Consider the following 144,179-nt stretch of genomic DNA (forward strand, 5'->3'; position numbering starts at 1 on the left):
ATGTGTAACCTAGAAATGATGAGCTTATGGGAACAGAGAGCAGAATTGTGGCTATTAGGCTTCAATGTGGGTTTTTAACAATGGGGAAATGATTGGTTTAAGGATATAAAACTGCAGTTGGACAAGAGGCATGGACTCTGTGAAGTCTTGAGGTCTACTGAGAGCATGATAAGTGTGATTGATAACAATATGCTATATTTTAAAAGTTGTGAGATAGTATACTTTAAGTGTTCTCAAAACAAAACTGATGAATATGTGTGATATAACATGTTAATTGATTTAATTTAGACATGCCATTGTGAACATACTGTATTGTGTATCATAATTGTGCATGACTTTATTTATGAGCTAAATAAATGAATGAAAAAAGAAAATTTGTTTACTGTTTAGCTAAACCAGATATAGAAAGCCTCATAGTTTCTCTCTGCCTCCTCTTTGGTAATGTTATAATTCTATAGAAAAGATAAAAACAGATGATATATATATATATATATATATATATATATATATATTGTTCGAAGTCTTCCACTGGGACATGGCTGACATCAAAGTCTCAGCTTTTCCCTTCCACTAGTGTGAGCTTCCGGGAAGAACTTTAATTCTTTGGAGTTCATTGTTTCAACAGTATGATAGCTGAAGGGAGGAGCACAAAGGTCTCTTTTTAGAGTTAGCCCCACTCCTGCCAGTGTAGCTACAATTCTTTTTAGTAATTTTGTTTTTAAAAATATGGTTTAGCACTAGGCAGTGGTGGCACATGCCTTTAATCCCAACACTTGGGAGGCAGAAGCAGGTGGATCTCTGTGAGTTCCAGACCAGCCTGGTCTATAGAGTGAGTTCCAGGACAGCTAGGGCTGTTACATAGAGAAACCCTATCTCGAAAAACCAAATAAAAATATGGTTTGGGGGCTGGAAGAATGGTTCAAAGGTTAAGAGTACTGGCTCTTGCAGATGACCCAGGTTCTATTCCCAGACACACATGGTGGTACACAACCTTCTGTCACTCCAATCCCAGCAGAGCTCAAGGCCTCTTGTAACCTCTGAGGGCACTGCAATGTACACAGACATACATCCAGGCAAAAACACCGACACATATAAACATTAATTAAAATACATAAGTGTATGAATATGGTTTTTATTAGCCATATGACATTGCTGCAGTGCATTGTTCTTCTTTAAACAAATTAAATATGCTTACAAGTCTGTTAATTTCTAATATGGAAAAAATAAGTACAGCACAGATACAAAACTTCCAAAGGCTTTATTCCTGTTTGATAATGTAAAGAGGGTTCTGGGGAAAATAAATTTAAGGATCACTGGTGTAACACAATAGAAGGGGAATATTATAGCCAAAATATTGAATAGATATAGTGTTCTTATGCATTTTCGAGTGACTTTGTAATTTTCATACATAGCAACATCTACTGGGAAAAAGCAAGTATACATAGATTTGGGTATAAATGTTACTGATATCTGCTGGGAAATTTTTGAACACCATTATTTACACTGTTAAATGTAAATTGTGGTAAGCTGGAGTCCTGAATGTTTTTATAACTTCACCATTGCACTGTTATTTTAGGCTACACACCACACACACACACACACACACACACAGACACACACACACACACGACCGCAGTTTAAGATTTATAAAGGGGTAAAACATCAAGTCTCCCTAACACCATGTAAGTCAGGAGTAGCACCAAGTACTGCTCTGCAAAGTTGGCAGTATCATGGAATATGCTTAGGGAATGTACCAGAATTGAGAGTGGCATTGTAGAGGTGAGTCTGTGTTCTACCCCGTATTTCTCACTTGTTTGCCACTTCCCTTTGGCTGAGCTTTATAATGGTCCCCACTCTTGAAAATGTAGGTGACCAACTCATATTCTTCTACATTTTGGCTCATTTACTTTTTTCTTCTCCTTCGGTCCCTTGATTTTTTTTAAATTTATTTATTTATTTATTTATTGCCCCAAGAGTTCTTTCTTTTATTATTTATTAGTTCACGTTAGGGAACAGGCTAGTTTCACATGTAAGTCCCTTCTCCCTCTCCCTCCGCTCACCCTCATCCCTCCTCCTCCACCCCCAGCCTACCCCCCCACCCCATCCACCCACCACTCTCCACGCAGGGTAGGGCCCTCAACGGGGGCTCTGCAAAGTCCACCAAATCTTCCTGTGCTGCTCCTGGGCCCTTCCCCATGTGTCCAGGGCCGGAGTGTAACCCTTCACGTTGATGGGCTCTCAAAGTCCCTTCTTGCACCAGGGAAAAATACTAATCCACTGCCAGAGGCTCCCTGGAGTGCAGAGGCCTCCTTATTGACATCCATGTTCAGGGGTCTTGATCAGTCTTGTACTGGCCTCCCAGACAGCATCTGGGGTCGATGTGCTGTCCCTTGTTCAGGCCAACTGTTCCTGTGGGTTTCTCCAACCTGGTACAGACCCCTTTGCTCTTCATTCCTCCCTCTCTTCAACTAAATTCCAGATTTCAGCTTAGTGTATATCTGTGGAAGTCTGTCTCTGCTTCCATCAGCCACTGGATTAGGGCTCTAGGATGGCATAAAGAGTAGTCATCAATTTCATTTTAGGGGAAGGGCTTTTAGGTTATCCTCTTCACAATTGCCTGGATTGTCAGATTGTGTCATCCTTGTAGGTCTCTGGAAATCTCCCTGGTTCCAGATCTCTTCTCGGACCTATAGTGGCTCCCTCTGATATGGTATCTCTCATCCTGCTCTCTCTCCTCTATTCTTCCCCCAACTCAATATTTCTACTCCTCCATTTCCTCTCCTCTACTCCTCTTCTTGTGCTCTTATTGTGGCAGCTCCCTCTCCCCTACCCTCATGCTCTCAATTAGCTCAGGAGTTCATGCCACTTCCCATTCCTGGGGTCCATTTATCCCTTAGAGTCCTTCATGTTTCCTAGTTTCTTTGGTGAAGAGGATTATAGGCTGGTAATCCTTTGCTCTATGTCTAAAATTCATATATGAGTGAGTACATACCATGTTTGTCTTTTTGTGACTGGGTTACCTCACTCAGGATGGTTTCTTCTAGTTCCATCCATTTGCCTGCGAATTTCAAGATTCCATTGCTTTTTTTTCTGCTGAGTAGTACTCCATTGTATAAATGTACCACATTTTCTCAATCCATTCTTCAGTTGAGGGTCATCTAGGTTGCTTCCAGGTTCTGGCTATTACAAACAATGCTGCTATGAACATGGTTGAACATATATTCTTGTTGTCCCAAGAGTTCTTACTGGTGATACAGTAAGCCATGCCCTTTACCCTCTTCAAAAATAAATGGTTCGGGTTCACCCAAATCTGTTCTGATTTGTGGCACCACCAAGGACTTGAAGGATGTAGGCAATTGTCATATCATCTCAGTTATTCTAACTGAGAGAGATGAAGAAAGTAACCCAGACATGCTGGCAGCACATTTGCAAGACAAACATGTGGGGAATCAATCCTATGCAAAATCAGGATCTTCTATGTTCTGAGGCATACTCAAATAATGCTTGCGGGGTACAACTGATACAGCCCAGTAAGAACTGCTAACAATAGGTGGGAGGAGCCCACAAGGAGTTGGCCTACTAGAAACTGCTGACAACATGAACATGATATCCTATATTTTGAGACAGAGTCTCGTTGAGTTGTCCAGGCAGACCATGAATTTTCAGTCTTCTTCCCTCACCCTTTCCAAGTAGCTGGAATTATGTCTGAGCCATCAGGCCTGGCCACACAGCTTTTATTAGGTTTCTGTTGTTACAAAAGAAACGACCACAAATTCAGCACCTTACAAGAACATGAATGTGTTGATGGGCAGTTCTGTAGGTCAGATACCATAGCAAGATTGATTACTTCTTCTGCCTAAAGGCTCATAAAATCAGTGTCAAGCTATAACCATGACGTTGACTAACTGCATATTCAGTATTCTGCTTGACTTGAGGTGTCAAGTTGACTAGCTTAAAGACCACTCAGAATAGCCAAGCATGAGCTATTCTCAGGGCTTCAGCAAGCACTAAAGTCACCCCCCCCCCTTGCTGAAAGGGAAATCCAGGTGGTTTGACATTCTATTTGGGTTTTGTTTTGAGACAAGGTCTCACTATATGGTGCTGGCTGGCCTGGAGCTACATATGTAGATAAGGCCAGCCTCGAGGTGACAAAGATCCTCTTCTTCCTGCCTCCCAAGTGTTGGTGATATAGGAATTGAATATTGAAGATGCTCCAGGTATGTCTAAGAGGGTGTTTCTGGGGGAGACTGCCCCATCTATGGATACAGGGAAGATTAGTGTGCTTGAGCATCGTCCACTTAGCTAGAAAGATGGATTGAACTAAAAAGGGGGAAAGTGGGGAGGTAATATGCTTCAGTGGGTAAAGATGCTTGACACTAAACCAGATGACCTGAGGGAGTTTGACCTTCAGAACTTGAATGGTTTAAGAAGACTGACTCTCTCTCTTGTCTCTCTCTCTTTCCCTCACTCCCTTCTTTCTGTCTCACTCACTCTCTTCTGTCTTTCTCTCCGTCTGTCTCCCGCACACATGCACTCGCTCCTCTCTTCTCCGCCCCCCCCCTCTCTCTCTCTCACACACACACACACACACACACACACACACACACACACACACACTAATAAAACAGGGGGAAAGCAGAAAGGTGAAGTACTTGTCTTCTGGAGCTAGGACAGCTCTCTTTACCTGCCTTTGGAAGTCACAACTTCATGTTTTCTGAGCACTGCAGACCAGGCTCACACCCACATTCTTCCAGCCAGTGTCTATGGTCCTTGACACGAGACTAAGAGGTATCCAATCAGCTCCCATGCTTTGCCCTAGATTCTGTGATGCCACCTTGTTGTGGGACTTTTCAACTTCCATGATCAAGTGACCCAAACCCCTTACTAAATCTCTTTTCACATGCCTCTCTGTATATCATTTTTTTTATTTCTGAAGAAAAGTGACTCAAGGTGTGGCATGCTGCTTTTCCCTTCACTTGGGTCATTAGACAGGTCTCATTTCTTAAGGCTTGTGGCTCTCACTTCTTTGCCGTTTCCCTTAAGGCAACGTTAAGGGAAATGTTAACCCTAGGTCCAAACAAACCCATACCTCCTTAAGTACAACCCCTTTCATTTCTAACATGTAATGCTGCATCCTGGTCGCACAGTGAGAGATGAAGGTTATTTATGTATAGGCATGTAGAAAATGATTTTATTCACTAGAATTGATGTCGGCATAGTCACTGCCAAATGTTCAATATGCCAGAGGTAGAGGCAAACCGTGAACCTTACATATGGCACTGTGTCCCAGAGTGATTAATGGGCTTCTGAGTGGCAGGCTGATAAGTTTGGCCTGCTTCCGTCAAAGGCAAGGTGGCTCTTTACACGCGACACTTATTCTAGATATTAACTTTCTTTTCTCCAGTATTTCTATTTAAAGTGTGGGGGTGGGGGAGACGTGTGGGTGCTCATGGAGGCCAGAAGAAGGGAGGGAGTAGGGTTCCATGGAGTTGGAATTGCAGGTGGTTGTAAGCCACCCTTGGTGTTGGGTTCCAAACTAGAGTCCTTGGGGAAGAGCAGCAAGTGCTATTTATTATCCAGCTTTCCAGTTCTGGATATGAATTTTAATTCCCATTCACTGCATTATGAGGAAATGATTTGTGGTCTTAGGAAGGTGATATTGACCAGCAAGATCTTCCACATTGCACCACTTCTAGACATGGAGCTCACAGAAAGGAAGCACAGCAATCAACACATGCTGCCACCTGTCACTGGTCTTCCTGCCATAAGCCTCACCTGGCCAGCTCAGTGTAACCATGGAGTTGGTTATCTTCTCATGTCACTTATAGTTCTGCCTTTGGAGGTCGGGTTGAAAGAACCCAGAAGGTGAAAGTTCCCTCCTAGCATCCAGTATATATAGTGATTTCTTCAATAACCTAGTTCATGTCCTCAGAAAACAGTGTGGGGTTTCTCTCAGTATTTATTCTTTTACTTGTTTTTCTGAGACAGGTTCTCACTATGGAGCCCAGGATGGCCTGCTACTTTATATACAGAATGGTCTCAAACTCCAGACAATCCTCCTGCCTCATTCTTCCAAGTTCTAAGATTACAAGCATGTGACATCATACCTGGCTTCAATATGTATCAGTTGTAAATTTTACTTAATTTTGGCTTTGCAGAATGATAGGCCATTACTTCAATATTTTCACCAAGGAAATTAAAAAAAAAACTTCACTGGATTCATGTGTGGTAGGGTATGACTGTAATTCCAGCACTTTGGAGGACTGAGACAGGCGAATTATTCATTTGAGACCAGCCTGAGTGATGTTAACATTTTAACATTTCAAGGCCAGCTTAGGCTACAAAGTGTGACGCTACCTGAAAAAGAAGAGGACAAAGAGAACAAGGAAGAGGACGAGGAGGAGGAGGAGCATCTTCACTGAAGTGGTACTTGTAAATGTCATCTGAAGATTTTGGAGGACCTAATCTATCATAGGCACAAATGTGTTACTGTAAACCATAGAGTGACGAAAACATTTATTGTTTTCAAATGAAACTGGATGTTTCTACACAAGGAGCCGAGGAGGACGGTGTGGAAGGTGTGGAGCTGAGGAGGACGGTGTGGAAGGTGTGGAGCTGAGGAGGACGGTGTGGAAGGTGTGGAGTCCTTCTTAGCACTCTTGTGCTTTGTGAGTAGAGATGATGGACATTTACAGCAGTCAGATTCACACGCGATATTCACTGGCCCTGATGTTCAGTAAAGAGGCATGGAGACGGCCCATAAAGCCAAGCACCATGACCTATTGAGGGGGACATCTCTGGGCAATGGGACTAGGAAATGGTTGGGAAACAAGACAATTCTAAATACCAGAGATTACACTTGTGGCCTGCTGCAAAATACAGACTTGTCATGATATTTACCTGATGAGACAATAACATCAACCAGCAGAGGCGGGAGAAAAAAAATCAACAAACCAGCAAGAAGTTATTGCAAACAAAACACAAGGGACAAAAGCCCATTTATTTACTAAGCATAAGTTTAGAATAGTTTTCTTAAACAAAGTTAACTAAGCTAACACATGCTAGAAGACTTCAGCATCCTCCTACTACATTCTGGAACACATTCAACTATTTGTTACTATTTGTTGTATCATGCTGACCACAGAAATAACAGAATCACATGGGTGACAACATTTCTTCACGTTTCTTTTCAAGGCATTGAATTAAGTGGCGTCTTTTAAATCTGAAAATAAACATAAACATCATGTAAAAAAAATGATACCCAAAGAACCTGTGCAGTAGGAAGTGCTGTGCGACCCAAAGCAGGGGCTCAACCTCTGTGGGAATAGTCAGTACATTCCAGGTACCAGGCGCTCTAGACAATATGAAGGGTGTCTACTGAGGATCAGTGCCCAGCTCAAGACTACCCTGACAAAGGAGGGTTGAGTAGGCCCGGAAGGATGTGTCCAACGCGAGTGACATCAACCTAAATGTCTACACAACCAGCCTTAACTATAAAGTTGGGGCCAGGGACTGAGAAACTCCAAGCAGGTGCTGTTCTCCACCCCTCACCCAACCACTGTGTGAAGATGTATGGTCCCCCTGTCACCCACCTTCCCGCTTCCTTGATGGTAAACTCAAAAAACTGCTTCCGGACTTCCAGAGGTCCCTGTACTTCTTCAAGCAGCTTGAAAATCCTTTCATATTCTGGAGAGAATGTAAGCATACTTGAGTATTTCTCAGAAATGAAGAAACGGGACTGGATCTCTGGGGATCTGTGTGTACCTCAGTAATATGCTTTATGGTCAAGAATGCTAAACGGTGTGTATGTGTTCTAAATGCCTCTGCACAGAGATGGACACAATCCTCATGAGCAACGACCAAGCAACATTACAAATAAAAGATGGAGTCTCCTGAGATGTTTCAGTGAAGAGTGACTGTAGTCAATTATATAGAAAACCTCAGTTGTGGCAAAGGCTCTCTCCCCTGAGGCAGTTTCAGGTTATTCTAATCATACAACTGGAGAAGCTTCAGGGAAGCACCCTCCTGCATTAGATGGGAATTAATGCAGAGACCCACAAATGGACAATGTGCAGAGAGTGTGAGATTTTAAAGCTCTCAGTCCTAAATGTGAAATATTCATCAAAACCCTCCCTTCAAGGCTCAATGCTCTATGCAGAAGAGGAGGAAAAAAAGATTGAGAGCCAGAGGTTGTGGATGACTCCAAGCTAACAGTGTCTTCCAGAAACAACAGAACTGGTGTAAATCTGAACTCATGCATGAGACCCACACAGGTTCAAACCACACAACATCCCTATCTGGAGAGGGGTAAGAAGTCACAAAGTTCCACCCTTAACAAGGAAGGTATTTGTAGCTGGGCGTTGGTGGCACACGCCCTTAATCCCAGCACTCAGGAGGCAGAGGCAGGCGGATCTCTGTGAGTTCGAGGCCAGCCTGGTCTCCAGAGCAAGTGCCAGGACAGCCTCCAAAGCTACACAGAGAAACCCTGTCTCGAAAAACAAAACAAAACAAAAAAACCAAAGAAGCTATTTGTAATTAATTCATTCTAGCAAGAAAATCTGTTCTCTCCAATCGAGTGTCACAGGGTATATCAATCACACACCAGGGAAGGGCCCATGTCCAGGAGTAGTTGGCAAACACAAAACAGACTATGTATTTTGTTTATTTGTTTGGTTTTGGTGTGGTGGTGGTGGCGTGTGTGTGTGTGTGTGTGTGTGTGTGTGTGTGTGTACATTTGCCTTTTGTTTTGGTATTTCCTGCCTTATTGTTTTACTTTGATTTTTGTTTGGGGGTTTCTGCTTATCATTTGAGAGACAGAGACAGAGAGAGATACAGAGCAGAGAGAAAAGAATTTTAACAGGAAGATTAGAGATACTTTGCATCTGTTAGTAGTCATTGTCCCAGTACTTACTTCGTCCATAACGTCGAATTTCCTTCATTAGCTCACGTTTTATATCAGCATTAATTTTCTCACGGCTTACTAGGTACTCACTGGACACACCTTTGCCCTCGGTCAGTGCTGCAAAACTCTGAGCACCTAGAAGGTTCTCTCTGCTAACTATTCCTCCTGTAAATGTGGCATCACCACCTTCAGGAATTAGCCCTGCACTGCTAAAACAAGCAGATTTGTCAAAAGGAGCATTCTTTGCTGGAACCCATTTTGGGGAGCCTTTGGTTGTGGTGGGACCACCTTCCACCATCCCCTCCTGGGCCTTTGGGCCGACGGTAGCACCTGGAAAGCAAAGAGAAAAGCTGAGCTGCGGAGTGGGCGAGTTCCCTGTGCTTCTTGGGGTCTAAAATGATTGCAAAGGAAGAGAGTATACCAGAGAGAAATCTCAGCCATGACAAACTGACCCCAGGACACAGTGTACCTTCTGGATTCATGAACACACACAAACTAGTTGGACAGGACAATGAAGAAATAAACATGTACAGGTCCCTGGTGTGTGTGGTTTCACCTTGATGTATTTTAGAGGATGAAAATATCACGTAATATGAACATAGAATGTATTTCTAGGGGCTAGAGAGACAGCTCAGCAGTTAAGAGTGCTTATTGCTTTTGCAGAGACCACAAGTTTAGTTCCAGCATCCACAATGAGCAGCTCACAGACACCTGTAACTCCAGCTCCAAAGGATACGAGTCTGGCTTCCAAGATCACACACACACACACACACACACACACACACACACACACACACACACACACACACCCCTAAAATAACAAAAATATAAATCTTAAAACAGATATTGCTGGGAGGTGGTGTCAATGCCTTTAATTCCAGCACTCAGGGAACAGAAGGAGGCAGATCTTTGTGAGTTCAAGGCCACCCTGGACTACAAAGTGAGTCCCAGGACAGCCAGGATAGTCACACAGAGAAACCCTGTCTTGAAAAGCCGAAAAAAGAAAAAACAGTTTAAAAAACAAACAAAAACAACAAAAGAGGTATTACTACTCATTCACCCAAAATCCCAATCTATGAATGATTTCACTCCTCTTTCTCTTTATCTGAATTCTTTCCCCTCCTAGCTTGATGCACCTATGTCATTTACTCAACTCCTGCTGTGCCAGGCACCAGTCAGGATGTGGTAATATGAGCAGTGAAGTAGACGAACAAGATCTTCCTATGCCCTAACAGAACTCAGAGTGCCAGGAGGACATCAGAGAGGAACTACACTCAGTTAGCACAAATTCACAACTGTTTTTGTGTTGACGAAGTGAGCATGGATGTCTAAGGGAGAAGAGACGGAGCCCACAGGAGCACTGAGTGGTGGCAGGGCCTTTAAGAAGGGTCCACCAAGCAAAGCCTAAGGAGGAAACAGAGGTGACTTGTGCAGACATAGAGGCAGGGATTTGGGGACATAAACCTGGGGCCACAGAAAGTGTGACAAGGAGACCACTGTGACCTAAGAGAAGGAAGCAATGGTGGGATGAGTTATGCAGACTCTTGGAGATCAAAATCAGGAGTCTGGTTGTATTCTTGGGGCTAAGGAACACAGAGGATGGGTTTTCAGCATGGGTGTGGTATGGTCTCATTTCCCTGTCATTATCTTCATCCAAGCTGCAGAAGTAGAGATGATGACTAAGAAGTGGGCAACAAAGTTGGCCTTGGTGGCACACACACTCCTTTCATCCCAGCACTCAGGAGGCAGACGTAAGTGGATGTCTGTGAGTTTAAGACTACCCTGATCTACATAGCAAGTTCCAGGTCAGGCACAGTAAGACAAAGTGAGACCCTGTCCCAACAAAAACAAAAAAGTAATCGTTAGGGATGGAGAGATGGCTCAAAATTTGAGTGCTTGCACTCTTCCAAAGGAACTGAGTTCAGTTCCTGGTATCCATGTTGGGAAGCTCACAACTGCCTGTTATTCCAGTTCCAGGGGATCCAGTTTCCTCTTCTGGTCTCCACATTCACTGCCACAAACATGGGACGCACACATAAATAGAAAATTGAAAGGAAGTAGTGAACATTGGGAAAGACAAAGAGCAGAGAAGACAAATTGGTCCTTTGTGGTGGTCTGCTTCAGACAGTATTGCATGGTTAAGCAAGTGAGTAACAGAAAAGGGAGGAAAACTGTGGCAAAGAGTCACCAATAAGGAGCAGAAACACAAAGTAGATCATGGAAACCCTGGTAAATGGCAATAAATGAAGAAGTGAGCAGCTCCATCCAAATATACTCAGCATGGATGGTAATGCCATCTCAGACCACTGATGCTGTCCACAACAGTTTCTGCTGTGAAGGATACCGTGACAGGAGACCATACAAAGTACAGCACAAAGGAAAGATGAGGACAGGAAAGAAGACATGCAACCGGGTGCTGCTGAGCACGGGCCAGGGGATACAGCACCTCCACCCTCTGTTAGAGCTTATCTCCTCCACGTGCAGGAATCTGCTTTACAAAATCTGCATCATGAAGGACACAGCATCATTTTCACCTATGTTCCCTTCCACCTGCACACTCAACAGTATCTACCTGTTCTAGCCACGGGGGACCCAATTACCTTCTTCCTTTTCAATGACTGAGGCCGTAAGATGGGGCTCTCCCTCTTTTATCTCCACGGGCACACTGGTCACAATCCGCCTCACTTTGGGTAATGGAGGACCCACAGCATCTCCAGCAGGATTCTTTTCATTTTCTGAGCACACAGAAAACTCTTCGCCTTCTTCAGCCATTATCTTTGTGTAAAAAATATCAACAACTTAATTTCATCAACGACAAAATCCAACCACACAGCACTGCAGAAAGGAAATACAAAAGAGAAAAAAAAAGAGCAAAGCATCTGGGCTGGAGAGATGGTTACGTGGTTAAGAACACTAGCTGCTCTTTCAGAGACTTGAGTTTCAGTCCCAGCCATCCATATGGTGGCTCATAACTAACTGTCTGTACCTCCAGTTCCAGAGGATCTGATGCCCTCATCTGGCTTCTGCCAGCAACAGACACACAAATGGAGGACAAACATATATGCAAGCAAAATACCCAAATACATACAAAATAAAATAAAATAAAGCAAAGATTCTGGGGTAAGATTGCGTTGGGTTGAGAAGTTCCATCTGTGTGATTCCACAAGGCAAAAAGTCAGGAAAACACATCAACTCCAAAATGTGAAAAAACAAGGCTATGTGGTCCTTCCAAAAGCTTATGACTCCATGGTAAACAAAGTAAAAATATCTAAAAGTTTTTGGTGTAGAAAAATCCAGAAGTTCGGTGTGTCAGATGATCTCTGAGCTCAAAGGGGTCACAAGAAATGGAAGAATGAAGGAAAGAAGTGAATTCATGAAATGGGTGAAAACTTTGCAATGAGCTAGAGATCCCTCTGGGAGTAGGGCTGGGGAAGCAAACAAATACCTTGTAAATGCAGCAGTTAATAAATCAAACAAAACATTTAACAAAGAGCATCTAGACAAAGCATAACAAAGAATTCCAGGAATTAAATACAAGAGTGAGAAATTACCGCACTCACATTGCAAAAACCAAATTAAAAACAGAGCAGTTATGCCCACTGAATTTAGGGAACACTGGGACATGCTCAAGACACCATTCCTGGCTGGAGAAATGGTTCAGCTATGAAAAGCACTTGCTCTTTCAGAGGACCATGGTTTGATTGCCAGCATGCACATACATGGTGGCCCACAGCCATCCATAACTCCAGCTCCAGGGGGAATCCAATGCTCTCTTCTGACCTCTGTGCAGGCACATACCTGATGCACATATATACATTCAGGCAAAACATTCACATACATAAAATAAATATTTTTAAAAAGAGAACAATCCTGTGAACTTTGGGCTTTAAAAAAAAGGAAGCAAGTTGTACTCTAAACACATAAACTCTATTCCATGAAAGTTCAGCAGAAAATTTCCCAAATCTTAGGAAAGATGTGGTCATGTAAGTACAGGAAGAAGTTGCAACCCCAATTAGACATGCCCAGAAAACCACCTCTCCATGTCATCTCATGGTTCTATGAGGACAAAGCTGAACAAAGAAAAAAATACTGAAACCTGAATGACCAAAACTCCAAGTTAGGTACAAAGACAAACCCTTGAACCAGAAGACTTCTGTAAAGAAACTCTAGGGCCAGGAGATCAAGTATTGATAAACTTAAAGCCTTGTTGGTTCTCTCCATGAGGTTCCACCATGAGGGTCTCAGGAATCGAACTCAGGTCATCAGGCTGGGAGACAAGCATTGCTGCCTACTGACAGATCTCTCTGGACTATATTTAATATATATAGGCACTGTGCTTCGTGCCTTTAACCCCATTACTCAGGTGGCAAAGCAGAGTGAGCTGGTGGCCAGCCTGGTCTACAAAGTGAATTCCAGGACAGCCAAGGGGAGAGAGAGAGAGAGAGAGAGAGAGAGAGAGAGAGAGAGAGAGAGAGAGAGAGAGAATCCACCAACCAAATTTACTACACCCTCATTTTTATCCTTAAAATCAGAAGAGAAATAAAGTCCTTCCGTAATAAAGATGAACTAAAAAGATTCATCATCACTAAGCTATCACCAATGGAGATAGTTAATAGAATATTACACACAGAAGGTAAGATTTGCAGCAGCATGAAAGCTTGGGAAAAAACAGAAGAAAGGTAAATGGGAATTCGGAAAGGGGCAAATATTTTTATTTTTACCTCAGTAAACCCAGAAAGTTTTAGGATGAATATAGGAGAAATTAATACATACCTTATAAATATCAATGGTCTTAACTCTCTACCTATAATATGCAGACTGGATGAAGGGATTAAAAATAAGACTCATATGTTTCCTGTCTCAAAGAACTTCACTGTCAAAGATAAACAAAAACAGTGAAAGTGTGGATTATTGCATTCTCAGGCAAACAGAATCTATGCAAAAGCAAGGGCGGCTATACTCATTATCTTTAAAAAATGTTATAAAAGTTATAAAAAGAGCCGGGCGTTGGTGGCGCACGACTTTAATCCCAGCACTCGGGAGTTCGAGGCCAGCCTGGTATCCAGAGCGAGTGCCAGGATAGGCTCCAAAGCTACACGGAGAAACCCTGTCTAGAAAAACCAAAAAAAAAAAAAAAGTTATAAAAAGATAAAGAAGGTCACTGCATCTTAATAAAAAGAACAATCCATCAAAAAGATGTAACAACTATAAATACACACAGCAAATGTTGGGTCACCTGGTTTCATAGACCCAAAACTTCTGGACATGAACAGGTAGGTCCAGGATACAATAAAAGTGATTGTTTACAAAAAAAAATGATTGTTTACAAAAGCAAATTCTCATCAATCCATAGATCCTCCAGACAAGAAAACCAATGGAGAAACTTTAGTGTGTAACTGTACCATGGCTCAAACCGGTCTTATATCTACACAATAGCTAGGAAATGCATATTATTTTCAGCAACCCATGGAATGTACTATAAAGAGATCACATTTTCTGTCATTGAGTGAGTCTGAATAGGTACAGTCTTATGTTTTATCAGATAGTAGTGGTGGGAAATTAAAAGGCAAAGCAAAGGAAACAGCACAGTGAAGAGGGAGCACGCAAGCTGGGCCCAGGGTTCATGCTTGTTAGAGCAGCACATGGGACCCAGACAGCAGGATGGCTGCTGCAAATTCAAGGTCAGCCTCCTCTACAGACGAGACCATGGCTCAGAAGCAAAGTGTAGTAAGACAAAAGACTGCATAACCAGGAAACGAGAAGTGTGTGTGTGTGTGGGGGGGGAGAGGTTAAATATCAAATACTTCACTTTTTGTTTTGGAGTGAGATAAAAAGATACATTGTAGAAAAACCATCTCATAAAAACTGCCCCTTGGAGCGTGCGCACGGGGGCGGGGGGGAGGGGGAGAGTGGCGCACACCTTTAATCCCAGCACTCAGGTGGCAGAGGCAGGCAGATCTATGAGAGTTCAAGGCCAGCCTGGTCTACAGGGTGAGTTGCAGGACAGCCAGGGCTACACAGAGAAACCCTGTCCCGCCACCCCCCCCAAAAAAAAACAACAAAAAGAAACAAAAACTGCCCTTCTGGGATACAAAACCAAAAGTCTTTTATTTTGTAAAATTTCTTAAAGCAAAATTGTAAACTTTTATATCCGCAAGGCTTTTGTTAAGGAGTCCTCTAAGCATTCTAAGGGGAGTAAAATATTTTAGGCAAAGCCTGTCACAAACAGAAAAAAAAATGAGCCCATTCCTAAAACATTTTGTGACGCCAATAGAAAGCTGATGACAATCTACATAATATACATTAGAAGAAACAAAACTGTGAGGTATAAATCTCTCCTGATAATAAAGATAAACATCTTAAATAAATGATTATCAAACAAAAACCAAAGGTGGGTGCAAACCACGCAGCATGTCACTGTACAGTTCAATGAAGAAAGGCAAGGCTGCTTTAACCCCAAACTACTTTAAGTGCAAGAAAGTGTCAGGAAAATAGCAAGTCATTCTAAAGACGCCTTAAAGTTCAAATCCTCTTCATGACTTGAAAGTAACTCAGAATACAAAACAACTGTTGTAACCTGTTAAGAAGTGTTTCTACAGAAGACCAAATACCCTGTTTTTCTGTTTCATATGACAGTCTACAGTTAGCACTATGTATACACAACAGGAGACAGCAGCAGGTCCTGTTGGGTGGAGGAAGTGCAGGAGCAGAGGCAGGAATAAGGAGAACAGAGGGAAGGAAACAGTGTGGCGAATCACAGGAAAGTGCAATAATGCATGAGGGATGCAATCTTGATGACACCTACTATTATAGCACAAGCCAATGTCACAAGTAACTAATAATGAAGTGCGTCTACAAAACAAGCAAAAAACTAATCGATGACAACATCAAATTCCATTTTAAAATACCAAGCATTTTCCCCCAAATTGCAAACAATGCACAGATGCATTCTCTCTATCCAACAATATGTTAAATGTTCTCATAATGTGGCAGATCCAGAGCAATTTGAAAACATGAAGGCTGGAAAAGAGTAAGTACAAGTGTCATTACCCACAGGTGACATTTCTATTTGGAGAGACCATTTAAAATGATGTAAAACCATTGCAGTTACTAAGTGACTATAGCCAAGTTTCTAGACCTAGGGACAAGAAGCAGAAGCCACCTATATTTCTGTAGTGGAAGCACAAACAAGTAGTAAATAAACTTCAAAGTATCAACAAAAGCATGCCCCAAACCTTGAATACCTATGAATATACTGGCAGATATTCTAATGCATTATATAGAAAGCATAAACCATTATTTAGAGAGATCGGAGATTATAGTAAATTGAAAAGAATAGTCTTTATATGAAGTAGAAGTCATGCTTTTAAAACTCATTAACATTAATTCCTTCTAGAAAGGTAATAACAATGTCATTCAAAATCCCACTGTGCTAATTGATTTTGAAAAATGGCAAGCTGGTAATGAGTATGGATGTGAAATTGCTTAGACTATCCAGTCTTTAAGTAAAACAACAAAGTTAGAAGAAACAGTCCTAGATAGGAGTGTAAAAAGTTTGCAGGGCTTGGGAGATAGCTGTCAGTCCAGTGTCTTAGATTTGACTCTCAGCACCCACACGAAGACGCTGTGTGCAGTGATGTTCACCTGCAATCCCAGCAGCAACAGCGAGGAAGAGACACTCAGAACAGATATTTGGGACTTGTTAGCCAACCAGACTAGTCTAATTGGTAAGTTCCAGGCCAATGAGAGATTCTATCTCAAAGGGGGTGGACAATGGCCCTTGAGGCCTCAGGGCTTCCCTGGCATCCACACGCATGTGTATACACATGCACATACTCCCACATATAACCTACATACATTTAAAAACTCAGCTAAGTGAGACCATATGATATTGGAATAAAGATAGACAAACACGGCAGTGGGAGAGGGTATAGGATCTGGAAACAAGTATGGAAAGAAATTAACTAGATTTTTAGCACCTATGCCAGCAAAGCATCCTGGAAAACAGGCTTCATTACTAAGTTCATTATCAAGAAGCTTCTCTGATGGGGGCCAAGTAAGGCATTGATCTACGGGTGCAACAAAATGTCAATGGAAGTCATTTTATTGCTATTTTCCCTTAGCTGACTAGGAGTTCCTTTTAGCCCTCCATCACACTATCTATTACTTCCCCTTCTTTGACAGCCTCCCTTCCCCTCTGTTTCCTCGCTATGCCTAACCGCTGTGGTTATTCGGATTGTAGCATGCCTTTCAAAAACTTTGAAGTCGGAGAAGCTTCTTTCAGCAGATGGGAAGTAACACAGAGACCCACGACGGAACAACATGCAGAGAGTGAGACTTTGCAGACTCAGTCTTAAGTGGGATGTCTCCACCAAACCCTCTGCCTCCCAAGGCTTCGGCATCTATGTGGAAGAAGACGCAGAAAGACTGTAAGAGCCAGAGGTTACACAGGACTCCAAGGAAACTGTCTTCCAGACGCAACAGGATTGGTACACATATGAACACACAGAGCCTGTGGCAGCACACACAGGATCTGCACATGTTCAAGTCAGACTGGGTCCCAGCACTGACAGGGGGAAGTGGACGTGGGATCAAAGGCTAATCAAGAAGCTATTTGCAACTGATACTCTCTAGCAAAGGGACAATCAGTTTTCCTCAATGGAGTGCCCCTGGTTATATCAACCACACTTTAGGATAGGCCGCATGCCCAGAAATAGCTGGCCAACAAAAAATGAACTCCATAGTTGGGGAGGGGGCTTTTTGTTTTCATTTTTGTTGTTCTGGCTTTTTTATCTTATTTTTTTCTTTTTTGAGGGGGGAGAAAGAATCTGAATGGAGTTGGGCGATAGGAAAATACAGTAAAAATACATTGTATGAAAACATCAATTAAAATATTAAGGAAAAATAAGTTCACATCATAAAGACAAAGAAAAATTATCTTTTGACTCCTACTTCGTGGGAGACACGTAAGTATACTTAGGGTATTACATTTGTGGATATTTGGGCAGGCAAAGATTGCTTTTGCTCGTTTTTTTGTAGGTACTAGGGACCTAAACCAAGACCTCAAAAATGTTAGGCAAGCCTTGTACCTTGAGACACATCTTTGGTCTGTCCATTTATTATTTATTTATTGATTTATTGAGACAAGTCTCACTAAATTGCCCAGGCTGGCATGAAATTGCTAGGTAGTCCAGACAGGCCTTCAGGTTGCAATACTCCTCCTGGCCAACCTCTCGGGTAGCTAGGATTATAATCTTGTGCCAACAGGCAATCTTAACTAAGTTTTTTTTTTTTTTTTTTAAGAATAAGACGACTGGCCACAAAGACTGAATTTTAAACCATTCAACTAAAAGACATTAGTTCCACAGTGTTATTACTGGGCATGGTGGCACATTCTCACAATCCGAGCATTGGAGAGGCTACGTCAGGAGGATGCAGTTTGAGGCCAGTTTGGTCTACCCAACAAGAACCCAACTTAAAAAGCAGAAAGTAGACAAAGTTAAAATTCTCTTCTTAGATATGTGTACATATGTCAATGCACATATGTCTAGAAAAATGAGTAGAACTGTCCAGATGTGGTAGTACACATCTGTACCTCCAGCACTTGAGAGGCTGGTGCAGGAGTGGAGTTCATAGTTAGCTTCAGCTATAAAGCAAATCTTTGACCAGCCTGAGGTTTATGAGAGCCTGTATCAAAATAACGACAACAGCAGCAGCAGCAACAACAAATGGGCAGATTTCAGGATACATGCAGAACCACAAACTAAATTTTCAAATACAGACATCCCACCAAAATTTGTGCAGGGAGCCAGAAACAATGGTTGTCAGTCTCCCTAGTCTCAAAATAACGACAACAACAGCAGCAACAACAACAAATGGACAGATTTCAGGATACATGTAGAACCACAAACTAAATTTTCAAATACAAACATCCCACCAAAATTTGTGCAGGGAGCCAGAAACACAATGGTTCTCAGTCTCCCTAGTCATGAGAACTGCAAGTCTCAACACAGTGAATGATCTATGCTCTACCACCTGAGTGGCAAAAACGGAAACCCAAGTGACAAAAATTTAACACACGGGGGGAAATAGGTGGTACAGTTGGAAGTTTCCAAAATTATTGGATTCAAGTGCCCAAAACAACAGTTGAAGGGTTGAACCCTTAGGGAAACATTCCCTCTGGACCAAGACAAAATGATCCAGATGGACTCTCCCATCTCACAGCCTTAGCTGGTCAGTCTGGTGGCTCTTTACACACCCGTTCAGAAAGTGCTCACCTAAACCATCCCCCTAGGGCATAGCCACAGTTCTGAAGCTGAGTCTCCCACATTACTGAGGTCAAGAATCCAAGCAAAATCACCACCTATGGGTAGTTGAGACATCTCCCCCGAAATTACAAATTCAAGGACCCAAGAAAAATCACCACCCCTGGGTAGTTACATCAGTCTCCAGCCTGGCTGAGTCCAAGATTCCAGGAAAACTGCCACGCCTAAGTACAGTTGGGTCCAACATCAATGACTTTAAGGACCCAAGAAAAAACTGCCACCCTTAGAACCCAACATGGCTGACTCAGAAAAAACAAGTCTCCTTTCGGAGGACTTATCCTCGCTTGAGGCTGAGAAAGTGTAATTAAGTAAGAACCCTTCTTCCAAGCCGATACTTACAGTTGATGGTGGCTTCAAAAGTAGCAGAGGAATCACAGGGACGATGGCTGAGAAGCCCGCTGAAGACAAGGTCCGTTGAGCTTCACCGACTCTCCTCCCACTTAGAATTCTAACCTCCTTGGGATTTTGTGTACATGCGCAGAGAAGGAGCGTATCACGCGAAGAGTGATTATTGGTTGAGCAGAGGTCCTTCAGAGATCTGAGGTAGGACCCTACCAGAGGGAAGCCCACCCAAGCCTACTGGCAGGAAAGCTGTTCTCCAGCTCTAAACAAACACCCCTCATAGGCATCCTCAAAGAGCCACCGTAAATATCCCATGTCACAGACCTCTGTTCCATAGACCGAGAAAGCCCAACTTGGAGTTGCGGTCCACGCTAAATGAGAACACTCACCCAGGAAATAGTGTATGCATCTCGGCACTGAAATCCTGATGTTGTGGAGCAGGCCTAACGATTGTGCAGTTGTGTGCAGTGTGGTTACTTGGAACTTCATAGAAACTGGTATAAGTACTAGCGACTAGCAAATCCACATCCCCCTCCGCCCCCGTGTGTCTGGAATGGAATGAAATGAAAGGGTACTAGTCTAGCCAGGGCTCTGATTTATTATTGACTGAGAAGACCGGAAAGGAACTGGCCAGCTACTGCTACTGGTCTACTGTCCTCTGCCCCAGTGGTTATGGACTCAGCCTCTGAAACTGTAAGCCCCAATAAATACTTTCTTTTATAAGTTGCCTTGCTCATAGGGTTTGTCACAGTAATAGAAAAGTAACTAAAGCACACAAATTTCCATGCTTGATTGCGGCCCATAGGCTAAGGTGAGTCTATCAAGCTAGTGTTTTTTTTGTTTTGTTTTGATTGTTTTAGTGCTAAGGCTTGGAACCCAGGTCTCTTGACAGCTATATCCTCTATTCTTTTCACTTTTCTTAATCCTAGTTTCTTTATATTCCTCACATTGGATACTTTCAATCAACCTATCTTCAAGTCCATAGGTTCTTCTGTCTGCTAAGATCTGTTGTTGAACTTTTAGGGAATTTTCCATATCAATTTTTTTATACTTTCAGGTCCATAGTTTCTATTTGCTTTCTGTGTTTTTGCTTACTTATTCATTATCTTTATTTATATATAATATAATATTCCTGCTTTTATTCAGCTATTTATCTGAGTTTTCCTTTAGCTCTTTGATATCTAAGACTTAGTGTTTACTATTAAATCCAGTTAATATGCCATCTTCAAAACCATGAACATATCTTGAAAAAGGTTGGACAAGTGTAGGTTGAAGCACCACTTGAGGCTCGCCTACTGTGTTTTCATGGCTTTTCACATTATCCCACTTTCATTTCGGTTATTATAAACCTGAGACAATACTCCAATACCCCACACTAGCAAATAAAAACTTCACTTCTAGAAATGTTTTGCTGTTGTGTAACAAGGCTTTTCCTGGGGAGATACTACACACATGTCTGTCTACTCAGCCCGGATAAGGAGCCCAAGACAGACCAAGACCAAAGTAGGGATATGACCGAAGTCCAACTTGGTGGGTCATTTAGTTGTCTTGGGGTTACTTACAGGAATGTGGGTGAGGGGTCACTTACAGGAGCAGAATTGACTCGATGACAGCTGCATCACCAAAGTCCACCAGTGCACAGTGACAGCTCACAAACCTGGGAACCTGGAGCAACAATGCACAGTCTGCAGCATCTCAACAAGTTGGAGAGTGTCCTTTCCAAGCGCTTCGGTTGGTCTAAACCTCTTCCAGGAAGCTTAACTGGTCTCTGCTTCTTCCAGGCAGCAGATCTGGCCTCAGGGTTTTCTTTGCATCTTGTTTTGTCTGAGAGACTCTAAAAAATCTTGTTTACTCTGGCGAGGAGGGGCTAGTAAATCCGTTCAGTTTCAGGGACTTCCTGAAGCTATTTTTATTTGTTTACCTTCTCTTAAGGGTTTTCCCGAATGGTGGAATTTTTCAATCTGGAAGGAAACTACTAAGCAACAGCTACCTTTTTTTTGAGTTGTTGCTCAATGGGGTAACAGACATCCAAGCTTTATAGACTATTGTCAATACTCTTAGCCTCCTCTAGAACTTGATAATAAGATTCTATTGTTAAGGGAAGTCACAGAACATGGAAAAATCAAGGTGGTACTTATTTGGAAGCTTCATCCCTTTTGGTTAGCATTCCTGGTGCTAGAAGATGCTATGTACCTTGTGAGAGGAAAAAAGTAATTCTCCATTTCACTTAGATGCAAACCCTGCAAACTACAACAGGTCCAACAAGATGTGCCCACTGATGCAATAATGGCATGTTATGGGAATAGTCAATCACTTTCTGATTGGATCTAAGGACACTCTATGAGAAGTAACCCATACCTGGTACTGGTTAGCTAGCGAAGAATCTGTGACTAGACAAATCAGAGGTTCTACGGAAGAACCTAATACTATTATTCTCTTACATGGCCATATTTTGGAAATTACTCCTAATGACCTGCTATACTGATAGATCAGTGCATCTCTCACTCCTCATCAGAGAAGCTAATTACAGTAGATAGTACTTAGCACAGAGATACTCAGCTGGTCAATATCCAAAGAATAAGACTGGAGTGCTCAGTCCTAAAAGGGACATTCATATTAATAACCCCTCCTCACAATGCTCAGGAATCTTCTAATAACATTCAGCCCCGTGAGTTTGCTTCTAAGTTCAACTATTTTGTTAACATTTTCAAAAAACATTTATTCATTTATGTATATGCACACACACATGCTTATACAACAGTGTGCATGTGAGAGTCAGAGGACAGCTCCTGGGAGTTGGCGCCCTCCTCTTACCATGTGGGTCCCAGGAATCAAATTCCGAGCACCAGGCTTGGTGGCCGGGGCCCTTGCTGCTAAGCCATCTTATGGGCTGTCTTGTTAACATCTGAATTTGTTTGACAGTGTGTAATGGAATATTTGTTTATACAAAGATGTGCTACATTTGCTTATGTTGCAGGATATCTGTTTATGTAAAGGCACCTGATTGGTCTACTAAATCTTAATGGCCAATAGAGACGGAAGGGGTATACGCAGGAATAAGTAGGTTGAGGAATTTAGACTGGAAGGAAGAAAGAAAAAAATGCTAGGGAGACTCCAGGAGCCTGCCAGCTAGACACAGGAACCAAGAAAGTAGGATATACAGAATGAAAGAAAGTTAGAAAAGTCCCGAGGCAAAACATACATGAATAAAAACAGGTTAAATGAAGTTAAAAGAGCTAGTGGGACAAGCCTAAACTAAGGCCAAGCATTCATAACAAGTCTCTGTGCCTTTATTTGGGAGCAGGTTGGTGGCCCAAAGAAAATGCCAACTACAATAGTGTCTAATTGTTTTTTCTGAAAGGAATACCAAGACCAGAGACATACAACTAGAAATGTATTGCCAATAAACTTTTGAAAATCAATAAAATGATTTTATTTCATATATGCAAAGTGAAAATCTCTTTGATCACTTACATTTTTACAAATAAAAACAACAATACTGCTCCATATAAACTTTTATATAAACATCAAAGAAAATATACATATTATTTTTCCTTTTAGTGCTTCCAAAGCACAAAATGTACAAGTCTACCTGAAGACTTTCCGTTGTCACATGCAAGAACAAATGTCAGAGGATAGTGCAGCCTCAGGTGCACTTTGTAATGTTTATAGACAAAATGGAAGAGCACTGGAGGTAGATTGGTTGGTTACTCTCCCTGCCCCTTCCCAGAGAGAAATAAGTTACCTAAATAGCAGCTTTTTACTCTTTGATTCCAACTATCCTGAATATTGCATGGTTTAAAAGGCACAGCTAGAAATTGGTGAGTGGTGATTACCACTTGGATTCTACATGCTTACTTGCTCTATGGGACACAATAAGGACATTAAGCAGTGCTCTCCTTGCAGGTGGCCCCTGCCCACTCTGAAAACATCTGGAATGGTAACGTTCAAATGACTGAACTCTGTTAGCTGTAGTAGGAGCAGCAGTGCTTTGTGATTTAACATCACTTTTCCTAATTGGAAAAAGAAAAAGAAAATGAAAAAATACTTTCAATTATAACTCTTAAGGCGAAAGCCCAGATTTTACTTCCAGATAATCATTAAAATCTGTAGTCAAACACTTTTCTTAGCCTGAGTTAGGTCATTCCCTTCACTCAAACATTCTAGAGGGCTTAATTAGGTCCCATTCCATCCTACAGCACTTGGGAGGCAGAAGCAGGCAAATCTCTGAGTTTGCAGCCAGCCTGGTCTACAGAGAGACATCCAACATCCTACAGTGTTCTTTTTTCTCGCTTGTCTTGATATTAACATGATGATCTGCTGTTGATGTGATTCACATTGTTAAGAAGGTGGTGGGAATCTATTTTTTCTAGTACCTTCTCAAGGTACTGAATTAAGACTCTTCTTTTAAACCTGAAAATAAAAAGAAATATTACTAACCATCACAGAAGACTTGACAGTGTGTAGAGTGTTGGCCTGCAACCCGAGTATAAGTCACCCTCATGGGAAGGTATAGCTTAGCAAATGGGAGAACCTATCTAAGGCTCGTGCGTGCACACAGACACATACACACACACTAGCTACGAGTTATGAATCAGGACTCTAGTTGTTGTAATTTAAAAAGCAGTGTGTGACATGAAAGATGCAACAGAGCTCACATGGAGAGGTTTTTTTTTTTTATTAAGGGAAAGAGAATGGGAAAAGGAAGGAGGGGAGAGAGGAGATTGGCCTCTGCGGACAGGAACAGCAGGAGAGGGGGGACAGAGAGACAGACAGAGAAGCAAGGAGAGAGGGGGGAAGTGAGCAGGGCCCTTTTAAAAGGGGACACAGTGAATGTGCACAGGAGGTGCTTTTGGTGGCTGCAGCTGAAGACATATCCTGTCAAAACCCCAAGGGCAGGCCAGTACAGATGCCTGAATATTAACACTGGCAGTATCCATCTCAACACTGTAGCAATCACCCTTATCTATGAGTGAGGATAAGTGTTTTAGTTCACATATCAAGGCAGAGCCTATCTACTCTTTCTCTTTTATTGGATCCTACAACTAAAGTAAACAAAAGAAAAACAGAACCAAAAACAATTAGAAAACATTTAGAAGTATTGTTTTTACTCACCTTGCAGCTTCCTTGATAGTGAACTCAACAAACTGCTTTTTCATTTCCAGGGGTCCCTGCACTTCTTCAAGCAAAATGAAAATCCTTTCATACTCTGGTGGTATTACAAAATTCAGTGTTATAAAAATATGAAAGAGAAATAAAATTCAAAAATTATACATCCTCAGAAATCATTCTTCATGGTAGAAAGTCATAAGTATATCTGGCATGTTAAACACTAAAATCAAAATGTCTACATACATTTATGAAGGAAATTCTTATAAACAGTACTCACATGAGGTAAGCTGAATACTGATTACCCCAAACTGCCCTAGTCCATGAAGCCTGTGAATTTATTACCATAGATGCTTTATATGCTTATAGAATTAGGTTATAGATACTGAGTTTGTCCAGGTTTATGCACAGGGATTCGATGTAACCACAAATATCCTTTAAGATGGAATAGTATGGACATTTGATTGCTTCTGGAACAGGGGGAATCAGTTTTCTTTGCAAGTATAACTCGTGGTAGTAGATGGCCTTGCACACAGAAGTACAAGGTGGATTCAACTAGTTACTTAAAAAAGAGAGGAAGTTGAGGGGGTAGGAGGTGGGGTAGATTCAGGGAGGATTGTGAATGAATAGGATCAAATATATTATATTTAGGTTTCAAAGAATTAATCTAAAAATAGAATCTTTCTTTTTTTTAAGACAGGGTGCAGCACTGGCTGTCCTGGCACTCGCTCTGTAGACCAGGCTGGCCTTGAACTCACAGAGATCACCTGCCTCTGCCTCCCGAGTGCTGGGATTAACGGTGTGCAAAGGGGAAAAAGGTGTTGTGCTGCTGACTTGATGAAGGGAGGGATGAGGGGAACAGCAAAGTGCAGCCAGTCTTCAGAAGCCAGAGAAGGCAAGGAAACAGATCCCTCCTTTATCCTGGAGAAGAAACACTGACCCAACATCTTGCCTTCACTTTAGTCCAGTGAAAATATAGTCTGAATTGCAAAGCTGTAAAGCAATCAATTTGCGCTGTGTGAAGCTATGCGTCATCTGATAACTTGTTAAAGCAGCAAAATGAAACTACTGTAAGTTAGGGCCAGAAGAATCAGTTTAAATTATGTGAAAGCCCAAGACTGGCCAAAAACATGCATGCCCAGACTCTACTCTAGAGCTAAGGATATAGCTCAGTTGGTAGAGTGCCTGCCCAACAAGCATGAGACCCTGGGTCCAATCCTTAGCAGCACCTTGTCTGTGGTACCACAAACCTGTGATGCAAGTGCCATGGAGGTAGAGACAAGAAGATTAGACATTACCACCAGTCTGGACCACATAGAGAGTTCAAGGCCAACCTGAGCTGTATGAAAGACTGGGTCAAAACCAACAAAAAAACCTCTTTGGAATCATACAAGAGGGATCTGCCATTGCATTAAAGATATTCCATTACTACTTACTTCGTCCAAACTTTCGGACCTCCTTCATCAACTGATGCTTTATATCAGCATTGATGCCTTGTGCCATTGCAGGAGTGATTTGCATTGAATTTGGCACAGTTTCCAAAGCAGATGCCATTGGGATTTTTCTATCATCTACAGAAAGAGTGCAGGTTTTGGCTCCTCCTATAAGTATATTATTATTAGGTTTGTGAATGAGTCCATCTTTCCTGAGGCCAGCAAAATCATCAGATAGAGAATCCAATTGGTTGGATATAAGGCTGTCTCCTGCCACATTCATAAAGTCTGCTGGAGCAGATTTTAATAAGAAGCCATCAGCTGGGCTTTGCCCATTTTCCATCTTCTCTTCATGGATTTCATGAATGACAGTGGCATCTGGAAAGCAAATTAAGAAGTTGAGCTGTGAAGTGGGTAGAGCATGTTAACCCCACAAGTATGTCTCCATGTTCCTCGGTTTCAAGGAAATGATGGCTTTCATTGATGAAGAGGATAGAACAGATGGAGATCTGAGACGCTTCCCACTAGGAATACATACACAAACCAAGATGCTAATAAGTAAGTACTCATAGGTCCCTGGTGCTCGGGGCGTAATGTCACCCTGTATGCTTAAAAATCACATATAAACTACTACCCTTTACTGAGTTTGAATCTCTACAGCTTGCATATGCCATATGCTTCCTATAAAAACCAAATATTCTGAGAAAGCCGACGTGCCTACTGGGACTGAACAAACATTCTGCCCTCACCTGCAAAGCAACTGCCTATCTGCAGATGAGTCTGCCCATTTCCTTGTTCATGCCAGAGTAATTATTTTTCTGTTCTCAGGCCAGCACCTCTATGTCATTTACTTATCTTCTGCTGTGCCAGGCATCAAGGTAGTAGCTGGGAATCTTCAGTGACCAAAAAACAAAGGAAGTGCCCCTGCCTGCCCTCACAGAACCTACAGTGTCACAAGGCCATCAGAGAGGAACCACAGAGTGAGCACCAACACACTCATAACTGCTTTCATTTGAGGAAAGACATAAATGGGATGAGAGAGGGAACTTACATGGCTACCAGGTGGTGGCAGGATCTTCTGTAAGGATGCTAAATTTTAGTGAGGGCAGGAGATACAGGGGAGTAAGCCAGGAGCAGTGGAGAGAAGGGTAAGGAGGATATGGATGGAACTTGAGATAAGAGAGGACTGTGGTATCAGGCCACGTGAAGCTGTGTGGACCATGGTTAAGAGTCAGACTGTATCCTGAACGTTTAGAAAGATGGAGGATGTGTTTTCTGTATGCATGTGGCATGCTTCTATTTATCTAATGGCATCGTTACTCTGACTTCAAATTGAGAGAGAAGATGGGTAGAAACTAAACAAGAATGAGAAGCAGAGAGACCATCTACTAATAATAGCTTGGTAAAAATTCATGGAATTGTGGAGTGACGGAATGGAGAAAGATAGTAAGATACAGGAATTAAATTGAATGTCAAATTACCTCATCCTGTTAATGGAAGAAAGATAATTTTAAAAATCATGGTGATTTTTGAGGTTTGTCACCTGAACCAACTAGATAAACTGTCATATGTCCAGGAGCCAGCATATTATTGGCTTTGAGAGTAGATGATACTCAAATCTTCCTGACTCTGATTGGGTGGCTTTAAGTTGATCATGCTGCACCAACAATACAGTGTTAGTTACACAACATTCTAATCTAGGGTTCTTCAACCCTACCAATCCATAAAGGTGACAGAGATTTTCCAATGGAGTGAGGGTTAATATCATTAACTGCCAAGGGTGCCGGCAGAGCTATTCTGGAGAGAGGCAAAGCTACACATTTAGTTATAACACTAAACTGTAAAATGTAAATAAAACATTATTGGCTATTACACTCCAAAATGGAGGTACTGTGTCCATGGTTAAATACAGGGTTGAGAGGAGAGGAATGAATTGATATATATATATATATATATATATATATATATATATATGGAGTTGTTCAAATAGAAACCCAATTTAAAAACCCCAAGGCTGCAGGGGACCACCTTAAGAAGACAGCACAGTGAGACGAGGTCCAAGGATTGAACTGTGGGGGTCAATAGTATCTAGCTGGGAGAAAGAAAGGGAGCAAAGAGAAAAGGATGAAAAGGAATCACTTCTAGAAAGAAAAGAAAACTAGGTTTCTGCTAACACAAGGGCTTCCATAGAGGAAGACATGAACAACTGAACCAAAAACTATTGAGAAAGGCAATGTACAGAAAACCCTGGTGACCTTGAGGATTGTCTCAGTGGGGTCAAGGAGGCAGACCCCAGATTTACCAGTTCAATCAGGGTTAGGAGGTGACAGCACAGAGAGTAATTGCTGATCCAATTTCTTAATAGTGAGCCTATTGACTCTACCATCTTACAAACTTGCTTTCTCCTCCTAACTTTTGAAGCCGATCCAAATGGTTACAGCACACATGCTCCTAACTCCTCATTTTCATACTAGTCTCTGTGTTAACACTTGCTATGCATGTATTAATCATTAATTATGACATTAATATCATGTGTTGATTACTATAATTATGTATCTTTTTCCTCCTCTCATATGGCTAAGATCACTAAATCAGGGTTTCTGCTCCCCAGAAGGTCTGTTGTGCCTACCATAAGATGCTTTAATAATGGTTTACTTAATCAACAAAGAAATAAACACAGAAAGGAATACAAAGGCAAAACAAAATTTTTAACGTGTTAGTCTTCTAGGAGCCATAAGGGAAATCACAACCACTACTCTATACCTGGATGTACAAGGGTGGGTTTTATGAGGTCTGGACAAGATGGGAACCAGGAGGCTGAGAGTGGTCCCTTAACGCCCACATGGTTAGTTACAGTAGGAGGTGTTTGTGGTTTCCTCAACAGCAGGGACATACTCCGCCTTCTCTTAGATGACATAGGACTGTTCGGTTCTCCAGGACGTTTCACTTTGTTTTGCGGCCCTACTACAAACTCATCTGCTTCATCAATCATCATTCCCTAAAAAACATCAACGAACATGTTTCATTTAAAACAGAAGTTCAATTGTCAAAAAAAACCCCAAACAACAATTTAAGCACTTTTCATATGCATATCCTCTCAGCCATGCGTCGAATCATCTAGATTAGCCTTAATTATAGTCCCTGTAGCAACTCTGTTACCAGAAAATTCAACCCAATTTTAATCCTACCTAAGTGGGACAAGGAGGAAACTAACATGCAGGTTTTTGTCTAAGGTTAATAGACAGCCTCAAATGAACCAAGATGAGATAAATCCATAGCCATCTTTAAATATCTTTTTCAAATAATTTATGTGTGTGTGCACATGTGTGTTTGGGTGTACCTGTGTGTGTGTGTGTGTGTGTGTAGGTGCCAAGCAAGCCCAGAAGAGGGTCTCAGATCCCCTAGAACTGAAGTTTTAGAAAGTCGTGAGCCACCTCGTTCGGGTGCTGGGAATCACATGCTCTTGATAGCTGCTGAGCATCTTTCCAGCAGCTGCAGTCATTCCTTCTTTTCCTTTTTCTTTCTTTTTTTCCAAGACGAAGTTTTCTCTGTTTAATAGTCCTGGCTGTCCTGGAACTTACCCTGTAGACCAGACGGGCCTGGAACTCAAGTCACAGAGAACTTCCTGCCTCTGCACCCCGAGTGCTGATACTAAAGGCATGTGCCACTGCCTCCCAGCCACAGTCACCCCTTTAAAAGTAGTACAAAAACCACCTTTTGCCTGGTGTGGTGGCACAACTCAGGTAGTTGGAGTGAAAAGCTTTAATCCCAGCACTCAGGAGGCAAAGGCAAGTGCACCTCTGTGAGTTCAAACCAGCCTGGTAGACAGGATAAGTTCCAGAACAGCCAGGGCAATTATACAGAGAAAATCCTATCTTCAAAAAGCAAAACAAAACAAGAAACATCTTGCACTAGCCCTTGGTAGGGCTTTAAACTCATCATTAAGAAATATTGATTATTCCTAGACAGACTAATGCGTGTAGATGGTGAAAGGCAGGCAAATACGAAAACATGATTCCCTCCGCCACAACCTCAAATATATCTGTCTACCTTGGCACTCATCAGGGAGTCAGGGGGTTATTTATTCTTGAGAACAGATGAACACAAAAATCAGCAATACCTTATCTTAGCTAAAACCTGTGTCATCACAGACAGCCCAAGAATATGTGCATTATTACTTAGAAAAAAATCATGGCAAAATTATCTTTCTAAAGAATTTTCCCCCTTCCATTAACCATGCAAAAAAGACACAGCCGTTTTTACTGAACATCTACTATATGCTCTGTAATATTCTAAACAGTGTAATATTCTCAACAGAATATTATACACTCAGTATTCCTTACAGCTCTGTCAGTTTGGTGTAATTACTATCCCCAGTGTTACATAAGGAATCAAGGCACAACATCTTTAACTAAGGATTGGCATGAGCTGGGATATTTTTAGTTCAGTTTGATGACAAAGAGAGATACAGAATATATCCATGAGTTATATCTATGTTTATCTACAAAAGTGTAGTGATGATCCCATTTCTTTTCATCAGTAAATGATTAAGTCAGTTTGCACCATACACACACACACACACACACAGAGAGAGAGCACAGAGTATATTGTAGTTCAAGGGATACACATTATAGATCCGAATCATGGAAATAAAGGAAATACTTGGTATTCTTTATATTAAAATAATTAGTGTGTGGTAGTATAAATGAATATAGAATGTGGATCCAGAAACATGTGGGTTCAAATCCTGGCTTTGTCAGCCATCACAGTATTTTGATATCTGACTACTTTAAGCCAAGATTTCTTCTTATCATAGGATAAATACAATTTATCTTTCAAAACACTTGTGAGTACAAACAATCATTTAAAACACCACATCCTACTATACACTCAACAAATGACACTTATTGTATATAATTAGCATAACTTGCATTAGGAGACTCCATCTCCCATCTACAGAGTCCTAGTGTCATGTTTACCTCTGTACATCTGGCTAAAAGGACAGAGTTACAGCAAACGTATCACAGACTCAGAAATGGGTATATTACCTTCTTATCTTGCTTAAACGGATTGCCGAAAGTATGCAGTCTTTTTGGTTGATCTGGATCAATCTCTCGTAGTGGAGAAGCCAGCATCTTTAGATATTCCTGATAGTTGCCCATTTGTGCAACTGGAACACTATGAAGTGAATCTGTAAAATCAGCAGCAGAGAAATTTATTAAGTTGAAGTATATGGCCCCTTTGAAAGGACATTATCATCACTGGCTCAGCAATGTGTTGCGTAACACTATAGTCTGGAATCCCAAATCTGGTATTCCAAGATCTATCTAGTGTCATCTTCAGTACCTAACATCATCTTCATTTATACTTATCAGTGGTCTACAATTACTATATTGCCTCCAGGCTCACTTGACAAGAATTAGCAACTCCTTTACTTACTACCCAACTCCATGTAAAAATGGGCTTGTTTCCCAAATACCATCATTTGAATTCAAAACACTGTACATTCTCCATTTTTGTTCTAGTGTTCTGTTTCCTAAAAAAGATCTATTTTCATTTTATGTGTATGGCTCGCCTACAGGTAAGTATGTGCACTGCATACAGGCCTGGTGTCTACAGAGTATAGAGGAAGGTGCCAGATCCCCTGGAACTGAAATCATGGACAGTTGTGAGCCACCATGTGAGTGCTGGGAACTGAACCCGGGTCTCTTGTAAGAGTAGCCACTTCTCTTAAACATTGTGCCACCGCTACATCCACTCTCTCTGTTTTCTGAAAAAGGTTTTCACTCTGTAGCCCAGACTAGACTCAAATTTGTAGAATCCTCCTGTCTCAGGCTCTTGAGTGCTGAGCAGCTATGCCCAGTACTCAGGGTATTCTCTTGTCACAAAGAGAGTCTTGGTTAATGAGCTTACCCTCTACTGATTTGATTACATACAATTGTAATGTCCTGTTCCTAGGAAACCTCTGTTCACACACATGAAAGATATAATACCCGAGAGTTGGCTAGGAGTTTGTTCATTTTTTGTGGATAAGTGACCCCATTCAAAATTAACAAACTAAGATAAAGTATTCCCAGACATTATCTAGAGTTCACTGCTTTCATGGGGAATAGGTATTCTCTTCTGACTTTTTCACAGCCGGATGGGTACAAATCAGTGTCTGAGGGTTCAGGTTTGGAAATCTGTCATACCTAGGTTCTGCCACTTTGCAATGGGCTAGCCCTGCCCGAGCAAGCTACTAAAATGCATGCTCTTCACTTCAGTGCCTATAAACTGGCATAAAATCAGTATCCATGTCCTGGGATTTGGGGGCATGCAAGAGTGAGCCCACATAACAATAGCAATGGAGGTCAGAATGCTGATTAACACATGCCTACCTTTAAGGTTGAGGGAAGATAAGTAGGGAGATGGAGGGCCTGAGTGAATATGAGCATTGTGAACATTAACACATTACAAAATAATTCTGCAATAAAGACTTTCATTTAAGTCATATCTGCTATTCTCCTAAAGAAAAGTAGTCCACTGTTCAGTTACCTTCATCTTGTCCCACAATAAACTTCCGTGTTTTCAGTAGATTGGATCTCATTCTGGTCAACTGGTCTAAAAGTCCTCTACGTGGAATATCATAAGCATTTCTGTATGTCTGAGGTTTCAAATCCTAGTTTAAATGAAGCAATGTCGGTTACTCCTAAAGCTTTTAAATAAAGAAATGTAATACCTAACCCTCTTAAAAATCTCATTGAAGAGAACTATGTTTCATACAACCAATTACAGCTCATTTTTTTTTTTTTTGGTAGTAAACTTCTATTTACGGTTCTGAATGCTGACATACCCGCAAGTCATTAAAGTCACTGGGGATATAATTTTCAAGTACATCATTTAAAACTCCAAATCCCAAGATTTATAGATAGCTGTAGCTGCCTTGCAGGACTACTTCTTGTAGCCTAGTTTTATTCCCCTAGCAGGGAGGTGGGCTGCAGCAATCTCACTCCAGGATGGCAACTGCTGACTGCACATGGAGTCAAATTGGCTGAGGGCCCAGCTGCAGTGCCTTTGGAGGCTGCTGCAGCCCTGGGCAGAAGCCAGGCTGTTCATGGCCAGGGACTGAGAAGTGCAGAGTGGGGGACCCAGCCAGCTGTGATCACAGTCATTTCCTCCATGAGAATGCCCAGGGCCGGAGGTTTCCTGTGGTCTGGCTCAGGCATGCTCTAAGTTGCACAGACCGTCTTCATCCCCATACTACTTGCTGCTTCTCTGTCACAGATGCCAGATCTACATGGCAGTCTGCCTCCTGCAGCTTCCTTTCCATTTTACTTTTTATAGCTGTTTACTGCCCATTTCTACCAAGCAACATATCATGTACATTTAATTTCATGTTGGCATCTGCTGGCAGAACAATCTCAAAATGGCATCACTAATAATTATTAACTCCAAGCTGTCCATGGTGATGCATGCCTTTAATCCCAGAATAGACAAACCTCTGAGTACAAGGCCAGCCTAATCTACAAAATTAGTTCCAGGACAGACAGGGCTACACAGAGAAACCGTAACTCTAAAAACCAAAATACTACTACTACTACTAATAATAATAACTCCAAAATAGGCCATTATTGCAAAACTAAAGCAATGCAAACAACAAACATGCCAGGAAAAGTCAGATAAACATGCCTTTTAACGGCACAATTTACCTTGTTGAAGAGCCCTACTTGGAAGCCAGCAAATTCTTTGGTATTCAGTTCTGTCAGTCTCGGTGCACTTTCCCCTATGATTTCTTTCAACAGCTTTCTAAAGTTTTTATTGTGAGCCAGGGGCAGGCCACCTCCAGAATGATTTTTCACTTTGATACCAATCTCCTGGGGGGGTTTCTTCCCCACTGATGCTAGTATTCGATCTGACTCTAGTTTGGTCTAAAATGAAAGGACAGAATATGTTATCCGAATATCTACTAAATCGTCATTTTATTATTTAAGAAAATACTTTAAGAGCCCCACTGAACACTTTTCATGTGCAAATCACAGAAAAACAGTTAAGTGAACATTTCCCTATGCTTCTCTGTTCTACCACAGCAAACACAGAGGGGACTGCAAAGACAAATGACTTCATGCATGTTTTCTTTTGTAGTGTCAAAACTATGAACAAATCATGAAGAAAATAGAAACCATGGGTAAGAATTTCATTCATAGACATGAAAAAGCACATATTGCTACTGCAAAATCTAATCTAAATCAACACAATCAGTTTGGATCCAGACACAAAGATTTAAAGCTCTGTATTCATACATGTAAAGTATTACTTTAATTCAATTCATCTAGACTGGCATTATATTTGAAAACATTAAAAATGATTTTTTTAAAAATGAGATTATCCAATAAATCTTATAAATGTAAATCTTACTTTAAAATATTACTAAGCAAACACTATTTAACATCTACTCAGTAATTTTATCACTAACAAACATTGGAAAGTCCCCTTAGTAAACATTGTATCAATTAATTTTGCTTGAATGAGTTAAAGCAGGGTATTTGGCATTTATGTTTTAAATACATCTGAGATGGTTCAAGAAACCCTGGTGCCATAATATTAGCATTAGAGAAATAGAAATTAGTAATAATCTTTTCTTTTTCTAAAAGATAAACTTCCATCAATGTTCAATAAGCCCCCGATAATTTTTTTATTTCTTATGGATTGTCCTGAGATATTTCTTTTGCCTAATTATTTGGAATATATACATGCATACATATATGCATATGTATGACTATATGCTTAAGTAAATTCTTAAGTCATGAAATAGGAGACAAAATTAGATAAAGGGTCTGTTTCTGTGAGTGACCTTGAAAGCTCATTCAGTTAAAGAATACAGTGTGTCCCCAAAGGTCCCAGCATTTGCATGCGTTTCAACTCTGTCCACTTTTCTTTCACTGTGGCCATACTCTGACAAAGCCTTAAAGGCCAAACATAAACATCAAATTAAAAAAAAACAATAGATCAATAAAGATAAATAACCAAGGTATTTGCAACAACAACAACAAAAATCTATTAGCAGAGAGGAGTTTAGATTAGGGGGGACTTGTTAGGTCAAAAATCCGGGCTTGCCTTTATTTTCTTTTGCACTTACAAGCACGCTAGACTAGTATGCCTTTGTAAGCTTTAGAATGTGGTTTTCAATGTTTGCTCATTTCTAGCAAGGCATGCCAGCATCCCAATTATGGAGTCCTATAGGTCCTTAGTAACATCTGACACTTGGCTTAGCACTCAGTTTTCTAAAGGCCAAATTTGCCAACATACTCAGCTTGAAACGCTGTAGTTGCTGCAAATGCTACTTCTTACCTAAAAATGTATTTGTGTATAAGAGCGTCAAGCCGCTGCATTAATTTATCACACAACACAATTGTCTGTCAGTAGCACTCTAACTTGGTAGTTTCCAAATATCTCCATCCTACAAGAATGGTCTAGTTGAAAGTGAGAAATATGGTAAGGAGGGGTGAGTGGAAGATGGGGCAGGCAAGGGACAAGGTGAATGACGGTGAATGAGGTGGTGTCTAAAGGACTAGATGAAGGGCGAGAGAGGAGGAAGAACTTCCCTCTCCAGGCCTCCTTGGGGTCTACCACCCTTCCAGGTTGAAGAATATTGGTCTCATGCCTCCCCTTCTCCAGGGACAGGCAGGCAGCTATTTATCCAAGGGCTAGCATGTGAGTATAAGAACTTAACATGCTGCCTGAAAAGCAACTCCAGGCGAGGCATATTGAATCACACCAGACCTTGGCGTGCTGACTCACAAAACGGGGGTGCTCTAGCCAAGTGAATTGAGGAGAAACTAGTTGGAGGACAGACACAATGTGACCCACAAGAGAATCCTATGAAGCCTCTGCCCCTCTTAGGCCACAAAATATCAGCCAGGGTATGGGCAGAACAAACTGGCAGGCAGAAGGAGAAACGGCACAGCATCAAATGATACTGACAGACCCTTAACTGCGTTTAATGGTGAAGCTAGAAGCCATAGAGAATCACAGCATTACTAATCCATAAAGTGTAGAGATATATACACATTTAATCTGAAAAGTTACAATTACACTAGAGAATAAGGAAATGCACTTCTGAGGGCAAAGGATTTTGGTTTGTTTGTTTTTACCAATACTACCTGTTGGCTGAGTTTTTTAAGGTAAGAGATAACACTGTAACTAAGTCCACAATCTAAATTATCTGATATCAGATTTGGAGCTCCCATCATCCTTAGTGCTTTCTTTAATGGCTATAAGGAAACAAAATACACAACAGTAAGAATAGAATAAATCTTAAATACTCAAAAGTTCAGTTATAAGGGGCAAGGGGACATGATTCATTTCTTAGAAGTCAAGGTGCTGCACATAAAACCAAACATGGAACATTAAAAAGTGGCAATGAAAATAGCAGAGAAGTAAGGAGCAGAAACAAATCAGAAGAGAGTGGGTAAGAAGAGCAAATAGCAGCCAATTCAAACAAGTACATTGCTTTCAGTCTTACTTCCCATCATTGAATCACTTCCCATTGCATATGACTGCAGAGCCCACGCTTGCCATGGTAAATAGCAACACAGCCCACTTTCTCCTCCCAGCAACACCAATGGTCCCCTAGAAGACTCTGCCTTTTCACCTCTAGAAACTTGGCATTAAGTTATGACAGCAACCCCTGAAATGGTCGTATCGTCTTGATTAGGATTAGATGACCAGTTCAGAATCATTAGGCATTGTTTTCTCGGAGTATAAAAAACAGAATAGAGGCCAAGTCATGTTTTCTTCTCCTTGGATCCTCTCTAATGCCAATGCCCCCACATCGTGTTATATCGAGGTTGCATTTAACCAGCAATAAAGAACTACAGTTTCTTCCAAGTTTCATTTATGGATTGAAATGCCACATTGAGTTTCTAGAGTTCAAAAGGGAAGTTGATGTAACATGAGTTTAGACATATTTATCCTTACATTCCAGAATTACAATTTTATAAGGTTAGTTTTAATAAGAGAAACATAGATGTGTTTATAACAATGGCCATGGCAGATAAAAATAAAGGAAACAGAAAGACAATGCTCGTTTGTGTCGCCATGTCGTCTCCAAACTCTTACATATGGCTTGAGAAGACAGTGACGACACAAATGCTCATAAAGTCAAAAGAGTTATCTTCTTGTAGGGGTAAAACTTGATTCCTTATGACAAGACTCATCAGTGACAGTTAATATGTACATATACACACAAAAATACATACTATTAAGTAGTAAGGAGGCAGAGTTTTTAAGTAGTTGTCAAAAGCCTGTCGCCACTTCAGATTTGGCTTAAGCTTGTGAACTTTAAACAAGTCATCTGTAACACAAAACCAAGTAATCATGTTAGCCCAGAACCAGCTTGCAAGATCTAAAATCAAACAACTAACATCTAGAAATTGGATTTTATTCATATTAGATGAACATTTCTGGCAGTTTACCTAAATTGTCCTTCCTGGTTGTTGTACCTACCAAAGTTCCATATAGGTGTTCTCCAACTTACAATAGTTCAGTTGAAGACTTTTTTAAATTTAAAGATGGTGGGAAGCCGGGCAGTGGCACACGCCTTTAAACCCAGCACTCGGGAGGCAGAGGCAGACGGAACTCTGTGAGTTCAGCCTGGTCTACATAGTGAATTCCAGGACAGCCTGGACTGTTACACAGAGAAACCCTGTCTCAGAGGGGGTGGGGTGGGAAAGTAATATATAGTCAATAGCAGCTACATTGCAACTTCTAAGTTGCGATCTTTTCTCAGCCTAATGATGCACAGTACAGAACTTTCTCCCAATGCTAGGTAGCAGGAGTAACCCACAGTTCCCATTAGCCCCATAGATCATGATGGGAAAACAGGACACTGTGAGGTGTGCCCTGGTGCTAAGCTGAGATGATCTGGAGGTTAAGGGTAGTAGAGGTGGTTTTTGGACTTAACAATTGATTTATTAGACTTAATCCCATTATAAGTTACAAAGCATATCTATTGTGCCTTTTAAAAAATTAAGTAAAATTTCAACTTACTTATGCATCCATTTGCAAAGCTTATACGGCATGATATTAAAATACTGCTTTATACTCACTTGCAAGTATTTTCCTGATGTGTTATGTATTAGTCATTCTAATACAATAATTTTCAACTAGGGGATCTGTACCACTGGTTAACACACTAATATTTCTTTGGTTTAAAAGCAGAGGGTGGGCCAGCCATGGTGGCGCATGCCTTTAATCCTAGCACTCAGGAGGCAGAAGCATTCAGATCTCGGATTTCGAGGCAAGCATGGTCTACAGAGAGAATTTCAGGACAGCCAAGGCTACATGGAGAAATCCTGTCTCAAAAAGCCAAACCAAACAAACAATATAGAGTATGGGGCCCAGCAAGTTGGCTCAGCAGGTAAGGGTGCTTGCAGCCAAGCCTCACAACCTTAGTCCGATCCCTCAGACCCACATGGCAAAAGGAAAAGAACAGATTCTTCTAACTTTCACATACATGCCATGGCATGGACACCCTTCCTCTCTTCTTTTTTCTGATTTTTTTGAGCGAGGCTCTTACTACGTAACCCAGACAAGCTTGAAATTTACTATGTCACCAGGTTTGACTCACTCCTAATCTTTCTGCCTCAGCCACCCAATCGCTGTGATTACAGCCATGCACCACTACATCTGGCTTAACATGTCTCTTGAACACCATGTGCACCAACATAGTTAAATATGCAGACATCCCCTATTTCAATATATAAATCTAATTATTTTAGTAATATACACATTATGCATATTGCGTGAAAACTTCCAAACACCCTCTTTATTTCCTTCTAAGTCTGAGCAAAATAGTTCCAATTTAAGAATTCAAACTGGTATGACCAGCTGTCAACATCTACCTGTCACCCATGCTGGAAAGACAGCGGATAGTATCAGTCCGTCCTCTACTGTTCCTGTAAGCTTCATTAGGCATTCTCTACAGATAGGTCCATTTTTTAAAAAGTACTTTGGTCAAGAAAAGCAACTGGATATTTCCTTCTCTTTATTGCTCTAATAAAATATTTACTCACAGAGAAACAAATTTCAATAAGTTTACAGAGCCATAAAAAGCAGGCCTTTTGTTCTTTTTATGTTTTTTTTTTCTTTTTTGCAGAAGAAAGAGATCAGAAGGAGTCCTTGATTGAAGACCCTGGGGACTTTACAGACCATTCATGTCTTGACAAGAGGCAATGAAACACTATGGAAAGACCCTGCTATACTGTGCTATTTCTTAAAGCCTTTTGGGAATTATGTAGAGGTTTGAAAAGTCTGCAAGAACTGGGATGCAGCTCAGGGGTATAGCACTTGCCTAGTCTGTGAAAGGGCTTGTTTTCATCCCCAGCACTGGAAAATCTCTGAGAAGAAATAGACTAAATCAGCATCTAGGCAAAGCATTTGTCATTGTTAAAAACAGTGAGGATGGGGCTGGCGAGATGTCTCAGTGATGAAGATCACCAACTAGCTCCTGGTCCAGAGGATCCCGGTTTGAGTCTCATCTCATAATAGTGGACCACTTTCTACAAGGCCAGTTCTGGGGGAATCTGAAGTTCTCTTTTGGATTCTGTAGACATTAGGCATGTACATGGTACATAGACATACTTGCAGGCAAAACACCTCTATACACAAAATAATAAATTCTTAAAAAGAAAAACTAATGGTATTACTTATTCTGTTTATCTGATTTGTTTCTATCTAAAGTCTCTCTACTACTTACATCCTTGTCTATGTAGAGAGCTTGAGGTCAGCTGGCAATACATAAGACTATAAGATAGAGAAGTATGTAAGTACTGTCACATATCATTTGTCCTCCTGCGTCTCCTTTGTTTCCTACTGCATAATATCCTCAAGCACAGTGCCAATAGTTAGCAATAGTGTTTTGTATATAGAAATTTTACTCAGGGTGTGGATCTTATAGTATATACTTTCGTTATAAAAATAATAAAAAGATTGAAAGACATGAATAGAGCATGTTTAAGGCATAAATTGTAGATGTTGCATTGGCATACACTCATGGGTGCTTGAGATTAAATATGTATAGCTTTCTGTATGCCAATCCTAGTACAATAAAGTACTTAAAAATAGAAAAATAGCAGCAGTCTAAATGAAAATTACTCTATTTTCTTTATCATGTATTTGTGGAAGCTGAGGTCATAAGGACATATTTAAGAAAATGGAGAGATTGCCAGGCGTTGGTGGCTCATGCCTTTAATCCCAGCACTCAGGAGGCAGAGGCAGGTGGAACTCTATGAGTTCGAGGCCAGTCTGGTCTCCAGAGCAAGTGCCAGGATAAGCTCCAAAGCAACACAGAGAAACCCTGTCTCGAAAAACAACAACAACAAAAGAGAGTGGAGAGATTAATGCATAAAAGAGATATATTTTATTAGTAATTTAAGAAAGATTTATTTATTTCTATTTATGTGTGTGGATGTTTTGTCAACATGTATGCCGGTGCATTGTGTTCATGCAGTGCTCTCAAAGGCCGGTAGAGGGTGTCATATTCCCTGGAGCTAGAGTTCTAGGTAGTTGGAAACTGGTGAACCTGTATCTCTTAAAGGCTGAACCATCTCAGCAGTCCCTCTATTGGTAATCTTACTGTCCTCTTTAACACATAGCCTATACTTTCTACTCGTAGCAACTCTCACAAAGAACATAGGTTCAGACTGGACTAAGAAATAAAGTACCTGAGACATACAAAGCAACCATGCTGATATATTTATGATGACCTTCTTTTAAATTTCTTAAAGATGAACAAAGACAGTAAAGCACTGCCTTTTAAATGTATCATAATTAATAGTAGTACTATGATCAAATTTTGTAAATGTTTCATCTTTTAAGCAAAAATTTAGAAACTCTTTCAAAAAAAACCCTCAAAGCTTTACAGCTATATTACTCTAAAAAGACAGAGCTCTTCAAATAGTAAATATATCCATATACATTTTCAACAGCATTGAGTAATTGCTACTTAAGTTTTTCCTTTAGAATTTTGTCATAGAATCAATCCATAACCTCTAAGCCTGCTACTGCAGAATTGACTCATGTACCTTAATTTTCCACCCTACTGAAAATGTAAGCTTTTAGAGTATACTCTGAGGAGAAAGGAGTGTAATCCAGTCAGTACACCTTCACAGAAGCCCTAGTTTCTGAAGGAAGCCATCAAATTCTTTTCCAACAAAAGCTGTAGTTTGGGACCTGGAGAGATGGATCATTGGGAAAGTGCTCACTGTTAAAGCATGAGGACCTGAGTGTGGGTCTCCAGCATCCATGGAAAAGTCTGGCCACTCAGCAAGTTCCAGATAGACCAAGACACTGGTCTCAATAATCAAAGTGAAAAGTGATTCATAAAGGTATGTGACATCAAGCCGGGCGTTGGTGGCACACGCCTTTAAGCCCAGCACTCGGAAGGCAGAGGCAGGCGGATCTCTGTGAGTTCAAGGCCAGCCTGGTCTCCAGAGCGAGTGCCAGGATAGGCTCTGAAGCTACACAGAGAAACCCTTTCTCGAAAAACCAAAAAAAAAAAAAGAAAAAAAAAAGAAAAAAAAAGATATCTGACATCAACCTATGGCCTTCACACACACACACACACACACACACACACACACACACACACACACACACACACACACACACACCATCTAGTTTTCTGGAGGCATTCAAACTCATCTACAAAAAAGGCAAGACTCTTTCAAAAATGGAGAATGGAGGCTGATTAATGGAATTTGAAATTTGAAGAACACCAAAGATCAGGTATCTCTTCTGTTGATGTACAAGCAAAAAGAGAGAGAAAGAAAAAGAAAATGGAGTCCAATCTTTCCAAATCAGTTTTTACACATTTATCTACTCTAACATCGGTTAGTCTTCGACGGAATTTGAAAGTTTATTCATCTTTTATCTACCTAGTATTTTTGCCATATTTTAAAGATGATTAAGTAGCACATATTTTACTCACCTAAAAGAGGAAGTAAAACTGGGTAGTTGTAAGGCATCACAAAGAGGTTTACACAAGTTAAAGTCGTACTAGCTTTTAAATAACCAAATGGATATCCAAGCTCATTGTATTTTCCACTGCTGGTGACAAACACCTAAGAAGAACATGAAGCAATGTACAGTTATGACAATATGCTATGTAAAGGCTAACTTGTAGCAACACTCCACAGCAGCATCTGTGGCAAACAATTCAAAAAATAGACTAGGTATTTTTGCATAGAGTTATGTAAAATTAATGTGCTAAATAGGCATATTCAAATTATAGATATTCCACAGTTATATTACAAATTAAACTAGATGATGCAATAACCACTCACTCAGAGGCCACATGAAACATCGGCAATACCCAGAAATGCACTTGGTTAGTATAATGGAAAATGATGCTGCAATCGTATTAAGCATGCCAGCTTCCCAAAAGAACAAGGCATTGTTACACTAGACTTAGAAAACTAGGAATATGGTTCCATAACTAAAACTATTTTAAAAGACTATGAAAATAGTCCTCACGCATACTATTAAGTCATGCTGTTTCCTCATTTATTCATTTTTCACTAAATAAATAATTACAGAGTATCCTATTAGGAGACAGAAACTTATTGTAACTTTCTGAGAAACTCAGGAACGTGGCAGCAAGGAGATGCTTTGCTTTAATTTGGAATGTGTTTTCTTGGTTACATAAACTTAAAAGACTAGAACCCTGGCTGTATTCACCTCACTGACTTCTGATTCTTTATTGGTACTCCTGAGTTGGTATGCATTATTTGTCAACTTCCATACACTTGCTATGCTGTGCTGGAGTTCTCCAGGCACCATGTTTTCTCTGTGTTCTTGTTCCTGCAACCCTCAGGAGGAAACATTCCTCTGATTTCTGACACACTAAGTTAATTTTAGCTGTCTGAATATAGAAAAGTACAAGATATAATACGTAATCTTTTTTGTTTGGCTTCTGTTCAATACTATAGTTTTGAAACGTTTTTAAGATTTTCTTTTCTTTTTGAATCAGGACTCTTCTGTATAACAGTCCTAGCTGTGCTGGAACATGGCCGTAGACCAGGCTGGCCTTGAACTCACAGAGATCTACCTGCCTCTGCCTTCTGAGGGCTGGGATTAAAGGAATATGCCACCAGCATCCTGTAGTTTTGAAACTGTGTTTCTTACATCTTTACATCTTTGAATCAAGCTTGCTCCTTTTCTTTTGAACAAGCCTTAGCATCTTGAGAGAATTAAAGTGGCTTATAGACACTGTGCATCAGTATTCTCACATTTTAGAATAAAATAGATGAGTGTCTGAAAGTGTTCCCTGTTTCAAAAGAACCCAGAAATTACTGGCTGGTATGTGGCCCTATAGTTCAGTAATAGAACAACTTTTTATGTGTTCCTATAGTTCAGTAATAAAACAACTTTTTTATATCCAAATAGAAAAAGCCATTACTGTCAAGTCTAGAATTTTACAAGTCAAATTCCATAGGCAACTATATTAAGCAATGAGCAATTCTTTCTAACTGCAGCACAGCACTTAGAAGAATTCAATCTCTGCACTTGCCTCATTTAAGTAAAATCACAGGCTACACATCACTGGGGCTTGGACCAAAGAAACTATAGCTTTATTGTATTATTCTCATATAGAAGGTAATTTCAGAGTTTCTGGTTCTTGGCCCCAAATATGCAGAACTTCTCGTTTGTCAAGGTCAAAATAAGAGCTCATACCTGCATTGAATTATACCCCATAGTTTAATGATCCTTAACCTGGGGAACAGATAAGAATGGGTCTCCCCTATCTTAAATCATCAAATGCATAGTTTCGTCAGATTCTACTTCCATAAATGGAAATGTATAGTACGTTAATGTTTCAAACCTTTCTAAAAATTATTTTCTTGGCTATGTTGTTAATTTGACAGCATTTAAAATAGTATAATTATTACCAAATTTGAAACATTTATCGAAGGGGTCTGTACCAGGTTGGAGAAACCCACAGGAACAGTTGGCCTGAACAAGGGAGAACACATCGACCCCAGACGCTATCTGGGGGGCTAGTTCAAGACTGATCCAGACCCCTGAACATGGATGTCAATAAGGAGGCCTCTGCACTCCAGGGAGCCTCTGGAAGTGGATTAGCATTTTCCTCTGGTGTAAGAAGGGATTTTGAGAGCCCATCCCACGTGAAGGGATACACTCTGGCCCTGGACACATGGGGAAGGGCCCAGGACAGCACAGGAAGATTTGGTGGACTTGGTGGAGGCCCTGTTGAGGGCCCTACCCTGCCTGGGGAGTGGTGGGTGGATGGGGTGGGGGGTAGGCGAGGAGGGATGGGGGTGAGGGGAGGGAGAGGGAGAAGGAACTTATATGTGAAACAAGCCTGTTCCCTAACTTGAATTAATACAAAAACAAAACTAAATTAATTCCTAAGAAAAGAATTTTTGTAAACACTTTAAAGTTTTTATTTTTTAAAGATATATTTATTTTTATTTTATGGGTATGGGCCTTTTGCCACTATGTTCGTATGTATGTGTGTGTGTATGTAGGTATGTATTTATGTATGTATTTATGTATGTATGTATGCATGCATGCATGCATACCACACGCATGTCTGGTGTTTATGGAGGGCACAAGAGGGCATCAGATCCCTGGAACTGGATTTCGAGACAGCTGTGAACTGGGACATGCCACATGGATGCTGAGAACTGAACCTGGATCCTGCACAAGAGCATTAAGTGTTGTTAACCGCTGAGCCATCTCACCAGAGCCTCATTTTTTGTTTCTAATCATGTGCATATGTGTGTAGGGGTATGTGCATGTGTGTGGTGTCCACAGAAGCTAGAAAGATGACATCAGATCATCTGGAGCTAGATCTGCAGGAGGTTGTGAGCCACCTGATGTGAATAATGGAACTGAATTTAGGGTCTCTGTAAAGTTAGTGTGCATTTTTGTTTGTTTTGGCTTTTTGAGAGACAGTTGTTATGTGTAGTCCTGGCTGTCCTGGAACTCACTCTGTAGACCAGGCTGGCTTTGAACTCAGGGATCTGCCTGCCTCAGACTCCCAAGTGCTGGGATTAAAGGTGTGGAATACCACACCTGGCTAGTATGCATTCTTAACCACTGAGCTATCGCTAGACCCCCTAATTCATAACCAATTCCCAGATCACAGAAAGATTACAGACATTTGGCTACTAGGCAACGATAGGTACCTGCCAGCAAGTATGAGGAGATTTTCTTTCCAAGATGTACTGAGTTAAGGGAGAGGGTTCAAGTTCATATTTGTCAAAGGGCAGTTTATCTATAACCATTGGTTCACAATCGACACAGGAAAACCTCACAATAGGATGAGATGTTCGTGGAGGCTAAAAAAAAGAAGGAAATATGATTGGATATTAAGCAAGCTTACAATTCTCTAACAATTCTAAAAGCTCTGTTACATTTTTGTTAAACCATCACTAAGACATAGATAGTAGTATTTGAAGAGTTTCTAGAGCTTTAAGACTCAGCATGGGGGGGGGGGTCTCAAGCTCTTCACCTCTAACCTCTACTTAGGATTGGGAAGAGGGAAGATAAGGTAATACAGAGCTAGAATTTCAATGAAATAATAACTGTATTAATTATGTTAAAGTAACCCTTGTGGTCCATAGGATGAACTCTCACTTTCAAATCCGTTTTGTGACCTTTAAGCATTCCCCGTGCACCAATCTTCTGTATCATAAGGTTAGATCATCGAGATACCACTGGACAAAGAGATTCTTTGAACTTTTCTAATGTGCTCAAGCTACTAAGAAGAAAAAGGAAAAACAGCAAGGGTATGGAAGTCTAAGATACACAATGACAATAATTTGGTCACAACTACAGAGCCTTAAAGGAATTTTATAGCACTGCTCATACCCACATGTTTGTTTTGAATAGCTGAAGCTGAGAGCTTTGGTAACACTTCAAAGGCCTATGTGTTTGGGGTACCACAGCAGATCAATGGAGATTTTAACACTAGGTTTGTATAACTAGAAAACACCACAGAGAAAGGAGAGAAAGGGCTGAGATATGATGAAATGATGAAAATGGCTGGCTTTCTTTATGAAAAGGGGAAACAAATGTATTTGGCTTTACTGTTTATAAACTTGTAAGATGTTTGAGAGTTGACAAAAATGGCTCTCCAGTGAACTACTACATGTGGGGGAATGGTAACACAAACTGTGTATAAATTACTGGAATTTCCATAATTCTAGCTTTCCCTTATTTCAGTTTTAATCAGTCTTGTGAATTGTTTCTGATTTCTTAGATCCAAATATCTTAAAAAAATTGATAAACGCCTAAGTGAAACCTCAAAGCTAACAATAATGTAATAAATCTACCACTAAAGGGGTTTGAAGGGGCTATGGGCTGGCAGGTTTACCACCTTGGAGCCCTGGGGGAGAGAAGAGGAATATTTTCCCTCACACAGAAGGGGCCTAAAAGGTGCCTGGTTCTTTGAGCCTTTCATGACTACTCTTGCAAATATAAGAACCCAAACTGGTAGCCTGGGAGAAAATGCAGTTCAATGTGGAGATTTCTAGAACCTAAAATACAAATTAACTTGAGAAGATCAACGATATATTTGTACCCCCCATCCCTAGCCCCAAACCACACATGAACTACTCAGGCTTTCCTTCCTTAAGGATACTGTTTCCTACAACCTTCTGTTTTTCCTAAACACTATCCCCCAAAAAAGCCAACTTATCTGGTGCTAAGAGTAACTATAGCATCCAAACTTATTTTACCAAATGCAGATACCAAAAGACAAACCTTTGCTTAGGGATAATTTTTTGAGCACTACATAATTACTAATGATTGAAAAGTAAAATGGCTCACCAGGGCATGACTATAGGTAATTAGGAAGCTGAGTGAGGAGGACTGTGAGTGAGTTCAAAGCCAGCCTGAGGTACAATGTGAGAGAGAGCCAATCTTAAGTAAAAAATGTGAATGCATATGATACAGAAGTGCCTTGATTAAAAACATGGAATCAACACAGATGTCTATCAATAGATGAATAAATGATGAAAACAAACATATGCATAATGGAATTTCAGCCATAAAAATAAATTTGACAAATCTGTAGGATAACGAGTACAACTCATAAACACTTTACTAAGCAAGATAACTCAGGCTCAGAAAGAGATTATGTTTTCTCTCATATGTGGATCCTAATTTGTAATGGTTAAATATGTATATCTAGATGAGAGAAAAGGTAGGGAAAGGCCAGGAAACTAGAAGGGGTACCATCAGATGGGGAAAAAACAGGTTTTAAAGAAGTGAGGTGAAGAAGGCAACAGAATACATGAGTTATTAAAACAGAAAGGGGCAAAAGGCTAACATGGGGAAAGGGCAAACAGAGAGGGAGACTCAACCAAAATGGAGCATGTATGAAATCCCTGTAAGAAAACCTGTTACTTTGTAAGCTAATTTCGAAAAATGAATAATATAAGGTAATTGAAAGGAAATACCAAGTAAGAAATGAAAGTGTTTCTAAATAGAATTGCACATATTTTTACCTGTACTTCCCTTCAAGGACAGTAGACAGCTATTTGCTTACAGTTTTCTCTTACTTTCATCCTTGAGAGAAGCTGCCAACTGCCCATTTTTACATTTTCATGCCTTAAAGCAATATTTTCTGTAAGAACTAGTCTTCCATTATTTTTCCATTTTATTGTCCACAATAAAAATAATGACATATTCAGTATAGGCCTAGAAAGTATGAAGCCCTAAGTTCACCTCCCAGTATTGCAATGAAGGAAAACAAGAAAAGCAAACACTACATAAATAATATGAATGTTACTTGGAAAAACATACCTTTTAGGAGGGAGAAAATATTAAAATAATGCTCTCCTAATTTGCTTTCAAACACATCAAAATAGCCATATTCAAAATAACTTCCTATATAAACTATAAAAATACTTCAAACTTTGGTTACCCACACACACTAAATAAATGTAAAAAAAAAAAAATTGAACAAAAGCAATGCTTTAACATCCATATGGCAAAGTCAACAGTACAAAAGACTAAAAAGTCTGATAAAATAAAGGACATTTTCCTCCACTGCTTTGAGGTATAGAACTAGCCCTTTCGATAAAAGATGAAAAACAAAACAGAGGGGTCTACTTGCCTGTGGAACAGCTTAAAAGCCTTAAGTTATTTTAAAAACTTCACTGTCATATAATTAAAAACCCAGGTGAGTGTTTACCCTTTTCATTTATAATACTTACTAGTGAAGGCAAATTCTGTTCTGGCCAAAAAGATTCTGGAATTGGCCAATGTCCAACAGGAACACCAGTTTTAGAATTAGGTCGTACATAGATGAGTTTATGACAACTATGCCAGGGTTGAGCAGCAAATAAGTTGCTTGGCCTACACAAATCCATCAGTCCATCTATGAGAAAAAAACATGACAGAAGGCATGACTGTTTTTACAGTTATTTATCTTCTTGTACACAATTTTCAGTTTCAGGCAAATGACAAACTAAAATAAAAAAGATGGTTTATGAAAAATGAAAGAAGAAAAAGGCAGTGGGGCAGTGGCAGTCCACGGGTTTCTGTTCTCTCTCTTGAGACAATTTGAATCTAACTTGCCATTTAACTTAATGCCTCCCACTATTCTTAATGTACTATGAGAATATGAAATTGTGTGGAAAAGTAGTGTAAAACTAGTTTCACTTTTTATGAGACTTGGGCACATAAATTAAGCACATTGCACAACACAATGGTCATTTTTCAAGCAAATTTTAGGTAAATGAAACCATTTGTTCCCTGGTATAGTCTTTACATTATGGGGATATAGCAAAACAGATCATAAATTCCATTTATATTTTTCCTCTACACCCAATGATCCCCAAAACAAAACGTAAGCTTTCTAAATTCACTTGAAAATCAAGAACATGTTAGTGGCATAATCTTTGTACACATAGGGGTGGGGAATATAAAGCAAATGGCTCAAGGTCGTGGTGGCTAAATTTACCCCATTTTCTCCATACACCATTAAAATTTCATGCAATCTGGCCATATATAATGCATAGGAATACACCATTAATGCATTTTAACTATTTAAATTAGCTTATTTCTTTTGCCTCCCCAAACAAAAACAAAAACAAAAAACCTTATGCCATGATTTGCTTTACGAAGGACATTTTTGTCATTTGGCTGTCATTTTTCTTAAATTACCGAAGACTTGATTTACTTATTATGATGGCATTATTTTAAACAAGTAATTACTTCTGGTCAGGAGATTTTCAAGGGTTTACCAGGCTCTAGGAAAAACATAGAAATATATTTGAGGGTCCCTTTAAAGTTGGGCACACAGTGCTGGGGGTGTACATGTTTCTGAGCAAAGTAGTATTTACTCTTATCAGATTCTTTGAGACGACAGAACTCTGGACAAAGGAGAAAAGTGGAGCTAGAACAAAAATGTGAGCTACTTATGTGACAGCAAATACAATTAGTATTTCCATCTGAAAGTTTTCCATTCATGTTAAGGTCGCAAACACAAACTTATGGGCTGGGCAGTTAGTTGCCAGCACTGTAGCACCCCTATATGGTTGATTCAGAATATGCTCTGAGGCCCCAGCTTTCTCTTGCAGATATTCTTAACTTAGGAATCCAAGAAACTCCTGAAATTAGGCATGAAACTGTGGGTATGTGACTTAAGTTCTTTTCTCCAGGGAAAGGAATCTAGATTTTCCAACAATTTCTCAAAGGGATACATGAACTGAAGAGTAAAACAAGTCAAACACAAAATCCTTTGTGCTAGACAAAACTGTGCCGCTTTCTGCCGTGTTTAGTGGATCCCTTTTGCTTTGCCCAAGGCAATCAGATCAAACAAAACACCAGGCATGGTAATAATGAAGTCTCAGTCTCTTGGTCTCTTGATCTCTTGGTCTCTCAGTGTGTGTGTGTGTGTGTGTGTGTGTGTGTGTGTGTGTGTGTGCGCGCGCGCGCGCGCGCGCACGCGCGCGCATGCACACCCATGCTGAGAGAATGGAGAAGCAATAACAAAAGAACAGAACAGAGATTTAAGCAAGTTCTATACTGTATCACTATGATATAATTTAGTTCCTCTGATCCTCCTGAAACCCATTCAGAAACATTTATTTGACAAAGCATCTGGAGCTTCCCTATGGTTTAACTTCCTTATGCAAAATTAGCCAATGCTTCTGGTTTTTTTTTTTCAGATTTCAAATTTTCTGTAAGAACTCATTGGAAGAGAAAATATTCTGCAGCTAACGAATGGTCGAGAAAATTCCAATATATGCCTTACAGAATACTGAAAGTTCCTGAATAAACATTCATACTCTTTTGCTGTAGGGTGGTAATTAACAGAGATTTCATAAAGCTAGTTGAGCATATTTAGTGATCACAGTGCCAAATCAGATCACTGCTCAAGTGCCATACCATAGTAGATATGCAAATACTTTGGGAGCAGAGAGATGAATGAATCAGTTTTAGCCAAAAACTAGGGTCAAAAAAGTAGGAATTTCCTTAAGAAAATGTTTGACATGAAATGAAGGTTGCTAGAATTTGGCCATCAAACACATGCATGGGTGATGATCACACATTAGTTGTTTGGATGGATGTTCGTGATGACTGGGATACACAGATACTGAAGTTTCTACTGCCACGTATTTAATGCCTTTTCAATCTTAGATCACTCTTCCACACAATATATTATGATAAAAATATTATTGCTTAAAAAATGACTACTGTACCTTCTCCAACAGGAAGTGGATCTGGTCCTGTTTTTTCAAAATTAATGACTACACCACTCTGCACTTTTTGAACTAGTGATTCTAAACACTGATTCAACATTCTTTGTGTTCTTACACAGTAGGAGCGACCTATGCCAGAGAGAAAAATAAAGAGCACATTTCATCAAATCAAATGCTGCTTCATAATACAAATATTTGAAAGACTAAAATATGACTCAGAACCATCATAATAACTACATTAGCAGAAATGTGGTATGAACAATGGCCTTAAGCAGCAGAGTTCACAGATTGTAAAGGCAAGCAACCAAAGACTAGCTATGGCATTTAATAAGAACTATACACTCCTACCTAAAACTCTTCCTTCAGACACATGAAACAACAATAGTACCTCCTGTGACTTCGCACATCTGTGTGATGGCAGATTCATCAGTTGGTACACTCCCTAGTTGCTCTGGTTCGGTAGAAGCCACTCCAGGCAAACGCAACACCAGGGCAAATAACCTTTGATCCCAACGAAAAGGTTCTTTGGTTAGTTCACTTCCAGGCAGAGGAGAATTCAAAGGAAGATGAAGCTGATGAGACAAAATTTGAAAAGGTTCATCATAACAACTCATATAAAAAAGGAGAAAGAGTTAAAGGGTTCGCTTCACTTTCATGGAACTCAGAAGAATTAAGCCATCTCTTAAGGATTCCCAAGATCGGTTTGTGCAAGCTTTATTCTTAACTAGAAATACATGCCTCCCACAGAAATAGTTACATGTTCTCTGCTATTTAAATGAAATGAAAAAAATATATCTCACCTCTTCTTGAACGCTAGCAGTACTTGTTAACTTGTTTCCATCTGTGATGGTAATTAAAATAGACGGCTCTAAAAAAAACGGATTTCTCCCCTAAAATATATTTCAAAAGCATTAGAGCTGAGTAAAGCAACATAATTGTACTTAAACTTCTACATTTGCCTTGCCAGTGATCCCTCAAACATGATAAAGTTTTCCTTGATAAATAAGAAATAAAAGTCTCACCCTTACTCATGAACCCATTCACCCGAGTTAAAATCCTGGCACAGATTAGGGCATATGCTCTGCAGCCTGGACAGCGTGTCTGGGGATACGGAGCAGAACGTTTAGGATAGAAAAGGACAATGGTGGCAGCAGCAAGTGCTTCTCTGACCTCCTCTTTTGTCTAGAGCTTTTAAAGTCTTTTCTTAGAATGGGTGGGGGAGAAGTAGGGACACAGAAGATTTCTCTCCAACTGTCTTCTTCTAATATTTTACAGTACCTTACTTGTCACATTCTCAAATCCCTGACGATCAAGTGACAAGAAATTGTATTTACTGTATAATCCATTGATGAATTGATGTTTAAGAACCAAAATAGTTAACTGGGCTGTGGTGGCACACACCTTTAGGCCCAGCACTCAGGAGGAAGAGGCAGGCGGATAGCTGAGTTAAAGGCCGACCTGGCCTATACAGTGAGTTCCAGGACAGTGGTTCATGCATCTAAAAACTGCATGAACCTCTTTTTGGTTGATATTTCAGGTAGCACAAGTCTTGCCTAATTTTGCACTCTTTCACCAAATCATCAAAAACAAATTAGCTGTACTCACTCAAAAATTGTTACCTGTCCATAATTGTCTATTCCAGATATTAATCTATTGAGATTTAACAAATCAAACGAGGATCTTAGAGCCTGACCAAGAGTAGTCAGTCCAGAAGCCTGGAGATTTTTCAGTTCGCTCATGAATGTGGCGTGATTTTCCTTCCAACCAGCCTGAAAACCAAACATTGACAAAGAAATTCTCAATTATACAAAGAATAAGATAGAACGCAAATAAGCACTCAATAACACAGTAACAAGCCTCTGATAAATTAATCCCTCTTTAAACTAATTCCATTCTATATCTTGACTGTTCAAGTGGAACCAAAGCAAGTAGTCATTTTCAAAAAAATTCTACTAGCTTTAATGATCAAAGGCAAAGAACTCAAGCAAACAATACATTCATTCATTATAGCAGGCAGGAGGGCTTTATTTCAAGAAGGTAATCTATATTCAGGCTCAACCAAACCAGTCCATACACACCAGCTCCCTCATCTTCACAGTGGCAACAAGCAGATGAGCATAGAGTAAGGTGTGAGTAAAACGCAACTATTTTATAGATACAAAACTTTGATAGAGGGGGGAAAGGCTATTGAGTGGATGAGCTACATGAATTTTAATAACTAATATTTTTCTTGGGGAATGGTTTCCCCTTTAAAAGACAATACAGAGTTTGACACATAGAGAGGCTGGAGAGAGAGCTCAGTGGTTAAGAGCACCTGCTGCTCTTGCAGAGGACCTGGTTTAGTTCTCAGCACATACACTGAGTGGCTCACAACTGTCTGTAACTCAAGTTCCTAGAGACCAACATCCTCTTCTGGTTTCTGGAGGCACCTGCACACTTGTGTAGCACATATACAGACAAGCAGGCACACATAAATGCACATAGCTAATAATAAACAAACAAACAAACAGAGTCATATTTATTTGGAGACAATCCTGTTGGCACTATTAAAAATTCAGAAAGGTGCAAATATAGAATAAGAAGAAAAAGAAGGGCTGGAGATGGCTCAGAGGTTAAAAGCACTGGCTGCTCTTCCAGAGGCCCTGAGTTCAATTCCCAGCAACCACATGGTGGCTTACAACCATCTATAATGAGATCTGGTGCCCTCTTCTGGCCTGTAGGCAGAACACTGTATACATGATAAATAAATAAATCTTTAAAAAACAAGAAGAAGAAAAAGAAAAGGTTTTGCAGCGAAGTAACAGCTTCTAGGCACCCCAAGAAGCTATAAATAGCAGCAAACAGCCAAAGACTCAAGGTCAACAGCCAACTGTTGCCGGGATTAATTAGTCTGCAGAATTGGAGGAAGGAAAAGATTGTACTGCCTGGTCAGTGGTGACTATAAAAACAAAGCAACCGTGAGATACAGGAAGATGATGGCAGCTTTTAGTAAGTCACAGAGGAGTGTCAGCAAAGGTGAATGCAGATGGCACAGCTTGGCAACATGGAAGACTGAATGTCAGTCCCTTGAGCCTAGAAGATGCTTAAGATATGGAGGATAAGCTGAACCCTGAAGGTACACCAACCAGAGCAGTACAGTTGGAGGCAGAAAGAGCAATACAGAGACAAACTCAGTAATTTATATTTAATATTTGCCTAAAGTCATAATGCCCATTATCAATACAACCACAGCAAACACTGTTCTAGTCTCATCATTTCTCAAACACAACAAGGCACAGAGGATAAAAGAACAAATGACCACATTGTGAAGGAACAAAGGACATTGGGACAAGCCTGAAAATGACATCTTATTGATGTAAGAAGTAGAAAGGACCATCAAAAGAAGAGAGGAATTCCTAAAAGGATGAGTCTTACTGGAGAAGCACTAATAATATTATTATTGCTCTGGCTACATGGCAGAAGTCAAGGCTAATGGGATAATTTGGGCTCTGACTATTAAATGCTTTGTACAGCACACTCAGTAGTTTGGATTGTATCTGCAGGCCTGGGAAGAACCCAGTGTTCTTTTTAACTAGGGGAGTGGTGTGATCAGATCTGCATTTTAGCAAGCTCATTCTGCTAGGAGCTGGAGACTAAATTTAGGGGTGGAGGGAAGACTGAAGCTTGAGGCAGGGAAACTGGTTTGGAGACTGTTGCAGTAGTTAAGAGAAAAGTGATGAAAGCGTGAGCTAGGACAGCAAGGATAAGAGGTGATTGCAGACTAATGAAGTACTTCAAGAGGTGGAGTTGTACAGACTCAGCACCTAATTTAGTGGGATGGATGAGGGAGAAGGGGTCATGCGTTAGGTTTAGGTTTGTAGCTTGGGAAAGCTTGGGAAAACTTATGAATTCTTATGGAATCCTCATTTCATTCAGCAATATTAGTTCCACATTATAAACTTACGTTTATATCTGTATTAAGTGTTGAACTCCTAAAAGGCCACAGGACAAGTCAGGCTATGACTAAAGAGAAATGGGTGTACTGCTTGGAAATCACTTTCAAACTCATCAATATTGTCAAATGTGGTGGGACGTGCTTTTTAAGTCCAGCACTCATATGGTGGAGACAGTCCAGCCAGACTACAAATAAAACTGAAGGCCAGCCTGGACTCTATCTCAAAAGGAGGGAGCAAGATGGTTCAGAGTGAAAGTATTTGCCATCAATTCTCACAGCTTGAGCTCAATCCCCAGGACTCATAACAGTAGAAAGAAAACTGACTCCCATAAATTGTGCTCTTACCTGCATGTGTGCCATCACACACACACACACACACACACACACACACACACAAAAAAATAATAATAATAATAATAATAATAATAATAATAATAATAATAACATGCATGAGGGGGAAAGGCTCTTCTGCTGGTGAAGGCAAGCCTGATGATCTCAGTTTGATCTCTAAGACCCCCATGGTGGGAGGAGAGAAGAATCTCCTGAAAGTTATCCTTTGACCTCCACACATACTCTGTGGCATGTTCCCATCCACCACATGCACACAATAAATAAATGACTGTTAATAATTTTAATGGGCAGCTAGGCATGGAAGTGCACGGCTGTAATCCAGCACTCAGAAAACTGAGGCAGGGACCAAGGCTTAACGCCAGCTTAATCTACAAACTGAGATCCTGTCTTAAAAACAGTCAAACAAAAAACAAACTAGGAAAACAAGCCAACAGGGATGTAGCACAATGGTACTATTTCCCTAGCATGCACAAGGAACTGGGCTTGATCACCAGAAGGGGCCCTCACTTAACTTAAGTGAGCAGTTGACAGAAGGGGCCAACTCATTGGCATTTAAAAGAACGCATGCATCCTGTTTTTTACTAGTCTTACTCATCAATTCATCAGAATACTTACTCCTTAAAATTGTGTTTCATAGCATAGCTTGAAAGCATTTTACAAACGGTTTCAATGCCTAAATATATAGCATCTGTTTTAGGTCAGTTCTTCGCCTTTATATTGAATTGAATGGCATGAAAAAATTCTAATGTCATGACATACTTGAGGGCTACAAAGTGTTGAAAGCAATGGGTTTCTTGACAGCTGCCTGGATCCTATTTCAAGAAAGAAAGTAAATGGCCCTCTATCCACTTTCCAGAAGTAGGAGGGACTAGAAGATAATTTAAAAATTTAGAAAACCTTATTAATGTAACTAGTTTCTTCTTAAAAAGCCATTATAAAGAAATAACAGGAGAAAGTGCATGCTAATTCTCCATTCATTGCTTGAGGTTATATTTTTCACAGTTCAACTCAGGACAGCTAATGTGCCTTTTTCTTTTCAAAGCACAGATATTCCAACCCTAGTCTCTTGTATACTAAGTACACACTCTACCACTGAGCTACGGGCCCAGCCCCTAATGTGGAGGAGTTTCTTTTATTTGGACTTGGAACTGAATCAATGGCATCATGCATGCTAGGCAAGCACTATACCATCGAGCTACATCCTAAACCAGGACTTTCTTTCAAATTACTTCTAAGACATTCTACCCACATATAAACACACATATATGCAATTAAATAATAAAGTATTTTAAAATGGATTAGCAAAAGTAGTGACACATAGTCTAATATAATCCAGGTAAACTCCTGTTCTTTCTGTCTCAGCCTCCCAAGTGTTAGGACTCTTAAATGTATGTGCCACCACAAAGGGTATTTTTTTAAATGTGGCTACTTGAATATTTTAGATTGTATACGGCAGGCATTGTATTATTTCTTTTGGTCATTGATGATCTGCTAGGGACACAGAGGTCAGACATGAGGGCTGGCCTTTGAGGAAACAGACAATGGAGTCATTACAGATTTCAGGGCCAGGGGAAACAAGGTAAAACAATGCCTCTGAAAGACCTGTTTGGATGTGTGGTAGCAACAACCAAAACAGAGCAGAGGAAGGAAAAATGGAAGTCAGAAAAAGAAAGAAACTATATAGTAATCCAGGCTTGGCATAATCAGGCCCAGAATCAGCACAGGACAAAGGCAGATTAAACTGAAAACCATTGGAAATGCACAAGCTATGCCTCAGTAACATGTCTACAAGGGGAAGGGAAGATGACAACGACATTCCTATCCTGGGGGATCTAGAGAAGGAGGGTTAGGGCAAAGAAGTAACCTGGGAGGAGTAAAATCCAAAATTAAGCATTCCTTGTCTTCACAGGTCAAGTTTTAAAGGTGTCTCAAAGATGATCATCGTGAATAATGGCAGATAATATTTACCAGTGTTGATACATTAGGAAGTCACATATGCAAAGTGTAGAACATGATATACACCATTCTTATTTCAGTCTCAGAAGCACACAGAAAGGAGGTACTATTATTAAATTATATCCATTATATATTAATGAACTGAGGTTCATTAAGGCGAAGGCAGGATTTACAGCAAACCTCACATCATCTCCCTCCCATTTAACACTACACTACATACTCCTCCACATATTCTGTGAGTGACCTCATAGACATGCTGTTAGATTAACTTCTAACATCAAGGTTAGGAGAGTTTTCAAATCTCATTTTACTCTCTATTTCCCCTGATGCCTAAGTAAAGAACACTTGGGGTGGAGGCAGTAAATTCAAGATTAGATGACCCTGGTCTAGACCTGGCTGTCACTGACTAGAATAAGTGACTGGGGCACTGTTTCTTCATCCAAGAAATGAAAGGGCTATAAAACCAACACTAATCCAGGCATGATAGTACATGCCTTTAACCCCAGCACCCAAGAGGGAAAGACAGGCGTAAGTTTGTCTTAAAAAACAAAAAACAAAAATCTAACATCCCTTCTGATTTTCATATTCCATAATTCCACACCCCATAACAATCCTTACATAAGCATTTATTTACCCTATAATTCTATGTCTTATACTAATTATTTGAGTAGGGATTGGAGAAATGGCTTAGCAGTTAAAGAGCACTGGCTGCTCTTCAAGAGGACCTGGGTTCAATTCCCAGCACCCACATGGCAGCTCACAACTGTTTGTAACTCCAGTTCCAGGGGATCTGATACCTTCATATCGATGCACATACAAAAAAATAAAAGGTTAAATAAATTATAAAAAAATCATTTAACTAAAACTGACCTATAGAAGAAAATACCTGTTGACTTATAAAGAATGTTAATTTAGGTCTGGTTTAAATTTGCATAGGCAGCTCTGATGGGAGAGCTTGTAGGTTCAAGATACCTTTATTCAGATAAATACCAGCCAAACGCAAGCCAGAGCCTGCCAGGGGCAGCCGAGCAGCGAGGCCAGGGAGAAGGGGCAGGAGAAGGGGTTTCCATGTGCTCTGTGGCCCCTTAAGAGCCCATGCCCCATCATCCTGACCTCACCTCAGGCACACCTGTAGCCAGCGTCTAACAGGCGTGGCTTACTGTCCCCTACACAGTTCAAAATATCTTTTCATGTCAATAGAAAAACAAGACTTGCTGCATTGCATATCAGTGACCTCAGTTCTGTTCTAAACTCTGCCTGACTGGCCACGACCCATATATTCCCAGTTATACCAGTATACAGTAGAGACAAATTCCCAGTTATACCAGTACACAGTAGAGACAATCTCCTCAGAGGTGGAGACCCTGAAGAGGCTTCTCACTGCCATCATCTCTACCTTCTAACCTAACTGCTGGGTTTAGGACCAAGCAGCCAGCACTGTCTTTCCCAGACTATTGCTAAAGCCCCTTTGAATTGCTTGCTTTGTTCTCTGACATGTAATATTTAGAAAGTAAGTTTTGTCCCTAAAGAGACCAACAAGGCAGGTGTATCAGTATGTAATATCTGAAAGCGTTTCTGGATCATACATCTAGATTGGATTCTTAGTCTAGCCTTCATCAGGAATAAAGGTGTTATTCTTGAGCTGACTGTCCTGGTTGATGTCTGCCTGTAATCTCTGCACTTGGAAAGGCTGAAGCAGGAAGACAGTGAGTTGCAGGCTAGCCAGACTCTGTCTTGAAAACAAACCACAACAAAGGGACTCTTGCTGTTTCTTGTGTCTATTTCTCCCTTGGCTTCAAATGGAGGATGAAAAAGAGAAGTATTTGCTAGCCCCCACCCCACCCTCAAATCTCAGCATCCTGAACTTCATCCCATTTCCCAGAGACCACTTCTCTGATGTAGGGTTTTTTTAAATAGAGGAACTCTGCCCTCTATTAAACCTTGCCAGGAAGTATAAACAAGTAAAGGAGCTAGAAGATGAACTGTGCTTGAAGGGGAGGGATATGGGAGTGGTGTTAGAGGCCTTTCTGAAAGCTTCTGCTCCATCGCTAAAGGTCATTTGTAATCCTTTTCCAAAATATCAGTGGCCTTACTTGGCTTAGCACAATTCATAAGTTTAATAAACACAGTATGAACATTCCCATCCAAAGTAATGCATAAAGATAGTTAGGTCAGCTACACTTAAATGTCCATGTAGGAAGTGTCCCATACACACTGTATGTAAACTGAGTATTCATAAAGAGAAATAGATTATTGAGATTCTCTAGTATGGTTAGCAATTGAAAGGCATCAGCAGTATTTCTTTTCAAAGAGAAAAAAATCTTTACATGTTACAATTTTTTCATACAGCAGGCAGTGACCTTCTCTCTGCAATAGCACAGTTTCCAATGTCCCCAACTTAGCTGAGCCACTGCACTGACTCATTTGGGGGCACATTTGCTCCCCAACCTATCTTGACATTCTCCTAACAGTCAGTCCAAGTCGTCCCAGCTGAGGAGAGCCCTTCATAGTGACTGAGTAACAAGGGCTGCTGTTGACATCAGGGAGACAATACATGTTGCTTTCCCTCTTCAACGCACATTTTGTTTTGCATGAAAGGAAATGAAATCAGCCGGCTAGTATTTGTTCTTCATAAGCCTATGCTAAAGAGCTATTCTAGACTTTGTGCTTCTTTGTAGACGGTTACAAACTAGATGATTAACGGATCTGAGTATTTTCCCAGATGTCCCAAGTTAAAGCCAAAGAGTCTAAATATAGCAGGGCCATCAATTCTCTTGTTGAAAGATAAACAATTTTCCTTTTTCCATCTGCTCTCCATAAGTTTAGGGAAAGCTGCTCTGCAGCAACCCAGACAATTGGAATAAGTCAATTTCAACAACATTTTTTTAACCAATTTACTTTCTTTTTCAATTTGACACTGTATCATCTTTGTCATCACAAACTGTTTCTGTATCACTAATGGGTAAGTTAGAATGATGTAAATAATAATAATAATATGCCCAGCTTTTTCAATCAACTCTGTCTCTCCAGAAGACAAATGTTTTTTCTCTTGGTTCCCTACCCTTAGCCTTATGCCAAATATTCGTGCAACTTAAAATTTTCAATGTCAAGAATTTTCTCCTCTCTGAGCTGTGGTGGTGCACACCTTTAATCACTTGGGAGGCAGACGCAGGTGGATCTCTGTAAGTTAGAGGCCAGCCTGGTCTACAGAACAAGTTCCAGGACAGCCAGGACTGTTACACAGATAAACCCTGTTTCAAAAAACAAAAAAGAATTTTCTCCTTACCAATAAAATGAATTCAAATTCTTCAATTCTCCATCCACCCCCTTTCTTTGGGGTACTGTTTTGGTTCATGTGTTTGGAGTTTTCAAAGTCCTTTTTTAAAAAATTGATTTGTGCAGCTGGGCGTTGGTGGTGCACGCCTTTAATCCCAGCACTCAGGAGGCAGAGGCAGGCGGATCTCTGTGAGTCCGAGGCCAGGCTGGTCTCTAGAGCAAGTGCCAGGATAAGCTCCAAGGCTACACAGAGAAACCCTGTCTCGAAAAACCAAAAAAAAAGTTTTTTTGATTTGTTTTATCTTATGCATATGTTTTGCCTGGTTGTGTGAACCATATACACACCTGCTGCCCACAGAAGCCAGAAGAGGGCATTGGATCCACTAGAACTGCAGTTACAGGTGGTTGTAAGCTGTCACGTGGGTCCTGGAAACTGAACTCTGGTTCTCTGCAAGACCAACAATGCCCTCACATTGCTGAGCCATCTCTCTAGCACTACTGTTGGCTAGGTTTTTTATTTTATTTTTTGAGGCAGAGTCTCATTCTGTAGCCAAAACTGCCTTGGAGCTCAATACATAGACTGAGCTGTCTTAAACTCATGACAGTCCTCCTGCCTCAGCTTCTGAAGTACATGAGTTTATAGGCAGACCCAGGTCTGTTTGGACTCTAATCTCTATATAAGAGATGTAACAATAACAGAACACTGTGACAGCTAAAATCATTAAAATATCCAGTTAAATTGTTTTTATCTAACCCACCCATGAACGGAGGTAGTAAAATTAGGAGGTCCAGCCTGGTGGTGGCTCAAGCCTTTAGTCTCAGCATGGGAGGCAAACGGATCTCTGTGGATTTAAGGTCAGCCTGGTCTACAGAGCAAATTCCAACACAGCCAGAGCCACACAGAGAAACCTTGTCTCAAAAAACAACAGCATTAGGAAGTACACATTGGGAAAACACAGTATCATTGCAAGGATGTAACTGTCTGTCGCTTTGTGTACTTCCTCCTAAAACTCTCTTCACATGGTGTTCAGTCACCTTCTGTGACACAGAATTTCCTTCAACATTGACCTACTTGATTTCCTTTCCTTTGTGAAGATTTCCATATGTTTTTTCTGATTTCATTTTATTTAGACATAGCCCTGGCTGGCCTGGAACCTGCTATGTAGAAGAGGCTAACCTCAAAGTCACAGGGAAGCAGTCTTTGGCTTTTGCACTGACTCGAGGTACTGGTATTTTTAGGCAGCTCTAAGGATGCATTTTGTTAGTCTTTGATTAGTATAGCTCCTTTTTTTTGGTTTTTCAAGACAGAGTTTCTCTGTGTAGCTTTGGAGCCTATCCTGGCACTCGCTCTGGAGACCAGGCTGGCCTTGAACTCACAGAGATCCGCCTGCCTCTGCCTCCCAAGTGCTGGGATTAAAGGCGTGTACCGCCAACGCCCGGCAGTATAGCTCCTTTTTTACAACATACTTGTTCAAGGACTGTGTAGTTCTCTTGTATCCCTTTCTGTTTGAATTACTTCTTGAGAATCCTTGTGTCCTGAACTTGCTAAAATGTGCAGTCCGTTCTAATTCACTAAATGACTTCTCACTCTGAGAACACAGAATGCTATCATTTTGTGGTTTCAACTACCGATGTCCATCTACGTGCTTCAGACAAGACAAAGGGAAAAAAAAAAACAGGCGGTGGTGGGAGACAGAGGCAGGCAGATCTCTGTGAATTCGAGGCCAGCCTGGTCTACCAGCAAGTTCCAGGACAGCCAGAGCTGTTACACAGAGAAACGCTCTCTCGGGGTGGGAATTTGGTTCCCAGCACTCAGATCAGGCAGCTCACAACCATTTGCAATTCCAGCTCCAGGGGATCCAACGCCTTCTTTTGGCCTCTGTGGGCAACTGCACTTGCATGCACATAGATATACACATACAAAGAAATATTTTTCAAAGCTACTGTGCAGATTGCATGCACTTTTGTTTCAATACCAGCTTAAATATGAGACTTGTTTCTCAAGGGATCTCACTATATAGCTCAAGCCAGCTTCAAACTCACAGTCCATATGCCTTAGCCTTCTAACTGCTAGGAATTCAATTATGTGATATCCAGCCTAGCCTAACTACAGTGAGGCATTTTTATGGACACATATGCATAATAAAAGTTCACAATAACAGCCTAGGGAAAAACACACATGGTCAGGAATGAGACTAAGCAATGCAAACATGATAACAGCTGCCCATAACCAAATAGTCATTTACAATATTACACAGCGTCTCTTCCAAATGAACTTTTTAAAACATCTCAAAAAAGTTAAGAGATTGTGTGCACAAAATAAAAGTAACATTCATCCATTGTTGAAAATCCACACATAAGAAGAAAACTAGTCTGTCCAACCTTCACTGCCAGTATTCAGAAGCAATTCTTGATAGGAGTCATGTGAATACCAAACTTTGTGGCAGCACACAAAAACAGTGTCAACTGGGGAGCCACCTACCAACGTAAATAAGCATGCAGTGGAGCACAGTAATCACACCAAGGAGCTATTTTCTGAAACTTCAAGGAATTTCTAAATCACCTGGAATTCCAATCCTCATTTCTTCCATTTCCTGCCTTTTAGTCCTACAATTTTCTCCCGCCCCTTTTCAGGAAGAAACCATGGAAATAATCCAGTCTGATCCTTTCATTTAGCAGATGAGGAAACTGACACCATAAAAGGTTAAGTGACTTGCCCAGGGGTCAAGTGTGTAATTAGTAGCAGACTCACGTTAAAAACCTCAGTCTCTTGCCTTGCAGCCCACAATGTTCACACAACTAAAATGACACAAGCTGCAGGATATCACGGCAGTGGAAAGCATTGTTTTGCAGACAGGATGTACTATGGCCAGTTTTTGAAATCTGTTTCATATCAAGATACCTAGGTACTGAATCTACTTTTAACACATAGCTTAAAAGCATCATTTTGAAATGATGTTTACACAGGGCATAGTGGCATACACCTTTAAGCCTAACACTTGCAAGGCAACGGCAGGTGGGTATCTCCCAGTTCAAGGCCAACCTGATCTACATAGCACGTTCCAAGACAGCCAGGGCTTCAGAGAGACCACGTCTCCAAAAAACTGAAATTTACCGTGTTAATATACCTGTGGAACATTTCATGAAAATGAAAGATCTGCTTTGTGCATCACTGACATTCTTGTTTGAGAAATAAAGCAGAAGGGGTTCCTTACTTTCCAATGCCATGGCTAAATTAAATGTTTGATATTGTCCCAAGAATCCCACAGTCTATTGCTTAGTTATGTAGGCTCTCTTCCATGGAGACAGAAATGCAGAGACTGGGGCTTCTCACTAAACAAATGTGCTTCTAGGCAACTTCAGGCCGACTGAAATCAAACCATCTTGGTCTGGTTCGGGCTAATAAACCACTAAAGGTCATACTCCATCCCCTCCCCCATTCCGTCTGCAGCCTCTCATCATTAGAACAGCAGTTTAAAAGCACCTTCTGTCACAACAGCCCCCTCAAGTCACACCCTTAATGGGATACTTTCGTTCACTTTCTTCCCTCTCCCTCCCCCACCCCAGGCCTCCAGTGGCCTGGCTGTGAATCTCTAGTTCCTTTGTTAAGTGAAGTTCTAAGCATTGTGAACAGAGTGGAGAGTCACACTCAGCAGGTAAAAGAGACAGGTCTGGCTGAGTGCTAGGCCGGAAATGATGAGGTATAAATTGATAGACAGACACATGTAGCAGTTCCCAGAGAGCGCTAAAAACCCAAGAAAGTTAGACTTGGCCCTGTAGGCATGGAGAGTCTTTGAAGGTTCATGGGGAGAGTGAAATGAAATTTTAAAGAGAATGAACAGTTGGTTTGAGTGCAGAGTAGGACCATGGGAGGCCCCTGGAAGACCAATTAGAAGTTTGGTGTAATGTGCAAAGCAATTAAACATTGAGGGCTTGGACTGACTCAATGGCAGCCAAACCCAGTGGAAGGTAGCGGTGTAGGAGGCATTTTAAAGGGATGCTAGCTAGGTTTTAGGAAGAAGATGAAAAGAAACAATCAAAGCTGCATGGTGGTTTGCTTTCAATCCTAAGTGATTAAAAGAGGAAGGTTTTAGATCTGGGGGATGTTCCAACCGTGACTGACGACATCCAATAGTCAGCTGAGATACCTGGTTTAAAACCAGAAAGTGAGGAAGCATCTGTGTAGACAGAATGTCTGAACCTATGACAAGAGCGGAATGCATTCATTCCTCAAAGGAAAAACATAAGAGACAGGACAAAGATAGTAAGATAGAAAGGCAGAGAAGCAGAATCCAGGAAGTGACAAGTTACTGGAAGGAAAAGTAGTTACTTTCAAATTTAGTTAAGGGCAAGCAGAAGAAACATAGGCAAACTCTTTGCAAAGAAATGTAAAAGCCCAAGGCATTGTTTTTTAAATGTGTACTATTGTGCATATGTGTAGTGGGTGTGTGAGCCCGTGTGACGTGATGCAAATGCGAAGGTCAGAGGACAACTTTGTAAAGACAGTTCTTTCCTTCCACCTTTAGTGGCTTCGAAGGATCACAGACACTCGCAGGTATCACAGGCCTGTTGGGTCAGTGCTTTTATCCAGTGAGCCATCACATCAGCCCTACCCAAGTAGTCTAAAGGAAAGAAACCCTAAGGCTTTAGTAAACCATATTTTCTCAATAATAGTATTCCTTGGCTGCACAACTAAAACTGTTGAGTCTTTTGTTCAGTAGCATTCAAGTCCCAGAGTTTGGCTTTTGGTACGAAATTTACTGGATTATTCAAGGCAAGGGGCAGGACAAAAGCAATTAAAGCAGCACTTCTCACCCTTCCTAAGGCTGTGACCCTGTAATACAGTCCTTCATGTTGTGCTGAGGTTGCCACTTCATTACTAATTTTGCTACTGCTATGAATTGTAATATAAATATCTGATATCAGGATATCTGACATTTGACCCCTGTGAAAGGGTCGTTCAACGCCCCCCCCCAGGGGGTTGAGACCCACAGCTTGAGAATTGCTGAATTGGAGCACGACAAGCAGTAAAGTAGTAAGGAATTGCAGAATCAGGAGAATTTATACAAAGCTCTATTTTTTTGTTGTTGTTTTGTTTCTCGAGACAAGATTTCTCTGTAGCTTTGGTGCCTGTTCTGGCACTTGCTTTGTAGACCAGGCTGGCCTCAAACTCACAGAGATCCGACTGCCTCTGCCTCCTGAGTGTCGGGATTAAAGGTGGGTGCCACCACTTCTCAGCTCAAAGCTCTGTTTAGGTGAGCATGTGGCACACTAGAACAAAAGTTTGAATGTAATGTTTTTCCAGTCAAGACCTCAGTGGTCATTCTGCCAGCATTTCCAGTTTTTCTTTGAAACCCGCCTCTCCATTCCAGGTCATCTAAATAAGTAAGAGAACACTGTCTCTCTCTCTCTCTCTCTCTCTCTCTCTCTCTCTCTCTCTCTCTCTCTCTCTCTCTCTCCTAGGCTTTGAGGAGAATGGGAGTTGAGGATGAAATGAGGTAGAGTGATGCACAGTCTGGTGCATCTAGAGCTTATAAAAACTGCTTCAACTACAGGTTGCAGATTAGAAGATACCACATGGCTCCTGTGGAGGCCACTAAATACTTTTCTTCCCTCACAGTAGAAACATTTATCAGGTGATTGATAAAGCAAAGACACATAATAATTTTTAGCATTCTTTGAGTAACCAAGAACTACCCTGCTGTTTTTGCCAACCTGCTACTGTTCTTACCGAGCCTCCTCAGTCTCTCCTCTTGCCAGAATATACATAATATACCCTATCTCAAGTTCTAGCCACCCAGATCTGTGCTCTACAGGGAGCCAACTGTGCCACATCCAAGGCAGAAATGTACAATGATATTCACCCAGAAATAGCCAGCTAAATAATACAAATAACATTTGCAGCGATAATTTTCCCTTGCTGGGTGATGGCTAAGTTACTATGCACTATCATATTAGAAGAGATTCTGGAATGGAGGCATGTTGCTATCAGCTGTGTTTCTTAACCTCGCTGGGCCCCAGATAAACGTTTCTGACTTATCTACTAAGTGGTGATAATAATACCTTTGACATAGGCTGACTGGGGAGATAAACTAAATAAACACTTTATATTCACTGGCAAACTGCCCTGTATATAAGCATTGCCCAACAATTGGCAGCTGCTATTATTAGAAAGCAAGCATTTGACTGTTCACTTTTATTAGGAAGCAGATACAAGTCAATTCATATCCAAAATGTATTGTATACCATAAGGTCTAGACAAAACATTTGACTATAATATAGGATTTAGGAGGACCCAAAACTTGGCTATAAAAAAATGTTTACACTGTTGAGGCCTCACACACTCAATTACTCTAGCACTGAGCCAAACACTAGCTCCTCCCACATCTTTTGCATGTTATTAATAGGCTTATCTGTACTTGCATCCTCGTAATAACACATTTATCCTTTAAATTGGAGCCTTTATAGTAACAGTGCAATCAGATGGCCTTGGAAACCCCATTAGGAAGTTGAATCCCTCAGAAGTAAGACTCCTTCCTAGGTTCTTTCCTGTCAAGTGGACCCCCACCACCACCACTAAGCATTCCCTTTATGGCTTTCATGACTTCCCATGATAAGACAGAGCAGTGCAAGGAGCATTAAAATAACCTTCTGTGAGAGCAATAATTCAAACTCCCTTTTGTTTCTTCGGTTTGCACTGTGCTGAGCTGAAAATGTATTCTTTATCTTAATTTTCTCAGAGAGTCTTGGGCCAAGTAGCTATAGCTAGGGAAATCTAGTAAGGGGCATTGCAAATACTTTAATAACACTAGCATGAAACAGTTAGTGTCACCAATGAAAACATGTTGTAAATGGAATCCTGAATTATCACAATTAGATTCGTTCACATGTGTACTATGTTATACTTAGTCCAGAAAAAAAAAATTCTAACCCAACCAGTTAGGTCGGCAACTGCATCCAAAAACCCAAGCAACCAAACTAGCTTTCAGTACAGCCAAGAATAGGATGCTTTCATATTTTGCCCCAGGGCCAAGGGTTATCGAGTCATCAACTCTGAACTGTAAGATAACCTTTCATGTATAAATGAGGCCTTTATGATGGTGTTCATTTTAAACAGGACTCTTCGAGAAAGGATCCTCCTTCAGAAACAATTTCCAGGGCCTAAACATCAGAAACTACCTTCAGAAAAAAAGGACAAAGTGACACTGCTCACAGAAATGCAGTGCGAGCCATGGATGTAACTTTATATTTCCAAGCAACCACAATTAAAAAATTGAAAATGCTAGGAATGGTGGTGGTAGTTAGCAGCAGGAAAATCACTTGATCCCAAGGGTTCGAGGCCAGCCTGGGCAACATGGTAAGACCACACACAGAGAGACACACACTAAAAAAGAAAAATAAGTGGACAATTATGCAATTTATTTAACAGAATGGAACAAAACTATATTTTGCTTTGTTCAGCACACTTAGAAACCATCCACTTTTGAAGGGCTCAACAATTACACATAGCTTGTTGATAGGCCACCAGCCTGGAACAGTGGGAAAACGTGCTTGCCCCCAACCTGACGACCTCAGTCCTATCCCTGGTTGCACACATTGGAAGGAGAGAACTGACATCCTGTGACCTCCATACATGTTCCAGAGTGGCACGTGCAGATCAACATCATGCAGACACAATGCATAAGGAACTGTAAAATATGAATAGCTGGCATATTTGAAAAAGACATGCTGACCGCCTCTGCCATCTACCTCGGCCCTGCTGGAGCCTTTTCCATGTCCTCTCCCAGCACTGGACAGGCCAAGCCCTGACAGGGAGTTCTGAGGAAGAAAGGGGGAGTTGGAGACGATGTGTTTTTAACAAATCATGGTAGAAACCATTTGCCAACAGAAATGAGAATAAACACAATAGTTCTATGGCCGAGTGACCTCTATGGGTTAAAAAGGCTTTCCCAGGAGGAAGCTCTGGAAAGTCAATCACCACTTGCAACCGTGTATTCAAGAGCTAAGTATACCAGGCTTGCAACATCTCTCCATGTGGTTGGACTAGATCTCACATGCACAAGCTCTCTGAGGTAACAGGAGGCGCTTGTTTAAGGATCTAAATTAAAGGAGTTAAGTTTTCTTTCTTCAGATCCCTCCCCCACCCACATAGAGGCCCCTTCAATCTGGCCCTTCCCTAGAAAGCACATCTCTCCCTAAGACATAGAACAGCTGCCTTGTTTGGTCACTGTGAAACTAAGAAGCCTGTGTTCTCAGCACTTCATATTCTCTTCCAGAAGCAAAGGCAAACTGAAAAGGAAAATATTTGCTTTCTCCCTACCTGCACCTGGCCCTTTCCATCCCTAGTCCCAGTGCCAAGACCAAATACTTTCAAGTAGCCAGCACTAATTAAAAAGCAGGCAATTTCAACTAAGCCTTCCGTGTTCCCCACCAGCTTTCCAGTTGCTCTCCACCCCGGCCCACGTCAACAAACGCTGTGGAATAACAAGCAGACACAGACAGAAAACCCTGCCCCATTTCTCTTCAACTCCACCTCAGACACCTTCTTCTCAGAAGAAATAGACAAACTGCGGCTTGTCAGTTTCAAAACTCTCACGCTTTCTGTCTGAACTAGTCACAATCCTGAGGAGACACCCTGCCTTCTCAGTCTTGTCTCCCCTCACTCCTTCACATCCAATCCTTTGGTTGAGTCCACTACTCCATGATTGCTGTTCTCCCCTTGAGCTGGGTGTTTCTTGGTATTACCCTAGGTCTCTATAACAAAGCCTGGTGCACAGAGGTTGTTCAATAAATAAAAATGCATGCCTGGACTGCAGGAGGGAGGCACTGGCAGACCACCCTGGGGAAGCACCATTTTGATCATATCATAGCAGTGATAAAAGTTACATTTGCCAGCAAGAAAGAGGGACTGCAGGCAGTGAAGGAAGATTAGAATTGTTAGTGGTTAGTACTATCTGGTGAGAAGTCTTGCAAATGGGGGTGAGGGTAGGGATGGAGGGAAGCTTTTGTGTGTACACATTGCCAGAAATATTTTTTCCTGTTGTATTCCCACTAAGACCTAGGCACTCCCTAGTACTAGAGGTACAAATATCCCTATGTTCAAATACATGCCTTCAAAATGCTCGTGTTAGGGAGGAAAGCTAACATATTTAACATGCTAGGATCTCAGCAGTAAAATGCACGCACGCGCGCGCGCACACACACACACACACACACACACACACACACACACACACACACAAATAAGTGCTAAATGCAGAAGTGGGGCTTTGGAGAAAGCATCAAGGGACCAGTGTTAGGAAATCCAAAGGGGATTTGTTTTGTTACAGTGCTTGGAGTGGACGTGGGAAAGCAGAGCCAGATCACTTCACAGAATGTACAATGAAGGCTGCAAGTTGACTGGGTGTGTCGACACACATACCTTCAGCTCTAGCACTCAGGAGGCTGAGGCAGGACTGCTCCAAATTCAAAGTCAGTCTGGGCTACCTAGTGATACCCGAGATCAAACAAAGCAAAATGACTTGAAATACATCCAAGTTACAGGGAATGGCATATACAGTGACACCGAAGTAAGAGCTATAGTGAATTTGGAGACGAGGGCTACATATCTCCTGATGACTGGAGTCTGGGTTCATGGGGAAAGAAGAAAATGGAGAGACACTGTTGGAAAAGGAACATGGATCCAGATCAAGGCCATTACTTGTGTCTATGCCAATGTGGATGGATTTTATTTTGACATCTAATGAATCCTGAAGATGTTTTTAATTTTTTTCCTCATATTTCATTCATGTTTTTGGAGACAATATCTCACTCTTTGAATTCCAGGCTAGCTTGGAATTCACTATGCAGCCCAGGACAGCTGAGAACTCATGTCGATCCTCCTGCCTCAGCCTTCCAAGTGCTGGAATCACAGGAGTAAGCCACCATTCTGGGCTTGGTTTGGTTTTGGAGACAAGGTGTCAATATGCAGGCCAGGCTGTGATTACAAGCATGAGCCACCATGCCCACTGCCTGAAGGAGTTTTCCTAGGAGAATGATTATTTCATTTCATTTAAAAACCAACCAAGTAGTAACCAACTAGAAAGTAACCAAGGAGAAGAGTGACTGGAGGGCAAGACTAGCTACCAACTGAATGCCAGCTACCTCAGCGGCCCAGGTGAGAAGTGACAAATGTTAACACTCAATGAATGGATACAAGAAAGGCTTGGGATACAAGGTAGATAGATGGATTTCTACAATTTCAGCAGTTTTCTACTAGTATTTTCTAGCTGATACCTAATCTGAACAATACTTACAAAATTACCTTTGCCGGAGATGTAGTCTGCTACAGTTAAGGCTCTCTCTCTGTCTCTCCTCTCTCTTGTCCCTCTCTCTGTCTCTGTCTCTGTCTCTGTCTCTGTCTCTGTTTCTGTGTCTCTGTCTCTGTCTCTGTCTCTCTCTCTCTCTCTCTCTCTGTCTCTGTTTCTGTGTCTCTGTCTCTGTCTCTGTCTCTCTCTCTCTCTCTCTCTGTGTGTGTGTGTGTGTGTGTGTGTGTGTGTGTGTGTGTGTCTCCTTTCACAATAACTATTGTCAAACACTTAACATATAGTGAAAAAGAAAGCCAAAATCAAGCTAGGCATGGTGGTACATTCCATTAATCTCAGCACTTGGGAGGCAAAGGCAGGCTGATCTCTGTGAGTTCAATGCCAGCATTGTCTACATAAAAAGAGTTTCAAGACAGCCAGGGCAACATAAAGACACCTTGTCTCAAGGGGAGTGGCAAAAAAAAATCATGGGGAAAACAATTCATCATCAAAGTGAATGTGCTGCTTTTTAAAATTTACTTATTCTTACTTTATGTACATTGGAGTTTTCCCGTGTGTATGTCTGAGTGAGGGTGTCAGATTTTGGAGTTACAGACAGTTGTTAGCTGTCATGTGGTTGCTGGGAACTGAACCCTGGTCTCTGGAAGAGCAGCCAGTGCTTTTAACCTCTGAGCCATCTCTCCAGCCCGAATATGCTGCTTTTGAGCATTTTGGGATTTTGAGTTTTAAAAGTGTCTTGCATTGCCGAAGATGGCTCTCAGAAGTTATGTTGTTACTATTTCACCCCAAAACATTTCTATGGAGTCTTAGCCATAATAGAGGACTCCCTTAAAAGATGCTTCTTTAGCCAGGCATTGGTGGTGCATGTCTTTAATCCCAGAACTTTGGAGACAGAGGCAAGTTGATCTCTGAGTTGGGGGCCAGCCTGGTCTACAGAACAAGTGCCAGGACTGTTACACAGAGAAACCCTGTATTGGCCACCCCCCCCAAAAAAAATACTTGTTCCTCCAATGCCCTAGTTAAAATTCTAATAAATGTCTGTTACATGTATCATTTTTTCTGTGTTTTTTGAGACCGGGTTTCTCTGTGGCTTTGGAGGCTGTCCTGGAACTAGCTCTTGTAGACCAGGCTGGTCTCGAACTCACAGAGATCCGCCTGCCTCTGCCTCCTAAGTGCTGGGATTAAAGGAGTGTGCCACCACCACCTGGCTACATGTATCATTTTTTAAGAACTTTAAGTTTACTTCTTCAGTCCATAGGCTGGAATTCTTCCTCTTTCTGGCTCATATTGACAAAAGCATGCAGATACCAATAAGCCAAAGGAGCTACACAATATGAAAAAGCAACATCCCTCGCTTTTTCAAACGATATGTTCTCAAATTACTACTTTAGGGTGTTTCTTTGAAACATTACCTCTTCTTATTTATAACATACTTCTTATTTATAACATACTTCTGACCACTACTTATACATGTTTCAACTATTTCCAGAAAGGTGATTTTGTGTTACATAAAAAATAATCTCCTTTAAATGAAAATAATTTTAATAAAGTGGCTTGAAATATGAAATCATTTTGAGTACTTTTATTAGGAGAGAGCTCAGGCTCATGGCTTACTTTCTTCTGATAAGCTTGCCTCTCCCAGTAAACGGAAATTATGATTCATAACAAAACAAAACATACAAGACAGCAGAATCTCAGCCAAGACCATTAAGAACTATGCCACAAACCCCTCACACAATATTTTAAAGCCCTGTACTATATTCATCTTCTAAGGATGCACTGGTAATTATAAAATACTAAACAGGGGTAATCTAACTATGTACACTGAAAATATACTATATATGTATATATATAGAAAGAGTGTGTGTTAATACTTGTAACACGGTGTATGAAACATGTCAAAGCTACACTAACACGGATTTAACACACAATGTTTGTGGTCCCCAAATCAAGGTTAATTCCATGCACAGAGTGCTGCAAGACACAGGTATGAATGATTTTAAAAGAGTAGACAACTATATGCCAAGAGATATGCAATGCAAAGTTACTAAGTCTTTGGTGAAATACTATATTTACATACTAAACAGTATACATTAGTGAAAAATTCCTGTTGCAGTAACTTCTCCCAAGAATTATTGTCAAAGCTTGTAAGAGGATATGCTGGGAAGAGTTGCATGCCTGTTAAAAAGAAATCTCCCAAGCAAATGCACAACTCATGCCTATTACAGTTGCAACAGAAGAGGACTTACTTGCAGAATACAATTCATTTGGAAGCATTTGGAGCTGGATATAATCCAGATCTGAGAAGTAAACTGTCACAGTTTCTGCAGCCTCAGAGAAAGTGAAAATAACACTTACTTTATTTATTCTACAGAACAATTTGCTACCAATAAAACGATACCAAACTACCCCTTGCTAGAAGGACCTCCAGCCCCAAGTGAACTGTGAAGTTTCAAGTAGGAACTAAGATGCCTGCTAACAATCAAAGATGGACATGTTTGATAGCATGTATGAGAGAAAACAGACCAACAGGGCTCCCACCATTAGCAAGGGAAAATATTATCCTGAACTTTGTGAAAACTATCACCAGATGCTCTTAAATTCCAGATTTCCAAGCAAGTTACAACCCTAGAAAAGCAGAAGAGTGAAATTATTACAGGCAGAGAGAGAGTTGGATTAGGCAGAAAGAAGGTACTGTCCAAAAGAGAAATTCAGAAAACTCTTCCCTAAATATGGTTGATCAGCAACAATGTGGGCAAAGGACAAGAATGTTATTAGATTCTTAACTTTCCCTTTCACCTGGATACAATGAAGAATCTGAAAAGGCTTGGGAAGGCATAAAGACTAAGATGAAGTGATTAATAAGCAAATATAGCATACAAAGTATCTTCTCACATTTGATCTACAGGGGAAAGAAATCAAAGGTAGAATGTGTCTTGTTTAAGGGGGGAATGTAAAGTGGTAGGATAAAGAGCTAAAATGAAATTTCCACTAAAATGATACTGAACATTTTCTTTTGTTCCATACAAACATTGAGAGCTTTGTAAACAAGTGGCTAAAATACACAGTCATTAAAAAGTATGTGGCACGGGGTTGGGGATTTAGCTCAGTGATAGAGTGCTTGCCTAGCAAGCACAAAGCCCTGGGTTCAGTCCTCAACTCCAAAAAAATAAAAAATAAAAAAGTCAGAAAAAAAAGTAGGTGGCAGCTCCAGGATAACTGACTGAATAAAAGAAGTAGGGAAAGCAGGGTATAAGTAAGCACACTGGCTGGGAATGGAGCTCAGTAGCAGAACACTTGCCTAGGACTCAGGAGGCCCTGACTTAGTCTTAAAGATGGAATAATTGCTGCTAAAGTGGGACAAAACATTTTATTCCCTTCAAAGGAAAAGATTCTGTAAATTGTCACATAGCTCACTCTTTTTTCTTTCTCTCTCTCTCTCTCTCTCTCTCTCTCTCTCTCTCTCTTTCTTTCTTTTTCTTTCTTCTTTGAGAAAGTGTCTCACTATATAACCCTGGCTGGCCTAGAACTTCCTGTATAGTATAGACAAGACTGACCTCAAACTCATAGATACCGTTCGCCCTCTGCCTGGGATTAAAGGCATGCAATACCACAACAGGCTGTCATGTAATTCCTATAACTCAAAAACTATTTTAGGAACTATCATCAGTCCTCACAAAACGCTCAGTAAGTTGCACCTTTAAAGAAAAATATAGGTACACTGTTTTTTTTTTTTTTTTTTACTTTCATCTCCCTACTGCTTCAAATTACAGAGTTTGTCTTCACACAGTCACACTACAAATGGTAGGCTCTTACTGTTATTAGTAGTCAAACATTTGGACTCTGGATCTTATTTTATTTTCCTATGGTGAGGATAGAATGTTAGCAAGGCTTCATATCTGTAAGTGCTTCATCACTGAGAGTTAGGTCTTCATTCCTGTACTCAAAATTATGTTAGCGCAGGCAGCCCTGGTAAACTGTCATCTTGTACAAACATATGGCATTTGCAAGATGTCTAGTAGCTCAATTGGGGGAGGGTAGATAAGTAAAAATTGAAAACAAAGAAATGAAATCAGAATAGTGTTAGGAAGAACGAACAAATTAAACTTTTAATCAAAAAGTTTAAGCAAAGCTGAGGCATACCAAATAAGTCTCTTCACCTTCGTTAAGTATGAAAGAACACTCTTTGGCTAACTTTCATTAAAAACAACTCAGTAACCAAGGCTTACAACACACGCAGATTGAACCTCCTGTTAATTTGCCGAGATGATTTAGACCAGGATGGGGGTGGGGTGGGTGTGCGGAAGACCGACACACGCACTAGTAAAAGACATCGGAGATAATGGTAACAACCTTCTAAAATTTCAACCTGCAAGGACGATCTCTATGCAGGATGATTTCACAGTTTGAGTTCCTCTTATCTAGCCACTGCAGGCAAACCAGTTCTTTATCTCTTCACCATGGGAACACAAAAAACTACCCCACAGAGGCTAAGGGTCAGACCCTGAGAATCAAATCATCGAATTTGTCTAGTGCATCTGCTCTTGAGTCCCTACCTCAGCAAATCCCTACGCAGCTAAGAGCAAACCTAATTTCGGATGCAAATAGGTAGGCCAGCTCCGTAAAAACCTCTGGCCCCTGTTAAACCAGTTCCCTAAGAGGGTTCTGTGCAGGCACCCCCCTCACCCTCCCTCGGTGGTTGGTTCGCAGGAATTTCCAACGAAACAGCAACAGTCGCTAAGGTAACTGAGAGCAGGGCTCAACCTGACTGAGCAGGAGAGCAGAAAGGAGTGTGCAGGGTCTGGGAGCTGGGAACAGCTTAGGCTAACCATTTCCAAACCGGTGGGGGCGCGGAGGGGTGGGGCGGGGCGCCGGAGGGGTGGGGCGGGGCGCCGGAGGGGTGGGCGGGGCGCCGGAGGGTGGGGCGGGGCGGGCGCGCGAGGGGGCGCGCGAGGGGCGGGGCGGGGCCCAAATGCAAAGGAGCAGCTCCGGGAGGCCCGCTCGAGCGCGGCCCTGCGCTGGGCAGGAAGAGGAGGGGAAGATGTCCTGGAGGAGGGAGCGGGAGGAGGGAGAGAAAGCCCGGGCAGGGCGGGCCGAGGGATGGAAGGAGGGTCCAGAGGAGGAGCCGGGGCGGCAGGAAAGCCCGCGCTGGGCTAGGAGCACGCTGGGGCGGAGTCCCAGGCGAAGGGGCCGCAGCCTCACCAAGGGCCTTGAGCCCTCCTTCCTCGGCCTCCTCCTCCCCTCCCTCCTTTCCATCTCAGCAGCGCCCTCACCCTGCCTCCGGCAGCTTCATACAAAAGCAAAATGTCCGCCATCTTCCGAGGCGACTGCGGCCGTCGCGGTACGACCTCGTCCCTCCTGTGCCCTCTCCACATGGGCTGCGCATTCTGGGGTCCCTCTCTGCGACCCCCGACCGCCGCTGACCACCCCGCTCCTCCTGGCCTTCGGCGCCCCGCACCCAAGCCGGTCCCGCAGGGCGACGCAGGATCACCACGGGCGGAGGCAAAGGGGATCAGCAGCTCAGGCTGGCGGACGTGCTCGCTCTTCCCGCCCGCCGCTCCCCCGCTGGCCTGTTTACCTTGATGCAGTACGGAGGCTCATCGTAGGTGACCAGCATGTACCTGTCTCCGCGGCTGGCCGGGTCGCGGGCTCGCAGCTGCGGGGCGAGGGATGACGGAGGGATCGCGTAGGAAAGGAGGGGAAGCGATACAAACGTTACAGAAGCACCTCAGTCCAACCCCCCCCCCATCCCGCAGGACCGACCCCCAGCTTTCCGCTCCCCTCCTTTTACCTTCAAGAATAACTCCACAGCGCCTTTGGCAATGTCCAAATAGGAGGTGCCTAGGTCAGTGCGCTGGTTCATGGAGGCGGACGTATCTATGAGGAACAGCAGGATGGGCATCTTCCACTACACCTTTGGTTCTGGTCCCCACTCTCCCGGCCCCTTTGCCCTCGCTGCCACGTATGGCTGGCTACCCAAATCCTGAACTCTCGCACAGCCAGGGAGCAAGAGGAAGAAGGGGGAGATAGAACGGGATAGATGGGACCGCTCCTGGCCTCCTCTTTCTGCAGCCCCAACTCCTCTCCCTCCAAGGGAACTTGAAAGTGTGTGTAGGTCTCGGGTCCGTCCCTCTTCCCCTCTTCTGCCACCACTACTGCCTGCCGCTGCTGCCGCTGCCAGGACTACTGCCTAAGCATCCGTCCACGCTCACTAGAGCGCTCGCCCCAGACTGAGAGCCCTCTCTGTTCACTGACACAACTTCTGTCTGCACACCTACCATCAGCACCATGTGACCAGAACCCACGCCATTGGCTGCCAATTATGTTTAATCTGCATATTCATTAGATGACAGGGTAAGGGGAGGGACTTGGGTGCAGCCTAAGAGTTGAAGTTTGAACCCATGCTGGAGGTAAGGGGCGGGAGAGTCATGGACCCTCTGTAAGCTCAGATTCTCCTTTAAAGGATTTGGAAGCTGTTAGGGTAATTTGTTTCGTCGTTTGGATGGATTTTCTTTTGTGCTTCAAAGATAGTGATTCGAAAGGGAAAGAGAATTGAGCAACAGTTGTACAGAAACAGATGTTTAAGCAGGCTGCACAGAAAACATTGAGTCAATCAATCAACCATGCCAATGGCTAAGACCAAAACATTTCAGGAGCAGCAAACTTCTTTCCTGGCCACACTTGCTTGAATTCCTCTAGCTTAGTCCCGCTTCCTGATCAGAGTTTATCTGGCTGTTCAGTTGTATTTGGCATGTAGCTGCTTAAAAAGGATACTATCGCTGAAACACTTGCCCTAAGCTGTCTTGTTGTAAAGACTTTCTCAAGATTTGAAACATTAGCCACCCTGTGATACTCCAACGACTGTTGTGACATTATTTGGGGGGGGAGGGGCCGTTCAAGACAAGGTTTCCCTGTGTAACTTTGGAACCTGTCCTGGACTAGCTCTGGAGACCAGGGTGACCTCAAACTCACAGAGATCCGCCTGCCTCTGCCTCCCAAGTGCTGGGATTAAAGGCCTGCTGCAAATGTTTTCTATATTGCTTGTAGAATCCTATGTATATTTCTCTCTATTTATATACATATGCATGCATGTATATATATCATGTTTTCTGAGAAATAGTATTTCAAAAGTGATTCCATGATAGTTGATGAACCACAGAAAAAAAGTAATGCGAGTAAAAACACTGTGGAAGCAACTGTCCTTGGTCTAGAAGTTTAGCTTTCATTGGCAAAGAACAAGGTGTAAAGGAGGGAATTCGGCTTAGAAGGAATTGTGTGAACAAAAATCAACCAGAGAGCAGGGTGTTGGTGGTGCACGCCTTTAGTCCCAGCACTCGGGAGGCAGAGGCATGAGGATCTCTGTGAGTTCGAGGCCAGCCTGGTCTACAAGAGCTAGTTCCACGACAGCCTCCAAAGCAATACAGAGAAACCCTGTCTCAGAAAAAACAAACAAACAAACCAGAGACCATACTATGCATGACACATTCCAGGCCAATGTATTGGAATATAGAGAATTACCAGGGAAATGAGAGTGGAAAGACATCAAAAGCACCCCATTTTTATTGTTTTAAATATTATTGGAAAGGGGGCTGGAGACATTTCTCATTGTATAGGAATGCTTACTGCTTGCAGATGACCCAAGTTTGGTTCCCAGCACACACATGGAGTGACTCACAACTACCTAGTTGTGAGTCTAGGTCCTGGGAATCCCACACCTTTTTCTGGCCTCCATGGACACCACACGCATGTGCACAAACACACACACACACACACACAGACACACATGCATGTAATTGAAAATAAAAATCAATAATTAAGTATTGCTGAAGAAAGACAGTATCTACATGGGCTAGGGTGCCAATAAAAGTTTATGACCAGTGGATGCCTGTGTGCTAGTTTTTGTATTGCTGTGTAGTTAAGTTATCACAAATTCAGTGGCTTAGCACATACTTAAGTGTTATCTCATGGTCTGTTTTAGCTGTATTCCCTGCTCCATCTCATTGAGCTGTAGTCAGGGTATTGGCCAGGCCACAGTTCATCTGGGAGCTCAACTTGGGAAGAATCAGCTTGGTAAAGCTCAGGAAAGCTTTTGGCAGAATTCATCTCTTTCTGACTACGTATAGAGGCTGAAGGCCACCCATAGATCTGCCTGCTGCTAATGTTCCCTGCCACACAGCCCTCTCCATCACCTGTTCACAATGCAGCTGCTTCTTCAGGGCCAGCAGGGAAAGCTCTCTCTCCAATCTGCTGACATAGAACCTTATATAATGTAACATAATCATGACAATGGCATCTATTACCATTACCAGTGACTAGAAGCAAGTCGCGGGTCCCACCCATACTTAAGGGAAAGATATTCTATAGCATGGGTGCAGATCCTGGGGCCCCTCTGAGACGTCTACCCAACTCTAGGCAAAGAGGGAACATGACCTAGAAAACAGTTTTGCCTAATTTATAATTTTCATTAAAGCTGATTTATAAATAATAAGAAATAATAAACAAGCCACTCTCATCTAGCCAAATAAATGCATTACATTGATTTATCATCTTTTGTTTGGATAAATTATAGTACTATTCATGAGGAGTTTACATTTCATTGTGACATTACTTATTTTGTTTTTTGGAGCCTGTCCTAGAACTAGCTCTGTAGACCAGTCTGTTCTCAAACACAGAGGTCTGCCTGCCTCTGCCTCCCAAGTTCTGGGATTAAAGGTGTGCACCACCAACGGCCATTTTTTTGTTTTGTTTTGTTTTTAGCAAGAGCTATTCCTCAAGTCTTTTCTGTCTATAAGTAGCATCATGTTGATCAGTTCGACCTCGGGCTTGACAGTTTTATTTACTGCCCCCCCCCACGCCATCTCTTTCTCCAACAAAAACTGACACCTGGGGATTCCACTTCTTTGAAAAGAAAAAAATGACTTTATCAAGGTTCTGAAGGTATAGCATTTCCAAAACAAAATGCTCTGTGCTCTGTTTTGTAAATCTAGCTACTGGGTTTGTGATGGCTGCACTTGTATGCAGAAATACACACATACACAGATTTCAAAATAAAAAAGAAGTCTTAAAATATCTTATACTTTTCTTCCAGCTTTGCTTATTGCCTTACTTTTCTAATTAACAAAGAAAGAGTCTCTCTTTAAAATATTACATGATTAGTCTTACCAAAAAAGCCACTGAAGGTGAAAACTGCAGGAAGTTTTCAAAAGTGACTTGCCAACATTAGCAAAGCACAAATAGCGTCAGTCACACAATTCTCCAGCAGTTGAGGGCATGCAGGTCCTGCAGGGTAGACAGTCTTCCCTGGAAGGCAAACTCTTTATAATGTATTTGTTTTCCTTCAAACAAGACAGGTTATTTATTCTTTTGGCATAAGGTCAAATGTAACTGTAGTGATGTAAACCTAAAAATCTGAAAAATGTCCACATCTCATTATGAAATGCACAAGTGGGAATATCTAAAAAGCAGTAACTTAGTGGAGTTATATACTTGTCAGATTAAGTGAAAACCCCAACTGGCTTTCTCAGTATGACCTCTATTATGGTATTCTGTGTAGATCTCTGTACCACACATCAATACTATGACCCAAGAGGTCTTTCTGCAGTTTTGTCTGCTGCAGACCATCCACTCCTGTGATGCAGTTTAAGTGCCTTGGATCAACTTGTCCCTCCTACTAGAGTGTAAACTTCTTGAGAACATGCAAAGCCTATGACTGATGCCTGGTACAAAGTACTTGCTCAATAAATGCTTGTTAAAAGAAATTATCAAACTCATCAAGGTATCACCGGGCAGTGGTGGTGCACGCCTTTAATCCCAGCACTTGGGAGGCAGAGGCAGGAGGATCTCTGTGAGTTCAAGGCCAACCTGGTCTACGGAGCGAGTGCCAGGATAGGCTCCAAAGCTAAGCAGAGAAAGTCTGTCTCAAAACAAAACAAAACAAAACAAAACAAAACAAATTCATCATGGTATTCATTCTTTCATTGTCTTCTCAAGTAGTATTATGTTGCATATCCTTTCCTAGAGCTATCCAGCCCTGTATCATTGTCCCCTCCCCACCCGAGGAAGGTGTCCTTTTGGATCTAGGACCTTTTGGATTTGGGCCCCAGTAGGCCTCTACACACCAAACCCTTCGATTGTAACCTTGGTAGCTTGCCTCATGTCCCTTACATAGTTATTTTGAGGGTCCTTCAGCACACTATTTATCTCCCTCTGTCAAATCTTTCCAATTATTCCCCAGTTTTAGGTTTGTTTGAACTGGCAGACTTGTGGCAAGTGAATGAATGCTTTTCAGTGTGACTCCATGAACTGCATTGTCCATCCACGCTTTTCAGGCTTCCCACGTTCTTTGAACTTCTTAGCCCTTAAAAATCATTTCCTTGCTGGGTGTTGGTAGCACATGCCTTTAATTCCAGCACTCGGGAGGCAGAGGCAGGTGCATCTCTGTGAGTTCCAGGCCAGCCTGGTCTCCAGAGCGAGTGCCAGGACAGGCTCCAAAGCTACACAGAGAAACCCTGTCTCGAAAAACCAAAAAAATAAAAAAAATCATTTCCTCTTCCCTCAATCTCCATTCGTTATCAGCTTTTTATTAACTGACAGCTCTAAATTATTTCACTCCCTCCCCTAACTTAATATTGCTTGTTCTCTTTACCCAAATGCTAGCAGGCTTTGTGCCACGCTTACGTTTTATGCGCTTGGCCCTACTGTGCTTTCTGCCACATAGAAGTGATTGCTTTGTTCCAGTATAAGCCTATTTCACTTTTCACTTTCCAAAGATTCCATCCTCTTGCCATGAAACATGCCCTAGTCATCACATACTGAGAAGATCTGACTTCATGTCTCTTAAGTCTGCTTTTCATGGGTCAGGGAGGAATAAAGTCTCCTAGCATGCTTCCTCCATACCCTCACATTCCATAAGCCCATACTGTCTGGATTCTTTCTCCAGCACGCCATGGAAACTGCTTATAGATGTCCTCAGTGAACAAGCCCGATGGGCTGTCCTGCATTCTTCCATTGCTTGCATTACTGAGCCCCCCCACCCTATCCACCTGCCTCATGAACATATTTTTGGTTGCACTAGTGAGTAAATGTAGTAGTAAATGCTAGAACGGTACTATACTGTTGAGATCTACCCTGGCCCATCGCCTGCCATTTCTTCTAGTGTCATCCTATGCTATGGACTAAGTTTTGTTTTTTTTCACCATGGCTGACATGTAAACATAATGTGTCTCACTTATTCTATCCTCCGTGTTTTTTTCTTCCCAGTGCCCCTACACAGAACTGTGCCATTTCTACAATCTTTATTCACTTAATAATTCTTTCCGTGTTATATTTAAAATTTCTCGGGTGGGCCTTGTATATGAAAGGCAATGGAGGAACTGTAACTATAAGATTTTCAAGTTATTATTCTAACTTTGCAATAAACCACCATGTGACTTTGGTCATGTTGTCTGACCTTGCTCTGTTCCAGCTTCCTCATCTATATGATGCTAATGATAATAGAGCATCACATGCATGTTAAGAAGATAATATCAACTCATATTTATAAAAGGGTTTATAGCTGGATCTAATGGCCCAGCTCTGTAATCCCAGCTACTTGGGAATCTGAGGTAGATGATCACAAGGCCTTATAGGTCTACAGAAAGAATTTAAGGTCTGCTGGGTGACTTAATGAGAGCCTTTTTCAAAAATAAGTAAGCACAAAATGGGCTGGGAATATAGTTCAATAATCAAGAACTACCATGCAGTAGGCACTGGGTTCAGTTGCCAGTACTGGAAAAGTAATAAAAAGTTTATGCTATGTACAGATTCAATAAAAGTAAGAATAGATATAGCCTGTGTTCTTATAAAGCTTACATTCTTGTGGAGGAAACAGGAAAAAAAAGGGCAGGTGCACTATTATAGCAAGTGCTGTAAGGGAAGAAGTACAAAGTGTTCGAGAAGCACTGAGGAGGAGCCTATGTTCTAGAAGTGGCAGGGGGGAGCAGAGGTTTCCTGAAGAATCTGACTTCGAAGCAGTCAATAGCGTGAGCATAGCCTGTGAAGGAAGGCTGCTGGAGGCAGAGGAGGGAAGGATAGAATTCCAGGCAGAGAAAGGGAAGAGGACTAAGACGGTGAGAGAGGTTCAAATAGACCCCTATGCAAACATGAAAGCTCTGTGTGGCTGCAGAATAGCGGAGCCTGGGTTAAGGGAGCAGGACAGGGAGAAAGGAGGTAGAAATGAACTTGGTAAAATGAGCAAGACCTGGGGGAGGTAGGGCCTAGCTGGCCCGGTTAGGAGTTGCTTGCTGTCCTGGAGGCATGAAGGAACTACTGAAGAATGATGAATGCATGTGGTTTGGTAATACCATTATATTTGCAGCATGGTGAATGAGCTGTGTGGGAACAGAAGTGGAATCCAGAAGACGTGAGCAGTCTACTTCTGTAATATAGGTGCCATAAATTTGTGACTAAGGATTAGAAAGAAGTGAGTAGGAGCCAGGTACACTGAAGCAGGAGAATATAAAATCTTAACTTTGGACTGAACATGGGTGTGGAAAAAAAAACTAGAATAAAGGACAACCAGTATTTTGCCTTGGGCAATAGAAAAAAGGAAATGGGCTAAAGTGGGGAATAAGACAATTAAATGCATAGGAGAATGGATTTATTCAACAAATATTTATTTTGCAGCATCTACATGCCCAGCATTGGGGTATTTATTTTATGTGAATGTGTGTTTTGCCTGCATGTATGTTTGCACCATGTGACTGCCTGGTGCCCAAGAAGAGAGCATTGGATCCTCTAGGAACTAGAGTTACAGACAGTTGTAAGCTGTTATGGAGGTGCTGACAACTGGAACCAAGTCCTCTGAAAGAGCATCAAGTGCTCTTCACAACTGAGCAGTCTCTCCAGGGCCTCCTCTCCTGGATTGTTTTACAAATTATATATGCATCAGCAGATAAGAGTGGTCAAAGCTCCTTCCTTTGGTGCCAGACAGTATAAAACAAGGAGATATCTAGTTTCTTAGATGGAGCTAAAACTATAGGAAGTTGACTGATATAGAGAGAGCTAGTCTGTGTAAGGGGGGGTTCAAGGTGAGTTTGAGTCATCTGCTGGCCACTTAAGTAGAAATAAACAAGAAACAGAATAGTAAAGTCTAAAACTAAGCTTCAGACAATGAATAAACTGCCCAGAGGAATCAAACTGATGGCAAGTGCTTCATTTCCTAAGCATAACCAAGACAATGCACTTGCCCTCTGTGTGTTTTAGCTCAGTTCCATAGTCCTGTAAGATAAGAGCTAGTCTTCCTCTTAGGTAAACATGAGGAGACTTGAGGCCCCTAAGCTGATTAGCAAGCTGCCTCTCAGAACACAAGCATCCCTTCTCTTTAATAATAGCAATAGGACAAATATCTGAGAGAGCCAAGATACATCCAAAGAAGCTCAATAGAGGAGTCCAGGAAAGCCAGGGTAGCAGGCCACCTGGAGCTGTGGGACACTGTGGGACCTGGCATTGTTGTAATTTACCTATAGACACCTGTCCATCTACTTGTGCTCCTAGGACCCCATTTTCTGAAATCCAATGGAAAGAGGGCTGGTGAGGGCCTTGGGAAACCCAGAAATTTGAAGTAAGAGCCAGGCATTTGCTGATCAAGGGCATTTGAGAGCCCATGACAAAGCCTAGCATAATCCTTTTTTAGCTGCTCCCTTCTGCCTGGGGCCCAGGCATGGCAAGCCGTATGGACATTTATAGACTTGATTGCTCTAAGATGTGGCATAGGCTAAAATTAAAAATAGCTGGTGATGAAACTTGGCCCAGTGCAGTCCCGACACAAGCTTCCCGGCGGGTTCTGCCACTTGGGTAACTTCCTGTCACAAGTATGGTGTAGGAGCCTCTGGGCAAAACCCTTGAAATCTCCATCTTGCTTCTTCCTACTTACTGTGATATTGTCCTTCTAGCTCACACGCAGAGGCAGCAGCAGCATGCGCCCTGTGGTCTGTAGTGGCAGGAACACAGGAGGCAAAAGAATCCTACTCTGTGGATGATGGCACCAGGGTGCACCTGATGATAGTTTAAGTACCTTGGCCGGGAGGCCTATCACAGACAGCTTTGGTCTTTCCTGCTTCCAGAAACTCAGAACTTCCTCTCAGCTTTTTCTTTCCCGAGTGCACAGGGCTATCAAATCCTGCCAGATGTTTGCCTTTTAGATATTTTTCAAATTCATCGACTTCTGTCACTCCTCCCCCACCCTCCGCTTTAGTCAGCCTCTGTTGTATGATGTTTCCTGGGGGGATATGAGCAAAAGTCTACTCACCCCAGATAAGGTTCTGACAACAGACCAAAGAAATGAGCCCACCCAAGCCTTAGTGAACCAGTGGGTTTATCGGGTTACTTACAGAAGTATGAGTGAAGAGTCACTTAAAGGAACAAGAGACCCCAAAAGGCCGCCTTAGCATGGCTAACCACCTGAGAAAGCTGCACCCTTGGAGTGTCCTGTGTTGGGTAGCAATATACTCATCGTGAAATATTCCCTCCTGGTGGGAGTTTTAAGACTGACAAGAGGCTGGTGAGACTTGGGTACCATGCATTTTTGAGATTCACAAAGCACCCCTACCCAAACTTTTACAAGTACCAGTGCTTGCTGGCAAAGGAGCATCATCTGTCCTCTGATTTCTGAGCAGCTGATCTCTGACCAGCTGAGCTGTGTGCAAGTCACGCAGAGAGCTCTAAGAATGTCACTCACACTGGGGTAGGCTTTTTTGGTGATGCAGCTGCCTTTGTGTCCACACTCCTATAAGGAACCCTAGTAAATTCACTGGTTCGCTATGTTCGATTTGGGTGAAGTTGTTTCTCTGGTCTGTCATTGGTACCCTGTCAGGGGTAAATATATGTTTGTTCACATCTCCCCATAAAAAAGACATACAGCAGCTTTGCATTGCTGCGACAAACTACATGAAAGAAATCCACTTAAAGGAGGAAACATTAATTTGGTTAATGGTTACAGAAGTGTCAGTCTGTGGTCCACTTGGTTTTAAGCCTGTGGAGGCAGTACATGATGCTGGAGGAGGTAGCAAAGGAACAGCTCATCTCATGATGGGCAGGAAGTGGGGGCAAGGGTGTTATAACCAAGTTCTTCCCCGAAGGCTAAGCTACGAATTCATAGATGAATTCATTCACTCATGATGTGACCACCGTCCAAAGGCCCCATCTCTGACTGAACACTATTTAGCCCAGAAAAGCTGGCACACCATTGCTTTTCTCTTTAAGTTCTGGGGGAAAATTACTGGTGTGAAAAGTTCTTAACAAACTCTTACACTAAACCATTTCCACTAATCAGAGAGGAAAGGTTTTGCTTCATTTAATCATTCTTTTCTCTTCCTCATGGCTGCTTCTAAAAAGCAACGGCTCTGACCCCCTGTTATGTTAAAGTACATGTTAAAGTAATTTAAATGTAATGAGAACCCCCTGTTATGTTAAAGTACTTTAAATGTAACAAGAACAGAATTGTGACTTAGAAGCCAGTTTGGCACAAGTCACTTACTCTGTCTCTAACGTAGGCTCTTTTTGTTTTCTCTGCTGTCACTTGGAAATAGACGTGCTCTTGGCAGTGGAGCTTGTTGTCTTTACACGGCCACACAGGAAGTCACTTACTCAGTGTTCAGTTCATCAGATATTTGTTTAGGACTGCTTTCCTTGGCATTTGCTACATGCTTGGGGTAAAAAAAGACAAACAGGACGTGATTCCTGTCTTAGTGAGCTACTATGCCACTCAAGAAGGCTCAGCAGATCATTTTCCATACCCAACGGTACATGTTGGGAGGGGCACAGACATAGATAGTGAGGGAGGGCGTATAAAGGCACAGCTTAGCTGACCATTTTTGGGCAAAGCCTCCAAAGAGGTGGTACCTGAACTTGGCCTGAGACAAAGAAGAATCAGGAACAGACCAAAGAGATAAATATCTGTCAAGATAAAGCAATAGGACGAGGAGTCAAGGCCTGAGGCTTTGAAACTGTGGCCTTTCCTTTCCTAACCAGTGTGCCCATCCTCCCACAGCTGCTGGGATTGTGGCCTGAATCCCCTTCTCTAGAAAATTGCTTGGAGGACTGGTAACTGCTTTGGTTGGAGATCACTAAGCATCACTGCTTCAGCAGGCTGCCACATTCTCCCACCCTACCTGAAGGCAATGCCTGCCTGGAATGGCCCTGTTGCTTTGTGGTGTTAATCTGCTTTGGACTTTCAGGCTGACACCTACATTCTTGCTCAGCTCTCTTGCCTGCCCTATTCTGTCCCATTTACCCCCCTCTTCCTGTAGGTTCTTCTGTAACAAATTATACAAACCCAAATCCCTAACATGAACCCTGCTTGTTGAGAAGCTGCCCTGGTGTGTTTAATAGACTTCTGCACACTTAACATACCTTGAAATCAAGATGCGTCAAAGACTAGACGGGAGGTTAAATCCAGGAATCAGGCAAAAGCCAGAGTATAGAAACCCTGGCCCTAGATGTCCTACAAACAAAGAATGGATAAAGAAAAGGTGGTACATTTACACAACGGAGTAGTACTCGGCTGTTAAAAACAATGACATCCGGAAATTTGCAGGCAAATGGATGGAATTAGAAAAAAATCGTCCTGAGTGAGGTAACCCAGACCCAGCAAGAACCGTACACTCAAAGAGGTCAGGTAAAGAGGAGGGCTCTAGGGGAGACACATGGACCTCCCTGGGAGGGGAAATAAAATAGATTTTGTGGGTGGGCTGTGGGCAGCTGGGGATAGGAGAGGGAGAGGTCAGATGCGGGAGCTGAGAGAAAGAGTGTAGGGAGAGACAGCTGGAATTGGGGGTGTGGGGGTGTGGGAATCTAGAGCAGTGAAAAGGTTCTGGAATCTTTGAAGGTGATCTAATGAGGACTCCTAGGAATGGAGGATATGCAATCTGAACTGGCACTATTTTGTAGCCAGGCAAGCCTTCCAGTGGACAGACTGGGTTGCACTCAGTTGATTTGTTGGCTGAAGGGTCCCATGGAGATCACTAAGCCCACGCTGATGCTAGGACAGAGGATCACTTTCTGAAAACTGACAGCGGAAGCCCCATTGCTGACGACAGCATCCACACAGCTCATTGAACATGGGAGGTTGAGCTGGTGCCTGCATGGAGCCTTCACCCTATAGTCTAGTCTCTGGTGTAAGAAGACACTCACTCTGCAGCCTTTGGAAAGAGAAACCTGGATAGCAACCCAGCCACAAAACCCTCGACCTGGGGCAATGGTGGCACAGAACTTGTGGGAGTGGCCAACCAATGTTTGGTCTAACTTGAGGCCCAGTCCTTGAGAGAGCCCAATACTCTACACTGCCTGGATGGCCAGGTGTGGGAGATTGGGCAGCCCAGAGATCTAGTCCTAGGGTAAAACCAAACACGACTGGCAAAAAAGTCAATGAAATAATTCCTGATGATATTCTGCTATACTCATAGATCAGAGCCTTGTCCAGTTATCAGAGCGACTTCCTCTGGCAGCAAATTGGAGTGGGTGCAGAGACCCGCAGCCAGACACTATGTAGAGAAAGAGTCTTAATCAGGTCTCTATCAGGTCCCTCCCCTCAGAGATTGGGGAAGCCCGTGAAGGAGGGTGAGGAAAGAGTAGGAGTCAGAGGGGATGGAGGACACCAGGAGAACAGGGCCCACTGAATCAACTATGCTGAGGTCACATTGACTAACAGAGACTGAAGAGATAAGCATGGGGCTTGCATGGGTCTGCACGAGGTCTTTTGTGTACATGTTACAGCTGTTAGCTTGGTGTTTTGTGGCCAGCCTGGTCTTAAACCTTTTTCATTATTTGTTTCTTTGTTTGTTTGTTTGTTTTTTGAGACAGGGTTTCTCTGTGGCTTTGGAGGCTGTTCTGGAACTAGCTCTTGTAGACCAGGGTGTTCTCAAAGTCACATATCAACCTGCCTCTGCCTCGCGAGTGCTGGGGATTAAAGGCATGCTCCACCACCACCCAGCTTACCTTTTGAGTCTTTTAAAGTTTCCTATTTAAAAACAAACTGAGTCTTTAAAAGGCTAGAGCATCCATTTTGAAATCACGCCCCTCACTATTCCTGATTCTGAGAGATTATCCTAGGACTGTAAGAGCCACTGCCATCTTAATCAGAGTAGCTGCCCTATTCACAAGCAACCCTTAATATCAGGCTTATTGACATTCGATAAGTCAGGCCTTCTCGAAGAACGAGAGAGTCATTATACTCCCAGCTAAGATTCCAATCACCTGTTCCTACACCTCCCTCCTAGAGTAATTCTGGTCAAGCTATTCAGGAGGTTCTAGGGAGTGTAATGTGGAAGGTTAACTGAAGGGAAAGCGCCATCTACATGGCCATGGGGAAATTGTCACCTATGGTGGGGTGAGACTCAATGTGGCTGTTTAGGAGGTCATCCACATTCTGTAAGTAAATTCAGTGAACACAGTGCTTCACCAAGATAGATCTAGATGGAACTATTAGTTTGGTCTCTATCTGAGGTGAGTTGGTAGAGATTGGCTTACATTTTCCCTGAGTGAAGTTAATATAAAAACTTCCCCACCCTTCAATATGAAGCCCCCATTATCTTCACTGACTTATTCATTTATGTTAAAGCCTTGAAAATGTTATATAGCTATGTCCTGAGAATTTAAACATTTCCTTCTGGAAGGAGGCAGAAAATAAAGTAGTAAACCTCAGGAAGTTTCTGAAGCTTACAAGATTCACAGGAGGCTCCAAAATTCTTTTGATGTTTTATTTTATTTTTAAATTAGAAACAAGCTTTTTTTTTTACATGTTCCCTCTCCCTCCCCTCCTCCCATGATTCCTACCCTCTATCCCAACCCCTTTCTGCTCCCCAGGGAGGGTAAGGCCTTCTATGGGGGAATCTACAAAGTCTGTCATACCATTTGGAGCAGAGCCTAGGCCCTACCCCCATGTGTCTAGGCTAAGAGAGCATCCCTCTATGTGGAGAGGGCTCACAAAGTCCGTTCGTGTACTAGGGGTAAATACCAGTGTCCCCATAGATTGTCCAGACCTCCAAACTGACATCCTCATTCAGGGGGTCTGGAACTGTCCTATGCTGGTTTCCCAGCTATCAGTCTGGGATTCATGAGCTCCCCCTTGTTCAGGTCAGCTGTTTCTGTGGGTTTCTCCAGCCTGGTCTTGACCCCTTTGCTCATCACTCCTCCCTCTCTGCAACTGGATTCCAGAGTTCAGTTCAGTGTTTAGCTGTGGGTCTCTGCTTCTGCTTCCATCAGCTACTGGATGAAGGCTCTAGGATAGCATATAAGGTAGTTAAAACAGCTGATGAACACCTTCTTTTGATGTTTCTATATCAAATTTGTTGTAGTGACAGTGTCTGAACCTCTCTTCCCATATTTAAGCCCAAACAAGTTACCATTAATTATTTTTAATTTTTCAAAGCTAAAGGCAAAGTAGCCACATTATTATTTTATTTTGTATTTATTTAATGAGTGCAGCTGAACAGCTTGCATAAGTTTATGGGCTACTTGCATTTCATTTCCTGTAAAGTAACCCTATCCTTTATTCACTTTCCCATTGAAGCTTGAATTTAAAAAAATATTTTCCATGAGCTTGTTATACAGTGACACTATTGTTCCTGCCATCTGTTATAACTATATAATCCAATTTATTAATACATGTTTTAACTTTGTTTATAATACCAGCAACAATTTTTAATTTTTTTCCCATTAAATTTGGTTTTCATATTCATTATGGTTTCTGAATTTCTTGTCAGGAGTTAAAAGCTGTTCCTAATCAGGTGTCATAAATGCATTAAGTATTTTCTCTTACTGCATTCATAGTTTTCTAATGTTTATATCTGTATTTCAATGGCAGAAAACATGGAAAGAAAGTGGATTACTACTTATGTCTTTCAAAAGAAAGCATGCTATAAACTATACTTTATATATTAAAAGGCAGTGTCATTTAGTCATTAGGGAAAATAGGGCTTTAAAGCACTGAGATAAAAAGTGTTCACCATTTTATGTGAAGAGAGAGAAGAGACACTTGGTTCAATTTTTGTGCATCTGTATAATAACATGTGTGAAAATGCATATTCCATAGTGTCAACAGATGTTAATATTGGATAAGCCTAAGAAAACGATTTAAATGTCAGGAATGTGCTCTACGTGGATAAAGGAAAAAAGAATAAAATGGGGCAAACAATGAGACAGCACCTGCACTTCACACAAATCCACGTCTGCTAACCACAAGGAGCCAACTATGGAGACATGACCAGATTTAACAGCAAAGACTGTTACTGTAACTATTAGGTGAGTATGGCTGTTTCAGACATTTAATTCCAGCACTGAGGAGACAGAAGCAGGAGGATCATCACAAAGTTCCAGACCATCTTGGTCTGCATTGCAAGTTCCAGACCAGACAGGGCTATAGTGGGAGGCCTTGTCTCAAACCAGACAAACAAAACCCTCACAACACAAAGCATAAAAACCAAATAGGCAGACTTTCCTTGCTGTTTAAAGCAGATCAAACATGTAAACAATTAATCACTGCTTGACAAACACAGTAAATGAAAATTCTGATTAAACTGTGTTCTAATAAGTCACCAAAACATTTCAGGAAATAAGGTTCATTTTATTTTATTTTATGAGCACACAGAGAATTAGGTTTCATGATGGCATTTTTCAAATAAAACTTAATTTAGGTGTTTTGCTTCCCCATCTTTCACCACCCTTCACTCTCTCTTGTGTCCTCCCTCCCAATAAAATTTCTACTTTCATGTCACATGTCCCTTGTGCCCTTCTCCCTCTCCCTGTCACTTCTTATTCCCCTTGCATGGCCTCCATCTAGTATCATAATCTATACCCTCTTGCATACCCCTTATTGACATAGACAGAAACACTGGAAGTTAGGGTATACCCATTTTCCAACACAGTACCGAAGGTGCCTAAGAAGCTCCATCCTGCGGTGAGGGGCTAATGACCGTTAATGGTTGCTGGAGGAGAGGATGCCACTTTCTCTAATGTAGCCACCAAGAGGGGGACTAGGGGAGAAGAAGGATTTCATAGGGAAAAGAAGGGCCTAGCAGAGGGTAATGGGGTGAATATAATCACAATACCACAGTGTGCATAAGTATGCAATAGTCAAGAACGAAAATAAAATTGACATCTGCCTATGAGAGAGAATATGGGATTTTTGACTTTGTGAGACTGGGTCATCTCACTCAACACTTTCCAGATCCATCCATTTTCCTGCAAATTTCATAATCTTATTTTGTCTTTATGGCTGTATAAAATCTCATTGTGTACGTATGCCACATTTTCATTAGCCTTTCTTCTATTGATGGGCTACTTGGCCATTTCTACTCCCTTGCAATTGTGAGTAATGCAGCAATAAACATGGACATGCAAGTATTTCTGTGGCAGAACAGAGTCCTTTGAGTATATGCCCAGGAGTGATATAGCTGAGTCATATGATAGTTCTGTTTTTAATTTGTTGAGGAGTCTCCATAGTGGGGAAAGCATATTTTTTTAATACAACAGAGAAAAGCTTTAGTTGTTTCTTATCACCCAAGGCTGTTTTCTACATTTCTTGACTCTCATAGTCACTTCAGGTAATGCTACAAGAGCATGCAGCAGACACAATTATACTGCCAGTTACTAGACTGGGTTGGATATTACCCGCTGAGGGTTTTTATTGACATAGAACACACAGACCATAAAAATCCATCCTTTTAATTTTTTTAAATTGCTTTGCAGTTCCAGGGATTAAATCCAGGGCCTTGGGCGCACAAGGCAAACAGCACCACTGCACTCAGCCCTGAAATCCATCCATTTTAAAGACTACAATCCTGTTGTATATGGTGTATTTATAAGGTATTATCCAATCATCACTGTCTCTAATTACAGAACATTTCATCCCCCACACTTCATCAGCTATAACCACTAGTTCTGATTAGAGTCACATAATATGGAGCCTTTTGTGATTGGTTTCATTCACTTTACCAACTGTTGTCTTTTTTGTTTGTTTTTCTTTTTCAAGACAGTTTCTCTGTGTAGCCCTGGCTGTCCTGGAACTCACTCTGTAGACCAGGGATACGAATTCACATGTAGTGATATCTTGTTTATATTCTAGCAAACAAAGTTGCCTGCAGATCAGAGGGCAGAATTAGCCACTGGTCAACCATAGAGGTCTGGAGGTCTGTACAGACAGACAGGAAGTGAGATGGCTGGGTGGAGAGAGGAATTGATGAGGCCAGAGGAGCCAGGAGCTTAGTCTCTTTTTGGCTGGGAAGTTGAGTAGGTAAGGTGGCTGTGGTTTTTGCTCCTTCGTCTCTCTGAAATCTCAGCAATTTCCCTTATATCTGACTCTGGACTTTTATTACTAAGACCTATTACAACTCTTGCAACAGAGATCCACCTGCCTCTGCCTCCTGAGTGTTGGGATTAAAGGTGTGTCCCACCTTGCCTAGCCTGAGTATTTAATTCCTTTTTATGCATGAATATCATTTCATTGCATGAATATAACAAATTGAGCATTAATTCACTGGTCCATATGTATGTTTAAGTTGTTTTCATTTTAGGATATTCTGAATGATGCTACAGTGAATATTCTTGTCTAGGAAAAGTCTTTTGTTGTTTTGTTTTTCAAGACAGGGTTTCTCTGTGGCTTTGGAGGCTGTCTTGGAACTAGCTCTTATAGACCAGACTGGTCAGAAAATTTTTTTTTCAACTTTGCAACATACATTTACCACCACTCTCTGCACTCAATAATTAAACATTTTTAATTAATTTTTATTTCAGGCGTATGGATATTTGGCCTGCATGTGTATCTATGTACCACATGTGTACCTAATGTCCTCAGAGACCAGAAAAGGCTTCCAGATTCCCTAGGAACTCGTTCCAGGGGATTGCCATGTGAATGTTGTGAACTGGACCTGAACCTGCATCCTCTGCAAGAGCAGCAAGTGCTCCTAAGCTCAGCCATCTCTCCATTGACCGCCTCCACTGACTTTATATCTCCTCAGGAAAATAGGTCACTATTGAGCATTTACAGCTTCCTGGAGAAACCTTCATTTTTCAGTCACAGCCCTAAGAGGTTTTTGTCCCACAGTCTGACAAAACCTTTTGAAATGACCTCTGGGGAAACTTTTGAAACTACTGAATATTCTAATAGGCTAATAGAAACAAAACATCTGGAGAATACGGACTGGGTAGCACTTTTTTTTCATTCTGTTGGTCACTTAAACTCAGCTGGTAATTCTAATGACTCAGTTCAAAATAATTGGGTAGCTATCTCAATGCAGTGGTCTTAAAATTGTAATAGTGAACCAGTGACATTGGCTAAGACATGGGTAGAAATGGAGATTTCCCAAACTCTTCCCATATCTACCCCATCACATCATCTTAAGGATGAACCCAGAAATATATGTTACCAATTTAAATTTGAGAACTAATACATATAACAATTATAGTGTGTGTGTGTGTGTGTGTGTGTGTGTGTGTGTGTGTGTGTGTGTGTGTGTGCAAGCTTGCAGGCATAGAGGTCAGAGAACAACTGAATGTGTGAGGGTCAAAGGAAGCCAGTTCTCTCCTGTCACCTTGTGGGATCCTGTAACACGAATAAATAAATGACCCAGAGCAGAACCCAGATATTGGGGTTCAAACTTAAAGCTGAATATCAGAAAAGCAAAGCACATGGCCACTAGCTTCTTACCTCTACCTCAGGCTGAATGGGTTGATCCTGTCTCCAGAAACTCTCACCAAACCTCAGACTCTTGCATCTCCTCAGCTTGGCTGGAGAATGAATACCTCCTACTGACTACTTGCTTCTGTCATACATACTTCTTAATGTTGGGATTAAAGGTGTGAGCTATAATTCTCTTTTAGACTCATTCAATCTTGTGTAGATCTGGTGTCCTTGGACTCACAGAGATCCATCCATCTACCTTTTAATCCTGAGTCCTAGGATGAAAAGTGTGTACCACCACCTGCTAGCTTCTGGCTGCTGGGATTAAAGGTGTGTATCACCTACCAGACATAAAGCAAAAGATACCCAGCCTATAATCCACAACCCCAGAGAAGCTTGAACCCTCTTCCAGAAGCAGATGGAAGTAGATGCAGAAATCCACAACTAACCAATGGGCCAAGACCCTGGAGTACTTGAGCTAATGAGAGATCACTGACTCAGGTCTGACAAATGGGGAACCCGCATAAGACCAAACTAGACTCCTTTAATATATGTGACAATGGTGTAGCTGAGACAATATATGAGGCCACTGGCAGTGGGTCCCAGATCTAACTCTATGCACAAAGTTAGTGAAGCCCATTCTATTTGGAGAGATACCTTGCCCAGCCTAAGCACAGGGATGGGGGGGGTGGAGAGGTGCCTTGGTCTTGCCTCAGCAAGATGATGGGGAAGACATTAAAAACTTCCTATGGAAGGCCTTAACTTTTCTGAGGAGCAGGTGGGAGGGAAGTGGGGGGAGCAGGAGGAGAGGAGGGAGGGGGAACTGGGATTGGAATGTAAAACATAAATTAATTTTAAAAAGGTGTTGGTGGCACACGCTTTTAATCCCCGCACTTCGGAGGCAGAGGCAGGTGGATCTCCATGAGTCCAAGACCAGGCTGGTCTACAAGAGCTAGTTCCAGGACAACCTCCAAAGCTACACAGAGAAACCATGCCTCGAAAAACCAAAAAAAAAAAAAAGGAGTCTATCATCACTGCTTGATCTCCATAAAGGTTGACTTTGCTTTTCTGAATCTTTAGTCAAACTTTAATAATCATAAGTAATATATCACTACAATTCCCCTTTTTTGTCTAATACAAAAAGAAGACTACAGCTAACATAGGAAAATTATAGATAATAAGTACAAAAATTATACAATATATACAGGCAATAAGTTCATCAACAGTGTCTAGTCCATTTACATTTGACAAATTCAGAGAAAATACTTCATTATCTACTCTATCTTGGTGAGTTCAAAGTCTCATACCTAATTTACTTTCTATTCTAACTTGCATTATCAAATTACCTTTTTATGTCTCCAAACTTCATATACTTTATGTTTCTTTAGTGAGTTGCTTTTCTGAGTCTGGTGAACAATGAAAACTATTAACTATATTATCTATCTACAACTCTCTCAAAGACCAGAGAAGGAAATACTATTAACTGAGTAAACAGGAAGTGCAAGAGACTTCCAAAAATGTGAGAAATGACAAAAACAGCTGGCTGCCAACAGTAACCCAAGGTTGCTCTGCAACTTTGGGGCATCCATCTTCGGCCTATCTGCCTAGCATGTCTGACAGACATTTCTGTGAAGCAGGATTTTCTAAAGGACTGTTCCACCTTGTCTTGACAAGGTTTTGCAGTCACTCTCTTTTGTGTCCTGTTTGTCCATTTTGGACAGCATACTGTCAGCAATCGAGGCAAGGGCACTTTGTTGCCCAGTGGCTTACTTTTGCCACAAAAAAGTAAACTCCATGTGAGTTTCTTCGATGCCCAGCATCTTCTCTTATGTATATTAGTGCTGCCAGAAACAACCATATCTCATTGTCATTTAAAAAAGAATACTTATGTTATTAAAACATTTTAAATGTCATATTCTATAGATCTCTGAAGTGTTTCAAAATGACCCATTTTTCTTGCAGTGTTTTAGCCCAACCATGGAAGGCTGAGCTGGGTCTGAGGAAGTTTAAGTGTGCTGCTCACCTGTTTCCCAGCCTCCCAGGATCCTGGAGACATTCAGATGCAGCAGGGAGTCTAGTCAAGTAGGAACTCATTTATTGTCCCACAGCAAGCATCTTTTAAAGCAAAAAAACACAGAGCAGAAAACAGCCAGCCAATGGTTTTAAAGGTCAGCCTACCACGTACCTAGGCACTCTATGCTTTACCTAGTGAACATGAGCTGTTCATGCAGTGACCTCATCTGGTTCCATCTAGGTAACCAATCATCTTTTTTTGTAAACAACTCAAGAATCACCCATCTGACTTCCCCTCAGTGCCATCTTTGACTGGTTCACGAGCCCTACATTTCTAAAATATATCTTTGTTTATCTTTGAAAATATAACTAATGTGATTATAAGTTTGATTGTAATAGGTAACTAATTACTCACCTACATCACCCTATATAGTTGGCAATAACAGCTTTCAAGAACTAGAAATTTGCATTACATTGATAAATGAGCTGTATAGGTACAATACCTTGAACTAGATTAGAAATCCATGTGCAGTATGCTTTAACAAATTTATCTCAAATTTGTATCAACATACAATTTTTGTGTACAATATACCAAAGTCCAATCAAATGTAAAATACCTAAAACTAGTAGTTGCTTTTTAAAAGTAGATTCAATAATCTACCTTTTCATCTCATTATATCTATACTTTTAAGAAGTAGATTATTCAATAATCTACCTTTTCATCTTATCATATCTATATCCTCCCTTTTTACTTTTCAAGAGTAGATTCAATAATCTACCATTTTATTACCTTATCATTATCTGTGTCTTTTTTTTTCAAAACAAAAAGCTTGAATCTAATCCCCTTTGTTCAACTTTCTTCCTGACCATAATCAACAACATTTTGTAATCAATCTTCTTAAACAATGACTAATATCCATAACCCATTGAATGACCAAAAACCACCCACCCCACCTCTTCCTGCTGTCTGGGGCGACGGCATCTTTAGGGGATCCTGAAAATAAAACTTTTGGGTTAAATGTCAAGCTGTATCATTTTCGTCTAGACTGCACAATGGGAAAGTTCAGGGCTTGGCTCAACTCCTAGCTACAGTAGTCTGTGAGGCTGGATAATCTCAGTTGGCCGCTTCAAAATTGTTCTGAACAGTGTCTTTGAGGCTGGATCATCTCAGCTGACCTCGAAATCATTCCGAGCAGTGTTTGTGAGATTGGATCAAAGAGAAGAAATGAATTGTAGTGATATATTATTATGAGTTTTTAAAGCTTGACTATGTATTCAGAAAAGCAAAGTCAGCCTCAAGCTATAGAGCTTGAGCAGTGGAGATACACACCTTTAATCCCACAGCCAGAAGCTAGCAGGTGGTGGTATACACCTTTAATCCTAGGAATCAGGATTAAGAGATAGATGGATGGATCTCTGTGAGTCCAAGGACGCCCAGATCTACACAAGATTGAATGAGTCTAAAAGAGAATTATAGCTCACACCTTTAATCCCAACATTAAGAAGTATGTAAGACAGAAGCAAGTAGTCAGTAGGAGGCATTCATTCTCCAGCCAAGCTGAAGAGATGCAAGAGTCTGAGGCTTGGTGAGAGTTTCTGGAGACAGGATCAGCCCATTCAGCCTGAGGTAGAGGTAAAAAGCTAGTGGCCATGTGCTTTGCTTTTCTGATATTCAGCTTTAAGTTTGAACCCCAATATCAGTCTCTGGGTCATTTATTTTTTGTGTTACAGGATCCCCTGGCCAAACTCAGATCAGGAGGCCTGTCCTCAGGCATCTTTACTAGTTGAGCCACCTTGCAGGCTGTCATTACCATTTTATTTTATTTTATTTTATTTTATTCTTTAAAAATGTCATACATGTATGCAATTTATTTTGATCATATCCACCCTTTATCCCCCACTCCAACTCCTTCCATAACCTCTTCATCACATCTCCTAAATTATTATTGTTCTTTTACTATTATTATTTTTAGCCCTCTGAGTGCAATTAGTGTTCCTGTATGTGCATGAGTGTGAGATTATTCACTGGGAGCATGGATAACTTTGTAGTGGTCACACACCTAAGAAAAAGTGACACTTCCTCTTTAGATGCTACCAATGGCCAATAGCTCCTCAGCTGGAGGCAGGGCTTCAAGAACCCTCCCCAGTCCATGATGGAGTAGTTAACTGGCTTGGTCTTAGATAGATCTTGTGTAGGTAACCACTGCTGCTGTGAGTTCATGTGTACAACAGTATGTCATGTCCAGAGGACAACACTTCACAGCACTTCTCCTCATTTTCTGGCCTGTTTACATTCTTTCTGCTTCCTCTTCCATGAAGTTCCAGAGCCTTGGAGACCATGGGTGGGTTGGTAAGGTGTATTCATATAGATATCTTATTCATTCATTCATTTAGAGACAGGGCCTTTCTGTGTAACAGTGCTGGCTGTCTTGGAACTATAGACCACGCTGGCCTTGAACTCACAGAGACCTGCCTGCCTCTGCCTCCCAAGTGCTGGGATCAAAGGCATGCAACACCACTGCCCTACTAGATATTCTGTTTATGGCTGAGCACTCAGAGTGCTTATTCTCAGTGTTTTGAGCAGTAATGTGTCTCTTTGCTAACCACTACCTACTTCAATAAGCGTCTTCCATCAAGGCTAGGAACAAGACAAATCTATGGATATAAACACAAATACTAGAAGGTAATCTGATAATGTGACTGTTAGATTTTTGCTTAAATTAGAAATAAAGAAGGGGCACAAGATGAGACATGAGACTAAGAGAATACATTAACCAGTTTATTATATCACGGAGAGTGAGTGAGAAAGAAATAGAAGAGAGGAGGAGGAGAAGCAGAGAGAGAGGCAGAGAGAGAAGAGAAACAAAGAGAAGAGAGAGAAGAGAGATGAAGAGAGAGTAAGTGGGCAGGGTCTGACTTTTAACCTGCGTGCAGACTTAGTTCCCATGGAACCCTGGGCTGACCTAGCCTGAGTGGATTCTGCCAGGTAACAGGGGCAGGCCAGCATAATGCCTGAACCTTTCAGTGACCACTTAGCAAAACAATATTAATAGTTTCTCACTTATGACCTATGACTTCCTTAGCCATGTTTTTCGTTTGTTTGTTTGTTTGCTTTTGTTTTTCAAGACAAGATTTCTCTGTGGCTTTGGGGGCTGTCCTGGAACTAGCTCTTGTAGACCTGGCTGGTCTCGAATTCACAAAGATCCACCTGCCTCTGCCTTTTTGAGTGCTGGGATTAAAGGTGTGCACCACCAACATCCGCTAGCCATGTTTTTTTTAGCATGTTTAGACTACAAGGCCTGTGGAGCAGGCTTCAAATACAATTAAGAGAGTAGTTGGTTATCTCCATAACAGCCTTGTCAATATTGCACCAATGTATACATATTGCCTAGAAGGTCAATATTGTGGCATACAGGGTCCAGTTACGGATAATAACTTTGATTTTTTTCTGCAGCAGTCTAAATAGCACCTTCTAGTACTATGCAAACCAGCCATCTTTGAATAAAATAAAGCTGTCTTTTCTTTTTCTTACTGAGATACCTCAAAGCCCTTTCAACATTAACCAGCAAGGTGAGTTTTCTGGTTAGTTCAAGATTGACTTCTCTGTGTTCTGCAATAAAAATATATGGTGTCTTCAGGAATAGGGTCCTACCATCTCGTTAAGGTGGGCAACCAGAAGCAATGGCCTCTGTGATCATTAATTTGTAGGAAGGTAAACTGAGCCTATGGCTGAGATTTTCATGAAAAGAACCTATGTCTTCCGGGCATTGGTGGCACATGCCTTTAATCCCAGCACTGGGAGGCAGAGGCTGGCGGATCTCTGTGAGTTCGAGGCCAGCCTGGTCTACAGAGTGTGTTCCAGGACAGGCTCCAAAGCTACACAGAGAAACCCTGTCTCAAATAACCACAACAGAAAAAAAAAAGAAAAGAACCCACGTCTTCTGGGAGCAGCATTGTTCACTAATGTGGGTATTTCTGTTCAAACGCCATTGGAAAAAGATATTTGTATTACCTTACAAACTAGTGAAGCTTAGTAAGACTTCTTCATATATCCTTAGTTTGGCTCACACACCACTATCTCTGTTTCACTTACCAATTGTTCTCATCCCTGCTAACACCTTTAGTTCCAGCACTCCGGAGGCAAAGGAAGGTGGGTCTCTGAGTTTACAAAATGAGTCCCAGGAGAGTCAAGACTACACAGAGAAATGCTATCTTGAAAAAGCAGCTTGGGCCTGCCTCAACTTGATATGCCATGCTTTGTTGACTCCTCCTGGGAGGCCTGCCCCTTTCTGAGGAGTGGCTGGGGAGGTAAAAAGTGGTGGGGAACTGGAGGAGAGGAGGGAGGGGCAACTGTGGTTGGTATGTAAAATGAATAAAAAAGTGAAAATAAAGTAAAAAGTAAAGAAAAATACAATAAAAATGAGTAAAAAGAGAAAAGTAACATCCCATATGAGCATTCAGTGAAACTAATACCCTTGATCTGACTAATGCCAAGGAGAAAGCTATCAAGATTAAGCAGGAACTGTCTTGGGGTGAGAGAGCACACTAGTGATTATGTTTATCACATGAATTACAAAGAACCCTGCCAGGCTTACAGCACTTATTTTCAGCTGCTGCCTGCTAATGCTGAAATTGTTATGAAAACACAAAGCTGAATAACATGCATGATATATCATCTGGATTCTCTTTTCTTTCTGGTTTTTCAACACAGGGTTTCTCTGTGTAGCTTTGGAACCTGTCCTGGCACTCGCTCTGGAGACCAGGCTGGCCTTGAACTCACAGAGATCCGCCTGCCTCTGCCTCCTGAGTGCTGGTATTAAAGGCGTGCGCCACCAACGCCAGGCCTGGATTCTCTTTTCTAGCTTACACATTAAGCAACTGTTCTTTGTGAGTTTGCATTAATGACATTTAAGTTTACGTGATAAAGTCGTATTATTTTTTGGAAAGTCGACTCCAGTTGGTAGATCTTAGTGAAAAAGAAAAAAGAAAAAAACACAGTTATTTTGATAGTGTTTCTGTGTTAATAAATAGTTTCATTAAAAAAAATCATGGGTTCTCATCTTCAACAAATAGTGCTGGCATAACTGGATGCAGAAATGTAGAAGACTATAGATAGACCCAAGCCTTTTGCCCTGAACAAAACTTAAGTCAAAATGGATCAAAGACCTCAACATAAACCCAGCCACACTGAACCTATTAGAAGATAAAGTGGGAAATACCCTTGAATTAATCGGTACAGGAGACCACTTCCTCAACATAACACCAGTAGCACAAACGCTGAGATCGACAATTGATAAATGGGACCTCCTGAAACTGAGAAGCTTCTGTAAGGCAAAGGACACAGTCAGCAAGACAAAACCGCAGCCCACAGACTGGGAAAAGATATTCACCAACCCCACATCTGACAGAGGGCTGATCTCCAAAATATACAAAGAACTCAAGAAGCTAGTCTCCAAAACACCAAACAATCCAATTAAAAAGTGGGGTACAGAACTTAACAGACAATTCTCAATAGAGGAATCTAAAATGGCTGAAAGACACATAAGTTCAACATCCTTAGCCATCAGGGAAATGCAAATCAAAACAACTCTGAGATACCATCTTATTTCTGTCAGAATGGCAAAAATCAAAAACACCAATGACAGTTTATGCTGGAGAGGATGTGGAGAAAGGGGAACACTCCTCCACTGCTGGTGGGAATGCAAACTTGTACAGCCACTTTGGAAATCAGTATGGCAACTCCTCAAGAAAATGGGAATGAGTCCACCACAAGATCCAGCAATTCCACTCCTAGGCATATACCCAAAAGAAGCACATTCATATAACGAGGACATCTGTTCAACCATGTTTATAGCAGCATTGTTTGTAATAGCCAGAAACTGGAAGCAGCCTAGATGCCCCTCAACCGAAGAATGGATAGAGAAAATGTGGTACATTTACACAATGGAGCACTACTCAGCAGAAAAAAACAGTGGAATCTTGAAAATTGCAGGAAAATGGATGGAACTCAAAGAAACCATTCTGAGCAAGGTAACCCAATCACAAAAAGACAAACATGATATGTACCCACTCATATGTGGATTTTAGACATAGAGTAAAGGATTACCAGCCTACAATCCACACTGCCAGAGAAACTAGTAAACAAGGAGGACCCTAAAAGAGACAAACATTGTCCCCTGGAGAAGGGGAAAGGGTCAAAATCCCCTGAGCAAATTGAGAGCATGGGAAGAGGGGGGAGGGAGCTACGACAATGAGAAGGGGAGAAGAGGAAGGATGCAGAGGTCATGAGGGAGCAGAAAGTTTGAGTCAGGTGTAGATTAGAAGAAAGGTTATGTGATAGATAGGGTTTTAGTTCGGGGGGTGGTAGGGGAGGGAGAGGGAACTGGGATTGTCATATAATTCAATCTTGTTTCTAATTCAAATAAAAAATGATTAAAAAAATAAAAACATAAAAAAAATTTAAAAAATATAGATTCATGCCCTGCCCCCCACTGCCCAAGACAAAGTTTCTCTGTGTAGCACTGGCTGTCCTGGAACTCACTCTGTAGACCAGTCTGGCCTTGAACTTAGAAATCCACTTATCTCCGCCTCCTGAGTGTAGGGATTAAAGGCATGCACCATTACCTATGGTCATTTTTTTAGGAATGTGAACTTATTTTTACTTTATAATAAATATCAAAAAGTTGGTATCAAAAAAATCATAGGTTCTCAAGTAGTTTCTTCATGCATACTTCATTCTTTTTAAGCTTCCCCGACTCATTTCCCTATCCCCATCATTCCTACCCGTTTGAACCCTACTACCCCTAGTATTGCCCCTCTACTTTAATTTTATATTTATTCTAATCTTTCCTCCTTAAATACATCCTCCATCCTAACATCAATGGCCCGATTCTGGTTTCCTAGAGCATATGTACTCCATGTTAAATGCCCAAAAGATTTAAAGCCAGGATCCACATGTAAAAGAGAACATGTGGTGGTTTTGTTTTTCTCTTAGAGTCTGGGTAACTGCACTCAAAATATATATATATATATATATATATATATATATATATATATATATATATGGTTTTTCGAGACAGAGTTTCTCTGTGCTTTGGAGGCTGTCCTGGAACTCACTCTGGAGACCAGGCTGGCCTCGAACTCACAGAGATCCGCCTGCCTCTGCCTCCCAAGTGCTGGGATTAAAGGCGTGCGCCACCAACGCCCGGCCCTTTTTTTTGGTGGGGGGGATAATTTTCATTGTGCATATCTACCACATCTTCACTATACATGCGTTAGTTAGTAGATTTCTGTTGACTGCACACATGGTAGAAGGAGAGAACAACTGTGGAAAGTTGTCCTCTGACACACGCACTGTGACAGGCATGCCCCCCCATAAATACATAAACTTAAAAATAAAGAAATAATAAATTGCTTTTTTAAATATCTGAAAACTAAGTACAAAAAGAAAATCATGAATTTGTGGAGAATTGACATCCCTATTGATGGGGAAAATTGTTTGTCTAATGGCTAGTTTCTCATCAGAAACCTGCCTGATGTGTTGAGACAGGGTCTTGCTATGTGCTATAGGACAGTGTTGAGCTCAAACACTTAATCCTCCTGCCCCAGCTTCCTAAGTTCAGGATTACAAGTACGTTATTCTTGGCAGGAAGTGATATCTTTAGGGGTTGAAACAAATAGCTGTCAACTCGAAGTTTCCCTCCAAGAATGAAGGTGAAATCAAGACATTTTCAGTTGAAGATAAACTAAAAGCTTGTGAGGCCAGCAGGAAAGAATGATCACAGGAACTCCTATAAATAGACAGGAAATACAAAAATAAGTATCATTGTCAAGAAGAAAGAATAGAATGCACAAAAATAGGATAAGTACTTTTTGTCCTCTCTTGAGTTTTCTAAATCATATTTCATGTTGAAGCAAAAATTCTTGTTCTACCTTGAGCTGGTCATCAATAAATGTGGAGGGAACTATTTAAGGCAGTTATGGGGGCTGAAATTAGAGCTTTTTTGATAGAACACTTGCCTAGCAAGCATAAAAACCCTTGGTTTAGAGTCAATACCACACAAAAAATAATTATATTCTAAACCAGGGAATGTAAAGGGACACTGGAAGGTAGAGTTTCAACAGTGTCATTTGAATTGGTACAATAATGACAGCAGTGATAAGTTATATATGGATGCTATAATACCTAAGCAACCACAAACCAAAGCTGCAGTGAGAGATAAACGGCAAAGTTCTAGAGATAACCAAAGGTAAGTTCTCAAAACGCTCAAATTACCAATAGGAAGTTAGAAGCAAAAGCAAAATGTCAGAGACAGTGGGTGTGATAAAGAGCCAGTCCACTGCATTTTAAGTGAATACATGCTGAACTGTAGAGCAGGAGAAAGACAAATATACAACTATGGCTGACATTCCAACATGCCCCCCTCAACAACTGATAGAGCAACCAAACAGAAAACCAGCAGATGGAGAGGAGCTCAACAACACCATCAACCAAAAGGATCTTAGCATTTATAGAACATTCTATCCAACAACAGTGGATGCACATTCTTTTCATATAACCTTGGAACATGATACTAAGATAAACCAGACTCTGGACCATAAAGCAAATGTCAAATTTGTAGAAGAATTGAAAGAATTTACAAATTAGTATCAACCATAATGAACTCTCCTCTTGATCTTAACCAAAAGTCCAAGAAACAACCCATAATGAAATGAACAAGAGAAAATGAACAAGAAAATTTCTAAGCACTTTGAAAATACAGAAAATGCTTCTAAATAAGTACAGAACAAAGAAAAAGCCACAAGAAAATGATTTTTTTTAAATCCTGAAGTAACTTCAAATGAAGTCTAGCAAATCACAGTTTATAGGACCCAGTTTTATAAACTAAGGAGAAAATATCTTTACTAAATTCTTAAAGTAGAAAAAAGGTATCAAATCAATGATATGAAGCCCAATATTAAAAGATATAGGAAAAAAACCTAAAACAAATGTAAATTATAATGATCAGTAAGTCGTGAAATTGAAAACAAACACACACACACACACACACACACACACACACACACACACACGCACGCACGCACACACACACAAAATACAGAAAATCAATGGAATAAAAGTAGGTCTAGTGGCTCACATGTACAGTCTCAGTTTCTGTGATATTTTGTTTGTGTCTGACAAATAAGCTTGCCTAGTGATCGCAGGATGGAGCCAGCCCCTAGTTAACCATAGAAGCTGGGTGGTAGTGGCTAATGCCTTTCATCCCAGCACAAGGGGGGGCGCAGGAAGTGATATCGTGGCATGGAGACAGAATCTCAGCCCTTTTGGATGGAGGAAAGAGACAGGTAGGAACAACTAGCAGCTGCTCGTGCTTCTCAGATCTTCCAGGTTCTGATCTCAATATTTGACTCACTAATTTTTATTGATTAAGATTAACTAGATTCATGCTTCATCTCAGTATTGGGGAAGCCGAAGCAGGAGGATCATTATGAGTTTTAGGCCAGCCATGGCTACAGTGTGAGATCTTGTCTCAATAAAAGAAAAGGGCCTGCTGGGTGATGGTGGCGCATGACTTTAGTCCCAGCACTTGGGCAGGAGGCAGAGGCAGATGTATCTCTGTGCGTTCAAGGCCAGCCTGGTTTAGAGAATGAGTTCCAGGGCAGCTAGGGCTGTTACACAGAGAAAAAAGGAAAGAAAAGAAAAGAAAAGAAAAGAAAAGAAAAGAAAAGAAAAGAAAAGAGAAATCCCAAATCAAAACTGGACAAAAGAACAAACAAAAATCAAAACTGGACAAAATTCAATGAAACTAAACTTTATTATTAAGAGGCAAGACAAAGGATGAGAAGTAGAGTGAGAGAACAAATTGAGGGCCAGAGACATTGGTTGTACTTGATGCCCCTGTTCAATTCCCTGGACCCACACGCGGGAAGGAGAGAACTCAAGCCTGAGGAAGGTGTCCTCTGACCTCCATGGGCAGGTCATGGGACTTGTGCCTGCACTCATACACACAGTCCCCGAAATAAATTAAGTGCAATGTTTTAAAAGTGGCACTGCTAAAATTTGAACTAAAGGCTGGCTTGCCACTAGAGAAGAAACTGCTGGTACCAAGAATGAAGTGAGGTGAACCACAACAGACTATAAAGAAGCACTACAAACAACCCTCCAAACACACACATTTGGGAGCTTAGGAAAATCAATCAGTTCCTGGAAAAAACACAAGTTAGCAAAAACTCAGTCAATCTGAACTAATTTAACTAGCACTACAGCTATGCAGGAAATTGCATTTGTAATTTTACAATTCTCTAAAAGACATGTCTTAGCCCAGATGGTCCCAGTGGAGAGTTTTGCCAAATGTTTGAACAAACAACTCACACTAATTATCCAATTTATATATTTCTGAAAAGAAAAAAGGAATGCTTTTACAATTTTTTAAGAGTCCAATTGTACCACGACACCAAAACCAGACAAAGATAATGTAAGGACAAAAACTATAGACCAATAACCTTCATGCTTTTGAAATGAAGACGTTTAAGGTAGAGAGCAACTGAGGAAGGCCTGACATTAACCTCACACTCACATACAGTCACACATGCAAAGACACCCAAACACATGTATACACAAACACACACACCCACACACGCAACTACAGACTGGAAGAAAATATTGCAGTTCCATATTGGACAAAGGACCAGTAAATCGACTAAATTTCAAAATTCAAAACATTTAAAGCAAAAATTCAATTTAAAACAATGGGCAAAGCACACAAAGATATTTCAATAAAGAGCATCTACAGATTTAAAAAAGCTAAGTGTGCTGGCTCATGCCTTTAGTTCAGGCACTTGGGAGGCAGAGGCAACTGGATTTCTGTGAATTTGAGGCCAGCCTGATCTACATAGTAAATGCCAAGATAGCCAGGGCTAAAGAGGAAGACTGAGTTTCAAAACCAAAGAGAGAAATAAAGATTGTAATGGTCAGAAGACCAAGGAAACAGCTGTTGGATCATGTCTTCTGGACAAGTCAGGGAAGCTGCACCCATGAAATCCCAACAATATGGTTATTAGTCAGGGTTCTCTAAATGAACAGTCCAATGAAACAAAAACCCACCCCCACACAGGGGGTTTTAGATTGACTTATGGGGTGTGATCTGGGTAGTTCAACAATGGCTTTCTCATGATGGAAAGGACAAGAATTCAATAGTTGTTCAGCCCAGGGGATCAGATGTCTCCACACTTTGGTGGAATCCTGAAGAAGCTGGGTTTAATACTGGGTGAAGCAACACAAAACAAAGGAACTTGCCAGTGAAGAGTGAGGGCAGTCAGGCTAAAAGCAAAGATTCCTTCATATCCATATCCTGGGCTAACATCAGAAGGTGTAGCCTAGATTTAGGGTGAATCTTCCTGTTTCAAATTATCTGATTAGGAAAACCAAAAAAAAAGAAAGAAAGAAAAAGAAAGAAGGAAAGAAAGAAAGGAAGGAAGGAAAGAAGAAAGAGGAAGGAAGGAAAGAAAGAAAGGAAAAGAAAATCCTTTCACAGGCGTGTTTGGCAACTTGGGTCCCACTTAATTCCAGATGTAGCCAAGAGTTGAGCAGTGGTGGTGCACACCTTTAATCCTAGGAGGCAGAGGCAAGTGGATCTCCGTGAGTTCGAGGCCAGCCTGGTCTACAGAGCGAGTGCCAGGACTGCTAAGGGTGTTACACTGAGAAACAAAAACAAAAATTATTGACAGCCGAGATTAGCCATCACACTTGTCACTAGGTCCCACCTCAGATGAAGAGTGTCAGGCAATTAGAACTGATTTAGAACATATATATATATATATATATATATATATATATATATATATATATATGCTTCACATATCAATCCCAGTTTCCTCCCCTCCCCTCCTCCCCCACCCCATACCCCACACCACCAACCCCTCCAAGTCCCCATCCCATCCCTCCTCTGCTCCCCAGGGAGGGTGAGGCCCTCCATGTGGGATCTCCAAAGTCTGTCAGATCATCCCAGGCAGGGCCTAAGCCCTCCCCCAGTGTCCAGACTGAGAGAGTATCCCTCCATGTGGGATGGGCTCCCAAAGTCCATTTGTGTGCCAGGGATAAATAAATACTGGTCTACTACCTGAGGCCCCATAGATTGCTGAGGCCTCCTCACTGACACCCACATTCATGAGGTCTGGATCAGTTCCATACTGGTTTCCCAGTCAGGGGTCCATGAGCTCCCCCTTGTTCAGGTCAGCTGTTTCTGTGGTTTTCACCAGCCTGGTCTTGACCCTTTTGCTCATCACTCCTCCCTCTGTGCAACTGGGTTCCAGAGTTCAGCTAAGCTGTGGGTATCTGCTTCTGCTTCCATCAGCTCCTGGATGAAGGCTCTAGGATGGCATATAAGGCAGTCATCAATCTCATTATCCAGGAAGGGAATTTAAGGTAGCCTCTCCACTATTGCTTAGATTGCCAGTTAGTGTCATCCTAGTAGATCTCTGGAAATCTCCCTAGTGCCAGAATTGCCTTTAAACCTATAATGGCTCCCTTTATTAAGGTATCTCTTCTCTTGCTCTCCTCTATTCTTCCCCAGACTCAACCTTCCTGCTCCCTCATGTCCTCCTCTCCCCTCCTCTTCTCCCCCTCTCTTTCTCCCAGCTCCCTCCCCCTACCCCCATGCTCCCAATTTGCTCAGGAGATCCTGCAACATTCCCCTTCCCCGGGGTACCATGCATGTCTCTCGTAAGGTCCTCCCTGTTTCCCAGACAAGAGATCATAAATTTGAGAGAGCTTTGGAGGTGCCGGAGGACATGGAGGGATGAAATGATATGAATACAATATTAGTATATTAAAGTCTCAAAAAAGTTAAATTAAAAAAGAACATAACATGGTTTGAGTTCACTACAGGAACAAACAAGAGAGCCTAGCAGATGGGGGAAACTGTCCCAGCATATCTGGAGACAGTCGAGCAGCTGAAGGAAGAACAGAGGAGCTTTCTGTACATTCAATGCCTGGAATCAGGAAGCGCTTGGTGCTTTTGAGCTGAAAGAAGGGCTGGGTGGCCAGATCTCAGGATAACGGGACAGAGTGGACAGTGGGGAGGCAGGAACTGTTCATGGAGAGCTTTGTAGAACAAAAGAAAGAACATGCATTTCTTTGTAAATGTGCTAGGAAAGCATCGAGAGGCTTATGCAGGAGAATGCGGGGGCCCGATTCAAATAGCAGATTTGCAGAGAAAGGACTGGGACAGACAGGATTGGAGGCAGGGATTCTGTGTGGGGACAGCCAGATGAAGCAGTGGAGGGTAAGAGTGGATGGATTTAGGTGGCTGGAGAGATGGCTCAGTGATTAAGAGCGCTGCCTACTCTTCCAAAGGACCCAGGTTTGATTTTCAGTATCCACATGATGGCTACCAACCATCTATAACTATTCCAGAGGATTCAATACACTCCTCTGACCTCCCCAGGCACTAGGAACACAGACATGCATGATATACAGACATGCATGCAGGCAAAACACATAAAATAAAATAACTTAAAAAAAGTTTTTTGGGGGGACAGGGTTTCTTTGTGTAGCAGCCCTAGCTGTCCTGGAGCTTGTTCTGTAGACCAGGCTGGCCTTGATTGCACAGAACTCCATCAGCTTCTGCCTCCAGAGTGCTGTGTTTAAAGGTGTGTGCCACCACTGCTCGTCTCTGGCCAACATGTAAAAAGTTACTCTGGGGGCTGGAGAGATGGCACAGTGTCTAAGAGCACTTTCTATCCTTGCAGAGAAGCCACTTTTAGTTCCCACATGGTGGGTTACAACCATCTAGACTTCTAAGCTATCCATGCCCTCTTCTGGCCTCTGTGGGTCCTGCATGTATGTGTAACTTGTCAGTGGGATGCAGCAGATTGCCTGGTTCACACCAGAGAGGGGGAGTGTGGATTGAGAAACGGCGGGTAAAGATGCTAAGAAAAAGACAGTGACACAAAATAGAGTCAGGAGGGCAATCCAGTGAATACTGGACGCACCAAGTTTATTCTTTCTTAGATTCAATTTCTCGTTATCTGACCTTGAGGGCCAAGAGTAACCACATTTCAGACCAAGCCTGTTGTTATTTAGGTAAGACATCCATGACCAAGATCAAACATCCTACAGTAGCCACACCTTAAATCTTTAGGTCTTATGACTTTAATCTTGGAAGACTAAGGACAATTTTGAACTCTCTGACCTTAAATCAAGATGATGGGGAGCCATCTCTGTGGTCCCCAACAATGCAGATATAACAATATACATAACAATAATAAATATTTAAATTAATTTTCCTATGAAATGTTCTTCTATTTTTATCCAAATAATTCTAGTTGAATATTTTCCACAAATCCTCATTTTCTAACTGTAGCTCTATTTATAGAAAACGGACAATATCTTTTTTTAAACATTTATTATGTATACAGTGTTCTGCCTGCATGTATGCCTTCACACCAGAAGAGGTCACCACATCTCACCATAGACAATTGTGAGCTGCAATGTAATTGCTGGGAATTGAACCTGGGTCCTCTGGAAGAGCAGCCAGTGATCTTAATTCTGAGCCATCTCTCCAGCTCTCAAGTAGATTCTTATTTAAAATATATTTCATTTCAGAGTGGTGATGATTCATGTGTGTAACTAATATAGTAATGAAAAGGACTGTTGTCCATTTATAATTTTAATTGTATACTGATATTTTTTATTTTTGAAAACTGTAAAAATAGTTTTATTTTAAATGTTGCTGTTTTCAAAATGAAAAAATAAGGAAAATAAACTGTTCTGTATTTTCAAATTTCCTTACTATCTGATATAATAAAAGACAATTGGTATCTCATCTGCATTTGTGTTCAGTCTACTTCAGGTGCTGTTTGGTTGCAATGTGTGAAAGATAATCAATCAAGGCTACATAGATATATGGTTGGAATAAAAATGTTATTTTAATAACTTTCATAAATAATTGTGGCTGTTCCTCCCTGACATTATACCAAAATTCAACAAATGATATGTTTTCTTCTTTTTTATAACTTCATTGAGTTATAAAGAGCACTGCTATGTAAATTTATAAACACACATATTTGCTATGTAACAAATTATTCAAAGAAGTGGCTTAGAAAAAGTGACACTCATTATCTCACAGTGGACCAGTGATCCAGGAGTGGCTCAGCTGGGTGGGTGTTTCTGACTCATGGTTCTTTGTTCTTACCTAGGACTACCTCTGATGGCCTAAGGGTAGAGGATTTGATTCTAAAGTGGCTCTCTAGCATGGCTACAGAATGAAAGAAAACTAGTTCCCTGCCTTATGAATCCACGGGACTGTTTGAGTTACCTTCCTGCTGTGGTGGGTTCCCCCAGAGTGAGAGAAAGCCAAGAGACAGTATTCTAGGGAAGTTGTGATACACCTTAAGACTTAATCTTGGAAGTAGTATATCAACAGTCCTTCCATATTCTATTCAATGTTGACAAATTGTTAACTAATACTGCCTGGTACTCAACAGAAGTAAACTACATTTCTTCAAGGGAGGTGCTATTAAAAAATTGTTGTCTTATTTTTTAAACCACTGTACTTGTCCCTTAGTATTCCTCGAGCTTGATTCCAGGAACTTTCAAGGCTATAAAAGTCAGTGGATGAAACAGTGTTGAGCAAAAAGAAGGGGAAAAGTAGGAAGCACACACTACCTGACTTTGTGTATACCACTAAGCCATAGTAATCAAAACGTCATAATACTCACACAAAAACACAGAGTATCCAGAAATAATTCCATGCAACTGCAGCCAGCTGATCCATGACAAAAGTGCTAAAAACACACCGTGTGGTGCTGCTCTGAGAAAACAGAATGTGCATAAAAAGAATGCAGCTGTAGCCATACCTCTATAATAATTCACAACGATGATTTGAAAATGGACTCAAGATTTAAGTGTAAGATATGAAACCATCTGAAAGCATGGTAAGCACTTGAGAACTTTGGAATGGGCAATCATTTATTTACATGACTCTAAAAGTACAGCAAATGAAAGTAAATATAGACAGATGGGATAACAGCAAACTAAAAAGCTTTTCAACAGCCAAAGAAATAAGAGTGAGGAGATGATGGAGACTGGGAAAAAACATTGATAAGGTAACTTTCTGGCAAGGAATTGATATCCACAGTGTATTGTGAACACGGAAACCTCAAAAAATGGGGGGGGGGTACAATAACCTGATTAAAAATGGGCACTAGATCGAAATAGCCATAACTCCAAACAAAAGAACACAAAATATCAACAAGAGCTGAATGGTGGTGGTGCACACCTTTAATCCTAGCACTCGGGAGGCAGAGGCAGGCTGATCTCTGTGAGTTTGAGACCAGCCTGGTCTACAAGAGCTAGTTCCAGGATAGACTCCAAAGCCACAGAGAAATCTTGTCTTGAAAAACCAAAAAAAAAAAAAAAAAAGAAAGAAAGAAAGAAAAAAAAGAAAAAAAAGATCTATGAGGATATACAAAAGTGTTTAAAATCACTATCCAGGAAAAGACAAATCAAATGAGGGTAATGAGATACACATACACTAAATGATATATGCATACAGTAACCAAGATACACATACACTAAAGACAAAAGATAGAAATGCTGTTGAACATGCGGAATGAAGAGAATTCTTTTTACATTTAGTTGTTTGTGCATGTGCACACATGTGCCACAGTGTGTATGCGTAGGTCAGGTGATAATTTACAAGGTTTAGTTCTCATCTGCTACCATGTGGGTTGCAGGGATCAAACGCAGTTCATCAAGTTTGGCAGCCTTCATCCAGTGAGCCATCTCACTGACCTGAGAAAAGGAAATTCTTCAACACTGTTTGTAGGGATGTAAATTCAAGCATCCATAACAGCTGTTAGGAGGTAGGTTCTTCAGTAACAAAAAATTGTCTGTGATCTAGCAATCACACTTATGCTAAGTACCAAAAGGAGATGAAATCAGTATTCAGAAGAGAAATATTCACTTTCATGTTTATAGTAGAAAAGTTTATAGTAGCTGAGAAATGGATACAACCTCAGTTTCTATGTCTATGAACTGAAGAATAGATAAAGAACATGTGGTTCATATAATTCATATATACATATATATATTAGAATATATATATATATATATATAATAGAATACCATTCAGCTATAAAAATAACAAAAGTCTGTCACTTGCACAACATGGATGAAAGTTATTATATCATTACATTAAGTGAAATAAAGTACACAGAAAAGACAAGTATTGATTGCATGGTCTCTTTCATCTGGGGGGCTAATAAGAAAAGTGCCCACCAAGCATGAGGGGCTTAGTTTGGATCCATGGAAAGGATTCATGTAAAAGGACTCATGTGGCACAGTGATGTCTGCTTGAAACCCCACAGCTGGGCATGGTTGAGCTCATTGGGCAGCCATTTTAGCCAAATGGATGAGCCCCAAATTCAATGAGATACCCTGTCTCCCCAAAGTGGGGAGCAAGCAATGAAGACATGGGGCATTAACCTCTGGTCTCCACTTGCTATCTACTCACTTGAATGTGTACCTGCACATAGATATGTGCATACCCACGTGAGCACGTGCCACAAGAAACATACAAAAGAAGAGTTGCTCTCCAAAAAGTTTAGAGTAAAAACAAGATCATTTGTGGCAGGAGAGAGAAGGATGGGGAAATATTGATCCAATACTGACCCTGTTGTGGACAGGCGTAGGAAGTCCTGGTAGGCTATTGAAAAATCATACACAGAATTTTTAGTGTTTTCTCCATAAAAAAGGTACATTTGAGGAGAGAAGTGCTATTCTTATTTAAACATTGCACAGTGTACCAGTATAAAACATCTGCGACTACTCCACCACTACTCATAATTTTATGTTTTTATAAATGAGTTAAGATGAGGGAAAGTAGAGGATGCATCTTTGCTATATGAAATAGCATTGCATTTATGTGCAGAATACACACATTTTCTTCAATACTTTAAATCATCTCCAGATTATTTACAATACCTAATACAATCTGAACCCAGTGGAAACAGTTGTTTGTACTATTTTTAAAAGCATACATAAACATTCGAAGCTGGACCTGGCGATGCACATCTGTTGTCACAGTACTTAGAAAGTGTGAGCAGGAGGCTTGGAAAGTGATTCTTAACTTCCTAGTGAGTTCAAGGTCAGCCTGCTGTACAGGAAACCCTGAATCAAAACGCCTGATGCTGGAGATGCACCTGAGGTGGCCAACTTACAGTCTTCCTCTATTCAGTAAGTGTCCCAAAGCAGCCTTTATTTGAAATTTCCTAATGACTAATGGTACTGAGGATTTCTTCATGTCCTTCTGTGTTACCTAAATATGTTATTGGGCAGAGTTCCTGATTAAATATTTGGCTGCTTAAAATTGTGTTTGTTGCTGTTACTGAGTTTAAATGACTTATTTTCCATTGTAAATCACAAAGAACAACATCTCATTTTAAGATATTTCCTCCAATGACCCCCTGAAATAAAGCGTATATGGTAGCAGGGAGGTTAAAACCAACACCTAAAGAGACAGGAACTAAAGATGCTGTCTTACTTAGGGTTTCCATTGCTGAGAAGAGACATCATAACCACGGTAACTCTTATAAAGGAAAACATTTACTCGGAGTGACTTACAGTTCAGAGGTTTAGTCCATTATCATCATGGCAGGACATGGTGGCCTGCAGGCAGACATGGTGCTGGAGAAGGAGCTGACAGTCCTACATCTCAACAGGTAGTGAACTGAACTAGACATAACTTGGCATATAAGACCTCAAAGCCCCGCCCCACAGTGACACATTTCCTCCAGCGAGGCCACACCTCCTAATTAGAGCCACTCCCTATCAGCTTATAGAAGTCAGTTACATCCAAAGTGCCACAGATGCTGAGCAACATAAGATTCAGCTGCGGCAGCAACTCCTCTCTAGGAATAACAGAAGACATGAGGCTGCAACTTAGCTGTTCTCTATTCAGAGACAGATTAGCTGTGACCAAATAGGATTTCTAGAAAAGGTATCTATGGCAGTTAGGAAGGATTGGACTAGAGGGAGGGGCACAGATAAAGGTAAGAATAAGTTTTATCAAGACATCCCCCACTCAGGTAAATTTTAAATGCAGGAACTGTGGATCATGTCTCCTTAATTGAACTTATCTGAAGTTGCTACGTAGGGTCCTTTCAGAAAAGAAATGATTAAGTCCTCAATTGCTTTACTCCTCCAAGAACACTCTCTATTGCATCTCTCCTTGACCGCTTTCTGGAAACACACACACACACACACACACACACACACACACACACACACACACACACACAGGCGCACACGTGAGTACACATGCAAGTGTGGATATTCTATCAGCTCTGTTTTCTAGAGACCTCTGACCCTCTTACATGGCTCTCATCTTCATAGAACTTGGAGTGCAAGAATAAAAGTATTGGGGAGCAGTTTGGTTTAGGCCTTAGATATTTTTTTGATAAATGTTCCTTCTGAGCCTCAATCCATATATAAGTCTCTGACAACCAGGAATCAAGAAAAGATTGTCCTGATCAGAGTTCTATATCATAAGTTGTTAAGTAATATTTATGATTTCTTATTTGAGTGTGTGTGTGGGGGGTTGTTCTGGGGTGTGTGCACAGGAGTGAAGGTGTCTACAGAGGCTAGAGGCAAAGATCCCTTGGAGCTGGAATTACAGGCGGTTTTGAATACTGGTAACTGAAATTGGATCCTCTGGTAGAGCAGTATACGGAACCACTGAGCCATTGGTTCAACACCTCCATGATCTTTAGAGACAAGATCTTACTGTGAAGCCTGCATTGGCCTTGAAGCACACTTAAACCTCTAGCTCAGACACTTAAGGGCTGAGATTAAAGATATCCACCAGCACACTATTCTATACAGTAAGTATTTCCAACGTTCCCAAAAGTCCTATGTCTCTAATTCACTGTCAAACTCTTCTGTCAAATTTGGCTTTTGCATTTTCATATAAATGCTAGGACAACCTTACTAAGTTGAGGGATGCTGCAGGTATCAGAAGGAGGAAGTGCAGAGGTAGGTCCTAATTGAACACCCATGAGTTCTCAGTTCTGCGCTGGCTTTGCTTGCCCTGAACCAACCACAGTGCTCAGAAAGCTCAGTCTTTTCAGGGAAAATGGTGTCTCCACACCCTGGCCTCAAGTATTACTAGTCCCCTCCCCACACATACTTTTTCCTCAGGGTCTGCAGGTGCCTGCTGGGTGGCATTCTACTGTGAACTTGCATCCACTTTCTCAGGAGGCTTTTCTGAACACCTTGCTCGCCAGCCACCAGGACATTGTTGGGAGCTGAGAATGGAGGTTTTCAGGGGAGTTCGTACTGCCGCCTAGTGGACGTGCCTAGTCATGGCTAATCGTTTCCTGGAGGCCCTCCTCCCTGTCCTCCCTGTGATGATTTTTCTGAGACCTTGTTGCGACTACTATCCAAGATGCTCAAAATAGCTTTTTGATGTCTGAGTGGACTCTTTCGTGTGGGCTGTGAGGTTCTGGAAGGCTGGAGAGTAACTGTATCTTGATTATGGTCCGGCGCTGGACTATGTGGCTTCCAAGAGTCAAGGGGTGCCGTTGAGGAGGAGCCCTTCAAAGCAGGTCGGTCCCACCATGTCCTCATTCCTGAGCATGAAGATGTGTGTGCAGTTAAGGGTGCTCATTTCCCAGGTTCCTGGAACCAGCCCTTGCAATTTTCTTTAGAGAGAACTTGCTCCTGTTTCCACACACACACTGGAAGCTAACGGATAGCAAGAATTATACGGGTTGTTATCAGAGTAAGTGACCCCCACTGAGAAACTTCTTTTGTACAAATAAGAAGCTTGTAGAAAAATGTCGAGACTGGAACTAGATGGCATCAAATGTGTAGATTCCTTTGGGGAGAATCCATGTCAAGGGCAAAACTTTGGATTCTCCCTATCTCCAAGTATGGTATATTCCTGCATTCAGTTTGTTTCAGTTCTTAAACTATTAAAAACTGCCTCTCTCGGGGCTGGAGAGATGGCTCAAAGGTTAACAGCACCGACTGCTCTTCCAGAGGTCCCGAGTTCAATTCGCAGCAACCACATGGTGGCTCACAACCATCCATTATGAGATCTGGTGCCCTCTTCTGGTGTGCAGATATACATGGAAGCAGAATGTTGTAAGCATAATAAATAAATAAAATCTTTAAAAAAAAAACTGCCTCTCAGACTTCCTAGGGGAGGCCTTACCCTCTCCGAGGAGCAGATAGAAGGTGACGAGGAGTGGGGGGAGCGGAAGAAGAGGAGGGAGGGGGAACTGGGATTGGAATGTAAAAAATTAATAGAATAAAAAAATAAAATAAAAATTGCCTCTCAGATTAATCATCTTTGTTTGAGACAGAGTCTCATTCTGTATCCTAGAATGACCTGGAACCTACTCTGTGGACCAGGCAGGCCTCCACCTCAGAGGTCCACTTGCCTCTGCATCCTGTGTGCTGCAATTAAAGGCATTTGCTGTGTCTGATTCAGATTCGTTTCATGCATCCCATACTTCTGTGCTTCTTCTTTTAAATCATTTTGAAGTTGAAAAAAATGTGTATGTGTTTTTGTGTGTACTATATGCATCTGTACACATCTGAGGGTGGAAGTGTGCCTGCCCACATAGGAGCTCTTGCTCATGCATGTATTATTAGCCTGTGATTGACATCCAGACATGTTCCTCATTCTCTTCTCCACCTTATCTTTTTCACTATGATTATTATTATTAAACATTTATTTTTAAAAGTTATCTATCTATTTATTTATTTTGTTTTTTGAGACAGGATTTCTCTGTGTAACAGCCCTGCCTGTCCTGGAACTCACTGTGTACACCAGCCTGGCCTCGAACTCACAGAGATCCACCTGCCTCTGCCTCTGAGTTCCAGGACACCAGGGCTACACAGTGAAACCTTGTTTTGAAAAACAAAAACACAAACACCCAACAAAAAAGAATGTTAGCTGTTATGCTAATGTCTGATCTCATTCTTTTATGGATTCATTGCACTCTATGAGATATTTGGATCAAAATTTGCCCTGGTCTGATAGTTCTGATAGCTCTGGAACATAAGTGTCCTGGGGTGAGTGCATTCCAATTTTGGAAATATTAAGGCTTCAGGGTACTTCCCAGTAGGTGCCAGTCTACGTTTCAAGCAAAGTGAAGGGTGCTCAACCTTGGCTACAATGGCATTTGAACTGTTGAATTCTTCAATGTGTGTGGGTACTAAGTATTGTAAGGTGCTTTACAGTGTCTCTGGCTGCTATCTACTGTGTACTAGTCTCCTCTTCATTCACCAGACTGTCGTATGAAAAATGTCTTCAGACATCTGTGAGATGTGGCCAAGTGAACAAGTGCTCCCAGTTAAAACTCACGGAACAAGGCACACAAGAAAAATACTTCCATAACTGGAATGAATAGTAAAGTAGTGAAACCAAGATTGTACAAAGAGGATATCTGAGTTCTTAAGTAGTTTCTATGGAAATGATAGCACCATCAGCTATTGTTTAGAAAATACTGTTTGCTCTTCTGAAACAATCCCCACAGCAATAGTCCAAGCAGGAAGGCTAAGTTGCATGCCCTACAGAAGTGGGGGTAGTATCCTAAATCTAATCGAGCCATAAACATTTGCCTTCAACTACCACAGTATTAATTGTGTTCAACACGGTATTTCATCTGCAGCAGTGCTTCTCACCCTTCCCAATGCTGTGACCCTTTAACACAGTTCCTCATGTGGATGGTCTAGACAGTGGTTCTCACCCTTCCTAATGCTGTGACCCTTTAATACAGTTCCTCATGTTGATGGTCTAGACAGTGGTTCTCAACCTTCCTAATGCTGTGACCCTTTAAAACAGTTCCTCATGTGGATGGTCTAGACAGTGGTTCTCACCCTTCCTAATGCTGGGACCCTTTAATACAGTTCCTCATGTTGATGGTCTACACAGTGGTTCTCACCCTTCCTAATGCTGTGATCCTTTAACACAGTTCCTCATGTTGATGGTCTAGACAGTGGTTCTCACTCTTCTTAATGCTGTGACCCTTTAATACAGTTCCTCATGTGGATGGTCTAGACAGTGGTTCTCAACCTTCCTAATGCTGTGACCCTTTAATACAGTTCCTCATGTTGATGGTCTAGACAGTGGTTCTCACCCTTCCCAATACTGTGACCCTTTAATACAGTTCCTCATGTGGATGGTCTAGACAGTGGTTCTCACCCTTCCTAATACTGGGACCCTTTAATACAGTTCCTTGTGATGTAGTGAGCCCCCCAACCATAACATTATTTCTGTTGCTAATCCCTAACTGTACTTTCATACTGCTATGAATTGTATTGTAAATATCTGATACACACAGGCTATCTGATATGTGACCCCATGAAAGGGTCATCCAGCACCTGTGGGTTGCGACCCACAGGTGAAGAACCACTGTTCTATGGGAAATCACCCACTGTGATGTTTGCTCTCATTGCCTTGACTGTATTTAGAATCACCATGGAAACACCTCTGGATATGTCTATTAGGACATTTTCAGGATGATGTAACTGAATGTTAGAAGTACCAGTAAAATTGCAAAAGAAAGCCAAACAGCACAGCTTCCATCTCCCCACGCTTCTGACTGTGCACTGCGCCCAGAGACTCCTGCTGCCCAAACTTCTCTACCTCGATGGACTATCCTCTCAAACTGTGAGCCAAAACAATCCATTCTTTCCTTCCCTTGCCCTTTTCTGCTATTTTGACACAGTAAAGAGGAAAGTAACCAAAACACCCATTGGATAAACCTGTCAGTGATTCTACTGGGATAGCTGAGTTAAGCTTAATTTTACATGACTTCTTCACCAAGTTCCTGGGATAGCCTTGGGGTAAATTTAACTGCAGTGTTACTTTGATGAATCACAATGATTGCTAGAGCAAGATCAAAGAGCCATTTGTTTAAGGCCTTGAGGCCTTAAAGGTCTAGAGGCTGTGGCATTCATTAGGCAGGCAGCGCCCCCCCCCCACAAAGGACTTTGATGCTACCACTGCTTATCCTTCTCAAGGAAAAGCACACCATCTCTGATTAGTCTTATCAAGCCAGCCTGCCAAAGCTTCTGGCTTATTTGAGGAGAAAAATCTTTAAGAGGATGTTAAACGTGTACTCTAATGGGTGAGGCAGTGCTCTTCTCGGCACCTGTCATAACACATCAGGGTTAATGAAATCAGTGTGGTTCATGAACAGCACTTAATTAACAGAGCACACAGTAAAATAGTATCAGGGAGATCGCACACATTTTAAGTAGGACAAGCTACCATAACACACAGGGTCCAGTGAACAATGGAATTGGGAGACGCTCTGATCAAAAAGCAGGCTCAAGGAGTTGTTCAAAGGTACGGAGCTCTCAAGCAACTCTCTTTCTTCTGCTGTTTCTTTCTGTGTGTCTTCTGGTTTGTGTTTGCTCTGGTATTTTTTTTTCTTTGCTGTTACCAATCACACTGAATAAAATACTTAAAGTTACTATAAATGTGCTTTTCACCCTTCTTTATGTTCTGCAAGGCTTGTTTAAAATGCCAAGTATAAGAGCATTTGGTTTACACACAGAGCCTCAAACTTACATGGCTGGGATGTTGTTGCTCTTACCATAATTATAGAGTTGTTTTATTTCACTTCTCAGTGGACATCTAGCAGCATTCTGGCTCAGTTTTTTGATGAGTACACAAAGATGAAAATGAAAGGAATGGTTGTCATTCCCTTTGCATACATGTCATCATTGTAGCATACAGGAGTCCCTCATTCCATGCCCCCCAGTGGATGCCTGACACCAAGGATAGTACTGAGCCCTATACATGCTGTGCTTTTTCGATTCATATATGCCTATAATAAAGTTGAAATAAATTAGGCAGCATAAGAGATTAAGAAGTGATAACAGAACAATTATCAAAACATGCTTTTAGAAAGTTATGAGGATCATTACTCTTATATTTTGAATTCCAAGAAGTAAAGTAAGGGCTTTGCCACATAAACACAGTAGTTCCACAAGAGTCAGTTTGATAATTTCAAGGGCTACTAAGTGACCAGTGAGCAGGTCATGAGACAAAGGGATGATTTACATTCCAGAAAGACCAAGGAGAATGATGCAAGATATCATTGCATGATTGGGGGGCACATGGTTTAAAATTTATGAACTATTTATTTCTTCTCCTCCTCCTCCTCCTTTTTCCTTCTTTATTCTTTTTGGTTTTTCAATACAGGGTTTCTCTGTGTGGTTCTAGCTGTCCTAGAACTAGCTCTGTTGACCAGGCTGGCCTTGAACTCACAAAGATCTGTTTGTCTCTGCTTCCTGAGTGCTGGGGTTCAAGGCGTGTGCCACCACTGCCCAGCTAAGCTGTTTATTTCTAGACTTTTGTAACTGAAGGAGCTACTACTCTAACTGGACAGGCTTTCTTAGTTTTCATGTCTCTCAGAACTTTGTTGCATGCTTTCTGCTCTGGGAACAAGATCTAGTTCCAAAGGAAACTGTGACCTTTTCAGTGAGTCACCATTGCCACTCCAGTCTGTCAAGACTCACTAAATTGTAGATGAAATTCCTAACCTTGTACTCCCTTTCAGTCATGCTGACCTCACAAGCATTGTAGGTCAACTGGAATTCTGTACACTTGAAACATCACAAAAACTATATATAAGGGACTGGAGAGGTGGCTCACAGGTTAAGAGCACTGGCTGCTCTTCCACAGGTCCTGAGTTCAATTCCCAGCAACCACATGGTGGGTGGCTCACAACCATCTGTAATCAGATCTGGTGTACTCTGCTGGCCTGCAGGCATATATGCTACAAGCAGAACACTGTATACATAATAAATGAATCTTAAAAAAAACTATATATAAATGAGGTCTGAAGAAAACAGCAGCTACGATCCACACATTCTGTGTCCTCTGTTCCATGCTTGACAAAGTTGCTACATTTGACTCCAATTGTAAAATGTGAGCTCAGAAATGAAAATATTGATAAGTTATTTTTGTCCTTTTTTTCGAGACAGTGTTTCTCTGTGTAGCACTGGTTGTCCTGGAACCAGGTTGTCCTTGAACTCACAGAGATCCACCTGCCTCTGACTCCTGAGTGCTAGGATTAAAGGTGTGCACCCAGCTATTGCTAAGTTCTAATAGTAACGGCTAGGCACTAAATCACACACAAGTGAGCCATGCTGTGTGTATAAGAAGCATACCGTATTAATAAGGTATCATTTGTGAAAATTTTCCTTTGGCTTAGGGGTCGGGAGTACATAGTCTGTACATACTGTGATTGTCATTAGAGTGTGAGAGTTGCTGTCTTAAGGGAAAGCCAGGCTTCTCCCCTTCCTCTTCCCTGCAAGAGGATGGAGTTTCCTATGGTAAGTGCAAAGTGGTTTTAGGTGGAACCGGGCTAAGGCCATCCTCCTCAGTATGATGTAAGTTCTGTCTCCATTTTCTCTTGAACCTTGCATCTTATGTGGCTAGTGGGACAAGACCGCCCAGGGTCCCTTATTCTTTCTAAAACTGAAACCGGGTATGTGTGAATGATGATGATGATGATGGTGATGATGATGATGATGATGATGATGATGATGGTGGTGGTGATGGTGATGGTGATGATGATGATGGTGATGATGGTGATGATGGTGATGATGATGATGGTGATGGTGATGATGATGATGATGATGATGATGGTGATGATGGTGATGATGATGGTGATGATGATGGTGATGATGGTGATGATGATAATAATAATAATAATAATAATAATAATAATAATAATAATAGAACACATCTTATTTCAATGACTGCTTGGGCCTGCTTCTTCTCTAAATGTCCTTAAGGAAAAGGAGAGAAGGAATCTTTTCATCCCATTTGCTGTGTAGGTCACTTGGCTAGGATACATGAGTATGTAGAAATTCAGTAAGAAGCAGAATCTTTTCTGACATATCTTTGTAATTACATCCTTCTCCTGGACATCTATCAACAGAGGTCAGGGCAGCAGAGTGGGCTTCAAGGATCCAGAGAAACTTTACCACAACTGCTTTTTTGATTACCATAATAAGCCTTAAAATTGCATGGCAGTAGTGGCCCACACCTTTAATCCCAGCACTCCGGAGGCAGAAGCAGGCAGATCTCTGAATGTTCAAGGCCAGCCTGATCTAGAGAGCGAGTTCTCGGACAGCCAGGGTTACACAGAAAAACCATGTCTCAAAAAACCTTAAAATTATGTTTTCTTTTACATTTTAAAAATTATATAGGTTGCACAGAGATCTGAGAGCATATAGCATTATACAGAAAAAATAAAGTAGTCTATTGACTATAATTCCATCATAAATACTAAATGTATCTTGTTTATTTTCTTCCATTTATTTTACATGTATCAGTATATTAATTCAGTATGAGATCACCCTCTGTTCCTTGCAGAGTACTGCATATGTACAGATACAAATCAGTTTCTCTGCCACACAGAAACATTCACACATATTCACTTTAGGTAAATTAATATTGTAGCACAAAAAATGAAAGACCTAGAGACAGATATTGGAGTTCAAAATTCAAGCTGAAGATCAGAGGAGCAAAGCAGCTAAGCCATTAGATGTAACCTCTACCCAGCTGAAATGGCAATCCTGTCCCCATAAATCCTCAGAGGCAAAAACTCTCCTCCATGTGGCTAGAGACTCACTCTCAGACTAAATGCCTCCACTTTTTATACCTCCCAAATTCCGGCATTAAAGGTGTGAACTCCCGTTCACTCTCCAATAGCCCAGGATGGTCTTGGACTCAGAGATCCATCTACCTCTTAATCCTGAGTCCTGGGATTAAAGATGTGTACCACTACCGCCCAGCTTCTATAGCTAACTAGTGTGGCTGTTTTGCTATTTTAATCTCCTGTGGCTTTAATAAATCATAAACAATATATCACCACATAATATCATTGGTTAAGGTAAAGCAACTCTTCCTTGTATGTAGACACTACCTCCTCCACTTAGATTTTTAAATTTTAAAATAAGAAATTTAATGTTTTGATTAAAAAGACATAATTCATTCTTACAAGAAAAATCTGAAAAATTATGCTAATACAACTATGAAACTAAAATAATTTTTTCCCATTTTTTAATTTGAATTAGAAACAAGGTTGTCTTACTTGTCAATCCCAGTTGACTCTCCCTCCCCTCCTCCCCTACCACCCCCACCAACTAACAGCCTACCTATCCCATACCTTTTCTGCTCCTCAGGGAGGGTGAGGCCTTTCATAGAGGGTCTTCAGAGTCTGTCATATCCTTTGGGATAGGGCCTAGGCCCTGCCCTGTGTGTCTAGGCTCAGGGAGTGTCCCTCCGTATGGAATAGGCTCCTAAAGTCCATTCCTAAACTAAGGATAATTACTGATCTACTACAAGAGGCCCCATATACTCCTTAGGGAGCATCCCTCTGTGTGGAATGGGCTCCCAAAGTCCATTCCTATGCTAGGGATAAGTACTGATCCACTACAAGAGGCCCCATAGATTTCCGAGGTCACCTCACTGACACCTACGTTCATGGGGTCTGGATCAGTCCAGTGCTGGTTTCCCAGTTATCAGTCTGGGGACCAAGAGCTCTCCCTTGTTCAGGTCAGCTGTTTTTATGGGTTTCACCAGCCTGGTCTGGACCCCTTTGCTCATCACTCGTCCTTCTCTGCAACTGGATTCCAGTTCAGTTCAGTGTTTAGCTGTGGGTGTCTGCTTCTACTTCCATCAGCTGCTGGATAAAAGCCATAGGATAGCATATAAGTTAGTCATCAATCTCATTATCAGGAAAGAGTATTTAAGGTAGCCTCTCCTCTGTTGCTTAGATTGTTAGTTGGTGTCATCTTTGTAGAACTCACCTCCACTGCTGGTGGGAGTGCCAACTCGTACAGCCACTTTGGAAATCGGCATGGCATTTCCTCAGGAAAATGGGAATCAGTCTACCATAAGATCTAGCAATTCCACTCCTAGGCGTATACCCAAAAGAAGCACATTCATACAACAAGGACATCTGTTCAACAATGTTCATAGCAACACTATTTGTAATAGCCAGAACCTGGGAGCATCCTAGATGCCCCTCAACTGAAGAATGGATACAGAAAATGTGGTACATTTACACAATGGAGTACTACTCAGCAGGAAAAAAAAAAACCACTGGAATCATGAAATTCGCAGGCAAATGGATGGAGCTAGAATTAACCATCCTGAGCGAGGTAACTCAGTCACAAAAAATACAAACAGGGTATGCACTCACTCATATGTGGATTTTAGACATAGAGCAAAGGATTACCAACCCACAATCCACACCGCCAGAGAAACTAGGAAACAAGGAGGACCCTAAGAGAGACATACATGGTCCCCTGGAGAAGGGGAAAGGGTCACCATCCCCTGAGCAAATTGAGAGCATGGGAAGAGGGGGAGAGGGAGCTAGGAGAATGAGAAGGGGAGAAGAGGAGGGGTGAGGAGGACATGAGGGAGCAGAAAGGTTGAGTCAGGGGAAGAATAGAGGAGAGCAAGATAAGAGATACCATAATAGAGGGAGACATAGGTTTAAAGAGAAAACTTAGATTTTCTTTTAAAAAAGATTCTTTTGGGGGGAGTTTTTCAAGGCAGGGTTTCTCTGTGGCTTTGGAGGCTGTCATGGAACTCGCTCTGTAGACCAGGCTGGTCTCAAACTCACAGAGATTTGCCTGCCTCTGCCTCCCGAGTGCTGGAATTAAAGGGCATGTGCCACCAATGCCCGGCTTAAAAAAGATTCTTTTCAAAAATTTTATTTGATGTCTATGAGCTTTTTCCATATATATATATATATATATATGGAAATTATATATAATTCAGACATGTGTATTATTCATAAATATATTATTCATATACAGAAAAATATATATGAATAATACTTGAGTGCCTAGTTCTTGTGGAGGCCAGAAAAGGGTGCTGGGTCCCCTGGAACTGTAGTTACATAGGGTTGTGAGCCTCCAAGTGGGTTCTGAGAACTGAACTTGGGTCCTCTGGAAGAGAAACCAGTGCTCTTAACCACCAACTATCTTTCCAGGCCCTAGAAGAGATTCTTGTTTCACATTTCATAGTTGTGATTATAACTTCCACTCTCTACAACTGGGAGATAGGGAAAATGTGAAGACGTTGTCCTATAACTAGCATTAGCTCTTCACCAAAATATCCCTGGAAGATGCCTATAATCTCAGCACTCAGGAAGCTGGGGCTTGAGGATCACAAGACTGAGTTCAGCCTGAGCTGTATGGTGAATGCTTGGCCAGTCTGAGCTACAAAGCAAGCTCCTATATCCCATGTCTGTCCCTCTGTCTCTGTCCTCTCCCCACAATATAGTCTCTTTCCTTCTCATTTCCTTTGCTGTCATCTTCCAGTCCCCCTTTATTCCATCCCCCCACCACAGACACACAGTAGCCAAACTGTAAATGCAACGTGAGTTATATTGCTTCACCCTATGTAACTGCGTACATCTTTTTCTAGGTAACGTGGTACCTTCTTCACGTAGACAGTGAGAATTTCTCTGCTCTTTAGGCCTTCCTATCCGAGCCTACCCTGGCCTCTAAGCCAGTTTCAGGCTTCTATCCTGTCTGTGATAAGGAGCCATCTCTTCTCAGCTGCTCTTTAATGAAGATAGAAGTTTGGTTTTAAAGGCTCTAAGCAGCTTAATTATTACTATAACTACAGAATAACTATTGTTCCTTGCCTCAAAAACAGAACTTTTAAAAACCATTCATGGAGAAGAGAAAGCTGTGGCTGTAAAGTCAATACAGGGTCCTTCCCACTGTTAGTCATTTTTCTGCTTTCCCAGTTTTGCTGGTCCCTAGGTTCTTGAACTGAATTTCTTCCCCTCGCCTCCCTTTCCCTGTACTTCTAAGAGCTGCTACCTACTTTCCTCCTGAGATTCAATGCTAATCAGAGAGAAAGGTGAAATGGTTGAGGGTTCCATATCCCTATTATGTAAGGGAAAATATTTGGAGAGAAGTTTTTTTAATCCCAGCACTTGGGAGGCAGAGACAGGTGGATCTCTGTGAGTTGGAGGCCAGCCTGGTCTCCAGAGCAAGTTCCAGGACAGCGAGAGAACACAGAAAAATCCTATCCCAACCCCCCAAACCAACCAAACAAACAAAAAACACAAAACAAAGCAAAAGACAGAGAGAGATTTATAACTAATTTCTATTTGCCCCCAGACTGGAGCTGCACAACACAACACCCAAAAATGGCTTGTGCACAAGTAAAATGAGTTATTTTGGTTTTGTTTTTGAGATACTGACATAGAACTAGATGGCTACAGACAGCTAGCTGCATTTTGCCTAAGTCAATAACTGCATGCCTTCCGGCATCCTATTTTATGTGACTCTAAGGCTATAGCACCACCTAGTGTTAAAGCAGCAAAGGTGGCTACAGGCTCAGAAAGCAAAAGGCACAAAACTGACTGGCAAAGTTCTATGTTTTTGTATACTCTGTCCTTGCCCTTACTGTGGCAATTAGCTGACTTCAGCAAACTTTATGTAATCATGGAAAAGATGACTTGTTTTGCTTCAGTCTGGCACAGTACAGCTGAATGGTGGCTCACTGCAAGATGGAGACACTCCAGTTGAGTAAGGCTGGGACTCAGAGAACAAATCTCATTGGATCTCACTCCTTCCATTGGTTCTTACATTCTTTCTGTCTGTCTTTTCACAATGGTTGTCTTTGCTTTTCAAGCACAGAACACTGAGGTGCTATTCTATAGAAGCAGGGCAATCCACAGAAACACTTAGTCCTATGATGTCATGAGTACATGACCCCAATTGCCAGGTAGAGAGCCTTAATCTGAACCAGAGCATCAGTATTTTCACCTGAGGTATGAGCAGGGCATGGAGATAACACCCATCATGCCAGCACCCAGGGACAAGGAATTTCCAAAGCTTGCAGATTTGCAGGGTGAGCAGGTCAGGTGTCATAGATACAGCCAGAGAAGACGGGCCTCCTGAAAGTGCATGTGGTGTATTATGTCATCTCCTACTACCTTGTTTGTAATGGCTTTTTCCCTTTTTCTTTTCTGTTTTTTTTTTTTTTTTTTTTTTTTTTGAGACACGGTTTCTGTGTGTGTCAGGCTGGCCTCGAACTCACAGAGATTTGCCTGCCTCTGCCGCCCAAGTGCTGGGATTAAAGGCATGCGCCACCAACGCCCGGCACAAGGAAGAGTCTCTGAAAACAAAACAAAAAATTAAAAATAAAGAGAAAATCCAACATCGTAGGCTGAAATTAGCAAAGTGTTGGAAGACTCGGCTAGATACAGAACACATGTCTTTCTGCCATGTCCTCCCTTTTTACTGCTCTTCCCACCCAGAGGCTGCATGGAAGGCACTATTCACATGCCCTCTTTGGAGACAGACTAGTCCCTAGTGCCCAAAGTTTTCAAAATATGAGTGTTCCACTCTCTCCCAGAGCATGCCAAACATCAGCACAGGCTTCCCCATTATCTGATCTAGGGAGATACTCTCTGTGATTTTCTCATCATCATCCCTTGGCCACTGTCCCATGGATTCAAAGTCCTTGTGCTCAGGTGGGGCTGCTGAGTACTGTGCCACCCAGCCCGCTATTTCCATTCGCCTCCTTCTTCCCTATGGGTGAAGAAACCAGGAAGTCAGAACCTTACTCCATCTTACTCTCCTATTCATCTAGTTCACACCACGTCCAAGGCCAGCATGGAGGACGGTACCAGGCTGGCCTATAACTCACAAAGATATGCCTGCCTCTGACTCCTGAATGCCAGGGATTAAAGGAGTGTGCCAGCATACCTGGCTGTCCCTAGATTCTTTTTCCCCCCAAGAAATTAGTTTTTTATTAGTTCAAATTGGAAACAAGCCTGCTTCACATGTCAATCCCTTCTCCCTCTCCCTCCCCTGCTCCCCCATCCCCCATCAACCCCTTACCTCATCATCCCCCTTCTGCTCCCCAGGGGGGTGAGGCCCTCCATGGGGGTTCCCCAAAGTCTGTCATATCATCCCGGGCAGGACCTAGGCCCTCCCCCATGTGTCCAGGCTGAGAGAGCATCCCTCCACGTGGGATGGGCTCCCAAAGTCCCTTCTTACACCAGGCAAAAACACTAATCCACTACCAGAGGCCCCATAAAGTGCCGAGGCCTCCTCATTGACATCCACTTTCAGGGGTCTGGATCAGTCCCATGCTGGCCTCTCAGACAGCATCTGGGGTCCATGTGCTCCCCCTTGCTCAGGTCAGCTGTTTCTGTGGGTTTCACCAGTCCGGTCTTGACCTCTTTGCTCTTCACTCCTCCTTGTCTGCAACTGGATTCCAGAGTTCATCTCAGTGTTTAGCTGTGGGTGTCTGCCTCTGCTTCCATCATCCACTGGATGAGGGCTCTAGGATGGCATATAAGGTAGTCATCAATCTCATTATAGGGGAGAGCATTTAAGGTAGCCTCTCCACTATTGCTTAGATTGTCAGTTGGTGTCATCCATGTAGATCTCTGGAAATCTCCCCAGTGCCAGATCTCTCCTCAGACCTATAATGGCTCCCTCTATATAAACCATGGATAACAAAACTATATGAGAATCATATAACTGAATGAGATGGGAGGTCATTAAAACTTTGGACCTGCAGTGCCCCCTGGTGGATACAGGCCTCCTGGGGCCAGCCTAACCACAAAGAAAACCCCAGAAAGACCACCAGAAACAGAACCATACAAAGTTCTGAACCCTATGTTCCACTCTCAAGTATGTAAAATATTTGATGTATAAAGAAACAGAAAGGGGCTGTGAAGTGTTAATACTCAAAAATAGAGATAGGCATGGGGTTTTACAAAACCAGGTCCTCACACATAAGCCTGGCACATGGTATACTGTCATGGAAATCAGAGACACAGCCACACATGGTACAAGGAAGGGTTTCTTTTTTTCTTTTTTGGTGTTTTGAGACAGGGTTTCTCTTTGTAGCTCTGGATTTCCTGGAACTCACTCTGTAGACCAGGCTGGCCTCAAACTCAGAGATCTTCCTGCCTCTGCATCCTGAGTGCTAGGATTAAAGGCGAGTGCCACCACTGCCCAACACAAGAAGAGTTTCTAATTGTTCCAGGACCACATCTTACCATCTTGAAGAACAGCTGGTCATCTGATCTGTTTGTCTACAGGAACTGGCTGGTGCAGGGCTCACAATTCCAGTGCCTGGCCCCATTTCACTGTGGAAGTTCCGAGTGACATAACTTCCCTTCATGTACAATGGGTTCAGCAGAATTCACATTATCCTAGAAACATGTAGACAGTGTTCATCTGGGACCCTGCAAGTAAAAAACAAATCCCACACAACCTGTGTTCATTTCCCAAATCTATTTTGTGTTCAGATATGGGGTCTTCACAGGAGTCAATGACCTCAGTTTGGCTACTTATTGTGGACTTCATGTGGAGCTCAACTTCTAAATGACAAGATTTCTCTATTAAAGTGTTGATAAGAGCCTTGAAACTCATTGTCCTGAGTTTTCCTTTCTTCAGTTTTCTAGCCATTCATAAATTCCCCAAGCTCCTGTAAGTAACCCAATTAAGCTCACTGGTTCGCCAAACTAGACTGGGCTGGTGGAATCCTTTGGCCAGTTGTTGTGCTCTATCTATGGTGAATTGTCCTTTGGTCACATCTCTCCAGATGTTAGGACAACAAGCACCACACTGAAAAGCTTGATGGCAAGAGAATCCAAACCAAACAGGAGGTTGAAACTACTTGAAGAGTGACTATGGAAAAGCACCCTCATGTCCTTGTGCTGTACCTGAAGCAAATTTGATAACAAAAGTCTAGTATCAGAACTTTACCAAAGATATCAACTAGCATGGGCCAGAGAGATGGTTTAGCAGATCAAACCCAAGTTTGATCTCCAGAACCCACTGAAAGGTGAAAGGAGAGAACTAACTCCACAAATATCTCCTCTGGACTCCATGTACTCACCATGTATTGTGGGCATGCCACCATGTCATCATACACAACAACAACAACAACAACAACAACAATAATAATAATAATAATAATAATAATAAATTTAGATCATCAGCTGTCCTGTGAAGTTGGATTATCAACAACTTCTTTCTCTAAGAGTTAAAATAAGAATTTTAAATGCCACAGAACCTATACACCATTTGTCAGTGGTCTCTACTCATGCCAATGTGTAGTGATATATTATTTATGATTTGTTAAAGCTTGTGTGAGGATTCAGAAAGCAAAGTCAGCCACAAGCCATAGAAGCCAGGCACAAACTTTCAATCCCTGCAGCCAGAAGCTTGGAGGTGGTGGTACACACCTTTAATCCTAGGACTCAGGATTAAGAGATAGGTGGATCTCTCTGAGTCCAAAGCCACCCAGAGATACATTAGAGTGAATTGGTTTAAAAGAGAATTATAGCTCACACTTTTAATCCCAGGACTTATGACAGGCATTTACGACAGGAGCAAAGTCTTTATGAGGCATTCATTCTCCATCCACGCTGAAGAGAGGTTTCAGTCTGAGGCTTGGTAAGAGCTCGTGGAATCGGGATCAGTCTCTTCAGCATGAGCTTGAGGTAAGAGTTAGTAGCTGGCTGCTTAGCTTTTCTGATCATCAGCTTGAAGTTTGAACACCAAGATCAGTCTCTGAGTCCTTTTTTATTATTTGTGTTATACCAATGACATTATAAGTAAATATTACATCATAGGTATCTTTCAGATGGGACTGAACAGGTGACTGGATATCAGTGACCAGATGCCCAAAGGTAGTGATCCTGTGCCAGGTGGTAAAGCCAACTACTGACCACACCACCTACGTACTGTATTGCTGTGCCTGGCACTGCTATAGCCCTGGTTGTTTGTGTGTGCCAGACATGAATTCTTACACTATCAACTGACCTCCTGCCTGTGTTTCTTCAGTGAGTCTGCACAGAGAAACTACCTCTCTACCAAACTGGGCTCAAAAGAAAAGATGACCTGGGCTTTGTTCACAGCGATAGTTCTTGTTGACCTCTAACTTCCAAGTCAAATCACAGCTACACAGATTATATAATTTAATAAAAATAAAAATAAGCTACTGGTGATGGTGCACATATTTAATCCCAGCAGACTGTCATACAATTTAAGAAAATACACAGAAACATATACTTTTGGCATACTGGTGATTCCTACATAAAAGAAACTTGCTGTTGACTCCAATCTCAGCTCAATTAACCTCATAGCAGAAAAATCATGCAAATACATTTTATCTTTCCTTAAAAAAACTGTAATTCACCAACTTTCCTCCTTCTCACCCTTTAGTTTATTATAAATAATAAAAATGAGGATTACCAGCTGAGCGGTGGTGGCACTCACCTTTAATCACTGCACTCGGGAGGCAGAAGCAGGTGGATCTCTGTGAGTTTGAGGCCAGCCTGGTCTACAGAGTGACTTCCAGGATAGCCAGAGCTGTTATACAGAGAAACCCTGTCTCAAAATAACAAAAAAATGAGGATTACCAGAGATGAAACAGTTCTAACTTCAGAAAAAATTTACAAACTAAGGTCATTGGTTCCTGTTAAAAATGGGTCTCAGAGGTCTGGAGGGATGACTTGGTGGTTAAAAGCATGTACTGCTCCTCTAGAGGACCCTAGGTCAGCTCCCAGCATCCCCAGCAGGCCACTTATTCCGGCAGCCTGTAACGCTTCAGAAGGATCTGACTGCCCTGGTGTCTGCAGTCACGCAGTCACTCTCTCTCTCTCTCTCTCTCTCTCTCTCTCTCTCTCTCTCTCTCTCTCTCTCTCTCTCTCTCTCACACACACACACACACGTACACACAGACACATACATACATACATATACACACATGCACACACACATATACATATACACACAGACACGTACATATACATACATACACATACATACACACACATACAGATACACAAACATACACACACACAGACACATATACACATATACAACACGCAATTAAAAATAATAAAAATAAATCTTTAATAAATGAATTTCAGATCAGGGTGTTGGTGGCTCACGCCTTTAATCCCAGCACTCAGGAGGCAGAGGCAGGCAGATTTCTGTGAGTTTGAGGCCAGCCTGGTCTACAGCTTGAGTTCCAGGACAGCAGGGGCTACACAGAGAAACCCTGTTTCCAACTCACCCTCTCCCCAATGCATCTCAGGTCCCAAGAAAATGACCACACAAGCCAGAGTATTTCCAAAAAGCAAAAAGTTTACTTTCACCAGCAAGGTACTTAACAATGTCAAATCAGACAGGTAAGTGGGGGCCTGCTATGATTTTGTTGTTTGTTTTGGGGACAAGGTCTCTCTACATAGAACAAGGTCTACCTCCGTCTGCCTGAGATTAAAGGCCTGTAACTCCGAATCTGACATTGCTGTTGGGTTTTTATTCCTGAGGTAAGGGGGTTCTGTGTCTCACGGAGGTTAGAGCTTGGCCTCCCATTGTTCAGTGTTTGCCTACCTCAAAATAGCAGCAGATAAGCAAAGTGCAACTTTTGAGAAAAGGATGCAACCTTTGATTTCAAGGAGAGCTGACCCTGAAGGAATTTAAAATTCTGCCAAGTGGCTTCTTAACTTTTGTTTGTTTGGGGGGATAGGGTTTCTCTCTATAGCTCTAGCTGTCCTGGAACTTGCTCTGTAGACCAGGCTGACCTCAAACTCACTGAGATCTGCCTGCTCCTGCCTTGCTTTCTGGCTTAACAATGTTTTAAATGGTCTTTTGTCTTATTTAACCTTTTGATAGAAAAAATAGCACATTTCCCACAGCTGCTAATACAGAAAATAGTAAATGTGCAGTGGAAAACTGCAGCCCCATTGCACACCAAATGCTGGGAGTTAAGATGCTCACATACATAGTATGCCAGTGTAACTTCATTGGGATCAAAATATTTCAAATATGATTCACATTTTGTGTGTACATAAAGAAAAATAAGCTAAGCAAAATGACAGATTCATTTTCATGACATCTGCTACATAATTCTACTGTCCACGCTTCTTCTTCTTTTTTTTTTGTCCACACTTCTTAATACTATACCTCTACGTGTATCCAGTGTAGGGAGACCTATCAATATAACATTGTCACCCACTGGGCTGGAGAGATGGCTCAAAGGTTAACAACACCGACTGCTCTTCCAGAGGTCCTAAGTTCAATTCCCAGCAACTACATGGTGGCTCACAACCATCCGTTATGAGACCTGATGCCCTCTTCTGGTGTGCAGATATACATGGAAGCAGAATGCTGTATACATAATAAATAAATAAAATCTTAAAAAAACATTGTCACCCACCAATAAAAATCAAAATTGAATTTAAAAATCACTGTGGTGTGGTGACGCAGTCCTTTCATGCTAGTACTCGGTAGGCACAGGCAGGTGAATCTCTGAGTTTCAGGCAAATGATTTCCAAGATTTCTGTAGCTGGGGCTACAGAGAGAAACTGGAACCCTGTCTCGAAAAACCAAAACCCAAACTAAACCTTGTGAACAGAAAAACCAGAAAAGGGACAACAGAAGCTCATGTATGTGGGGCAGGTTGGCCCTGAAGGCAGGGTCAACTCAGAGTAAACTAACGCCATGTTTAATTGTGGATAACATGGAGCCCATGAAGGAATGAAGGCTGTTTTCTATGGTGTTTCACAATGGACAGTATAATAGTTACTTATAGTAATTTTTGTAAATATCCTGTAGCCCTCTCGTTGTGGACAGTTGTAGCAAATTTCCCATGCAAACCAGTGACAATGGGGCTGATGAGATGGCTTAGCAGGTAAAGGCAGTTGCTGCCAAGCCTGTCAACCTAAATCAGAACCAACCCCAGGCCCCACATGTTAGGAGCAGCCCAATTTCTGCAGGCCGTTTTCTGTCTTCCACACATCTACTGTGGCATGCACGCCCACACACACTCACACACACACACACACACACACACACACACACACACACACACACACACACAAATAAATACACAAAAGCATAACTTTTAAAAATTTAATAAATTTAACAATTCCATGAGAATTTCGTAGACCATTCACTTCCTACTCTTCTCCCACTAACTCCAAGATCCACCCTCTTTTCCCCACAGCCTTCCAATTCATGTCTGCTTTTTTGTTAATTTATTAATTTAGTCTTTACACTCCAGTCCCAGTTCCCCCTCTCTCTTCTCCTTCCTCCACTCCCCCACACCTCCCATCTGCTCCATGGAGATTGGTAAGGCCTCTCCTAGGAAGTCTGTCCCATCATCTCATTGAGGCAGCCCTTCCCTCTCCCCCATGCTTAGATTGAGCAAGGTATATCTCCATATAGAATGGGCTTCACATGTTTGTTTGTTTTAGAAGACACTATCTTTCCAGTATTTAAATTGCAATATAGTGATAACATATCTATTTCCTACAAAAATTTGTGGTAATACTGTGGGAGCATTCAAGCAAAGTACTTCATTCAAGTGCTTACATTTCACAAAACATAAAACTGCTTCACAGTTCTTCTTTTTTAATGGTTGTTCATTTGACATAAAAAATTACTTCCATTGGGTGTGGTGGTGCATGCATTCAATCCCAGCACTTGGGAGGCATTGGCAGAGACAGAGGCAGAGGAGTCTTTGAGTTCGAGGTCAGTATGGTCTACATAGTGAGTTTCAAGCCAGCTAGACTACAGAATGAAAACTTAAGAAAGAGGAGGGGGAGGGGGAAGAAGAGAAGAAGAAGAAGAAGAAGAAGAAGAAGAAGAAGAAGAAGAAGAAGAAGAAGAAGAACAAGAACAAGAACAAGAAGAACAAGAAGAAGAAAAACAAGAAGAACAAGAACAAGAAGAACAAGAACAACAAGAACAACAAGAACAAGAACAACAAGAAAAAATTTTATGAAAGGAAAATGGGCCAGGTGGTGGTGGTGCACGTCTTTCATCCCAGGACTCGGAAGGCAGAGGTAAGTGGATCTCTGTGAGTTTGAGGCCTGCCTGGTCTACAGAGCGAGTTCCATAGCTACTGAGAAACCTTCTCTGGGGTGGGGGAGAAGAAGACTGACTTCCACATCAGCCTTAATCTTCGTAAACCAAACTAGAAAAGTCTTTGGCATGTTTCAAGATTGAATTTAGGTGTCCTCCCTCCATGAGCCCTTCTCCAATATCCTGGTAGGCAAAGCTGTGGAATGTCACTGCTGAACATGGTAGATCAGGCAGCTAGCACCATATTGGGGGGGGGGCATATTCTCTCAGGAGCAGAAAAGATTCCCACCAATACAAACTTTGGAGTTCTCCCCTTCCACTCCCTGTACTTTCATTGCTGTCTGCTGTTCTTCACAGTAGGGTCAAGAGGATTATTTAAGGGCATAGCCACTTGCAGAATACAGTCCATATACCAACTAACACTGGGTCATAAAATCCCAGTGTAGTGGCTCCCAGAGGGGGAATCCCAGGCTTGCTGTTTCACCAGTCTCAGAGCCTTTGCAAGGCTGCAGCAGGCAGCTTCCTGACCCACTTTTGCTGAAAAATACATTAGCCACATGTTCCTGGGTCTGGGAACAACAGAGAGCGAGCAGCAATGGACCTCTTGAGCAGCAACAGGCTGCCGTAAGAAACACATGTGTGAACAGGCCGTAAAATGGCTGAGCAAACTGAGCAGTTGAAAAAAATCACGTGTGTGCCCGGAGATGGATGCTCCGAGAAGAGCTGAGAAGATGCCAGGCTTTACCTTTGATTAATCTTTGAGTTCTGAACAAGCAGATGACAGTAGAGGGTAAAACTTTCCAGAGATACAATCTAACAAACACCAGGCAAGCACTTTTGTCTCTAAACCTATCAGGAAGCCTGTCCGGTTATTTAGTGAACTGTGAAGCTAACAGACCAAAGTTCAAGGAATGCACACAACAGATAAAGTCTCTAGAAAAACATTGTCCAACACTCAACAAAACACCAGCAACCAACCTGTGTGGTGCTGTTTCACTATGATCCCAGCACTCAGGAGCTAGAGGCAAGAGGAGTAGGCATTGAAGGCCACCCTGGCTACATAGTGTTTGAAGCTAGCCTGGGCTGTGAGTCCCTGACTCCAAAATGCAAAACCATAAACTCAAATCCAAACCCAAGCTAAAACACCCCGCAGTCTGCATGAACAGTAACAACCCGGGGAAGCAGAATTACATTGTCCAGTTTCACCCCAAACATGAGATCCATGAAAAGAATCCATAAAGTAAGACCTATGTACAGTAATGAAAACAAATAGAAACTATCGCTAAGGGAGTCTACACATTCCAACAGCTGTGCCTCCCCTAGTGTTTCTGAGGATTTGATGTGCCCATTACCCAGTTAAAATGAACCCATTTTGGGATTGCTCTCCTCCATGAATCTTGTCTGCTCCAGCCTGCTTTGTGTAAAACCGAAATGGCAAACAGACCTTTGGTCCACCCCAGGCTAACTTCCTTTGGCAATCACTAGACAACAAATCAAGATAAATCTACCTGAAACCAATTACATGCTGACATGCTTTCTTGAGGAAGAAGGTCTGAAATTTCTGCACCCACAGCAGAAATTTACTTTGCTAAAAACACTTGCTGCCTGGCGTTAGTGGTGCATGCTTTTAATTCCCAGCACTCAGGAGGCAGAGGCAGGTAGATCTTTGTGAGTGTGAGGCCAGCCTGGTCTCCAGAGCGAGTTCCAGGACAGCCTCCAAAGCTACACAGAGGAACCCTGTCTCGAAAAAAAAAACCCACTTGCCATCGTTTTATATCACAATTAGATTATTATTTCATAAAGCTATAGTGGCAGAGGACCCACTTCACAAATCTACTTTAAGCCAAAATAGGGTAAACCAACATCTGGTAGTCAAGTCAATGGATGGATGGAAAATGAGACATCAAATTTCCCCTTACTCAATAAGCTATATCAACTGGCCATTGACTCCAAACATGAATAGGACACAGTTCTTCCCCCAATGATATATACTGGACTCTACCGGGAAAGTAATATATGCACAGGAAAACATAATGCTGCAAGACAATGTAGACATCATCTCATTTAATCCTCCTAATGGTTCTATGAGAAAAATAATTTTATGACCATGTTACAGATAACTAAATCATGCTACAAAGAAGTTCAGTTACCTAAGAGAGCATAGCTATCAAATAGTGCAGCCAGTATCTGGGGCCAAGAAGTCTGATTCCAGAGGCCACTTGTAAGAAATATGAAAGGATGAAAATGATAGCTGAAACAGCAGCTTCTTAGATATTCTAAATTATTGATTACGACCAGGAGACAACCATTCAAAAAGGAAATACAATTGAACATAATTTCATATCAGTCCATAGTGGTTATATAATGACTTTTTGTGTGTTCTTTTGTGTGTGTGTGTGTGTGTGTGTGTGTGTGTGTGTGTGTATCTGTGTGTCTGTGCATGTACATAATTTTCTCTCTTTTTTAGGTTTTTCAAGACACGATTTCTCTGTGTAATAGCCCTGGCTGTCCTGGAACTCACTCTGTAGAGCAGGCTGACCTCGAACTCACAGAGATCCACTTGCCTCTGTCTCGTGAGTGCTGGGATTAATGGCATGAACCACCATCCCCTGGCCGTTTTTTTTTTTTAAATATTGTATTTTTATTTTATATGTGTGGGTGTTTTGCTTGCATGTATGCATGTATGTGTGTGCAATGAGTATATACAGTGCTTTCAGAGTCTAGAAGATAACATCTGACACCCCGAAACTGAAGTTGCAGATGGTTGTGGGCCACCATGTGGGTACTAAGAATGAAAGCTGCATCTTCTACAAGAGCAGCCAGTGTTCGTCAGCACTGAGCCATCTCTCCAGTCCCATATGACTACTTTTTAAAATGCACTAGGTTAGTACAAAATGCCAACCAGTATCAATCATTATAAAAATCCCCAGGCATGGGTAAGCATAGTTATTATGGTTTGAATGTGAAATGTTTCCCGCAAGCTCATGTTTTTCAATACTCATTTCTCAGCTGATGGTGCTCTTCTGAGAGGCTAGGGAACTTGTATGAAGTAAGGCCTGGGGGTTGGAGAGATAGCTCAGCCCTTAAGAAGAGCACTGGCTACCTTTCCCGAGGATCTGGGTTTGTTTTGTTTTGTTTTGTTTTGTTTTTTCAAGACAAGGTTTCTCTGTGTTACAGCCCTGGCTGTCCTGGAAGGAACTCACTTTGTAGACCAGGCTGACCTCGAACTCACAGAGATCCACCTATGTCTGCCTCCCGAGTGCTGGGATCAAAGGCGTGCACCACCATTTCCACCAAGGACCTAAGCTTTGATTCCCAGCACCCACACTGGAGCTCACAAGCATCTGTAACTCCAGTCCCAGGGGATCTGATGCCCTCTTCTGGCCTCCACAGAAACTAGACACATGTGTGGTGCAGGCACACACAAAGGTAAAAATACAGTAAATGAAGCCTGGCTGGCAGGAGTTAAGTCTGTAAGTGGACTTCAAGGGTTAAATTATAGGCCTGGTTCCAGTCCTGTCTCTGTGTCCTGGTCACCATCACGCAACAAGCTGCAACACAACTGCACCAGCTAACCTTCATTCCTGACCATGATGGACTGTATCCCCTGGACTTTAAGCAAAGATAAGTTTCCCTCTTCATGTTTAAATCAGCTATTCTGTCAAACTGACAAAATTAACCAATATTAGCACCTTGGTTCATCTGTACCTCAGTGGAAACTGTCTTTCTCTCTTGCTTCTTGCCTTTATCATCCCCATCACCAGCATCATTATCTTCTAACCCTGTTGTGATGTTCTTATATATGGGTAGTTGAGAAAATATTACAACCAAGAGACACCGCATTTTGCATTTATATTTAAAGAACAGCATAGATATATGACACGTTTTACACTAGCATATACCGGTCTCCCTCCCTCTAACCCCCTACCCTGGCAACCCATGCTCTTCAAAAACCGTCTCTAGTAAGTTTTTTGATATACTAATGAATGAAAGCATTAAATCTGTGTAAACTGACAATAATGTTTCACAATCGTCATAATGGTTTTATGTTCGTTTTGGGTACATTTCCCTAGGTTATTTTGACTCGTACTGCTTCAGAGCTCTTAGTCACTGGTTTATGCAGAAAAACTAGAATTCTTCTGTGTCTGTATTTCATTGTAAGCTTCTCTAATTTAGGTTCTTTCGATTCATATTTAATTGTGGATATATATATATATATATATATATATATACATATGCATGTAAATACATACGTGCACATTCATGTATGTGTATACGCAGGTTGATCTGTGCATGCGGCTGTTGTGTATTCAGCAGAGGACATTCTAGAAAATGAGACGGTGCTTTTCATGGTTATGTCAAGTTAACAGGATTGTCCCTACTTTAAGACTGATTGTGGATACAGCTTTGGGAGTCCCACCACATTGGAACTCCTGAGTAAAAGGGTACAAAAATTGAAATAGGACATAAATTCCTAGTGCTAAAAATGTAAATGAAGCAGGGTGTTGGTGGCGCATGCCTTTAATCCCAGCACTCAGGAGGCAAAGGCAGGCAGATCTCTGTGAGTTCGAGGCCAGCCTGGCCTACAAATGAGTTCCAGGACAACCAGGCCTATACAAGGAAACTTTGTTTTGGGGAGAGAGAGAGCGAGAGGGGGGGGAATAGAAGGAAGTGAGGAAGGAAGGAAGGAAGGAAGGAAGGAAGAAAAAAGAAAGAAAGAAAGAAAGAAAGAGAGAGAAAGAAAGAAAGAAAGAAAATGATGTGAGATTGATGTGAGATGACTGGTTTCCTTGGCAGTCTTAAGAGTCTCTTAATGAAGGTATGATTGGGAGAGGGGGCGGGGGGAGCCAATCAGAAAACAGGGACCAGCCACATAGGCTGGTCATATGTGATTCCAGGCTGGTGAGCATCCTTATATGGACATGCAAGCTGACCACATCTCTCCTGTATTCCTTCCTTCCTCTTTGCATTCTAGCCATTACTACCTAGTAGTTTCAAATACACAATCAAAATGCATATAGCCACATATAGGAAATAAAAGAGCCAAACATTTATAAAAATATCAATCCTGTATCATTCTAGGCTCCAGCCTTCGGATAATAATCTGCTAGAAGCCTACCAGCATAATAAACTGCTTCCTGGTAAAAGAAGCCCAAGGATTCTGTTTCTGTTTGTTGAACTAGGAAGCATGAAACAAAAGGCCTGAGACTATAACTCAGTTGGTGCAGTGCTTGCCTGATTTGATCCCTATCACCACAGTGTGTGTGTCTGTGGGGGGGTAAGGGGTAGGGGGCAGGGGGTGTCTGTATGTGTATATTTGTAGTTTCAACACTTGGGTGGTAGAGGCAGGAGCATCAAAAGCTCAGAGTCATCCTTAGCTTTAACAAATCTGAGGCTAGTTTGGGTTAGAAGGTTATTGAAATTTTGCTGGAGGTTGCATTGAATTGTAGGTCAGTTCAGATGTTGTTCCCACCTTAACACTAGTAAATATTTTGTTCTTTGAACTCAGATGCCTTTGCATTGGTTTGGGTCCTTAATCTCTTTATACTTAATGCCTATTTGTATATAATTTATACATAATGTGCTTTTAAAGCACAAGCTTTACATCTTTCCTGTCAAAAGGATAATGATTTCATTTTCTTTATGTGATTTTTGTATCTTTACTGTAACATTATGAATAAGTATTTTTTAAAAGAAATCACTGTGGGCAGATCTCTGTGAGTTGGAGGCCACCCTGGTCTCCAGAGCAAGTGCCAGGATAGGCTCCAAAGCTATACAGAGAAACCCTGTCTCAAAAAACCAAAAGAAAGAAAGAAAGAAAGAAAGAAAGAAAGAAAGAAAGAAAGAAAGAAAAGAAATCACTGTGCTCAACCTCTGAGTTTACAATCAAAAATTGTGACTTTTCAGGTTGCTGTTTTCAGAGATTCTAATGTTTTCCAATGGCCCACACAGTAATAAAGCCTAAAAATGAGATTATCCCATTAGTGTGTTTAGTAATGTGGAAACAATCAACTTCACTAATGAATTTAGCAGCATCATAAAATTCCAAATCAGTCCCATCCTATTAGAGGAAGGTGAATGTGAGGCTTTGGTTGTTTCTGGAACTTGTCTACCCAGCAAACAAAAATTTTTAAAGGGTGTGGGGCCAGGGCGATAGATGAATTTGTGAAGTGTTTGCTATAAAAGCATGAGGACCAGTATTCAGATTCACAGGACCCATTCAAAAATCTGGGGATCCAAGTGGTGGTGGTGCACTTTTAATCCCAGCACTTGGGAGGTGAGGCAGGTAGATCTTTGAGTTCAAGGTCAGCCTGGTCTACAGAGTGAGTTCCAGGACAGCCAGGGCTGCACAGAGAAACCATGTCTCAAAAAACAAAAAAATAATTTTAAAAAGAAGAAAGGGAGAAAGAAAACAAACAGGTATGTAAAAATTAATAAAATAGGGCTGGAGAGATGGCTCAGAGGTTAAGAGCCCTGACTGCTCTTCCAGAGGCCCTTAGTTCAATTCCCAGAAACCACATGGTGGCTCACAACCATCTGTTATGAGATCTGGTGCCCTCTTCTGGTGTGCAGATATACATGGAAGCAGAATGTTGTATACATAATAAATAAATAAAATAAAATCTTTAAAAAATAAAATACTTTTTAAAAATTAATAAAAGAACATAAAACAATTTGTGCTTACCTTCTTATATATTTTCTGGGAATCAAATTCAGATCCTCATGCTTGTGAGGCAAACCCTTTACTCTCTGACACAATGGTATGCATTTATGATCCCAGGACTGTTCAAACAGGCATAGATGATTCCTAGGGCTTGATGGCCAGCCTTCCTCCCAAATGGTGAGCTCCAGGACACTGAGAGATCCTGACTCAAAAAGTAAGGTTGATGGCTCAGGAACGCTACACACTATCCCTCTAGCTATTCACACTATTCAGGGATTTTATTCAGCATGCATAGGGAAAGTCAAAAACTCACTGTGTCCTTTGAGGTCCTACATCATCAACCTGACCCATTAACATTTCTGTCTGCGTATTTCACACTGTTCTCTCATGTCATCTGATGCCTCCACATAGCTTTTCCTCAAACACAGCAGACACTCTTGAGGTGCTCTGTCTCCACAGGCTGCTCCTTCTGTCTGGGATATTGTACCTCCAAATAGATGCCTAGCTAAAGTCAGGACACAATATGAAGGTTGTGAATCCCCACTAATGGAATGACAGCACTAATACATGTAGCTATTGAATATCTTAAAAATGTGGCACACTCACAAGACCCACACCCTCCTGGGGCCTTGATGAAGGATAGTAACCACCAACTGTGTGGCCAGTCCTTCGACTGGACATCATGATGCAATTTTATTTTTGCAGAATGAGGACTGTTTTTTTTGCCACATTTGCCAAGTCAAACCTCTGAACTTCTTAGGGAAATATAAAAGAAGCCCACTCTTCTATCCCCACCCCAACATGCTCAGTACCCTCAGGGCATCAGCTCTTTTTTCTGAGTAACTCTTTCCTACTGGCTAGCACAATGGGTGGGAAGAGCCATGTTTCCCTAGTTAGCATATTTTAGTAGTCAAGGGAGTGTGAATTCATAACCTCAAGACAGAAACCATTCAATTCCAAGAACTCAGAAGGAACTCTTGTAGAGGGGCCCAAACACCTTTGCTATCAGTCGAAGAAGACTGAGGAAGACATTCACCTGTCTCTTGAGGACCTCCACTGAGTCAGATTTCTGCCTTCTTCAGGAGGAGAAGCATAGACTCCCTGGAAAAAGAGCAGCCTCACCTTCAAGGTATTCCTTTTTATTTCCTTATCCACCACTCAAAAGCACTGGAGCTCAGGGAGACCTGGATGGCTGGGAGGGACCATTGCTATCATCTAGAATGGCTGTTCTGGGGACATTGTCTCTCATATAGTTCATGGAAGTACTTGTGCTCACAGATAA

General features: G+C 41.6%; 2 protein-coding genes across 8 annotated transcripts; both read right to left on the reverse strand.

Moving 5' to 3' along the window:
* Positions 1-6,964: 6,964 nt before the first annotated feature.
* LOC107978969 (integrator complex subunit 6-like) lies at positions 6,965-22,228 on the reverse strand. Of its 2 annotated transcripts, XM_035450212.1 has the most exons (5): positions 19,567-22,228; positions 11,503-11,677; positions 8,912-9,232; positions 7,593-7,686; positions 6,965-7,222 (listed from the first exon to the last, which is right to left on the reverse strand). In XM_035450212.1, exons 2-5 carry the CDS (start codon positions 11,672-11,674, stop codon positions 7,156-7,158), a joined length of 654 nt encoding a protein of 217 aa, XP_035306103.1. In that variant the 5' UTR covers positions 11,675-11,677; positions 19,567-22,228; the 3' UTR covers positions 6,965-7,155. The 2 variants fall into 2 exon arrangements, with proteins under 2 accessions (XP_035306103.1, XP_027289244.1); XM_027433443.2 differs by lacking the exon at positions 19,567-22,228 and having other exon boundaries at positions 11,503-12,647.
* Positions 22,229-22,978: 750 nt separating this feature from the next.
* Positions 22,979-84,777, reverse strand: Ints6l (integrator complex subunit 6 like). Of its 6 annotated transcripts, XM_027433350.2 has the most exons (19): positions 84,564-84,777; positions 76,443-76,528; positions 76,230-76,307; positions 52,450-52,599; positions 51,631-51,720; positions 51,219-51,402; positions 50,831-50,959; positions 48,338-48,501; positions 45,302-45,454; positions 42,079-42,211; positions 37,349-37,443; positions 36,251-36,361; positions 33,800-34,018; positions 32,646-32,769; positions 31,160-31,302; positions 28,875-29,109; positions 26,115-26,489; positions 24,685-24,778; positions 22,979-23,982 (listed from the first exon to the last, which is right to left on the reverse strand). In XM_027433350.2, the coding sequence occupies exons 2-19, from the start codon at positions 76,512-76,514 to the stop codon at positions 23,874-23,876; spliced, it is 2,658 nt and encodes an 885-aa protein (XP_027289151.1). In that variant the 5' UTR covers positions 76,515-76,528; positions 84,564-84,777; the 3' UTR covers positions 22,979-23,873. The 6 variants fall into 6 exon arrangements, 5 of the variants coding, with proteins under 5 accessions (XP_027289151.1, XP_027289149.1, XP_027289146.1 ...); XM_027433348.2 differs by lacking the exon at positions 84,564-84,777 and having other exon boundaries at positions 29,007-29,109; positions 76,443-76,904; XM_027433345.2 differs by lacking the exon at positions 84,564-84,777 and having other exon boundaries at positions 76,443-76,904.
* Between the last annotated feature and the right edge of the window lie 59,402 nt (positions 84,778-144,179).

This window comes from Cricetulus griseus, chromosome X (assembly GCF_003668045.3).
Source record: "Cricetulus griseus strain 17A/GY chromosome X, alternate assembly CriGri-PICRH-1.0, whole genome shotgun sequence".
Classification (NCBI taxonomy): domain Eukaryota; kingdom Metazoa; phylum Chordata; class Mammalia; order Rodentia; family Cricetidae; genus Cricetulus; species Cricetulus griseus.

Excerpts from the sequence above, each read along its gene's own strand:
- LOC107978969 (XM_035450212.1), bottom strand. The coding sequence starts at position 11,674 with ATGGCTGAAGAAGGCGAAGAGTTTTCTGTGTGCTCAGAAAATGAAAAG. Across the intron at positions 9,233-11,502 it reads AGTCATTGAAAAGGAAGAAG|GTGCTACCGTCGGCCCAAAG; the intron begins GTAATTGGGTCC and ends TTTGCTTTCCAG. Across the intron at positions 7,687-8,911 it reads AATTCGACGTTATGGACGAA|AATATGAAAGGATTTTCAAG; the intron begins GTAAGTACTGGG and ends CATTCTCTCCAG.
- Ints6l (XM_027433345.2), bottom strand. The coding sequence starts at position 76,553 with ATGCCCATCCTGCTGTTCCTCATAGATACGTCCGCCTCCATGAACCAG. Across the intron at positions 42,212-45,301 it reads CTCCTCATACTTGCTGGCAG|GTGTTTGTCACCAGCAGTGG; the intron begins GTACCTATCGTT and ends TGTTCTTCTTAG. Across the intron at positions 36,362-37,348 it reads TGCCTCCTTACTACTTAATA|CCATTAAAGAAAGCACTAAG; the intron begins GTATGTATTTTT and ends GTTTCCTTATAG.